Genomic DNA, 118,229 nt, shown 5'->3' on the forward strand with positions numbered 1-118,229 from the left:
TCCATCATGCTTTTGTTTTCCATTGGACAATGATGTAAGTAGGAAAGTAGCTAGATGGTATTGAAGTCCTTAGTTATTTCATCAAGGAACCAAGTTAGAAGACCACCTATAAATTCACATCCAGGATGATTTTTCTAATGACAGATAGGCAGGCAGAAAAATGAGCTAATGTACTTACATTGTGTTGCTTTTTTTCTTATAAGATCATTCTCTTGATAATGCTACATTCTGAATGTGAAAGACAACAACTTGGCATATGTCAATTTGTCAAAGAACATGTGTTTGTCATTACTTCAGACACATGGGATGCTCACGAGCTTTACCATAATTAAAATTTTTTTTCTATAGGTAAAATTGTAATTATATTACCAAAAAGAAGGCAAATAAGAAGCTCATATCAAGAAGTCTAAGAAGTCAAAACAGACAGAAAGTCCACCCATTGTCATGAGTAGAAGGTACGGATTAGTTACCCCCAAAAAATTGAAAACTGTCTCTGTAGTCTTCCATACAGAAATATTCTCTATGCCATCAAATGCTCATTTAGCTTTCATTTTACAGACTGACATCAAAGTCAGGGTTGCTACTCTAGTAATCTTGTCATCATGTGAATATTAATACCCGCTTGCAATTGTGATTTTACATCAGCTGAAAATGATTATGATTTTATCCATTACCCTAGCATATTTTGACAGATCCTTCCATCTTCTAGATTTTTAGCAGTCAGAATGGAGTTCCAGGCAGTAAACCAAGTAAAGAAGCAACTAATTTTTGTGCACTAAAGTTCCATACTACTGTAGAAGGAAATGAAAATCCACACCATTTCTCAGCGTGTGACACCAAGCCTTTTTACTTGAATAGTTTCTCCATTTCCATATTGGTTCCTTATAGTACAGCAATTTTAGAGCAGTTTAGAACATGAAGACAGTAAATTGATGTTACAAATATTACTTTTCTGAACTTTAGAAACATGAAAGGTGGTGCGAAAGCAGATAAGTTTATTACCAAAACATACCTGTAAGATCCTCCATATTAGGTGGCTTCATGTCAATAATATTGAAACACTGATCACTGATCTCAAGGTTCCACAGGTTTACCCTGAAGTCATCTGCAGATAGAAATGTCTCACCATCACTGTAGACATTAGAAAACCACTTTTAGTTTGGGTGTTCAACTATCCTTTCTAACAAGTTGTTTTCAAATTATAGTACACACTGCTTAAAAGCATAATAGTGATGTATTGCTTTCTGTCTTGCCTATTAAGACTGACAAGGATAGTCTAGTTTTTCAAGATTCTCTTTTGAAGAAGTACTAAATTATGCGGAACAACTAGATCAGGCAATAAAGTTTTTAGGAAAACCATGACATTTGCAAACCACAATGGAATCCACAAAACTTGCTTTCTTTTTAATTGAAAAAGACTTAAAAAAGAAAGTCAAAGCTCATAATTGAAATTTAGCCCAGAAGGTACCTATTGTTTGAGATAGAGTTGATATTGAAATCATGAGCATGAGCATATGCCTTTCTACATCTTGCTGGTGGACTATCTTCAAATTTTGGCACCTATTCAAATTACAGATTGGCATTAAACAGCTTTTAATGGAGGAAACAGGTGGAAGGTTATCTTAAATGAAGAACTTAAAAAGTCCATGATAAATACCTTGGTATGGCTGACACTAGAATATGCGCCATTGAAAGTTTTGTCTGCCCATTCTACACCATTAGAAAGGGGTGTTGTTTCTGGAATGCTAGAAAAACTCTTCTCAGCCAAAAGGGAATTTTCTGAAGCAACAAAAGGATCAAGATCCATTTCTTTAACTTTCTTGACTTTACTTTCCTTGACCTGGCTATGTACGAGACAAGTTGGAACACATGAAATAGAAGAATACTTACTCAAAAACACGGAAAAGCATAAGCTGGAGAAAAGAACTAGTTATTTGCATTTCAAATTATTTTTCTTCAGTGTGAACCAGAACCAAATTTATTTAGCAACAAAGTCATTTCATGCTCAGCTAGGTTCATCTAGTTGAAACAATATCCGAAACTTCCACCTGTAGTTAAAAATAAATAAATCAGGTAACCAGTAAGTGTTAGGATTATCCTCTTCAGTGAGTGAAAGTCTTGCTACATACAATATTTTCACCAATTCAGGTTATGAGGAGATTCAACTAGTTCCTCTACCTCGTCTGAGATGACATATTCTAAACTTTGGGTCCATATTTTCTACTCCAATTGAGCATTTTTCAGCGCTCAAGCAACTTTTGTTAACATAAAGGCATCGAGTATATATAGTCCCTCTTCACGGCTTTTCCTTTCTTAGTTTAAAGAGCGTATAGTACTTAAGAGGGGTTTCCTCTACTGTAATACTTTATTTCTTGATATATGTAAAAGTTCTAATTTTTCTCAAAAAAAAAAAGGTATAGAAAAACACCCCTAGTGGGATGAGTCATTTGCCACAAGGTGAGTATAAGCTTCAAAATCTCAATATTGATTGCACTCTGGAATAAAACATCGAATTCTGGACATCATACTACTGTAAAACGAAAGTTGGTCAAAAATCCATAAGCTTATATAAGGCAAAAAAAAAAAAAAAAATTGAAGAGAGATTCATTGAACTGATGAAATTCTGATTATGCCTTTGTAAACATGCTGCATTTTTATAAGCAACTAATACTAATATTCAGCTGATTAGACACTTGAACCAAGAAACTCTGCTATATGCTCAGTGAATTTTCCAGCTTCCTGCTTCAGGCCAGCATTGCCTTTTCTTAGTGCTTTAATCATCAGGCATAAAAGCTTCATCCACCCAGTATCTCTCACATGAGGAAGGTATAAATGAAAAAAGAAAAATTGGTTCTAGGGTTATCTTATCAAACCTAAAAATGCAAAACGTGGTTTTAATTAAATTAAAGAACCTGACAGCATGAATTGTTCAAGTAATAAGAACAGATTTTCAGATGCATCATACTTGTCTGCTGCTTCTAAAAGCATAATACAACTGTAACTTGTCCAACTGCAGTTCTAACTAGAGAACAGTAAAACAGATCCCAAAAAGACAAATCCTAATCCTGCCAAAGGCTCCATGGTGCATACTATACTAGTACTGAGTATTCACTAGTGAACTCCTTATACTAGGGGCAAGTATGACAAGAACATATTTACCTTCCATAGCTTTACAGTCCTATCATTTGTTGAAAGAATGAATAGTGATCCGTTAGGAGACATACACCATCTCACTTTTTTGATCTTCTCTTCAATTTCCAAGCTCTTCAGGTAATCAAACTGAAGGAAAGTTAAATAATCAAAATATAATTAGCCACGGTGATCAATAGAAATAACCTGAGAAGAGCAGTAGAAAGTGACAAAAGCGAAAAAAGAGGAAAATAATCATAGTTCCATGTAGCCTACCTCTGGTTCATGACTCTGGAACTCAGTCTTGTATTGATAGTTGGGAGGGTGCCTTATCATGAAATCATTTTGCTCTAGCTCATTTCGAGTAATGTACTCAAGTGAATCCTAACAAGATATAGATCTTTCAGATGACAATTTAACAAATATGAGTATACCAGATTTAATCAATTCTTTTTGCTGAGATAAGAATGAAGATTTAAAAGTCAATTCTAACCAGTGTATTTGATACTCACATCTTTAGGGGTCCTCTTTTCAAAAATTACAACACGCCCACCATGATCTCCAATAGCAACATAATCACCACCTTTTTCGAACTCAATTGCAGAAATGATATCAGCTACAGAGAAAAACCACATTCATTATGTTATCAATTGAAATGGATAAGGCTTGTGAGAAGACATTTACATTTTGCTTAACAGAAAGACTTCTAGTGATGTACATAAAGATCAAAACTGACAACAGAATGCTCATACGGCTCCAAGAGGCTAGATGTAGCCAGCCTTTATTCCTAGGCCACTCTTATGCACATAGTACAGAATAGAGAGATTATCATAGAGCAAATACTGTCTTCTTTGCTCTGAACTTCTCCTTTTACTTGCTCATGTAGACAAAAGATTGCTTCCATTCCTATATTCAAGGATATACTACCTATTTCGGAATTCTCAAATTTGAAAAGTAGCTAATAATCTGTAATACATAAAAGAAAAGTACAAAATAAGAGCAATAGCCCACATCTTTCTCATTTCCAGTCCATTCAAGAATACTACAATACTTTTTAACTCTGACCTACCAAAAAGTATAATATTGTGCTGGAGTCAAACAGTACGATACAAAACAATGTAGACAGGTAATGCTTTAACTGTGCTTGTGATCCTTTGCATTTCAAACTCCAATTAGACAACAAGCTTTACCCTACCCTAAAGTTCCACCAAGGATTCAACTTCTACCCATATAATCACAGTTCACAATAAAATCACATATATGCAGAAAAACACTGCACCTAATAGCTGAATTATACACTAAAAATGGCACTGCAAGCTACAATGTAAACTTTTTGCAATATTTATAGGGTTTAATAAGAATTTGGCCAAATTGAATGCTAGTGTAACATCAGAAACCAAATACTCACATAATTAGTACAAATAAGTACAAAGGGCCATCACAGCAATGGTTGTTTATTGGGTATAATCTAAAATTAGTCCAAAAGCAGAAAAAAAAGGTTAAAAAAAAACATAAATCATAATCATGGAACAATTTGAAGATAGTTAGAAAATTACTTTGCTGGACATCTTCACCCGGAGCTGGTTCCCCAAAGACCTGAGAGAACTTCCATTCAGTGGTATGAGGAGTTGAAATCGAGCTCAAAGTCATGTGGGTTTTCTCTGAATTCTAGCAATTTCAACGCTGGAGAGTCCTTTATGAAATATTGTACTGAAGCAGAATCAAGAATGAGTTGTAGAGAGTTTCGAGGTATTGTCTTTTCTTCGGAGTTGAGGCTGAGCTGAGGATTTGGAATTTTGTTATCCACTCATTTCTGGGTTTTATTTTATTTTTTTCCCGGGAAACATTTTCCAGATGCTAGGAAACTGGGCTAATTCCTTTTATTATTGGCCAAAAAATAAAAAATCGAAAGAATGTTGTTCTAATATGAAAAATTTTTACATAAAAATTTTTTGAAATTTTTGATATATTGTATGGATGGGATATTTTTTAAATTATTATATATTACTGTAATATTGTATTTGAAAATTTTGTTTTTAAAAAAATGGCCAATCCAAACAGAACAATATGGATAGTCAATCCAGCAGAAAAGAAAAATTTTTTTTTTCAAATGATGGCTACCGAACTTAGTCAGTTCGGTAGCAAAAAAAATTTTTTTTAAAAAAAATGTTGGGCAACCGGGCTTACAAGCTGTAATTTTTTTTAAAAAAAATATGATAAAGAAATGCAAGGCAACGTCTTGACAATAAAATCATTCTCTAATACATTTACACCATCAATTCTGTACTGTTAATAGAGGGCTAAAATTAGTGAAATAGGTCAATTGTCTAGCCAAAATTCTACGGCTCTAACTAAATTGTCTTTTCCAAGTAAAGAAAATCTTGCTCCAATAAATAATCATATAGTCCAGCGTAGATCATCAATCGTAAGTCACAGAAATTGTTGTGTAAAAACAGATTATGAAAAAAGAGCACCCACCAAAGGAACTTGGCAAGGTGGCTTGCGCAGTTAGCAAGGTACCTCTTTTACCTAATCTTCTGGCTCTGTTTCCACATCCGCTGCCACCATGTAGCCATCCATATTGATTGAAATACTCCACAGAAGTAACTGAAAATAAAAATTCAAAAATTTACCCAACAGAGAAAAATATGCTGATCATCAATTAGTCAAAATCCTTACTAATTTTAAGACTAATATCACTTAAATAAATTTCAAGAAATAATCTACTATAAGTAGTATAGACTAACTGATGATGGTCATCTCGGCTCGCGTTGGTTGAGGCCGTTCTTCACCAAGAAATTATGGTGCTCACCCCAAAGCCACCTCGGCCTCAGGTCACCTATTAACCACCGAGGTGATCTCGTCGTAGTTCCCGCCGTGGGCTATCCTCTGGCCGATCACGACCGAAGTCATGGCTAAGGACCTCGGGGCCTAGTAGCGAGGTTATGACCTCTGACACACTGGTGATGTCTGACACACTGCCCCCTGCACAGTACAGTCAAATCCCTGACACATTGCCCCATGTACAGTATAGTCAAATCCCTGTGATACGCTGTCTCCATCAGATGTCTAGGGACCCGGGCCTACAATTCCTCCCTCCAAATTGTTCCCTATAAATACCGGGACTTCCCACTAGTAAGAGAGAGCTCTCAAGTAAGTAAACAAAAAACTCCCTACAAGTCTCATACCTTAATACTTCATCTCAAACTAACTTAAGTTTCGGAGCTACACCGGGGAACCCACCTCTCCTTTTACAATTTAAGCAGGTGATTCAGGAGAGGTGGTTCCTTTGGACAGAGGCACCCACCAGTAACTCGAGACTACTAATCCGGTCAAAAATCACCTCTTCAATTGACGCCGTCTGTAGGAACCCGAGGATATCTTAGAATGAACCCACGCGTTCTAGGAGCAGAAAGGCTCTCACCATTGGAGCTGATTCCAATGCCGCAGCTCAACAGGAAAATGTCCCAGAAGGACAGGAGTCCCTAGTGACTCGGCCTGCAAACGAAGAAACCATGACCCATATGGCTGAGTTTGTAAGTGAGAACCCTAACATTTTCGAAGAGTTAGGTAGATATTTTAAGAGACAAGGCAAACAAAAGGCCGAGTCCTCTAAAAGGAAATCAGATGGGTCCCCCGAAGGCCCATCCGATGAGGAATCCGAGAGAAGGCACTCCATCAGGAGCACCCCGAAGCGAGCCTCTTCTAAGGCTGCTTCCAGAATTGCCTCCATAACTAAGGCATTCTCGCGGGGTTTGCTGGGGAAGCGGGTTGAGGAAGAATCTCAGCATTTGGGAAGGGCAGGAGTGGATTACATGAGGGCTCCACCTTTCACGGATGACATCAATGAGGAAAGGCTTCTCCCGAACTTCAAGCTCCCCTCAATATCTTCTTACGATGGCCGAGGTGATCCTGAAAACCATATTCATGCCTTCATCTCAACTTTCCGATTATATTGTATACCCGACCCAGTCATTTGTCGGGTTTTTCCGGTATTCCTCCAGGGGACTGCTCGAAAATGGTTTTGGGGTTTAGAACCTACGAACATATCCACCCTGGGGAAACTAGTGGAGAGATTTTTCTACCGATTTGTATCCTCCAAACCGACGACCAGGACCTCGGCTTACTTGCTAACCATACAGCAGAATCCGGGAGAGTCACTTCGGTCCTATATACAAAGGTTTCACGAGAAAAGTGTGCAGATACCTTATCCCAATGAGCAGGTAACAATAGCTGCCTTTACCCACGGGCTCGTTGTCGGGGTGTTTAACATAGGAATATACAAGAAGTATTCTCGCACCCTCCAGGAGCTCTGGTTAAAGGTTGAAAAAGGCATATAGGTCGAAGACCTCAACCGTATGAAAAAAGAGGTCCAACCAGCTCGCTTGGAAACTGATTCCCGAAGGAGGAAGGAAACCAACTGAAATGAGGCAGGTACCGTTGGCGGATTCCAAAGCCCCAGTCGGGATCGCCGAAATGTGTTTGACAGGATAGCCAAGGGGAAGTTGTCTATCGCTGATTCTAAGCTAACTCCTTTAAACACCACCCGGTCACGAGTATTCTCTGTAATGGAACAGAATAACCTCGGGCGTGCCCCCCCCGAAGATGTTCAGAAACAGGGAAAAGAGAAACTCCAATCTCTACTGCCTGTACTACCGAGACATCGGCCACGAGACGGAAGATTGCAATGACCTCAAAAGAGAGATAGAGCACCTCATCAAGTAGGGGCACTTGAAGCAGTTCATCCGCCAGGATGGAGGACGTCAACGGAGTTACCCTCATCACGAAAGCCGAAGTGATTAACAGCGAGGTGAACAGAGGGGGTCGAAAAGTAGCTGCTGACCCCTCGAGGATCCTAGGGAGACAAGGAAGCCTCCCCGAGATGGGTCCTCGGGTCATGGACTCGGATACGGGCCGAACATCGCCGGAGTCATCAACACCATTGTCGGAGGTCCAACGAGAGGAGACAACCAAAACTCCTGAAAGAGGACCTACAGGCAAGCCAACCCTGATCAGGTCAACCTAAGCTCTCGCCTATCCGAGGTGATATTTTACGGCCTCAGCGATCCCATCCCCGCTGCCTCTATCAGCCATGAAGCTCTGATAATTGAGGTGCTCATCAACAATTACATAATCAAGAAAGTGTACGTCGACCCAGGGAGTTCGGTGGATATTATGTATCTCTGAACCTTTGAGAAATTGAAGTTGATTAGAGAGCAGCTCACCCCAGTGAGGATCTCCCTGGTTGGGTTCAGGGGACACGTAGTATACCCTGAAGGGATGGTCACTCTGACGATGACTGTTGGGCATCATCCCCGCTATCGTACCATCCCCGTCAACTTCGTTGTGGTTAGAGTTGACTCCCCCTACAGCCTGTTCATGGGCCGACCTACACTCAATGCTCTGCGTGCTGTATATTTCACGTATCATTTGAGTTTCAAATTTCCAACTCTGGTGGGCACGGTCGAGGTGAGCAGTGATGTCTGTGCGGTGCGAGAATGTTACCTCGCCACTTTACAAGCCGCCTCTCCCTCGATCTCTGATATGAGGTTCAAAAAAAGGTCCAGTGTCCTCTCAATCGACTGTATAGATTCTCAGTAAATCGGGAAGCCCAAGTGGTTGGAGACCGGGGATGAGGTGGAGGATGTCCCCTTGGACCTCTCAAGACTCGACCAGAATGTCCGCGTCGGCATCCATCTGCCTGACACTCTGAAGAGGCAGATGGTGGACATCCTTAGGGAGTATCGGAATGATTTTGCTTGGGCTGCCTAGGAAGTTACAGGAGTGCTGCACCACCGCATGGTGCACAAACTAAACGTTGATCCTCGAGCACGCCCAGTTAAACAAAATAGAAGGTTTTTCGGTCCAAATCACAGTAAAGCAATAGGCGAGGAGGTGGACAACCTCCTGCCTGCGAAGATAATCAGAGAAGTGCAGCACCCGACCTGGTTATCCAACTCAGTCATGATCAAAAAGGACACGGGGGCCTGAGAATGTGCGTCGACTTCGCCGACTTGAATAAGGCCTGTCCTAAGGACTGCTACCCCTTGCTTAGAGTGGACGCCCTGGTAGACTCGACAATGGGTTACGAAATCCTCTACTTCCTCGATACCTTCAAGGGGTATCACCAGATTGGGATGAGCGAGAAGAACCAGGAGAAGACGGCTTTCTACACAGATCAAGGTGTGAACTGTTACACTACCATACTCTTTAGGTTGAAGAACGCCGGGGCCACATATCAGCGCCTGGTCAACCGGGCTTTTAAATCTCAAATAGGCCGCAATGTTGAGGCCTACGTGGACGACATCCTTCTCAAAAGCCAGAAGACCTCTATTTTCCTATCCGACCTGGAAGAGGTCCTCGGGGTCTTCCGTGCTACCCGGATGATGCTGAACCCCAAGAAATGTGTTTTCTGGGTCATTTCAAAAAAATTCTTGGGATACCTCGTTTCGCGGCGAGATATAGAAGCAAATTCTGACAAGGTGAAGGCGATCCAGGAAATGTCTTCACCTCGGTGCACTCGAGACGTGCAAAGGCTTATAGGGCGATTGGCAGCCCTGAATCGGTTCTTGTCGCAGTCCGCTTCTAAGGCACTGCCCTTCTTCAAGGTGTTGAAGAAGGCTGACAAGTTCTCCTGGACAGAAGAATGCCAACAGGCCTTTGAGCAAATGAAGGTATATCTACACCACTTCCCAACGCTCATCTCACCTCGTTCGGGAGACAAGCTCTACTTATACCTGTCCGCCGCAAAAGAGGCTGTAAGTACCGTGCTAATACGGGAGGAATGTGTTCAAATGCCGGTTTATTATGTCAATCGGGTCCTTTGAGGGCCCGAGACCAGATACACTCAAGCCGAAAAGCTTGTACTGGCCTTGGTCCAAGCCGCTCGTAGGTTAAAACCCTTATTTTTAGCTCACCACATTTGTTTGAGGACAGATTAGCTCCTTCAGCAGGTTATATCGCGATCTGAAGCATCTGGTCGTCTCACTAAATGGGCCATTGAACTGGGAGAATACAATCTGTCCTATGAGTCTCGCACGGCCATCAAAGATCAAGTCCTTGCGGATTTCTTAGCCGAGCTCACTTTCAACGAAGTGGATGAGTTCACCTCAGCAGTTGCCGAGCCTCAGCGATGGATCTTGTACGTGGACGGCTATTCTAATAGCGAGGGTAGTGGGGCAGGTCTACTCCTCGAAAACCCTCAAGGGGAGCTGTATTCGTACGTCCTGCGGTTTGATTTCGCAGCCTCTAATAACGAAGCCGAATATGAAGCGGTCATTGCTGGCCTACAGTTGGCTCATAGGTTCGGTGCCCGACACATCTTGGTCAACAGTGACTCCCAACTCGTCGTGTGTCAAATACTTGGCGAGTACGAGGCCAGAGAAGAGGTCATGCAACGTTACCTCTCCAAGGTCCACCAGTTCATTGCACATTTCGAGTCTTTCGAAATCTAAAGGATACCTCGCTCGCAAAACAAACGGGTTGACGCCCTGTCTCGACTCGCTTCCACCTCTTTTTTCGACCTAAACAAAATGGTCCTTGTTGAAGTTTTAGCCGAGCTGGGGTACTTGGAAGAAACTGTATGCCCCATTTATCCAGGGGACATCTGGATGGGCCGCTGGTTCGGTTCCTCAATCAGGGTGAGCTTCCGGAGAATCGGACCGAGGCAAGAAAATTTCAGCGTAAGACAGCGCGATACGCTCTCCACTAGAACTTCTTGTACAAAAGATCGTATCTTGGCCCATGGTTGCGGTGCATTACGCCAGAGGAAGGGGAAAGGATTCTAAAAGACATATACGAGGGGCTCTGTGGTGCCCATGTCGGCTATCGGATGCTGGTCAAGAAAGCCCTATTGCTTGGGTACTTCTGACCTGCCATTCGGCGGGATGCCCAGCTCTTGGTCCTTAGCTGCCCTTCCTGCCAACATCACGCCCCTGAGCACCATCAGCCGACCAACCTTATGATTTTCATCACCTCGCCATGGCCATTCGAACAATGGGGAACTGATATAATTGGCTCGTTCCCCAGAGCTCCAAGCAATTATGCGTATCTAGTAGTGGCGGTGGATTATTTCATCAAATGGGTCGAAACCGAGCCCCTGAGAAGTATGACTGGATTAGCGGTCCAAAAATTCTTCTGGAAGAATGTGGTCTGCCGTTTCGAATTACCACGGGTAGTCATCTCGGATAGTGGCAAGCAGTTTGCGGATACCCCTTCAAAGGGTGGTGCGAGAGTTTAGGAATCAGACAACACTTCACCTCGGTTGGACACTGCCAAGCCAACGGGCAAGCTGAGAATTTCAATCGTACATTCCTTCACGGCCTTAAAACCAGGCTACATCAAGCAAGGTCATCTTAAGTGGATGAACTCCCCAGCGTGTTATGGTCCTACCGGACTACTTCGAGATCCGCAATGCAAGAGACCCCGTTCTCTTTAATCTACGGGTTCGAAATCGTGGTTCCTGCCGAATTTATCACCCCGAACCCACGTATGGCAGCTTTTTCAGTCGAGATGAATGAAAAAGAAAGACGGGTGGACCTTGACCTCGCCGAGGAGAAGTGTGACACCGCGGCAGCTAAAGTCACAATATACAAGAATATCTTAACTAACTACTACAATGCTCGGGTCAGACATCTGCGGTTCAGTTTGGGAGACCTTGTGCTCCGAAAGAATTCAGTTAGCCGAGCTGAAACTCAGGGCAAATTAACTCCCAAGTAGGAAAGACCCTATCGTGTCATTGAGTCTAACCAAAATAATATTGTAAATTAGCTTATCGAAATGGTTCTCGGGTACCCCAAACTTGGCATGCTGAGAATCTCAAGTTGTATCACCCTTGAAGGGTATGTACCTACTTAGTCTGAGTTATTCAGCTTGGTATTCGACTTTTAGTTATTTTTCCCTTAGCATCATCTTATTCTAAGTGAAAAATAAGGGGATAGAGCGGGAATACGAGAAGCTGAGCTCAAACATAAAATATAACAGAAATTAATAACATTAAAAAAGCGATTACAAAAAGCCGAGGTCCGGAGCATTCACGATCTCGGCCCTTGATTACAAAAATGATAAAAAGGCAGGAATGCTTCTAAGCACTCCCTGCCTCAGTATCTAAGTCGTTTCCGGTCTCCCCAACACCTATAGCCTTCTCGCCTACCTCTTCGCCACCGAACCTGTCCCCCTCAAGGTCAAATTCAGCGAGCTACTTATTGAATTCCACCCGGACCTCAGCCAAGTCCCTTCCGGCCTGAATGTCCTCGGCCATGCGGTCGCACAACTCATTGGCATCCTCGTTGAAGTTTGGCTTGTCTTGGAGAGACTCCAACTGCTTGGAGGTAAGGAAAGGTGCCGCGTCGTTGACGGCCGAGGTGTATCCGAACATAAAACTCGGCAGCGTAACCTCGTCGAGGTCACGAGTGAAGGCCGAGGTTCCGGCCCTCTCTATCGCCTCCCGAGCTGATTGTTCCTCTTGGGCCCTCCTCTCTTTTTCTTCGTTGAGGGCCGTCATCAAGGAATTCCGGCTGGCCTCGGCTTGCTTCCGTGCTGCTTCAGCCTTGTCGCACTCTTGTTCGGTGGCCCTCAACTTTTCCTCCAGCTCGGCGACCTTCTTCTGAACCTCGGAAGATGACTGATAGCTTTCCACCAGTTTGGTATAACGCTGGGTTATCTCGGACAAGAAGGCCGTGGTGGAGGCCCAAGAGACAGAGGCGCTCTGCATCAACTCAGCAGAAGTGAGCTTTCTGGCATAGGTGCTGTTCCTTGGAAGAACTGAGTGCACCAGAAGCTCCTGAGCGACCAGGGGATTTTTGCAGCGGTCATTTACATTGAGCTCCCACTCCGGACACCACTGCACGCTGGAGTGCCTCTTATCCTCCCCGACTTCCTGAGGGGGCACGTTATGTAAGTTGAACAGTGAAGATCCTATGACAAGGATTTCGAGAAAGATAGTCACGCCTCGGCCCCGGGGTGGAGAAGCTATTGTAACCCCGCGGGTGGGCACTCCCACCGGAATAGTTGAGGTATCCATCGAAATAGCTGAACTACCCCCCGGAATGGCCGAGGTACGGGAGCCTTCTCCCGTAATTATCACGGGAGAATCGCGGCTTGCAGTGGCCACGGTTGTCCTCTTCTTTGGCGGGGCAGATGACTCGGCAGTATCCTTGTGTTTTGTTGGCCTCTTTGCTACCTCGGTGGATCCCGAGATGATCAAGTCAGAAACTCTCACCACTACAAAGCACAAAAGCATAGTTATTTAGAATCAAGGAAAAGTAAAAGCAAAGTTTGGAACGGAAGAATACAATGTTTTTGAAGCCTAGTAGAAAAGAAGGGTGGACGATCCAGGCTGATGAGAGTTCGGTTGATCCCACCATCAACCAGGACTGCCTCAGGAAAGGCCCAACAGTTGATCTTGAGGTCCGACCCCATAAGTTTTCGGAAGATCTCTTCCTTCAGGTCGTCCGGAGAAGTCTCCTTGACCGTGGTAGGAGGCCTCTACCAGAACCCCCTTGGGAAGTCATCTGTCGGGACAAAAACGAAGTTGCGTTTCCACTCCTTTATAGAGGTGGGGGCATCCACTACTAACTTCGGGACCTTGTTCCCGAAGTAGAACCACCCCTTCTCTCTCCCACTGTTTTTGATCGAATAACAGTGGCGAAAAAGGTTGACGGTGGGAGTGATTTCCTGATGTCGGCACAACATTTGGAAGCCGACGAGGACCCTGATTGCGTTGGGGGTGAGTTGAGTGATCCTCACTCCCCAGTACCTCAGACAAACTCGGAGGAATTTGGTAGTCGGCATTCTGAGCTCGGCCTTTAACTGATCCGCGCAAATAGCTACTCTACCCCTAGGTGGTAGTTCGGCTGACTGATCCGGTCGAGGTGGGTAGATGCTGTAATTCCTCCTCCAAGAGTACTTGCGAACCAGCTCGGCTATTAAGGTCTGGCCCATGATGCTGCTGAACATGGGAACCTAGCCGTAGTCAATAGCTGATAGATCCTGAGGGATGGCTGGTTCCTGCGCCCTGTCGTCCCTTGGTATCTCATTGCCGAGATCGTCGTTGTAAAGGACCTCGGTCTCTCCTTCGCTCTCTTCTTGATGTGTCCCAGCCTAGTGAGACGCTCCAGCAGCCTCTTCTCTGGGCTCAGAAGCAGTTCTATTTTCGATAGGGTCGGGCCTCTCTGTCTCGGGGAAACTTGGCCTCACCGTTTCCTTGTGTGTGCGAGTTGTTCTAGCCATACGTAAAGGAAAAGAAGTGAAACTTACTCTTAAAGCCAATCGGGATTTCAGGGATTGCCGAGGTGAAGGTATGGCAAAGATTTGCTCTGAGGTGATTGAAAACCTTTGCGGTAAAAAGTAACAGGGTGAAAGGAACCCCTTATTTATAGGCCAGCAGGGGACTCAAGGGGCGGCACCTTTGGGATACTCGAGGAAATGCCTTCTTTCCTCATTAATTAAAGATTCTGATCGCTGATTTCACGTCTCTCCATAAATCGTCATTAAAGCTGCCAGCTATCTTTTCATCTCCCTTCCTGTCCCATCCACACACGACTGACATGTCACCATCGCAGTTCGCACCCTGGAACCACTCGTAAGTCTCGGAAAGCAGTGAACGATTCCCTCTTTTCGAGACTTGAGGGGCCTAGTGAGAATGGTCATCTCGGCTCACGTAGGTCGAGATGACCATTCTTCACCAAGAAATTATGGTGCTCACCCCGAAGCCACCTCGGCCTCAGATCACCTCTTGACTACAGAGGTGATCTCGTCGTAGTTCCCACCGCGGGATATCTTCTGGCCGATCATGACCGAAGTCATGACCAAGGACCTCGGGGCCCAGTAGCGAGGATATGACCTCTGACACACTGGTGATGTCTGACACACTGCCCCTGCACAGTACAGTCAAATCCCTGTGATACGCTGTTTCCATCAGATGTCTGGGGACCCGGGCCTACAATTCCTCCCTCCAAATTGTCCCCTATAAATATCGGGACTTCCCACTAGTAAGAGAGAGCTCTCAAGTAAGTAAACAAAAAACTCCCTACAAGTCTCATATCTTAATACTTCATCTCAAACTAACTTAAGTTTCGGAGCTACACCGGAGAACCCAGCTCCTTCTTTTACAATCTAAGCAGGTGATTCAGGAGAGGTGGTTCCTTTGGACAGAGGCACCCACCAGTAATCCGAAGCTACTAGTCCGATCAAAAATCACCTCTTCACTAACCATTGCTAAGATAGAGGATATATATGGTTGTTTTGCAGTAACCAAACGATCATCGTTAAAAATGAGTTAAAACCACAGTTAAAAATGCCATTAAAATCTACATGGAAAATTAAAAAAAAAACATACATGCACAAATTACATTCAAACTAATTTTCATTTCTTATTCCCTAAAGTCAGACCATTTTTCTTAAATAGTAGAAAGGTCAGCTAGCATGAGTATAAAATCTAGTATACCCAAGAAACATGTAAGAAAATGCCCTTTATCCATGCTGTGGCCACTAGAAATTGCCTAACCGAATCAGCTACAAATTTGATCACCCAGTCAAAGAACTAATTCATCATGAGTTTCCTCTTCCTCCTCCTTTTTGGCTGCTTCAAAACAAATGGATACAAAAAAATTTCTAGCTTGGCTGCCAGGCTTAGTCTATCCAACTTCTTTGCTGCTGGGCTCCCCGGCAGCGTATCATTTTTAGAAAAATTTTTTTTTTCCTGTCGGGCTGACTAAGCTCAGCATGCATAGTTTCGTACCATACCTATGTCAGAATAATATTCTTCTGATTTTTTATTTTTTGTACAATAATTGCAGGAATTAGCCAGGAAACTACTAATCAAAGTTTGTCTTTTGTCTTTTTTGGGGTTTAAAGTTAATTGAAGGCTTACAAGTCAACGTTAAAGGTTTACTTGAAGACTCGTAAGTCAACAGGTCAATTGGTTTTGTGACAATATCGGACAAGCCATTGTAGATTCAAACAAATGATGTAATAAATAGTTGATTAGACATAGGATTAAATTGTAGTTAAACACTTAAAAAGAGATTACAATAGTTATTCTGTTTAAACGATAAAATATTCTAAAATGTAATGTATTTTAGATACTTGTTATTTGTTATTCTTATTATTTCATGTGATGATTTGTATTTATGTCATTGCACATCTATATGTATATCTTATCTTACTAGAAGATAGACAAATGTCCAAAGTCACTATAGCAACTTCCTTTGCTGACACGTGACACTATGGGTGAATCTTGAACTTTCTCTTTTGCTTTCTCTATGGACTGGGTATTGCCTTGTGAACTTGGCATTCCTTTATAAGATTGACTGGGGGAGTAAGGTCTTTTGCCTATAATTATAAGGTTGAAATATTTTTAATAGACTTTTCAAACTCTAGATTTTGGAGAGATATAATTCAATTAGAGTATCATTTACATGATCATTTCAACTTATATTTGACAAATTAACTTAAGTTTTAATCGGATTACAATGCTATTATCATTGTTATTATTTGAATTTATATTTATATTTATTTCAATATGAATTATCATTTAAAATTATATTTGACAAATTAAGTTGCATTTGTTAAAAATCGTAGAATTGCATGGATTTTTTCAAATTGTTATATTCTTTGACATTTTGTTATTTTGTTAATGTAATGAAACATATTATTTAAAACTAATTTCATTTTGTTATCAATTCTATTTTAATTCATTTATACCTTAATATGTGTTTTTTTATTACAATTAATTTTTTTCCTTTCATAATCAAATGAATGCATTAACGTCTAAATGACAAAAATATGTGTATATCTATTATATTTCATTTAAAATGCTCTTTATTGTTGTTTTCATGGTAACCGTTAGATTTGCATTTTTTTTCTTATTTTCTATGCTACCAGATTATTAAATTATCAATAAAGCTTATTTATTACAAGTTCTAATTTGGAGAGAAAAATGCTTTTTGAAACTTTTTGCATTATTAGATTATTCAACAAGCCAACTTACAGATTGCTTGATTCTCCTATTTTTCCTCTGTTTTGCTTGTAATAAGTCATAAGTCAAATAATGCAATCATTCTTCAACTACTCAACTTTTTCTCATTTACCTAACTAGAGTAAATACTTACATTTTTCTTCGCAGTTAGATCGTCCTTCACAAGAAAATCAACCTTTTGATGAACTATCAATTGTATTTCATCTATTTATAACCATTAGATTGAAAGACAAAGTACTAGCTTAGTTTAGCTTTCATAGATTACCTTTTAGATGAAATTATTATCAACAAACTAACCTTGAATAGTATAGTACACACCCTCACATACACTACCAACCTTTATCGTGTTTCATTTCCTTCTCATTCTCACATAGTAGAGAGAAAACTTCCTTCACTTTCTTGTTTTCTCATGTTTAGTAATACAATTTTTCTTACTTTTTACTTCAACAAATCTATGCATTTATATCTTGCTATAGTAACATATACTTTCTTTTACATGTTTTGTGTTTTCTTTTTGCAGCATTACTTTTAGTACTCAAGATTTTTTGCTTTGCTTGTCACTATACTCTAAGTTAGTCACTTCACTTATTTTATTTAGCACCAATTAAACCTATATAAACCAACTGGAATTGCCACCAAACATAATATACACTTTTTCTATCAATTTTATTTTATTTTGTTTATGCGCTAATACTTGCTTTTTATTACAACGAATTTTTTCCTTTTATTAACCAGCAATGCATTAAGATACTCTTTATAATATATTTACACATGACACTTAACTCAGAAACAATCCTTCAAATTTTGTTACCCTTGAACACTTTAGGGTGGGCATTACACAGCTAGGGCTTACTAGTATATATATATATATATATATATGAAAGTAGTTATTTTAATTAAAGTTATTTCTCACTCCTACATGGCATGCCTAATTGAGGAGAATTAACGAACACTTGGATTTTACCCATATTAAATCTGAATTGGATTATATTATACTAGTTTTTGGTCCCTGCGCCATGCGCAGGGTAGCCTGTGTTGGGGGTGATGGATTTTGTTGTGTAATTGGGAGGATTTTGTTGATGGAAAGACCAAGACACCCCACGAAGTCATCAGAATTACCATCGAAACCGGCCCATGGTGCACTGTAGCTATTCCCCCTTCCCCCTTTTATATATTTAAGATGTTTATAAATTATCTCTAATTTTAAAATAACTTTAAAAATAACTAATTTTATCTTAAAGATATTGTTTTGAAAAACAAGTAATCTTATCTTAATGATTCTACTCTCTATCAAATTATTACATATAGAACTATAGTAAAACTTTTTTCAAATCACAATTATTGAAATATTACATATCCCAAATTACTTCCTTTCACCACTATATTGTTGATTAGTATTTAAATTGTTCATCATTTCTTCCCTTAATTTTGAATTAACTTAGTATAAAAAATAGAATTAATTGTTACACTGACAGATTTACCAATATTATTGGAAACTGAATATTTATTGATTAAGAAAAATGAATTGCTCGATTTTTTCTACTTTATTAAATATGAATTATAGTTCTAGATTTATGGTTATTATAAAAATTTAAATTATCTAAAAGAATATTTGTAAAAAAAGGAATATCTACCAAGTTTTTTATATGGGGTACTTGATTTGATATATACTATCATATTATAGTAAAAGTATGTAAATTTTTTTTTAAAAATTAGTAAATAATTGAACATTTAGAATACATTAATTTTTTAAAGTTAATATAGATAAAAATGTAGGATTGTTGTTAATTTTTGTATTTAAATTATTTAAATTTGTATAATTCGTAATAAATAAAAAAAAGACCGTGTTAAGGTACGGGCAAAATTTTAATTATTTAATAAAGGATCAAAAAATTTATACTACTTTTTTTTAACCCTCCCATCCCTCTCCACATTTTTTCCACCCCAATTCCTAATTGTGGGGCACAAGATTCGAAACCTAAGGGAAAACTAACAGTGTCCTGACTCCAAAAGACTTGTACTTGAATCCTCGTATATATGTAGCAATCAAATTTTAATTGTAATTCATTGGGTGCTTAAGACTTCCCTAGTTATTGCCTCATGTGGGACCTAATTTGATTTGTCATTTGTTTATCTCCAAGGACATACTAAATTATTAAGGGAGTATATAGGTCGAAATAATGAGTATAAGGGCTAAATTGGTTTCCACAAAAACATGAGGGACCAAATAAGTTTGCTACCAAATCTGATTCAGCATTAAAATAGTGCTATCTATTCCTAAATCCTACACAAAGTATATGGTTGTAAAATACAATATATGAAAACACAGTTAATAAAGTTGGGACAAAAATTGTCCGTGATGCCCTAATTTAGTAGAGCACTTACCAAAAACAAGACTTTTCTTCAAAATATTAAAAACCAAAATCTTATCATGCTCTTTTTTTTTGGAGGCTAATTTCATCATGTCATTTCTGCCTTTTTCTTAAGTGAGGATTCGTATTTTAGTAACTTTTCCTATGTACCTTTCCTAAACCGTTTTATCTAATTCAATCCTCTCTCTCACATACACACAAGGAATTTCAAACTTACATTTGTACAATATTATGTCCTTAAATTTCTAGATATCCTTAAAAATCTTAGGTTCCATTTCAATTGTAAGTTTTTGGAGTTTTTATAGAAAAATATATTGTAACAATGTGACGTATATTATATAAAAAGGTGATTGAAAATTGTGTTTAAAGATTTTTTATTTATTTATGAAAATTCGCAATCCAAACAACGAAGGTAAATGACTAATATCTACATATTAGTCAGAATACCATTTGCATTCTCTAGTGGGCGTCATTAGTGTCATAACTTCAATAACTAAATATTTGGAGTTTTATAGGTAGCATATAAGTGGGGTTACATGTAACATGGATTCAGTAAAATACCTGGCAACATCTTATTAATTACTAAATTAGAAGATTCACAAAACCATTAAAGCCAGTGTATTAAAAGAATTTCCTCAACTCCAATTGAATTCTCTAAATTCGTTGTAAGTTATCTCTAGATTAATTTTATCATTTATCTTAACGCAATCCAAATAGGAAGAAAATTTTCATTCATCCTGGAAACAATTGGTGTCTATTTTTACTACAGAATAATTTTACTCATAGGCCATATTTACTTTAAGGAAAAGTCATATTGGTGACATTTTTTTTCTCCCTTTACTTTGCATTGTTTCAAATGGCCAGAATGCTAATCCACTCCGAAGCAAGAGAATCCACTTCCAAGCCAAATTGGTATAGCTCTAGAAGTGGAAGGTCTTGAATTTAGAATCTCTTACTTACAATCTCTCTCTCCTCATCACATAATTCAATCCTCCCCTGTTCACCTCTAAATCAAATGAGCATAATATGCATGGAATCCTCCGACTCTTTTTCTTAACTGAAAAGCAGTAGGCTTCTTTTCTAAAAGAGTCTACCAATACATGTTGGTTCAATTAGTAAAGATGGATCTCCTCTTTACTAAAAATTGCGTATCGAATCTTGTTATTAATGTGAGGATTTTATTGATAGATAATCTATATAAATATAAGTGACCTAAAGTATGGTCATGGGGGCATGCCTTAGCTTGGAATCACACAAACTTAAAAAGAAAAAAAAAAGAAAATTACAAGTCCAACTGGGACCAGGTGCATAGTAAGGCTCTAAGAGGCCTCTCTGGTCACTAAACCAGAGTCTATGTTTAAAATTGCTTACATGAATGATCTTGTATATGTAGGGAATCCCAATTTGAAATTCTGGAATATATTTTTCCTTTGCTTAGAAGTGCATTTGTGACCCAAATCTCCATAGGAATCCCTAGAAAAACAGAAAATTTCTAGGAGAAACAGAAAACTCTTACTAAGAAAACTTAGAAGAGACCATTAGCAAAACAAAACAAAACAAAATTCGTGGGGGAGATGATGATATGGTCTCCTTTCCTAAAGGAAGGCCTTTGAAAAGAGCAAAAGAAGTAGAGACAATTTGGAGAAGAGGAGAGGTAGATCTTATTGCTCAATTAATTGTACAAATCTAGTTGAGGTTTTCCTTATTTGCAAATTGGGGTTTGACTATTTATTTTATTATGCAACTTCGTAACACAATTCAAAACATCGGATGATAGTTCAAAATTTTATGTTATAGTGACAAAATACTTCTTATTGTAAAAAAATCATATTGCAGTATACAATACATATTTTTTTATTGTTTTCAATTCATTGTATAGTGACAATAATTTTATCATCAACTCGTAGAATACAGATGTTGCTCCCTTGAAGAAAACGACAATAAGCAAGTTTTTTTTTTTTTTCTTTTTCGAAAAGGACAATAAGCAAGTTGCTGCACTAAAAGTAATGGGTGATGATGCTTGTCTATATAAAGTATGATTATTGGGACCAAAAGGCACACCTCTAGATGATACAGGAGAACACACCTATTTTCTTGAATCATTATTCAAGGATCTGATGAAATTATAATTGGAAATGCCACATCACTTTGAGAGGTTATGTGTAGTTTGAATTGTTTTTTTTTTTTTGGGCTTTGTTTTATTCTGTTTCATCCTTAGTTGAGAAAATCTCTGAAAACAAATTAAAGGATCTTTATGAGTTGAGGAAATTCTTAAATGCCAAATTGGCATACTGAATAATGACAATTTTTTACTGTTTACAGTACCTATCCAATTTTCCCCTAATATTTTATTCTTGAAACTAGGGGACTAAGGAAAAGTTGAATGGGTATTATATTATAAGACTAATAATAAATAAGAAAAATCGTTTAAAACGTCTCTCATATTTTATAAAATGATTTTTTTCGTCCCTCACTTTTAAAAGTGTACTTTTATGTCCCTTACAAATTTACATTGATTAAATTTGGTCCCTCTCTAAGTTTCCGACTAATTTTTGATTGGAATCTACTACGTGCCTTGCACGTGATATTTTTGAAGGGCAATATTATCAAATCAAAATTTACATAATTCGATTCATAATCCCTCATATTTCATAAAATGAATTTTTTTTGTCCCTTGCATTTCACAAAATAAATTGTTTCATCTCCCACATTTCACAAAATGAATTTTTTCATTCCTAAAAAATGATCGGATTATGTAAGGGACTATAGATCGGATTATGTAAATTTTAATTTGATAATTTTGCCCCTAAAAAATGATCACATGCAAGGCACATGATGAATTCCGGCTAAAAATTAGTCAGAAACTTAGGTAGGGACCAAATTTGACCAATGTGAATTTATAAGGGACGTAAAAATACACTTTTAAAAGTAAGGGACGAAAAAATTATTTTATAAAATATGAGGGACATTTTGAATGATTTTCCCTAATAAATACTATTCAACATGTGTCCATCACTAAAACTGAGTATTCAAGTAGTCAAGTTAACAAATTAATTCATGAGATTAAAGCACCGTAGATCAAGATATAGAGGAAAAAGAAGCACCAGGCTAATTAGTTTTTATAATTTTAATAACATGACAAATGCTGTAAATATTCATGAAACTGTCTGAAAATCATAGATAAAAATTTTTTGAATAAGGAAACATGATAATGATAGACTTGAAAAAAATGAGTGACTAATATTGTCTCTAACTTTTAAAATCGCACCGTCTGCTGCATTCTTACTCCTTAGCTTTTTATATCTGACTCTATCTTGAGAGATTTTATTTCTGTTTGCTAACTAAAAAGTTTCAAGAATTTGTTCATTTGCTTTTAACAGGAGTCTACTATTAATTCAATAGCTAAGTGTCAAGGAGTAATGGCTGTTAGTAACTTTCAAGATAGTAATAGTTCTGGTGGCTTTGCTATATATCCTGGGCTGTGACATTGTTGGAAGTGGCCAACTTCTTATATCTAGAGCTTAATTACATACGTTAATTTCCTCAAATTCCATTCTCTGTCTATATATATATATATATATATATATATATATATATATTCTGATAGACTCTTACATAATATTCGCTCGGGATCAAAATCATCTATAATCGCAGTTATGATTGCAGAGCGCTATATATTGATGACAAAATTGGATGAATGCAATTGATTGTGGGCCTAATAAAGTTCAATGAATGCCAAAATTTGTTGTGATTTTGCGCACTATTATTTCACTGTTTGCATTTCTTGTTTTGACATATACATTTGTCGTGATAGTTCGTGTAATTCAATTATAATTGGTAATTGTAGAGATTTCGGGTCCAAATTTCATGTCAGGTTGGAGTTCGACTGAGATTCACTTGTCATGTGAGACTGTGCGCAGGTCTATAAGCAACCTCACTATGCATCCATGCATAGCCTTGTATTCATAACATATCTTCGGATGGTGAAGTATTTTGAAAACATGTTGATAGAAAACAACTCCATGTATATTTTTCCATAACGTTTTTACTCCAGGTACATATCTGTTTCAAAAGTGATGTGAGAAAATGTTCATAAGACAACAGAAAGACCACCACCTAATAGGAAGTCTCATAACACACTGGATAAACTTAAATTTCATTATGCACTCTTTTTTTTTTTTTTGAGGATTATTATGCACTCATTAGTGTTGAAGCGACCGATACCTGAGTGAATGGACGCTAATTTCTTTCTCACAAATCGAGTAAATCAAGGTACAAAGTGTCTGAGCCTCCTAGTACGTCCTATAGTAAATTGAAATTCAACCTATTTTACGTTGCTTTAAGATATTAGAGGCATTATTCATGCATGCTTCCCTGCTTTGCTTTGTTCTAACTAAGGTTTGTATTTTGTCTATAGGACTGCAGTATTCGGGGATTTCCAGAACACTGGGAAGGGAGCAAATGGAAGGCAGCGGGTGCCATGGATGAAATATTTCACTTCTTGAGAGGCCTAATCTTTTCTTGGTAGACGTGTTGTTCAACATGTATTTTGGATAAACTTGTCCTAAAAGAATAGTGTATCTTTGGTTCTCGAACCAATTGCTGACCTGCTTTTGGTTTTAGCTTTTTTTTTTTTTTTTTTGACAAGGGAACTTGTAGCTGTTTCTTAGAGAGTGTGTATTAGGTAAATTCTATCCCATGCAATAGCCCGTCAACTATACGAAATCAAACTACATGAAGGGTAATATACACTAGACAAGTCCTGTGCGATGGACGGATGTTCCAAGAGAAGCTAGAATTTGAATTGGCAGGAAGATATGACACCAATTCTACCATCTTGATCAATTCTAAGGGACATGGTTTTAGCCGGTGGTTGATAAAGCGAAAGCAATCTCGTCTGCTTCCTCGCAACTAAGAAAATCATGGGCTTTTCATACATTTCATACAAGATATGCAGCAATATATACATGATAATGTAGTTTATATATTTTTGTATCATGTGCAATGCGCATCCAACTCATATAAATTTCACGTGAATTATCAAATTGCAATCTCTTTTTAGTAGTCATTTAAACATGTGTATAATAATATTCGAAACATTTTTTTTGTTTTATTTCATTTTTTTCTGTATTTTTTGTTAGATTTGAAGATTAATAGCCTATCTACTTTAATTTACATCCACGTACGGTATGATAAAAATGAGGCAGAGATTTTACAAAAGCGCAAGGGCTAAATTGGCTCGCACGAAACAAAAACTGAAGGACCGCATAAATTTACACCAAACTGTATTTGAATTTGAATTGGTAACACTATCCTCAGAGAAGTATGGTGGCAAAATACATTTTAGTGTATATAAGAAAGACAAACTAAAATAATGTTGGCATAAATTTGTTACAATGCCATAACTAAGTACACAACTTACCACAAGAAGACTTCCTTCAAAATTCTTAATAATTAATTAAAAGCCAAACTCTATTCATGCTATTTTTCTCCCTTTTCTCCAGCAAGCATTCAGATTTCAGCCACTGTTTTCTGTGGTACGTTCCCTAAACCCCTATATCCACCTCAATCCTGTGCAGTGAATAATAGGGACATCAAATATACATACATTGAATATCACGTTCTTTCTTAGATGTCAAGACATCCTTAAAAAATTTAAAACCACTTATATTCTTCTTCTCAGATTTTTTTTTTAAGCAGGAAAAAGATAAGATTTAAAAAGTGATGACTTCTAATCCCTTAGGCCTCAACCTATAGTTTTACTAAAAATAAAGCAAAAAAGAAAAGAACGCACTAACCCTTCAGTTGCTCGACTTAATAATAGTATTTCAAATTTTTACATCAATATATTCTGCAAGAATTTTTTATATATTTGTAGACATGTTGATATATCATCTCATGTAAGATAAATTCGAGAAAATCCATTACAACACATTGCATAATTAATGAGTTGGAAAGGAAAAAAAACATGATAACGTCTTATCAATAACTGAACTAGAAGATCTCAAACACTTAAAAGCCATTGTATTAAAAGCAGTTCCCTAAACTCTAATGTAATTCTTTAATTTATTGCACGTCATCTCTACATTAATATTCCAATTTTTCTTAACAAAAATGAATATACGTATATAAATATCTACTTGAAGGCTGTTTCTTTTTCTTGTAACCTCCTACAAATTCAGACCCTTTTCTGCTTCCTTACCAGACAAATCCCAGATCATGGATTTAAGAAACTCTAGTACCTTTGCTGTGGTTTTCTTGATGTTTTTCTTTTGGCGTAATATCGTAGTTAATGCTTCTAGGGGTGGTGTTGGACCTGAGCTTATAACATGGTCCGACGTAAGTTTTGCACATACCCAGTCTTATGAACCGTTTGTGGAAGTTGATCTGAATGGAAAGGGCAACTTTACTTCAGTGCAAGCTGCAATCGACAAGGTTCGAACAGACAATATTAACAGATTCAAAATTTACATACATCCAGGAATCTATAGGTATGCACATGTAGTGACAACTCCTTCAATAATTATTTTTTATGGATTTGTCTGTCGGATACTCCATGAATACTCGATAAGTTTACTCTGTAGTGCTTTCACGCTTGCTGGTGACAATCACGGCATGCAATTTATGGTTTAAATCGAGTCTAGTTTGGCTTGATCTAAGCCATTTGTTACATTTTTTTTTAAAATACTTTTTGTTTCAATATGAAGGGGCTTAGATGTTAACTTGTGAAAATAAATAAAATTATATTGAGAAAGTATCTAAGTGCAAGATAGTAGTAAATGTGAGCAATGTGTCTCTAAATGATAAATTAGGTGTCATATAGCTGTATTAAATGTGAGGATACTATTCGGGAAATTCATCCCTAATTTCCCTGATCATATCTAACTAGAAGAATAAGTGAATATTGATTCTAAAAATATTTGAAATTAACAATAATTTCAAAGTGCTACATGAATAATTTCATTTAAATCGTATATCACAAAACCTGTTTCTGGAATATCCACCCATTAATTGCTATTTTGGTGTAGGGAAAAGGTGACTAAGGACTATATTACTTTAATTGGAGTCGATGATGGACAATCTAAAACAGTTATTACTTGGAACGACTCAGTAACAGTCATCGTTGAAGCCAGTTACGTTGTTGCCACCAACATCACATTTGAGGTATATAGCCTTGGGCCTTAGCACTAAAAGTACAAAACTAATTAAAGTTTCTTACATGCCATTTGGGTATTGTAAAATTATTGATTGGAAGAAAAGGTTGAGCAGATTTCTTTTTTGCTCTCAACATTATTTGCAGCACGATTAAAGTTAGCTTTGTGTCACTTTTTCTATGAAAGTGTAATTTTTTTTTTTTAAATGTTATGTATAGTCCAATGGTAAGTGATAATCAAAGAATTTTGCAAGTGTCAAATCTTATTGTAAGTTTATAACATTTGTTTTTCTTAATGTTTGAGGGCATAGAATAGAAAATTTCTTCTTTATTATCTTTTTATTTTTCAGCAGGATAGTACTGGAATTTAAGAGGCAAGAGAAATAGAAGGGAGGTTTTGAACCTAGAACCTCTTAAAAAAAATTCAGTTACAAATACATGTCTTGTTTTCTATGAATTCATCGCATAGTGACACTAATTCTTTTTTCATGATATTGTAGAATACAGGTGTTTCTCCCCCTGGAAACACTCGGAATAAAGAAGTTGCTGCACTCAAAATAACAGGCGACAAAAATTTTTGCTATAAAGTACGACTACTAGGAAACCAGGGCACAGTTTTGGTTGACAATGGAAAACACTATTTTCTTGAATCTTTTTTTTTTTTTTCCGGAAACGTTAGATGGAATTTTATATAAACTGAACTTTACAATATTTGAGCAACAGCTCAAGCAACTTTACAAAGTGTACCATGACACTTAAGGAGCAACAAAAGTTATCTCCTCATCCATGCATATGCTTAGAGCATAAAGGCTAATTTGATTACACTGAGTCATACTACTACTATTCCTTACAGCAAAGGAGCACATTTGAAACAGTTTAGTTGGAACAATTATGTCTTCCACCAGCGTGACCATGTTTGGATTATCTCCTGTCCCAGAATTTAGCAAGGCTGTGAGATGTTTGTTTGCAATTATGACTTTGATCCTTTGCCATCTCAGCTGTGTTGCTTTCATTAGTGCCATCCTCACTGCTATAGCTTCATCTTGAATCATTCATCCAAGGATCTGATAATATCATTGTGGGAAGTGCTACATCACTGTATGAAGTTAAGTATTTGATTTTCATTATTTCCTTATCTTCCTTATTATAGTTTCTATTCGACTTTCCTCTGGTGCATATTTTTAAAACTATGGCACCACAAATATAGTTGGATGGGTAGTGTAAGTATATAATGAGTTAATATTATTCAGCATGTGTCGATTCAAAACTTTAGATGTACTCGAGATAGGATATTGTTTGTTGAGATTAAACCAAATTAGATTATGCTACAAAAAGCATGAAAAAATGACAGGAAAGAAATGCTACATTAGTTTTATATCTGCTTTTTGTCTTGAGAATTTTATGTCTATTTGCTAACCCTAAAGTTTCTTGCAATTTGTTCATTTGCTCAAATAGGAGTCAACCATCAATTCAATAGCCAAGGGTAAAGGAGTGATAGCTGTTAACAACAGGGATAATCTTAATACAACTGGAGGATTTGCTTTCCTGGGAAGTAACGTTACTGGAACTGGCAAACTTCTCTTGTCTACAGCTTCTGGAAAGTATTCTCGAGTAGTAGATTCATATACCAATTTGGACAATGTCATAGATCCTCGAGGCTGGAGTGATGGGAATGATCCGGCTAAACAAAAGTAAGCACGTTAAATAATTTTCTTAATTCCATGCCCTGTCTAATAAATCCAAGAATCAATAAAATGGTATCGAATTAGAGAAAACTCTGACATAGATTTTCAGGGAAATGTTTGGTCCTACAGTGGGTTCACCTGAGGTCCATCTGTTAGGTAAACTGTAGTACACTCAGACCGGGTCTGTAATAGAATTTTACCTAAATTATTTTAGTGAACATGTTTACGAAAAACTCTGAAATAGGTTTTAGTCATATTTTTCCTTTTTATTAGGCATACGCATTTAATAAAAATATGCTACAGTAAACTTTTTTTTATAAAACTACCAGGAAAAGAAGAGGAAAAAAAAGAGTAAATCTTATATGCACTGATATTGTATAAACTATCACGGTTAGATATATGACACATATTTAAAATTTGAATTTCAAGTTTAAATTTCATTAGTTATCATTCATCCAATACTAATAGTTAGGGGTGAGCAATTACGGTAATTACCGAATTACCGATCGAAATCGATTTCAATTTGGTAATTCGAATTCGGTAATTCGGTAATTCGGTCGGTAAATCGGTGGTATCGAATTAGTAAGAATCGAATTAGGGTCGAATTTGGTTTTGGGGTTTTTGAATTCGGATTTACCGAATTCGAATTGAATTTTGTAAAACGGTAAAATATTTACTTTCCCAATCAGATTACGATGTACCCTCATTCTCCGCTGCCCATTTATGGTTTCAGCAGCCTGGAATATCCTCCTTGCCACCATTATCCAATACTACCTGCCTCTTGTTTCACTCTTGGCCCTCTGCCATACAACACTGCAATGTTGATGCAAGGGAATTATGTGCAAGCAGCAACTGGCTTTGATAATCATCACCACATCAGTCAACCAGCAAACCTCGTACTTCTTTCTCCGGCTGGGGAGTACGAGGAGAACAACACTAATAATACTGGTGGCTGGTTTCAAGAATCTGATTACCAGTTTTCAAATATCTTCATGCGGATTAGGATTGAGCCAGAAGAAGAGACTGCATTGGTTGAACTGAGTCATGGGCAGGAGCCTACGGTGTTTGATCTGTATGAAGATTCGAATGCTGATGTTGAAGAATCGGATGGCCCTGGAGATGATTGGCTGGAAGAAACCATCTCCCAACATCTGAAGACTAGAAGGTATCATACAACACCTGGTGTAAAACAGGCTGAGCGTGAAGAGGCTGAAATTTGTGTGGTGTGCCTGAGTGAGTACGAGAACGAAGAGATATTGGCGACCCTTGCAGTTTTCTGGAATTCGGTAATTCGGTATTTTTTTGTTTACCGAATTGAATTCGGGTTGAATTCGAATTCGGTAGTGTCTAATTCGAATGCGAATTAGGTCGAATATTTCCAGAACCATTTACCGAAAATTACCGATTTCAACCTACCGAATTACCGAATTCGAATTCGATGCTCACCCCTACTAATAGTGCATAAAAGACTAATCCAAAAAGAAATATCTAAAAGGGTAAAAAGCATTAATCCAAAAAGAAATATCTAAAAGGGAACTTGTGCTGTTGTGCACTTGGACAAGCTGCTTCTTCTCTAGCAAGATATTACTTTGATTGTGATCTAGTGACAAATTAGGCATTCTTAGTACAATAATGGCCTCATTCTGTTTAAGAAGTTGCATTAATGTGCACACTTTCGAAACACATAGATCCTAAGTTAGTTTTCACAAATTGGATAAATCAAGGTGTGCCAAGTGTCTAAACCTTTGCATTGTAACAAAGTGAAATTCATATTATTTTAACAAAGTTTGATCTAATGTACTAGAGGCATTCATGCATTCTAACCATTATTCTAACAAAGGTTTTTGTTTTTTTTTATAGGACTCTAATTTTGGAGAGTTCAAGAACACTGGAAAATAGCAGACAGGAGTCACCGGGTGCCATGGGCAAAATATTTCACTCCCTCAGATGCCTTGCCTTTTCTCAGTAGAAATTTTATTAATGGAAATGAGTGGCTGGACTTGGACTAATCAGACTAATTAATTAAAATGGTATACTCCCAGATGGATACAGGCAATATAATTAATAAATGAAAAGAAAAAAAATAGTGTATGCCATTTGGTGTTTCTGTTATCTTTATGATCATCGTTATTGTTATCATTTTATTCTTTGCATCCATCCCAACTGTTAGGTACAGGATTTCAACCCGAAACCTTGCAATGGAAAAACCCTAGTCCAGTGATATTGGTTTTTCCATCAATTAATTGCAAATAAGATAACAATGATCAAAAGAGCGATATGCCCAAAAGAGAAAAGAAAAATTATAAAGTATTCCATGTGATAAAGATCAAGTTTCACAATATGCATAGATTGCTAATCTATATGGTTCCTGTTTAGCATTAGTCAACATTCAGGAAAAATGATCCATACTCATTGTTGTTAATAAGAGATGGATATTGTAGGTTTTCGGGTGGTTTCCAATGGCGCTTTCTTTGGTTTATGAACCAATTGTTTATCTGCTTTTGGTCTAAACCTGTTGATGAAGCCAAAGCTATCTTGTCTGCTTCCTGCACGACAATCATGAGTTTTCCACATATTTTACACAAAATATGCAGGAAAATATACATCATAGTAATGGTATATGATGACACAGATACTTCTGTTTGTGTGTGGGGAACAGGTGTGAGAATCAAAGGTCGAAAATTAAGCAGTTAGAACTTAGGGGTTCTTCACAGTGATTCCTTGTTATTGTTTTTCTAACTTTATCTGAGGAATTACTACAAAATGCGGCATAATTGAATTATGCTGATAACTATCCAATATGCGTCCAACTTTTATTCATATAAACTTCACATGAATTGGCAAATGGCTTTTTCTCTTGTAGTCAATTACAAGTTGTATAATGATATTGTTGTATGAAAATTAATATTTGCACAGCCTTTTTAGTTTATCGAATATCCTTTAAAGTTTTGTTAATCAAGAAGACTAACAGCCCAACATTTCTTGGTTAGGAGAAAATGAGGAGGTAGACTATGCATGTTAACGGCTCAAATTTTACCTAATCTCAATCTAGATCATCACATTCTCAATTGGTCTCGGTCTAAATTTTTATATTAACCAAACACTATTAGACCTACCCCTTACAAGAGAAAAATGGTCCTCGATAGGGTTTGAGTTTCTATTATCCAGACCCATAATTAGTTGATAATATTTCAAGAGATATAGTTAGTTAATATTATTTCAACACTTTTGTCCATAATTCTTCCACGCACTATTCTTGAATGTCAATTTTGAGAACTTGAAAATGGTAATTTGGTTATAAATGTCTAATATCTTCGAAATCCATATTTATTATTGCTTTTAAAATTCCAATTGATAATTGCGCATCATAGAAATGCCCGTGAATGTCAAATAGGTACCTAGACTCTTGAGGATTAGGGTTTTTTTTTTTTTTCAAACCATGATGATCTAGGTTTGGATCTAACATGAATACGCTAACCACTAACATGCTTAAGGCAGACTTAATGAGTTACTTAGCCTTAGAGCAAATAAAAATCAGAGAGGTGCTTGAGAAACTAAACAAGTTTTGTGGAAGTAATATTTCCTATATGTATCTATAAGTACATATTTGTCTGTCTGTGCAGATTGTGGGTGTGTGTACATGTGTTTGTATCAATGTATACACATGCAAATATAATCGCATGCATATGTCTCTGAATTGAATTTGCCTAGCTAATGGTTACTTACAAATTTATATAAGGGTTCGTCAATTCATTATCGTCACTTTTTCTTGCAAAGGGTAAATCTTTTTGAGACAATCTACATAATTCAGGGTGTGGGTCATAATTTTAAAAGTCTAATAGTTGAGGCTTTTTCCACTTCTTGATTGCTAATCTTAAGACTTAGGGCACCAAATAGATAAAAAACTTAAGAAAATATGCTTAATTCAAATTGTTATGGTTTTTTTTTTTGTCCAACTTACTCTTATAGAAGTAACATTAATAAATATTGTATTAAGGGTTTAATCATCATATTAATGTATTAAAATTTAGAAATATTTACCGTGGGGTAAGGCCAATCACAGTGAACTTTCCACCAATTCAGCAGTATCTGCCTGGCATCTTTAGGTAGCTTTCCCTTTTTCTTCTTTGTGCAGAACTCATGCCTTAGGGAACTTATATAACCACTATATTTCACTAAGAGCTTTTCCTTAATTTCATTATTGACTTCAGCTGGCCCATTAAAGCTTTTCTCTTGTAGAACCTCCACTTCACCACTGCTTCCATCTTCATTTGAAGACCTTGCTGCCTCATCTAATAACATAACAATATATTAATAATGACAAATAAAGCAGAAAAGCCTGGTGGTGTTTTAGAATCATAAAATAATTATGCACAAATTTAAGATAAACAGGACCCTCAATCAAACAATGTGCACAACATTTTTGGATTGGGGGGAGGGGAGTTTATAATTTTCACAAATATTAAGGGGTATAAATTTCATTGGATTCGGAATGATACTATCCTGGAGGAAATTTGAGAGTAAAAGCTTCCAGGTTGATTACAACTTTTCTTCCTAAAAACTGCAGATTTAAGCTTAATATAATTGTGGATGGTATTAAGCAAAGAAATATGAAGAATTTGACAGAAATGTTCATTTATCAAACATGATTTAATCAACATTTATATTCGTTAATGGCTAAAACTTTTGTAAGCGGAATATTACTCACTTATTCTTTCTTGCTTCCTACTAAGAAATTGTAAGATAGATCTGTTTGCACGTACTAGCTTTACATTATTATCTTATGTAAAAATTTTAAGTTTGGATGTGACATAATAACAAATAATAATTTAAATAATGCATGATTTCTTTGTTAACATATTACCAACTATATTCTCAAAAAACTGTTTTCTTTTCCTTTTATATAGAGGCTATAGATTTGTCGAATATTTAACTGTTAAATTCCACAACAAGTGATTCAAGATTTTTTGTGGTATTTAGTTTAGATGTGAAAAGAAATTGAAAAAAAGACTATAGCTATTAAAGTCATTCTTTAACTTCTTAATTTAAAAGGTGTGAAGGACTTAATTGTAGACGATAAAAGTTAATTTGAATTGTACCTTTCTTGCTATGAAAATTAAGTACAGTCATGATCGTATTTCTATTAAAGCTGTTACTTGTCCAAGAAAAAGGTATAAATCTACAAGACAATTTTGAATTATGTTAATCACTCCCCTCTCAGATCTGATGGAGTCACAAAAAACTAATTTTAGAGAAACATAATTGATTCAAAGCTCTTCCTCTTACATGAGATGGAGTCAGATAAGCTCTATTTAATTTAAATGTATGAATAGTAAAAAAAAGGGACAAATCTCAAAAGTTATTTCATTGAAATTAGAAAGTCAATTTGTCAATTGAAAACTGAATACTAAAAAATGTTAAACTACCATTTTGCCAAGACCTTTTGTGACGGACAATACTCTCAAGGGATAATTTCAGAAACCTCCCTTGAGATTTCTAATAATTTCACAAAGCTCCCCTTAATATTTCAAAATTACACATACCTCCCCTAGTGCTACAAAAGTACTCTACTACCCTATATAGGATACTTAATGACTTTTTTTTTTTTTTTGGAAAACTTTAGAAATTCCAAGAAAAACCAAAATTGACTTATTCTATCTTTCTCTCTCTCTCTCACACTTCCTCTTGTTTACCTTACTTTTCTTCCATTTCCTTTTTTGCTAAATTCTTGCTACCCATTTCTCTCTGCCTAATATTCTTCCTCCAATTCAAGACAAAATTCTATCTATCATCCCTTGCCCGTATTTATCCCCCTGCTTCCCTTCCCTTCTTCTTCTTCTTCTTCTTTTTTTTTATCTCTATTCTTATCTCTTTTTTGCAAATATGATTAGATTCATCCTTTTTATCCTTTTACTTCTAAGTGTAATGGGTTTGATTTTTCTACGTCTATTTATTTTATCCAATGTTGGTTGATTATGGGTGATAAAACTTAGTGATGTCAAAAGTCAAGAATTTGAGGGATGGATGGGTTTTAGAAATGGGCGGTTGAAAAAAAAAATAAAAGAGGCTGCAAAGAGAGAAAGACAAAAGAGTTGCGCTATTGATTGTTGATGAAGTGTTGGATTTGGGTAAAATTTGAGGTCGAGTTTTATCACCAAGTGACTGATTTAATCAACTTGTGTAGTAAATGTAGGGGTTGAGGATATTGGACATAAATTAGGTTGTAGTGTTTTGAGTGCTAGAATTATTGGAATTTATTTTGATTTAAATTGGGGTGTTTGCTTGGCTTTTGTGGTGGCATTGCTTGGAAAAGGGCAATCATCATAGTTGAATTTTTTTTGGCAGAAAGAGTTTGTTGGCTTTGGTGTTAGAAGAAAGACAATCAACAGAGCTCTTTTTATTTTTCCTTTTTATCTTTTTGACAAAAAGGGTAGTTTAGGATATTTGAAGGAATTGGTAGCCTATTGAGCCTGCTTTGAAGCATAAATAATAAAAGCAAGAGATGTGAGTGTAATTTTTGAAACCTAAGGGGAGCTTCTTGAAATTGTTAGAGGCCTCAAGGGAGGTTTCTAAAATTATCCCTACTCTTAATTCAAGTATTGAAGTATAGATAAAGACATATGTTGAACCCCACTCAATTTAAAAATACAAAATATTTAAAACATGAAATGTACAAAAATTTTCAAGTGATATATAGATAACATTTAATTAACTTTAACCAAATATGGAAACTGTAAACTATTAGAAATTCATCATAAATAATTGCAGAAATGGTATTTAATAGTATTATAGCACTTCAAAATGATCTTATAGGTAGTCTAATTAACTTCTTGCTAAAAAGGATCTTAGGAAAGTTTCTAAGACTATCAGGCTACACTAAAGTTTTGGAGTTGAAAGACCTAGACTAATTAATAGTCAATTTCATTATTTAAGCTAGATGAACAAATTGGTCCGTGCAATGAAGCTTGAAAACTTAGAAGTGACTTTTTTCATGGAACATTTCGAAGTACTTCTGGAGTTGATGGAGCAGCGCTTCCCTTCGTCCAACAAGATTAATGAATAATAGTACAAAAAATGTCTAGCTTTTAGTTAGCTAAAGTTAATCAACAACGAACACAATGAAAGCAGCCAGATGTTATTATCTTTCTTTTTCTGTTTTATATTTAATTCGTGCTATCTGCATCTAAGTTTAACTGTTTGTCAAATTAATTATCTTGTCCGTATCATACAGAAACAAAAACAACCTAAAGCAAAAACGATCGACAACATATTGTGGTTACCGATCTTGCACCTAATTTCACCATCAAGAATACAACTAATTCATTGTCACCTTAGAAATTAGAGGTTCTGAATTTGAATTTTTCTGCCTCGTCCCTATTTCTTAAGTCCCACACTTTTCTTGTTAGAAAAAATTTAAAAAGAATGACCCATTGCACTTCATTTCCATCGGTTTTTGAGCCCAAACAAGAAAACAATTAGAAACACAGTAAATAGAGCACTAACATGTATAGGTTTCTCTTTTCACCCAAACTATATCACAAAAACCACTAACTATGAATTTCTCAGCGAATTCAGAAAAGAATCAATAAAGCCAAAAAAATAAATGGAAGTTCAACATGGAGATAAAATATTGGGATACTGAAGATGTTCGAGTTAAAGGATGGAAAAAGCAAAAATCCTCTAGACAAATCAAATAGAGATATAATACATTTCCTCTTATGCCTTTTCTATGAAGCATTCCAATAGGATAAAAATTAAAATTCAACTTATCACAAACCAACATAACATGTAGAAGACCTGAATATATTTTGATATACAAATATAGATTTTACGATTGGAGAATCGTAAGAAAGGAATCTTTAGTATGATCAATTTACAAAAAGTTAGATTTGTCTTACCAAATGTGAGCCAACTAAAATAGAAAGAGCGGGAATCAAATGTCAATTTAAGGTTAAGTATGGACTACACATGATAAAATGAACAGCCTGAAGAACTACCAGTTTTTTTCTTTGGTCAAAGAATACCTTTTCCTCGTTTAAAGATAATAAAATTGCCCCAAAAAATTAATTATTATATCCATAAAAAAAAAATAAAAAATAACTATTCCTGAACAAGCAGCTACCCAAAAACGAAAGTAGCTTTGGGACCGTATATCAATTGGTTAAAACATAACTTGGGGACATACTTATCACAAATGAACTTTGAGGTGTTAGAAATTGTTAGAATATAGTATGCACAAATGCCCTAAAAGTAGTATATAGTGGAATCAGTCAATCAAACATGAACTAAAACATTGCAGCCAAACTTTGAATACATCTAGGGAGAATGCACCTGAAATCAGCTTTTCTCTCAGATGATGCTAAATGTAGTTTGAGGCCATACTATATCAGCAAGCCAAGTACATTTGGCAACATTATTTTACTAGAAACAAAGTGATACAACGTAAAAGAAAAAAAAGCCCAAGCAATCAGAAGGAGGAATGGATGCCATTGGAAGACAAAAATCATACAGCCAACACATATGAACGTGATGTTTTGGAAACACAACTCTTTGTTACTTTGATTTTGCCATCATCTCACGTGCCCTTAAGCAAGATTCCAATGGCTGTGAACTTTACTCCTAAGTACTTGATCGCAATGAAAATGAATTAAAAACTTAGAAAAGAGATTTGCTTTCAGTTTAGGTTTTAGTTCCCACATTAGAAAGCGTGCCCAACTGTTTCCAAGAGTCACTTTTTTCTGATTTCACTTTGGCCGGAGGAGATCACCTACATATTAAAACCTTAAATACAGCCTAACATATTATTGCTGCATTAGAAGATAAGATAATCTTCATATCTTTTACATATTCTCATTGAAAAGCTGCTAAGCATCCTAAAATACTTACATGGCTAACCAGATCTCAGTTAACTGTCAAATAGGAGGAAGAGTATCTGAATACAGAATCCGTTCATGTTTTGAACATTTTCATCATTATCCAATACGTTATTGAAAATCAATTTTTGGAACAGAATACAAGTTACAGTCTGGCCATGCCATTAACATCGTTATTTGTGCCAATGGGACTTGTTTAGCAACTAAAAAATTTATATTGATTTACTTAATTTTTCAAAAATTTGATGGTACCATGTCAAAATTTTCATTCAAAACTAGGCTTTAAAATTCGAAATTTTGTAAGTTAAAGAGTATGTGTAATACGATTATGCGAACACTAACAAGTTTGACTTGAATTCTGACAAGGGCAATAACAGTAGTGGGATTGGAGGAATACTTAAAAGAAGTATATATTGAGAGAGGAGATGAAGGGCTTAAATGTGAACCCCTTTTTTCTCTTCCTTCTCTCTCTTTGAGAGTATGAAAAAAGCCCATATATCACAAAAAATTGAAATTGCATTAGTTTTAATTTGTAATGAATAATAGTTGATTCTTTGAGGCTTTTTGACCTTTCCTCTTACAGAAAAGCTGAAGAAAATAGGCTACTTCTCCGCGTACATTTGATGCCAGGATAGAAAGGTTTCCTTCCACATCAAGGATTAGGCTTAAGTGCTATAACTAAGCAGTCTATTTATGATTAAGACTCTGAAACATGAAAAATTGTCCACCAAGAAGTTGGAGTTTATTTCTTTCAATTTGATCTCCGCAAGAAGAAGTGACCCCGAAGAACTAGTACAGAAATACAACACTGCAAAAGAGAAAGATGGTTTCCTTCCAGTGCCACTGTACCATCCCTCAACCCCACAAGTGCACAAACTCTTCTAGCCAATGAACTCTTTGCCAGGTTTATGACGCTCAAGGTTTGCCAGTTAGTAAATGCTCTATAGTACTACAAATTGTTTTCCAACTTCCACTCTTTCCAGCAAACAAGAATATAAGGTACAACCAAAACCTTATGAAACAGCCACTAGCATTATTTAAGCCATAAACACAGCAAGCCTCCATGCTGTTTTCTATATATAACCAAACAGAACCACTACTTGCTTTAAAAAAAAATGGTGCTACTAGTTTCTAGGGTTTTTGGAACTAGAAATTACTGTTTGATGGTACATGAATGTTATTTGCAATCCTCTTAATCCTTTCTTATGTAAATTCTCCATCTAGTTCTTTGGATTTTTTCTTAGATTTCCGGACCTGACAACAAAATTTTCTACTCTTCCTATCCAATGTGTGCTCTAATAAGTATGCATGAAAGACTTATTTTAAAGAATCCATAAGCACAAAAACCAATGAACACAATTTTTACAACTCTGTTCATTTTCCGAGAAAAGCACAGCATGTAATAATACTTTTTTAGTAGTATAAGACTGAGAGTGAAGGAGAGAAAGTAACCAAGCATTCTGGGAGTATTGTTGCAGAGATTGCTCAGCTGACTTTCCATATTGGTTAAGAACTTGCTTGCTTCATCATAAGGCTTTTCAAGATCCAGCTTATACTTGCTCAACACATCACAGTAAGTTTCCTTCATCATGAAAAAAAGAAAAATAATACAAGATCAATAGTAAGGTAGCAAACTCGAGAACTAGACTGATTACTAAGGCAAATAAGTAGTAAAACGAGAAAAAAGAAGACCATGAACTCATCAAGCTCAGGATCGTCATTGACGCAATATGTTCCTGTGTTGTTTATGGAAAGTTGATTTTCTTGGAGTATTTCATCCAAAAACATGGCTATCTCAGGTGGTGCTCCGACCTGGAAAGTAAAACGACATAATTCTATGAATCCACATGCGCAGAAGAATTTCAAGATTGATTTGTAATTTAAAAAAAAAAAAAGAAAAAAGAATACAAAGTCTCTCAGCATAAAGTTAGAGCAATATACAAAATAAGAAGCATGAGACAAGGAAGAAGTAGGTTGTTTTAGTTGCACAACTCCATTCGGTCTTCCCAAGCTAAGATCCATAAACAAAAGAAAAAGAAACCCTAAATGACCTGCAGCGAATTGATCATCTTATTGGGTCTGAAACTCCATCTTTGCTACAAAGTACCAGAAAATTAGTTAACATGATGTCTCAAACTCTGTTCTTCTTTATTTGTTCATCCAGAATAATCGCACAGAAGTTCATTAAACACCTAAAAACAGTGTGAAAGCTGCAGCAATCATAAACACATAGAGATTCCAGTCTTCAAGTGATAAAGGCTTCTGTCGAGGAACATCTAGTTCATATGTGCAAAGTTTACACTTTATACCTTCTGGCAATCGATATAAGCCTCGAGAAGTTTAGTATACAATGGATGGGAAGAGATGCTTGCTTTCATTGCACTAAAGCTCTCTTCCTGCGAAGAGGATGATCCAGTTCCAGTAGTACTACTCCTCTTAATGGAATTACAAGTAATAGCTCCTGCAGCATCTGGTGATGCTGATGAATCGAATAGAGCTGAAGACCATGAAGCCCCAAAAGCCTCAAAATCGTCTTCTTTCAGAGATGCAGCAATTGGAGGCTGACAAGTAGAAGGGTTGCCTTCTGTACTAGTAGTATTACTGGAGGGCAATCCATACATATCCTCCATTGCTTTTAAATTGTGATGAAGAAGATCAGTAAACTGCTGGAGATATGCTGATCTTGGGTTGGAGAGATCAGTGTCAAAATGTAAAAGCAATTGCAGAGAGGGAGTTAGGAAGTGCACTGTTGGAGTGTTTAATTCTAGCGTACAAACTAGTAGGAAGGTGAAAACAGCAGCAGCACCTGAAAAAAAAGGTACTTTCAAGGAATCTTACTTTTGGTTTAGTGGAACTTTGGACGTGTGCAATGCTAAGGTTACCCTCCATTGATGCGCGTTTTCTTCATGAGATGTGGAGTTTCCTAGGAATGGCAAATGGTAGGGTAAAACCGGCATGGATAGCCCAATTCCAAGTTATCTATTAGGATTTGGTACTGAGAAGTGCGTGCTTATGCATGCACAATTTTATGATCGGAGATCAAAAAAAGAATAAAGGATTTTTTCTTCTAAAGCATTCTTAGATCATTTTGTTCTTATTCCATTTTGATCATTTGGACACGACCTTTGAAGTGATACACTTTCTAAACTATATGTGATAGGATTATTAAATCATGGTTTTAACTTCTATTTTTACACTAATGAAATGTTTTAATTTTGATTTACAAAATTTTTTAGTAAAATTTTTTATACACTGTCAGTACATAATTTTTTTTACACTAACATGTTTAGACCAATACCACATAATATGAATTCAAATTTATAATTCAAATCATGCATATGTGGCATACATTCATAACTACTAGTGTAAAAAAATTACTACACTATTAGTGTATAAAAATTTAATCACAAATTTTAATTTACTATAGTTAGTTTCTATGGTTTTTGAACTTTTTAGATGTTTGTATCGTGGTTTCATGAACGATTTAATAAGTTTAATTAGCGGTTAGATGTACCCAATAGTTAATTTGAATAGGCAAGCAAGAGGGTTTAGTAGTAGAAATTAAACCATGTGTTACCAGCTGATAGGACTGGTAAGACACTTATTTAAGCGGGTAATGATTTGATAAAAGGAATTTTAGAGGATATCTTACCTAATGCATCCTAGAGTTTCCTAATTTGTGATCTTCAAATAGAGCAGTTCTATGGTCTCTATCTTAAAAAGAAAAAAAAATCCAATCTAGCATGAAACAAAGAGTACTGTCATTAGAATGACAATGATTTTTAAAAAATACTGGAAATAAGTATGACTTTTCCAAACTATTCCTATAAATAATCTTTATAAATACTGGAAATAAGTTTGAGACCCTAGGATTTAGAGTTTTGGTAACAAGTTCCTCTCTCCTCTCCCCGTTTCTTAAATCTCATTTTTTCCTTGCTAGAAATTGTCAAAAAAGAAAGTATGAATTTTCTGAACTATCCTTATAAATACTCTTAGGTTTTCACACAATGGACTAGAATTTAGAACCCATTTGCATTGTGGTACTTTAAGTGAAAAAGCACTTTTGGGTGCTAAAAGTACTTTTGACGTCTTTGGTGAATGTCATCAGATAAAATTAGGAATAGTGTTTTGGTATTAAAACACTTTTAACAAAAACTCAAATTTGCTACTTTTTGAATGGCTTTTGCGTTTTAAGAATAAATAATTAAATTTAACCATTTTATCCTATATTATGAACTAAATAAAGAGATAAATACATTTAAAAATTTTTAAATTATACATTATTCAATATAATAAGTATTTATTGAATTATGTACCCAAATAATATACTTAAAAGTACCTAAACATTTAATAAGCACTTTCATTAAAAATTCTATTGAAAAAGCACTTTTTAATAAGTCACTGCAACTCCAAACTGGCCCTTAACATCGAGTAAAATTTTAATATACACTCCCATGTGAAATGTGTCCATTAATATCAAATAATCTTTATTTAAATTTCAACTGTCTCTTTACAAATGTGGTATGTTTCTGTACCTGTTAGTGTGAAATAAAAAATCCCCTATAAACATTAATCCAAACTGTTAATGAATGGGTAAGGGGCCTAAGGGCAAAATCGTATTCCAAAATTCTAAGCATGAATCCACGGGCACCAAAGCAAATAACCAAACTGTACATGCGAAAACACAGGGAAGCATCCAAGCGTATATTGGGCGCATTAGATCCTTCCGATACAAAAGGGTTAATCTTAAGAAGTCCTCCCAAGGTTTGGTGTATTTTGCAGTTTATCCCCTGATATATTTTTTTTTTCACTTTGTCCTATTAACTAGTAGTCAAAATAAACACTTTGTAACGGTGCTGATAGTTGATATTTAAAGAACAATTGCTATCCCTAAAAATATAATGAACATACATAAGTACCCATAGGTTTGGGTCATATATAACACATATTTCTGTTCCATTGCGTAAAATTTCGAACCTATCACTTTGAAATAATTACATGCATAATGATTCTACACAAAATAATTTTCATATTTCAAATTATTTTTCTAAAAAGTACAAAACAATAATTAGTCTATCATAAAAATCAAACCTTATAACTTGAATATCTAAGAAATCTCCTTCCGGGATTTTTTGATGTCGAAGATCTTCTCAAGGTGCCATTTTTCCACATCCACAAGATTTTAGGTTTGGTTCTTCAAATTGACGTGATGAAAAACATTTAGAAGAACGCAAATAAATGTATTTGAAGAAACTTGGAACTTTTTTTTTCTATTTTAGTTGCAAATGTTAGGGTTGACGGAGAGAAATTTTTTTGATATGATGAATGCTCAAAATATATTAAAAAAACTTCTGGGCATCGCTTCTTTATAGAACATGAAGAGTGCCATTTTCTTCAGAAATTTTAACGATTAAAATGTGGGATATTTTCGTCAACTGCAATGTTTTAATGGTCCATTTGCTGTGGTGGACTGACAGAAGAGATAAAATGAGGGAAAAAAATGTTAAGGGTTAAACTGCAAAACTTACCAAACTTTAAGGGGGATTCTTGTGATTAACCCGACACAAAATTGTGCATTTGCGCGCACAATTGTTGTCAGCAGTTTAGTTAGCTCTTCGTTTGAAAAGCCTATGTAATGCTGGTTATTGTGTCATTTAAAAGTTTTGTATATATTAATAATTTTTCAAAGCTTTTGATCAATATGCACTAATGCAGAAGTATATTATATCTGTACCATTGACTTCAGTTCATGCCATTGCTATCAATAATTGGCTTCAACATATAATATATTTCCTCTGCCGACAATGTATTCTTATAGGGATACATACTTTACTTTTTTCAATTAGAAATGATAAATAACACTAACAGCCGTTTTGAGAAATTTTCGCAATATATAGTTGGATCAACAAAAAAAATTGATTATTTGTTACAGACAACATATTTCACTGGATGCTAATTCAGTAAATTACATCATGAAAGATCTAACACCTCTGACCAATATTGTCTCACAGTTGACCGCCTCCGTTGAGCCATGGATTTTGTTCCTGGAGGTGGGTGAAATCACAACAGATTAGGAGCCCAAACCCGCAGGTCATGAAGCCCCGCACCCCTCCAAAAGGTTTCAACGTGGGATCGTTACGGAAGACGTATTTGTAATATTTTAAGTTCTTATAGAATAAAACGTGCAAGAAATGTATTATCCATTGGACTAAAAAACAAATTTACATAGACGGTTATAATTCTTCAAGTCTACAAAAGCCCTTTTTTCTTTTTTGGTAAGCAATTATAAGATATAATTTTCATTGATTTCCATGGGGACAGGGGGCATAATACTTTATTCATCATTCCGCTTTCTTGGTTACTGTTAAAGATCTTTGTTACTTTTTGTCCCCTTTCGGCTTTCTCCTTGCCAACAATTCAATTATAAAGTACATGCCCATACATTAGATTCAATAGTAATTCAAACAGTGAGAGATTGAATTTTTTTTTTTAATTGTCTATAGGAAGGGTATAAGTTTGGGAAATTTGGAAATGTACAGTGGAGTAGTACTGTTTATAACTAGTAAATAAACTAACACTATAAGTAAGGTCGCATGTTTATCTTGTATGTGCATCTAAGATTACTAATATATATGCACATACTCATTCACACGTAGTCAAGTCTATATTTATTGTACAGGCGTGCGCATACATACATACATATATATATATATATATATGAATTCTAATATACATATTCAGATGTAAACTTATTTTTTAACCAAAGTACAAATTTATGTTCAGCACACTCATATGTGCATATTTGTATATGTGCAAATATCAATTAATATTGTCACATTAAGATATATATATTTTTTATTTATTTATATTCAGCAAAGTGCATAATTTTATCCATTAAATTGTCGAACAGTGAATATTGCTACGAGAGAAATTCACAAACTCATTAACTATTTCATTAGTGACCTATAATTACCCATTCTCCACAGTTCACAAGTTTCCAAAAACTTTACACTACTTTTTATCAATGTTGAATCTTCCAATCCTATATCCCAAAATTCTCCCTTTCTAAATGGTTGATATAATTGAACCATAGAATCAAACTAATAATAGCCAGACAGACATGTTTTGGGGGCTTGTGCTCCTGAAAACCTACTTCACAAGTTGGCCAATATCTAGGCTCCACTGCACTCTGATTCTTCAACAAGCTGCTGTTTTTGTTCATAATGATAACCCTAAACTATAATATACTTTATGAATTCCCTGTTTTATGGCCCCCTTTTTATTACTTTAATTGCTCAGTGGAAATTGCTTTTGTAAATTGATGATAAAAAGGCAGGATGACCAAGGTGCTAATGCTTGCACGTTTGCTTATCTTCTCTCCTATTGTTTTATGTTACTAAAATTGCATCATTTGACGAAGCCCATACATTATATACAGTGAAACTTTCATATTCCTGGCTTCTAGTTGGCACAAGGGATTTCTGATGCTGTTTATGTACTTTTTTTTTTTTTGAGACGACAACTATTGTATAACCTAATCTATTCTACACTAAGGGGGAGGGGGGCGGACCTAAGGAGGCCCAGGAATAACCCGGAGAGGACTAAACCACCACCGGATCAAACGGGCGCACAACACACCCGCCTGAATTTTTTGAAACAAACCACTTAAATGTGGCATTTTTGGTGGAACCACCCCACCAAGCTAGGTGGTGGCCATGGTTGATGTACTTGGAGATGTTCTTATACCTCTTATTCTTTCATTGCTCATCCTTTTTCCGGTTTAAATTAATGCCTTTTCCCTTTGTTATAATTAATTTTCTAATCTTGCTTTTCGTCCTGAATTAATGGATTCTAGTTGACTTCACACGATTGTACAACGAGGAATGTTTTAAAAGACAATTTGTAATCAATTAAGAGTTGTTCGTCATAACAGATTCCCATCTAGTGACATTTTTTGTCAATGATTCCTTTGATAAACCAATTAAACTATCTCCCTTGATGTCTAATTGAACACCGTTTACTGGATTGATTTCAAGAATTGTGCAAGTGAACCTTCCTGCGACCTACAATTTATTAAAAAAACAAAAAAATCAGATCGGTTTATAGCATTAACATCAAACAAGGGAAAATTCCCAAAACTTCAAGGGTTCTCGGAGGACGAATACAGCCTTCAACTTTATTTTCTTGATACTTTTCACAATGTGCACAGGACCTGATTACATTCCCAAAATCGTACATCTTCCATGTTGAAAATGGCAAGATTATATTGTAACTTTAGAGATACCTTTCAATCACTAATTGCATTCTCTCATAACCAAACAATCTCATGATTTTACGAGCCAGCTTGATTAGCTTGCACCGTTAGTAGTATGGTTTTATTGTATGGAACAAGTTTTGGCTGTGATTTCCTAGTGATGAGTTTTAATCTCATGCATAAAAATATAAAATGGCTAAATGAATTTAATAATCCCTCAATTTTTACCTATGAGTCTTATTTGGTCCCTCAACTTCTCAAAGTATCTATTACGTCCTCCTTCGATCTATAAATTCGACTTGAGCAAATTGCGCAAAATGTCAATAAATTATTGTAATGTGCTATTTTTAGTTACTAAACTTTTTTGTTAATCAAAAATATCACTAAACTAATAAATCTATACCATTTCGGTCACTGGGTCTATTTATGTCGCTGGAAGAGACGAAAAGTAATTTTTTGAGAGGTAATTTCGTCTGCACTGTCGTTAACAATTTTGTACCCTCATTATTTTTTCACCCACAACCACAAACCACCTACCAACGTTGCCACCCACCGCGATCACCCCATCCTCCACTTTCCTCCCTCTTGCTTTTTCTTTCTTCTTCCCCCCACCTCCCTCTTCCTTCCCTCCCCTCCTCTCTCTTCCTCCCTCTTCCCCTGCCTCCTCTCTTCTCTTTTCTCCCCTCCTGCTCGAACCCCATTCCCTCCCATTTTTTATCCTGACCAGAGCTCGAGCTGCGACCTCCATTCCAAACTCACCGAAGAACAACAACATATGGCACAATCCTGATGCCATTCGGACGCAGAGGCACTAGTCTCGAGTACGACACATGTGCTAAAGGGCAAATCAAGGAAGGCCTCAGCACTTGATGCCCATGGCTGGAGATGTTCAACTTCCACTCAATTTGACTTCCCACTAGCTTCCACAAAGCGTTGCCCCAATCAAAATGAATGTGGCGTTATTTAGGACAATCTAAGCCATTATAGAGCTCTTGATTCTCTTCCTCAGCCTGCTCTAGCACCCGATCTCGCTAATTGTGTGTATAGTAATAATGGCAGCCTGGGTTTTCTTGTACTTCCTTCACGACGAACCGTTGATGATTTTTGGCCGTTTGATCAATGATCGGGTGGTGCTAATGAGGAAGAAAGGAGAGAAAGAGGGAGAGGGAGGAGAGAGGAGGAGGGGGCAGTGGTGTGGTTGGGGTGGTGGTGGTGTTGTTTATTTTATTTTCAAAAATTATCCTAAAATAAATCCTCAAAAACTATAATTCACATGTTTTATTGCAATTTCAGAATATGGATTATGCGGTTTTGTATCTCATTTGAAAGTATTGTATGCAAGTTAGTTTTATTTTAGACAAAATTACTTCTCAAAAAGTTACTTTCCGTTTCTCCCCATAAATAGATGGAGTGATCTAAACGGTTCAGATTTACTAGTTCAACTAGTTTTGTACCCATTCGTTGAATGAGAATCATTTAAAAATAATAAAGTATTTAGTGTAGTTCATAAAAATATTTGCATAAAATACAAACTTATTGTATAATCTATTATAACCTTTCTTAAATACATTACTATGTGAACATTGTTATTCAAAAATAGTCTTATAATGTAAATTTAAATATCTAATTCAGTGATTAATAATTCAAAAATGCATAAAAAAATTCAACGATATGATAACATTCAAAAACTTGAAAACAGGCAAGATCAAATATTGGGTGATCTTCTATAAACAAAAGAATGGCCAACCCGTTACCAAAACATCAATTTTGGTACTTAATATAAATGACTTAAAGGTTAATGTGAAAATAAAAGAAGCCGAATAAAGTATTAATAAAAGATCAGAATTCAGAATCAATCAAATCATAGGAACACAACAACCTTCTAAATCTGTTCACGGCTAATAAAAGCAAAACGAAAACATAAGATGTATATTGCTCTTAAGTCAAAAATATAAAAAATCTAAATAGTCTGATTTGTATTGCATGATGTGAACTGCTGTATGACAATAAACTTGATGCTTTGTCATTTATGTAATCAGTGACACCTTCTTGTTCCTTAGAAGCTTTCTACCAAAGTCTAAAAAAAAACATTGAAAACTGCACAAAATTTTTTTAACCCCAGAAACCTAGAAAATAAAAAAAAAATTAGTACATTGTTGAAGACAATTAATAAATTGTCAAAGGCAATTAAAAAATCGTGTGAAAACACATAGTTTAAAAGGCTACTTTTAAATCACTAACCAAAAAGCAATATGTGTTCTACTTGAATTAAAGAGTGAATCCAAAAATTGAAATAACAAATTAATTACAAAAACCTTGCCCGAAATAAAAACCAAACTATAACTTTTGAAGACTTAGAAAATTCAAATTCAATGACCTAACTATGAAGAAGGTGTAGGAAATTACAGACCACATACAGCGAGCATAAACAAAATCCAAATGCAGTTCTTGCATTGAAGGGAATAAAAACGAAGTTCCAAATCTGGTCCTTGCATTGAAGTAAAAAAAAAAAAAAAACTTTCCAAAAAAATTGGTGGAAAAGTGTAAACATTTTCACTGCTTGATAAAGTGATAAGCAATAGATCGAGAACCATATATATGAATAAAAATGTAGAGCATCTGCGATAGCGATAATCTGATAAAGATAATCTAATATTTGAATTGATATTTCGAACTTTTGAGTTGAAAATGAGAGAGAGTTAAAAACATAATTCAAAATTATTTATACTAATCCCCAAGAAATTTAGGCTTGACGATTAGGGTTAATGAAAAAAAAAAGGTGAAAGAATGGAAGAGATAATTATGGAAGGATTATCTAGAATTGTAAAGGCAAGAGAAAAAATAGGGATGGAATAGCGTAGGTTATTAGGGGGTTAACTCATAAAGCGCGTTGCACCTACTTGCCCTGTCGTTAAGCCACGTAGGAAAGAGACAAAATAAAAGGATAAGGATGAGAATACAACTTTATTATATATATATATGATAATATTTTTAGCTAATAAAAAAGTTTAGCGACTAAAAGCGGTACATTGCAATAGTTTAGTGACATTTCGAGTAATTTGCTCATTCGACTCTAAATAGTCCCTTTAAACCTAGTTTAAGTATAATAATTTTTACTTTGTCCCCTGAGGTATGATCTCATGTTTATTTTCCTTGTCTAAGTTTGAAAATAAGGCATGTTAGCCCCCTTTGATAGTTTTAGTTGAGTATCTAAATGGTTAACCAATTTAACTAACTACAAATGGCAACATTATCCTTCTGACAATTTAATAAACAAAAAAAATCAAAAAATTACTCATTACCAAATGTCAAGCTTAATAAATACCTTATGCTTATAATAGAAAAAAAGTAAAAAAAAGAAAAAATCAAATATGTACTTAAATATTTTGTACCACTAGAAAATAAATAAGCAAAATTCTTTTTCTTTTTATCTTTTGTTAACTTTTTATCTTTTAGATAAATTATCTTGACTATATTAATACATTAATATGATTTTTTTAGTAAAAGTGTTATTTTCCATTGAATAAAGAAAAATAAGGTTGTATAGCCGTTTACATGAACTAAAACTATTACTATAAACTCTTCAAAATAAGAAGTTTAAAAAAAAAGAAGAAGAAGTCAATAACCGGATCAACGCATCACTCAATAACCAGATCCCAGTTCTCCTTTATCCTTGGTATCTTGTCCAATGAAGTAACAGTAAGCCCAGTAACATTTACAATAGAAGTGACCACGTGCACTTTAGATAGCTTGACTTGATGAAATGTGTTTAAAAGATAAAAAGCAAAAAAAAAAAAACTATCTTATGTTTAATTTTTGTACTTTTTCTTACTCAAATTAGGCTAAAGATTATTTTAATGCACTTTGTTTTTTATTTAATGCACTTTGTTTTTTATTGATTATACTTTAAATCAAATAGTAATGACGAGGAGGACAACAATAACAATAAATACAGTTAACAAAACTTTCTAAGTATAATGTAATACTGAGATTGTTATTATTGAAGAAAATTTTTAAAATTTTTATTTTATGTAAATTGTTAGAGGATAATTCATTATAACTTTTTTTTAGCCAAAAAAATTAACTACAACTATGAAAAATGGCTATTTTAGGAGAGAAAAATAGAGATAAAATTAAACTTCAGGGGGCAAAGTGAAATTTATCATGCTTAAATATGAATTGGAGGAACCCTTTAGAACCGAATATAACATTTGAGGGCCATAATGAAATCATAATAAGGTCGTATACAAATCTCCGTAAAACATCTTTGTTTTTGTTTCCTTTACACAATATCTTGTGAAGGAAATTCGCCAAAGCTTTACCTACTAGATCTTGCTCCTCAGTCCCTTGTATTTGATTTGGTAGGTTCTAGCACCTTATAAATTAATCAACAGGTAATGCATAAAATACTTTCCTGATTACACATTAAGGATTCAAACTTTTATAATCGTACTTAAAGTTAGAGAATATATAGCGGTGCACCTTTCTGATTTAGACGTATGTTTTTCTCCCTTTAATTTCTCTTCATCTAGTTAGAATCTCTTCTATTATATGTTAGCTTCGAAATAGTGTAAATACTGTGGATTGAATGTTAGCTCCATTTGGAATAGCTTCTATATATTGAAGAACAGACCGGATCGGTCAATTCGATGGGTCAAATAGCGAATCGATTATGCCTTTGGGCCGATTCAATAAATAACCCAAAGAATCATTGACCCGATCAAACCAGGTCAAGAACCGATTGAACCGATAAAAATCGAAAAATTCAATTGATTTTTATTAAATTTTATTTTCTAAAATAAATATTTTAGTTTTATTCAAAATTATTAATACTAAAATAAATAAAAAAAAATTATTCAATCTTTGAACCGGAGTTAAACTGATTAAATTGGGTGAATCGCGAATTGAAAAGTTTTCCGATTCATTCTCCAATTCGAGTCTAAACACATTGCAAAAAGGTCAACCCATTTGTCGTTTTGGCCTTGAGAAAGAAGAGAAGGTTATAGTAGGAGATTCTGCGAATTGACCCTTTCTCACCTCTTTTGCATTGGAGAGGAGGTATGGGCTCTTGAAAAATGGGCCTGAATGTTTGATGTTTCGCATTTTCTTCAAAAACCAAATTAGGCTTCAGTAAACAAATCACGTGAACCATTTTTCTTCAAACCGGGAATAGGAACGGCAGCAGAGCGCCCGGGGTCCCATCTTATTAGTCCGGACAAATTACGTAACAAGTCTAATAATGTCTAGGATCAATGAAATGCCGTTAATTGGACACATAAGTACCTTCTCATTTAAATTGTATTTAATTTGAAATAATGGACTACACAATCCTTTTGAAACATTTTTAACGGTCAAATATCAACTAATAGACTTGCTAAGTAGAAGGACTAAAAAATGGATTAACTTAGTCGATACTCGAATTGAGTTCGACTTGATGAGAGATTGTTTCGCTAACTAATTAAGCCAAATTTGAATAACATTTTGTATTGTATAACTTTCAAATTCGATAAAAATTTCGTTCAAACTTGATTCTACAATTAAAACAATCTTTCAGCCTTACCAAAATTTCAAACTTGAACAAATTTTCATAGTCGTTAAAATAATCAAACAAGTTTAAACATTCGAATATTCGATTTGATTAGATTTATTCATAGTTCTACCAAGTAATGGTTTGGACCGACTTAAAATTTCTCCCCTACCACTCCTATGATCCTATCCCTATTCCCAGTCCACTTCGGGGAGCAAAGGCATTGATTTTCATTGCATTTGATTTGAAAAATTTTATCGACGGGTTGCGGACATATAGAGTTTCAAGATATTTATTTATTCTTATTGGGAAGAAGTACTCCAATATACTAAATTTATAGAAGTTAGGCCTCACATCAAAAGGTCCACAAAGTAAAGCCAAACAACTAGAGTACATTCATACATAGCAGCATCTACAAATTTTCTGGGCACCTCACCCCATTTTAGTCGTCCGAAAATATTTCCCTCCTCTCTTACGCTACCCACTTCTTCAAATCCATTTGTCAAATAATTTTTCTTTTTTAATGGTCAAGCAAAGCCTTCATTGGCAACAAATTAATCCGTTTAATTAAAATTAATTGAAAGTAATCTAGTTTTAGGAATTGAATTACTTTAAGTTATCTTCTTTCAATGATACGATACATATTTGATAGCCCATCTACGATGCATGGAGTCTGTATTAGAAAGTCTGAATGGGAGCATTTAACCCAACTTTTTTTCTTTTTTTTTTTTGGTTAAAGGAATACTCCTAATCTTATAAAGTAGAAAGGGAAAGGTTTGAGAGTTAATTCAGAGATCATACAATCACTGATTATTATCTCTATTAACATCTCGATTCTAAGGACTCGAGATAGCTTTTTTTACGTATATCCCTGGGGTAGCTTTCTACATATAGCTCTAACTAGTTCCATTAATTTTGTATTTTGCAACCTACTTAATTTCATTCTTAATTAGAGCATTTCACCGATGTTGTCTCTTTTTTTGACCAAAAAAAATTGAAAAAAAAGGTTTGTTATCCTGCCTCCAAATGAGTCTAGATGAATATAGAGTAAATAATTTCTATAAAAACATTTTTGCACAATAACTTTTGTTAAGGGTTTGAGCACGGATACATTGCCAATTCCTGAAAATAAGTGGGAGTTTATTCGTCAAAGGTTCATAAGGCTAATCAATAATTATATTAAAAAATATATATCTTATGAGATTCTAATAGTATTGCACTCCCTATTTTTGTTACAACAGAAAATCAATCAAATGTTTTAATAAAGGTAGGGTCAAACTATCATTGAAGGTGATTCTCTATATTATATACATGAAATTCACTTATTTACTGGTACAATTATGAGATTATGCACTCATATTCAGCGAGTTGTGTCATGGATCGCGTGTCAGGTGAATTATTAGACTCACAATTAGGTCTCACCCAAGCCATCGAGCCCTATCACACTTGTTAATTAGCAGTGTCAAGGTCCGCCATGTCTACAAAAGCACTTTTATTCAGCTCGTTTATCACGTTTATTTTTTTTTTTGGTCACTTGTCATCATCTACGTCTACACATACTCTCAATCCTAATCTAACTTATATTAGGGGGTGACCCAACAGGGTCATGGAAAACCGATGGGAGGTCAAGGGTCGACACTACAGGTGATGGCCAGCTCCACTAAAGGGAGTTGGTTTCGTTTATCACGCTTACACGTTAAATCAATTTTCAAAACAGAAAAATTGGAGCATGCAACTAATATTTGGGGAAATGGAGCCTTTTTTATTCCAGTTCTGTTCAGTTATATAAATTGATTGACAAAAAGATGATGAGGGGTATTTTTACTTTAGATAAGTACAGTATAGCTAAAAAGTAGTTTTGTAGGGCAAAATAGTAAAATTGTACTGTTATTCAATATTAGAGGTATTATCCTAGAGAAATAATTTTTATTTCAAGATTTGTTAATTTAACTTTTTATACCCGTTAGACTAAAGTACCTTTCCCTATTTACCAATTGTTTCACTAACCAATCTTATAGAAAAATAAAAGAAAGTTAGAATAATTAAAAACTATTTTTACTTATAAAAGTAAATACATTACAAATAAGTTGTTTTGTACTCTAAAATAGCAAAATTGCACAGTCAAAAGTAATTTGTTGCTCCTCAATTTGGTAATTCAAATTCTTTTCATCGTAAGACAACTAGACAACCTTTCCCTTTTTCAAAACAATTTCACTTATAAATTATGAAGAGAAGAAAATTAGAGCGATTCAAACATTTTAAATTTGATGATAGTAAATGCAGGTCAAGAAATCTTTTTGTAGGGCTAAATATTAAAATTGTACCACCATTAAACAGCAAACCGAGGTCCTCAAAAAAATTTTCTTTATTTCATTGATTTAGTCATTTGGTTATTTGTCTCCCATTATTTTGCACAAACAATATTTAAGTAATAGTAAAATTGGGGATCCTGCAAGGCCACAAAAAAAATTAATTAAAAGAAATATTGTGAACGTTATCATGCTTCTTCTAAAACGAATTTTGGTAAGGCTTTAAGCTCCAACTGGTGCTTTCCCTTAAACCCTATATGTTTCCAAGTGGTGGTTAGGATTGAACGGAGTTAGGGAACACTCTTGTAGATAGTCATACTAGTCTATGAGATAAGAGGAGATAAACATTGGGGGAGAGAAAGAAACCATGCAAAAGAATAACATATGTGGGAAACTAATGTTAAATCTTTTTCTAGCAGAGAGGGATGAAATTTATGAAACGACGGAATTTTTTTTGCTAGCACGGGAGGAGTGAAATTTAAGAAGTAAGAAAAGAGCAAGATGATTAAAATCTAAAACTTATAATTTATGAGATTTCAATTTTAATAATTTTAATCATTAGATCAAAATCTTCTTGATCGGGATATGTCGGAAACCAGTCAACCAAGTTGCCAGTTTCAACTTTCATCTAACGGCGCCGTCCCTATTAACAGGCAGCGGCGCTAAGACTGTCCCCAAACTTTGTCCCGCCTAAAAAAAAAAAAAAAGAAACTACTTTTTTGAGTGTAAAAGGTCCTTAGAGCATCCTTACCTCCAGTATTCCATATTCCTTGTGCGTTTAATGTTATTGCCAAACAAATTCATCATGAATTCCCTATTCTCTTCGTTAGGTTAGTCAAAAAAGTCCTATAGTCTCAATCAACTTTCCCGCATAACGAACTTTATGCTTTTTGAATGTCTTTCTCACCTAATCTAATACTTAAATTTAACTAGTGATGAAGCAATATTACAAATGGCAAAAAAATGTGAAGAGTCGTCCGATTTGAGAGAAGCCAATGAATGTAATGGTGGGAAAGGAAAAACAATATCCATCCATTTGAGATTTTTTTTTTTTTTTTATGGAATAAAACATCATAATTTCATTAAAATATGTACTATTTACGGTAATTGTAATTTCAAGAACATCTATGCATGCTTCCAAACATATAAAACTACAACATAAAACTTGAAAAAATATTTCAAAAATATAAAATAAAATAATCATAATGATGTTACTAAGATAATTCCATATGGTTACATACAATAAGAACAAGAAGAAAGTTGCACATTAAACTTGCCACGACTGAACCAGATATCTGGCTAAGCCATTGTATGCTTCTAACTCAAACTTTACAACATCAGCAGGTACTCCCCTTTGATCGAGTTCTTCCTGCAAATACCCTTGCTCATTAGAAAGTTTATCATCTACAGTCTAGAGATGGCAAACATGATAGTTGTATTTCCTAATAAACGGATTGTAGAGACTGTTTTGTGTTTCTCTATCTTTCTTTTCTGTTACCTTCCGACAGCATTTTGTTCTGGATTTCTGCAGAAGCTTTATCTTCCAGTTCCTGGCCCCGAGTCCTATGCATTCGATTCTGCAGGTCGAGGACCATACGCAAGCCTTGCAGATGGAAGGGTTTTCAGATATCTAGGGCCTGCCGTTGGCTTTGTCGAGTATGGATACACCAAAGCAGATAGGCAAGAATTCTTTCTCCTTTGCACAATTTTTTTCATATCTTCCAGGGTTTGTAGCGGTGCATTCATTTCTTTAAGAGTAGAAAGTTTGAAAGTTTTTGCAAAAGCTGACAAATTGACGAGAGATTCACCTCAAAATGAATCGTTTGTTTTCCGCACCTAATATATATAATCAGTGATCTTTCTACTTTCGAAAATTATCTAGGCCTAGGCGCTTTTGTGATGGCACTAACAGAACGGATATATCACAAATCTGTGGGAGGCCAACGGGCTTGGGGTTTTACTACAAGACTGGTGAGCTCTTCCTGGGAGATGCTGATCTAGGCCTTGTTGTCATACCGTCTGGAGGAGGTCCTGGAATTCAACTTGCCTCCAGTGCAGAGGGAGTGAGATTTGGCTTCCCTGATGGCCTTGAAGTTGATCAAGCAACTGGAATGGTCTACTTTACTGATGCAAGTTCCCGCTACAATCTCAGGTTTGCCAAGACAATCTAACCTTTTTTTTTTTAATTGGCAAGTTCTGTATGCAGGGGAGGGATATCAACCCTGATTTTATACTTTTCCTGAATTTTGATTCAAAACATGTTTTCTTTGCAGTCAAATTAATAATATAGTTTCCAATCGAGATGCAACGGGAAGGTTACTAAAGTACGATCCAAGAACGAAAAACGTTACGGTGTTGCTCAGGGGACTTTCAGGGGCAGCTGGGGTGGCAATCAGTGAGGATGGCTCATATCTTCTTGTTACGCAATTTGTGATAGGGCAAGTTTCGAAGTATTGGTTGAAGGGTCCGCTGGCAAATACAGCAGAAGTTTTGGTAAACATGACAGGAATGCCGGATAAGATCAAGAGGAACACTAAGGGAGAGTATTGGATTGCAGTAACTGTTACAAGCAAAAATTCAACACAACTTCAAGGACAAAGGATCGATGGAGATGGAAATATCTTGGAAACACTAACATTTAGCCCTGATTTTGATTCGTCATTGATCACAGAAGTTCAAGAGTATAAGGGTGCACTATATTTAGCTTCTCTATACGTTGGATATGTTGGAGTATACAGGTGATTTCCGTATAATGTCAAGGTTCCATAAGAGGGGAATTAGATATGGATGTTAAGTTGGATCGATCCTCTGTATATGTGACATCTTGTAATGCCATTTGAGCTGAAATCTGTAATAAGACTATTTTAGTGAATAAATTTCATACCAATTAATAATTACTTGGTCTTTTTCTTTATTTCAAGAGAATATCGATAAGAATCATAATGGCACTGCACAGATACTGTGATTTTGAACATTATAAGTAATATAAATTTAAACTATACTATTGTATAACGTCTAAGATTTTAAAAAACACTTTTGAGTATCTAATTTATAGGCGGTGAAATACTTCATATTCAAGAATAACATTAGGAGATTTCGTTTAGTGTTTCTTTTATAATATTCTTTTTTAAATGGGAGATCTTGAACCGGAATCTCATACTCGTAATTCTTCGAAACTTACCGTCCAAATCCAACTCTTCTCAAATAGTTTAGGTTGTATTATGTTACAATCGACGGTGCTCTTTTTTTTTGTTCCTACTGCAATTAATAGTTGAAAGATATCTATAACTCCCAAACTTATACCATCTATACCTCTGCTCTTTTCTTTTGATAAACAAAGCTTCCAATCCCCGCGTCAAAGTTTGCTGCAACGTAACAACACTGCCAGAATCGTGACGGGACTTCTACCAAAGCTTTTAGCTTTGATCATTTGATGATTTTGACTTAACTGTTGGGGCTACAATAAAGAAAATTTAAACTAGATTAGGCTGATCATCTTCTCATTTAATTTATTATCTGGGAGGACCACCAATCAGTTGGTAGACTATTTATTCAAAAATTGTATACATTTTGCCTCATATATTTTGTACATCAATTAGTTGGTAGACTTTGTCTTCTCCTTTTTAAATTCATTTTATATTGTACCTCTTTCAAGTTTAGCCTACCGGGTTGTTCCATGAAAATGACTTAGGAATCCTACAATAATTGGAAGACCAAATTTTATTTTCTTCAGTATGTGTATAGCTAGTATATAATTGCAAACAAGCACCAATGAATTTGATCAAGGATCCTACTCAGGATTAAGGGAAAATGGAAATCAATTTGAAGCTGCCTAAGCATGATTAAGGAAAAAGGGAACTTGATTAAGGCTTTAAATCCCATCCCAGGGATCCTAAGTATAATTTCCCAATAATATATTCTTGAAATTCACCAACCACGTTATCATTGAATTGCAAGGTTTTCTAAATTGGCTGTTGTTGCATGACTGCCACAGCCACCCAAAAAAATCAGGCACAGGTGTTCTTTTAATAGGGCTTCGAGACTAATTCATATTTACGAGGAGGTAGCCTTTGGACCATCTAACCAAAATTTTCCAATTTTCGACTAGCAATGATTTATACTCCTAAATTTTGAACAAACTAAGGTTGCATTTGATAAAACTGAAGTCTGAAATTTGAAATTTGAAGTTTGAATTCATTAAATTATTGAATTGTTAAATATTAAATCTAATACATTTGAGTACATATCACATTCAGTGATAAGTGAATAACTTATCACTTAATTTTGGGAGCAAGTTTTACTTAGAAAATTAAGTGCCACTTAATTAATCCAGATGTTCAACTTTTTATTATCAAACTGGATGAATATGTTAAGATCTGAATTCATTAAATTTAAATGCTGAATTGAATTATCAAAGAGGGCCTAACTATTGGATAGAGCTTTTCTTCTATAATTACAAGAAAATTATTTACATTGATTATTCTAAGGAGAAATTTTAGATTTTATTTTTTCTGCTGACCAAAATTTTCTGTGTCTTTGTTTTTGGTCACATAGAAGTAATTTGTTCTAATCCAAGAGCAAACCATCTTTTATAACGGGTGCAAATAAAACCTTAAGAATAGTGATATTTTACGCCTCAAAATCGTGATCAACAGCATGAAATTTCTTGACTTCCCTCACCTACGTACATGTGCTTCAGCTAATTATTCTACAAGTAGGTCGAAAGTTGATTCTAGAATGCGACCTCTTTTGATAATCATCCAAATCTCGCATGATACAGAGATGTTCGCGGAATTATTTGGTTTGTCCCATGTAAACTATAACTCGAGATTGACTTTAAAAATAATAATAATGACAAAAAGCAAAAAGCTACAACATGCGATAATTAACACACACATAAGTATGCCTGTATGCTGTATATTTTGTTTTTCTTTTTTTCCCTATAAAAACTATCTAAGGTCAAGTTTATTCTAAAATTATTTTATGTTTTGTGAAGGAAGTGCATAAGTTTATCAACTAAAAAAAAAAGAAAAAAAAAACCTGCCGGCCCCTTTCCGTTTTTTAAATTTCACTCTTCCCCTACTAAAAAATTTAAAAAAAAATTAAAGAAAAATGTAAACGTGAATGTTGGTTTTAAGGGACAAAACATTCTTTGATGAGAATAACTGACATTTTCTCTTTTTTTTTTTTTTTCTAAACTTCATGTTATGGAGTTGGTAGAGGTTTATATACTAAATTGTCTAGTACTCGATATTTCTTAGGGATAATTTCAGAAACCTCCCCGGAGGTTTTTGACATTTACACTAACCTCCCCTGTGATTTGAACAATTACACTGACCTCCCCTGAGGTTACTAATCCTTTACAAATTTAGTCCAAATGATTAAAATATTGTTTTAGAGAGTGAAATTAGAATTTTGTACCTGATTTGTCCTTTGTACTACATGTCCAATGAATGACAAAGTATTACAAATTAATGAATAATTAATAAACTTTAAGGAGCGTAGTTTATAGGTAAATATGTATTACTTATTTAAAGTACCAACTCTTTACGAGTATTTTACTTTCAAACATTTACTTTATTACAAATATTTATTCTCAAATACAGATTTGTATTTACTCTCAAATATTTAATTTTTGTTAAATACAAAACCTACCAGTTTTTCTTCCATAGAAATATTAATATAACACTTTTTCAATTTTAGTTATAAATATTTATGTATTTAACATAAATTAAATGATTCAGGATATAATACTCATAAAGAGCTAATACTTTACTCATGTAATGGATGAAAATCATAAAAAATTAATACTTTATCGGCCATTTCTTTTTTAAAAAAATATTTAATTTATATTAAATAGATAACCTACTGATTTTCTTTTTGCGAGAATATTACTGTAACACTTTTTAATTTTTAATTACAAACGTTAATATATTTATCATAAATTAAATATTTGAAAATAAAATATCTGTAAAGAGTCGGTACTTTAAATAGATTATGTGTATTTGCCTATAAACTATACTCTTTAAAGGAAGGAGTGTAGTTTATTGATTTAAGTAAGGAGTGTAGTTTATAGGCAAATACACATAACCTATTTAAAGTACCGACTCTTTACAGATATTTTATTTTCAAATATTTAATTTATGATAAATATATTAACGTTTGTAATTAAAAATTAAAAAGTGTTACAGTAATATTCTCTCAAAAAGAAAATCAGTAGGTTATCTATTTGATATAAATTAAATATTTTTTAAAAAAAGAAATGGCCCATAAAGTATTAATTGTTTATGATTTTCATCCATTACATGAGTAAAGTATTAGCTCTTTATGAGTATTTTATCCTGAATCATTTAATTTATGCTAAATACATAAATATTTATAACTAAAATTGAAAAAGTGTTATATTAATATTTCTACGGAAGAAAAACTGGTAGGTTTTTTATTTAACGAAAATTAAATATTTGAGAGTAAATACAAATCTGTATTTGAGAATAAATATTTGTGATAAAGTAAATGTTTGAAAGTAAAATATCCGTAAAGAGTTGGTACTTTAAATAAGTAATACGTATTTGCCTATAAACTACGCTCCTTAAGTTTATTAATTATTAATTAATTTGTAATACTTTGTCATTCATTGGACATGTAGCATAAATGGCAAATCAGGTACAAAATTCTAATTTCACTTTCTAAAACAATATTTTAATCATTTGGACTGAATTTATAAAGGATTAGTAACCTCAGGGGAGGTCAGTGTAATTGTTCAAACCACAGGGGAGGTGAGTGTAAATGTCAGAAACCTCAGGGGAGGTTTCTGAAATTATCCCTATTTCTTATTAGTCTTTTCTCACTTGGGAAAAATGCAGTTTTGGTTGTCATGTTTGGTCTGTATACCAAACTGATCCTTAACACTTTGACCAAATCAAAACTGGTCCACAAAAAAAAAATCTTAGGCAAGTTTATAATAATTGATGGAAATTTAACAATCCTAATGGTCAAAATTAAATTGCCAAAAGCTAAAATTTTTTGTTTTACAATTTTAGTCCCTCAGGTTTGAAATTTGAATAGCTGTACTTAAATTTCAAATAGTGATCTCCAGAAATTTAGGATGAGATGAGATGAGAATCAGATTGAAATTGAACTCAGAATTCTAATTATAACCAAGAAACAACAAGTGAAAAAGCTAATTAAACGAACATTTTTGGATTTAGTATAGGAACTAAATGCTGAGATGGAGAGGAGAAGATTCTTAAGGCATCACTTGCAGACTACACTGTTATCGGTTCTATGCCCTGGTTGTTGATGCGTGATTTCAATATCGATCAGCTACTGCTCTGAGAAATTAGGAGGTACAGGATATGGTCTATCTACCTGTAATATCTGAATTCAGGGAATGTCTTGAGTTTGTTGATGTTGATGACTTACCCAACCAAAAGATATCGCTTGACATGGTGCAACAAACAAGATGAAGAAGATAGACTATTATATTGCAAACTGAACAGAATAATGTGTAATGATGAATGGCTTGCAGCTTTTTCTCTCATTGAAGCTGCGTTTCTAGATCCTTTAATATCTGACCATATTCCTGTATTTGCCCATATTAAAGATGATCTCAATGCAGGTCCCAAACCTTTTTAATTTTAGAAGTACTTGGATGGGGCATGATAAGTGATAACTTGATTTAACGTTCTAACTTAGCCAGGCATGCATATTCATATTTGAAGGGGATCCTGTGAATGTGATTTATAGAAAGCTAAGTCTTTGAAATTTGAACTGAGAACCTTAGATAGAAGAAACTACAGCAACATCTCCTTGAGAACTCAGAAAGCTAGAGAGGAGCTCTGTAGTACTCAACGAACAGCTGCTGATTACCCCTCATGATGGAATGCTTTAGGAAGCTAAAAGACGTTATCAATGTTGCTGTATGCTGAATTGGCTCAGGTAGAGGAGAGTTTTTACAAAGCAAAATCCAGAATTAGAAAGTTGCAAGAGAGGAATGCAAATACAGCATTTTTTTTTTCATAGGAAACTGAAATTTCACTCTGCTCACAGGAAGATCCTTACCTTGACTGACTCCAGGGGTATTAAGCTGACAAATTATGAGGATGTAAAGGCGGAAGCAGTTAGGTACTATCAGACATTATTTAGAAATCAAAGGCCATATTCTGATAATTTGGAAGCAAGGTTGAGTTCCATTATCCAGAATAAACTTACGGCTGAGCAAGGGTGTAGTTTGGTCAAAGATATTACTAATGCGGAAATTCATCAACACTCTGGTGTGACAGCTCCTGGACCTAAGGGTTATACTGTGGAATTTTTAAAAAGGAACTATTCTCTTGTGGGACAAGATGTGATAAATGTCGTTAGATACTATTAATTTCTCCACCGGCACTGTGAGTAATGATCTAAATAGCCCAATTTCCTCCTCAGTGCTAAAAGTTGCTTCACCTGTGTGTTGTAACGTGTTGTACAAAGTTTACTCCAAAGTATTGACAGAAAGATTAAATGGAGCGGTGGATGGAGGGATTTGATATATGTGAGGGAAAAAGGTGATAGGAAAATGTGATCCAAACACAACCTAAGTATTCTAAAAAATTTTTCTTGACCACTGGACCAATCTCAATGGTTACGTATTTTCTTCTCTTAATCAAAGTATGAAATTTGCACAAAACAACACCCTCAGTAGGGTTCTTCAATTATCAAAAATTTCACCAACAGCTATGATATCATGGTTATGCTTTCGTGATATATTTTATTTGAATCAAAAGTAATGCAATCACTAGCCGTAGCCTAGTAGTTATCCGAGTACTAGCTGACGAAACACCTTCAAGTTCAAGGCTTTTATAGACAACAAGGGGAATTTAACAAAAATACGAGGGAGGCAACCGTAATTAATCTAAAAGCTCTTATAATATGAAGCTACCCACGGGCGGACGACCCCCGCCAGTTTGAAAACCCGAAAGGACGAAACACGCAACCGCAACCAACAGTAATTTCACCTCTCTTCAATTGAAAATGTTTGTTTTTTGTGGGCTAATGATTGCATGAAAATCAGTAATTATTGCTTATGTTGTATTCAGGTGAATTGTTAATCACAGTACAGGTTGAAGAGTTTTGGTTTTGGTTTCCGTGTATGCCCGCAAGTTGTTTGACAAAATGCTTAAGAGAAAGCTGATCAGTTGTTCTTGTTTTTCCATGCTATATTGAAAATGATTAGGTAATATATGGATGTCAATCACTGTTATTTGGATGGTAATGCGGATGCTGTGGAGTTTTGTCCCCATGACTCGTTTCAGCATGTCCTCGCTGCCTCCACCTACACGCTAGAAGAAGGTGATCAGCCTAAACGATCTGGTAGCATATCACTTTTTGATGTTGATGCTGAGGTGGGTCGTCTTCAGTTGACTTACAGAGTGGAAACAGCTGGGATTTTTGATATAAAATGGAGCCCAGTAGGGGGAGATGTTGTACCTTTTCTTGCTCAAGCTGATGCTGATGGTTACTTAAGGATACATCGACTTGAATGTTGTGTGGAGAGCTCAGAAACATCGGGTATGCTTGAGACCATTATTGGTTGATGTTCCATTTTTCAATTTGTCTCTTTATTGTTGGTAACTTTATGAAATGTGAGACTGCCTCATTTTCCTTAGTCTCGTACTTTTAGTAAATTCTTATGCTTCCCTCCTTGATTTGTGTAACCTGTGGATATCATTTTCCTACAAAAAAGGGAAACAAGGGAAGAACAAGAATATGAAGATCCGACCTTTTCTGAGATTGCTATCTTTGCTGGTTCTTGGATTGAAGGAAAATGCAAGAAATCTATATCGAAAATGAACAAAATGGACTTTGAAGATTCCAGCCTTTTATGTATAATTCTGCTGAGATGTATTGATTAAAACAAATGGTTATGTACTGTCATTAGAACAGTAAATCACCTCCAACAGCAAAAGACTTCATTTAATAGATGTGCTTTCTTTCATATTACCATGAAATTTAATGGATGTGCTTCTCAGAACTCTTTACTTGTCATGCACAAATTTTAATTGGATATCGTTTCATTTGCAACCTTGAATTACAAAATTATGTTTAGATGTTTATAGAAGCCCGGTTTATTTGCTATCAATGATCTAATAGGCTACTTCAGTATACTCGTCGAAAAGGAAGAAGTTCCAGTACTTCTGTTTGAGTGTTAATATCTAATTGCTACAAGGCATCTGGCTCCGCATGACCATGATGAGAAGACAATTCTTTGTGCATTTAATGTGATCTCAGAATATTTTCCTGGCATGGGATTCAAAGTAATCCTGTTTTGAGTTTGAATGCAAGATAGGATGTGTGAACCTCTGAAAGCTAAATTTGTTAGTTGTTATGTACTTCCAAGATCCACAGTCACAGAAAAAGCTGGAGCTCATTTGTCAACAGCACCAACCTTCCTGATGGTTGGCTGCATTTGAGTGCTTGTCACAAGGTTATATTAGTAGCACTGGGAGCTTTGCATTTGAATTCTGTTTCTAGGCTGGTAAAAGTTGAAAAATGAGCAATATGAACATATGCGTTGCTTGAATGCCAGCCAAAAATCCAAATGTTTCATATGTTTTTTTACTTCACTTAAGTTAAACATATGTGATTTCCAGTTGAAATTCCCTGGTTTCGTCATCTTTAACTATATAATCCATCTTCTTTTGGGATTTATAGTTGTTCATTGATGCAGGAAATTTTCTCAAAGAGTATTGTTATGAGCATGTGAGTTCGTCCATGTGCTTGTGTCTAGACTGGAATCCTTCTGCCACCTCCATCACTGTGGGACTTTCAGATGGGTCAGTCTCAATAATTTCCCTCACAGAGTCGCAGCTGAGTACTGTACAAGAATGGAAAGCACATGACTTTGAGCTCTGGACTGCTTCCTTTGATATCCACCAACCGCATCTTGTTTATACTGGATCAGATGATTGCAAATTCAGTTGCTGGGATCTGCGAGATAGCCCTTCTAAATTGGTATTCCAGAATACAAAAGTTCATAAAATGGGAGTTTGCTGTATCACAAAGAGCCCACATGATGCTAATATTTTACTCACTGGTAGCTACGATGAGAACTTAAGGATATGGGATATTAGATCAATCTCTAGACCGATAAATGAATCTTCGATTTGTTTAGGTGGAGGAGTTTGGAGAATCAAGCATCATCCTTCTACGCCTGTGCTCATTTTGACAGCGTGCATGCATAATGGATTCGGTGTTGTGAAAATAGATGGGGATAAAGCAGAATTAATTGAAACATATCAGAAACATGGTTCACTTGCATATGGTGCAGATTGGCAGAGGGGGGAGCTACATGCAGAAGCAAAGAGAAAGAAGTCACTTGTTGCCACTTGCTCATTTTATGACAAGCTCCTTCGCTTATGGATTCCTCAAGCTGATGTTTATCAATGATCTTATGAAACCTGATGCATAGTATCTGTGAAGATTCCCAAGAGTTTAGTGTCTTCCCCCTTTTATCTATTGGGGTCGATTAGTGGAGATCATTTCAACTGTCCTGTCTACAAGGATGGGTATTTCTGATTCAAGCACTGTATTCGTAAATCATATTGAAACCGGAATTTAGATTATGAATTCAGATGATGAAAATTAAGGTATTTACAGTCACAGAGGATCTTCTGGAAACTAGGACCAAAGGCATCTGAAATTGACATTGGATTTCTGCTCTTTGGTGCTTTGTCTTGTATTAAGAGAGCCATTCTAGCGCAGTTACATTTAATTACGCCCTGATTCATTTCCTGAAAAGGAAGTCGAACTGAAAAATAAAACATAGAAGAGCTGCCATTGGAGTGAGGCATGTTCAGGATTTACCATCTTGTTATGGTGTGGGAAGCGGCAAAAGGATCCAGTAACTCAGGAAGTAGAATGGATAAAGAGAGAGACTATTGATTGTTCGTCTTAATTATGAATTGTCATTTGTCAAGTGGACCGAGCACCTATTGCTTGAGGACATACTGATTTACTTTATGTGATCACTTTGGTAATTGGATATCTCCTGAAAAACTAGTGTTCTTTTGAGGTTTGCAATAATGAAAAGCTTCTAAATTTACTTTGACAAGTTTGACTTCTATAATGCTTTGTGAAACTACTCTGCTTGAGGCATATGGGATCTGTTAACATTTGCATTTGGCCCATGTCTAGTATGTTTGCTTACAACACATTAGAGCTCAGTGCTAGTTTAGGCAGGTGTCACTTATTCTTTCTTTCTCTTTCCCATTTTATCAACTGAAGTTCTAGGTTGTATTCTGAACAATAATACAGAAGAAGAATAAACTTGGTTATCTTGGCAGTTGAGTCAGTCACAGTCAGGCAGACACATAATATATAAACCACAAAACTTCAGTAAGGACCATGTGTTAGGTATTGAGGATGGCAGTACATCTGAATCAACCCTACAGATTTACGGATCAATTTTTCAAACTTGCTTATTGTAACTTCTTAATTTCCAAGACAATCCTCAGTATTATTAGCTCTGGGGTCCTAAGTTAGGTGTTGAACAAAACCCAAATTCTTTGCTGGTCTTTTTTCCCCCCTCTCTTGTAGGTCATTTCTTTAGCTGTATGTAAAGGGCCTTGTATTCTGAGTTTGTGCCACTACCTACTCACCCTTCATTTCATTTGGACTTGCATTTGCTTTTGTCTTTTTATTAAGGGTCACTTTTCTCAATAGTATTTTTTTTTGGTTAACACAGGGAGTATCCCAATTTTATCGGACTAATCTGCCTATACTTGTGCACCTCCCAAAGGAGACACAAGTGTTAAGAGGAGTCGAACCCTTGACCTCGGGACTAAATAGACTTCTCCGAAACCATTTGAACCAACCCAAGGCTTCTCAATAAGATGATGCTCTATAAAAAAGGATGTAAATGGAAATTGACAAGAAGAGAGAGATTGTCGCTGGCTATACATTAGCCCCTCTTAAAGTACAAAATGGAAGAACAAATGAAAAAAGAGATCTTTATCATTCATAGTGATGGTTGTGGTGACTGTTTTTGCGTATGATTTCTATCCTCAAGCCTGACCTCAAAAACGTTATCTCTAGGCACAGTTCCTCCTCTGACCTATCTTTCCTTCTCAACCTAGCACACCTTTACAATTGGTATTATTTATAGAAAGGGGAGAAAAAGAACATTAAAGGGCACTGAAAAGAGGATAGAGAGGCATCCTCCCATCTCACATTGCCCTTCTGAGCTAATTTTATAACAGAGAAACATGCAATTCACTGAAACAAAGTATCACTTTCTTTGAAACCAACCTGAATTTTATGGGAAAGGAGAAGATGGAAGGCAGTGAAATGCCATTTATACTAAGAGAGGAATTTAAACTTTCACTTGGAAAAGTTGATTTTGATCATATAATGATGGCCTAAGAATAAAATAAAATCTTACTAGCTCGCATTACAGTAACAAATTGGTCGAATTCAATGTAATTATCCTCAGATTTCCTTAAAACAAGAGAATTTTAACAGCTTCATTAGTAAACACCAGGAATTTCCTGGGATTAAATGTGATACACCTCGTGTTTCCTTAAAAATGAAAAAGCATATATACCTCATGGAGAGAAATGTTCAAGGGGAACATACCAAAAATGGTAGGTCTGCCATAAATTCAAACAGTTAAAAGTGGAGCAAAGTAGCAAACAGCTGCAAACCTTTGTTGCTTCATGTCAGGGTATTATTACCACATAACTCATTGTTCTTTAATCGTACAAGGTTTTAGGGACAATAAATACAGAGAATGAGCTGGATTAGTAGGGCCTTTGCCCCCTTTCATAACTCACAGTTTTTTGTATGAGTGTTTCGATAAATGGACTCTGCGAAGACACTTCAAAAGCCGGCAACTTTTGAAGTGCTCCGCAGCACTTAACTACTAAACCCCCCAAACCCCCCCAAGCGATGTGGGAACTTAACCCCACAGGGTGCCCCGCTGCTAAGAGATAAAGACCCCCCAGACTCCCCGAGACAGGTTTTTCCCTTTCATAACTCACAGTTTTTTGTATGAGTGTTTCGATAAATGGACTCTGCGAAGACACTTCAAAAGCCGGCAACTTTTGAAGTGCTCCGCAGCACTTAACTACTAAACCCCCCAAACCCCCCCAAGCGATGTGGGAACTTAACCCCACAGGGTAGTAGGGCCTTTGGGGTTAGGATTTATTGATGCTGTACTCTATGGTCTGGCATGTAGCAGTAATAGACTGAATTTAATAAAGATTCCTAAGCCAATATGATGGTTTGTGCACTGGAGGCCATAAGCTGTAAATGCACGTGAAATTAGTACTTTTATGGCCTACAATAAGAGCATAAATAGCTTGGTGTCACAGGGTTCTAAGAACTTCTGTCTAAAATGTACCATACATCTCCATATACAAAATTAATGTGTACGCATCTATTTGTTTATAGTATTGATTCTATAATATAGGAAGCTATCGTATCTGACAAAAAAAAAAGAGATCGATTCTATACATTTCCACTACACAGTAATGTTGAAATCATAAGCAGATTCTTGCTCTCTTGAAACTTCTCTTTTACTAATATATTTAGGGCTTGTCTAACGGATGTTTGACGGAATACTTCATTTATCTTAACATACATATGTAGTATTTGTTTAATAGATGTCCAATGAGTACCTTGTAAAAATGGGTCTCATGTGTTAATTTTTTTAATATAAATTTACGTAATATGTTAAATATAAAATTACTGTATTACTAACAAGTGCACATTAAACGCAAGTTATAAAAAATAAAAATGTGTCCATGTGTATTATCAGTTGCCAGTCCGCCACTAGGCTGGTAAAGATCCTGGCTTGATCCCTCATCAAGGTATTAGTGATGCACCAGCACTACACATTTTAAAATGTAACATCAAAAAACAAAAAACAAAAGGGAAAAAATGTATACCTTACAATAAACTCAATATTCTCTAAAAGATAGTGAATTATATTCAACAATTAAAGACAATTATTTTACTAATTTCTTCCAGAATAAAATGGCAAGATCCTATTAACTAACTATCTTCACACTTCTGCATATCCTGTCGCCTTATGACATTTGTCATAATCATTGTCCATACAGCAGAAGATTATGCAACTCCTGTTGGCCACAACTCCACACTTTGTATTGTACTGTCCCTCTCTACTAGTCCTAAACTTCATCTGTCAAATTTGCACCAATTCTCTTTATTTTTTTCGTTAATTTTCTTGTTTGCTTTCTATTTTTTTTCTTTCTTTCTCTTATTTTATTAGCTGTTGATGGCTGCAGAGGCATTTTCTTGATTTTCTCATAATACTGAAAGCCTCTTGTCCTATTTATGGCTGTATCATTGACTTATAGGTCTGCATGATTCCCTTTCTCTTTGGACTCTCTTCATTTATTTTCCACATCTTATTTCTTTCAGAATCTCTCTCTCTCTCTCTCTCTCTGATCTCTTATCTAGACACACTATACTAGACAGTGTTGCACTGTCAGTCTCATGTGCACAATCCTCAGCAGAACCTTCATCAACCACTAATCCCATTTCTCCAATCCTCTCTCTCTTACTTCAATTATTCATTGCAGCTGCTAATCTCACTCTCCTCCACACGCAGAATGCACATTGCTCATAATCGAAGTACATCTTCCAGTTAACTGAGTTTTCAGTTCCTTTAGAGCTGAGGAGAGAAAAAACCTGTTGCATGCAGAAAAATGCATTGTTGAGATATTCCTAATGGTCCCTTTACTTGGTTTTTAACCAGCTTCAGTGAAGTACTAAGAATGATAAGCTTAAAGAACATGTCATCATCATCCTGGCTGGTTTTGCAGTTATGGGTTATTTTGCTCTTCGGTTTGGGAGCTGTGCGTGGTGATTCAGAGGTTGCTGTCAAGTTGCAAAAGACTCCTCATGCAGTATCTAAAAGGGATTATGCAACATTTCGTTTTGAAGTCGTGGTGAATGGAGAAAGTTGCAGAGAATGTATTACAAACTGCAAGGTTATTTGATGCATGCAATGGTTATTTGGAGCATTGCCTATGCATTACTTCATTGGCTTGCAACTATGCATAATTTTGTTTAGGTTGATGTGTGAAGATGTTTCCTTTTAGTTTCCTTTAGTTATTGGGAATCTTAATTGATAAAATTGGTTAAAGTAACAAACTTTTATCAGCATTTCAGAAAAGTAAACACAATTGAGTACTACTTGTAGCAATCTTTTGGTGGATTTCTCTGCCTTCTCTTCAGAGGCATTCTCTTTTGGTGTTGTTCCCTTTTGAGCTAGAGGTTTGGGAGGAAAAGAAGGACTGGGGAGAAAGTACTAATTTTTTTTTCTTAGGAAAGAGAAGAGCAGAAAAGAAGAGAATGGGGGTGATCCAGTTGCAGCTACAGTTATAGGAAGTCCACTCCAAATTTGAAAGTAAAAAGAGCAATGACAGTGTGAAAGGCTAGATAAAGTAATCATACTGAAATTGGTTAATTTTGTCATCAAGAAGATGCAATTAGTTCAAAGCTAACTTAGCTGGTTTTGGACTTTTTCTGCTGAGTCTTGTTGGGCTGTATTCTTCTTAATTTTACGTCCTTATTCTTCTGCTCACAATTTTCTTCTTGCGTTGCAACTTGCAACTTCAGCTGGATGATGGATTAGCTACAGTCTGTGAGAATAGAAGTGTATCTTATGCACAGCTGCAGGATGGAAATCACACTTTTGAGGTCTGCACCAATGCGTCTCAAGGAGTTGGCTGCACTAGCTATAATTGGAGTGTTGGTTAAGCAATCTTCCTTCAAAATTCACTTTTTTACTTAATAGTACTTTACATAGTCCCACGCTGCTTCTATTCTGTTAGTCATTGAAAGAGTCTCCAGTCTCGGTGCAATTTACTGTAGACATTGGCCTCAACTGATTTTGATCGTCTGTGGTGTTTTGGTTTTTACAACTTAAACATGCTAAAAAAAACAGGGATCGTTTCTTCAATCTTTTAATGAAGTTATATTTCATAATCTGTTAAAAAATCAAGTAACTACTGTGTGTAAACTAAGTATTGCACACACGCATTTGATACAACACATAATCACTTAAGACAGACATAGAAGCAAAATTATTCTTTATCAACTTAACAGGGTGCACATATATTATCAGGACTTGTATCATTGGAAGATAACTTAGACTTTCTCCTTGAGTCCATAGGGATGTGATGAAACAACTTGAAAATGACCATATAATGTATCATCTGGAAGATTGTCTTATTGCTGTATCCACATAAACACTTCATGTGTCAAGTCAATGTAAGATGTCCTCATTATGGAAAGAGTTAGAGAATCTTTATGTATCATATCTTCATATGTGTCCGTCTACAACAATGATATAAGGCTTTACATCAACTCAAGCTTTCTGGATTAACTATAGTGGTGGTAAAGTAGGATGGTAGGTTTTATCAAAACAAATTTTCTGGGGGCTGTACTGTGGAGCTAAAACCGTTCATTGACTGATATAGGCTGACATATAGCATGAATATTTGATTTTTCAAATCATGAATGGAAAAGTTCATGCTGATTCCCTCCTCATCATGTTATGCTGACACATTATTTGTTGGATTTCTGGCTTCAACTTCAGTACATTGGAATCTAATCTTGCATCTACTTTTCACAGACACTATTCCTCCAACAGCCTTTGTAACAGCATCAGCAAATTTCACAAATGCATCAAAAGTTCTTGTATATGTATCTTTCAGCGAACCCTGTATTGACGGAGGTGGTTTCCAGTGTCCTTCTCCTGATGCCTGCAATGTGAGTACGTTACCATCTTGAACTTGAGAAGCAGATCAATGATACTATACAAGATAAGAAGATAAATGACACTACTGTCTTCCATTTCTTATACAGTGGTTTCCACATTATATGGATGTGTTTCTTTTTTAGTGGAAAGACAGTCCTCTTTCCTTCCATTTATATTCTGAGACACATACTCATTGCTACTTTTTGAAAATTAGATGTTGAAGCTTCAGTGTTCTGAATCATTGACCGTTCTGATTTCAAATATGTTCATAGTTCATCATGAGTTCTGTTTTCCAGTCTCATTATTTCATAGACATTACCTAGTATATTTATTCAGTAACCTAGATTTTTAGCATCCAGATTTCCATTTCAACAAGATTCTGATCAAATTACATTTATTATCTACAGCTTCTTGTTTATGGTGCTGGCCAGGTTGTGCCAAACACGCTTAATGTCATTGAACCAAACCTCAAATTTTCACTTACTGTGAGTTTGTCCACAAGTGTTCAATATGGAAGGGTGGTAGTGGTGATGGACAAAAATTTTTGTACAGACTCTGCAGGAAACAGTTTTACAAGGACAGGAAATTCAAGTTTATATATTCATTTTGGTAAGTCCTCTCCTTAGTAGAGAGAGTAAAATTTGAAATTCATGCATGACTGAATGGCTGATTTCCTTGGTTGTGCTCTTCTTCTTGCCACACTCCCTATTCTTTTCACTGTACAAAGACTGTAAAAGCTGCACACACTGCAAAGTTTGCATGATTGTTGACTTTGAATTAGCTATTGCAACTTCTTAATTATCTAAGGGTTTTAAAGAAGAGGTCAATGGTAAAGATAAATGCTTGAAAGTTATTATCCAAGAAATTTTACTATTCTTATTTTCAGAACCATCAGCCAGTACTAGTTCTCATTTGTTTCTTGTGAAACACCAGATAGAAGAAGTGTATTCGCCAACTTAAGGACTCATATACCTGCAAAGGTACTTCAGATTAACAGGGAGGCTAGAACAGTGCTGGCAACAAATAAGACCAAGAACCTAAAGTTGTATTTGTACTTTACCGAACCTGTTCTCAACTCGTCAGCTGAAATTATGAAGACTGTAAATACAAGTCTGGGTTCACTTCTTCCTATTAGAGGCAATGATCTTGGGAAACGTAGATTTGGCTTTCAGGTTATTGTTCTCTTTGCATCATTTCCACACACATATCAATTCATGGCATTAATGACTGTTTCCTAAGTCTAATCATCTGTAAATGTTTTCTGGTTACTTGTTATGTCTGTACTCAGGTCAAAGATATACCTGACATGGCTATAATCACAGTTAGCTTTGATTCGAACCAAATTCTTAGTAGACAGGGGACATCTGTTTCTCCCATGGCTCCAGTAACTTTCCTTTATGGTATGTATTACAGCTGTGTAAAGAACATTCCATAACATATCATTTTTAACCAGAACATCCAAGATCTTTCTTTTTGTGTTCAAACGTCATTTGTTTGGAAAATCCTTTACATTCCAGGCAAGTAATAGTGTGATGTCTTATTGTCTTTCACACATCCTTTTCCTTCTTGTGATGTTGTTTTGTGCTTGGACCTGCAGACTCTCTGAGGCCTACTGTCAGGTTAAGTACAACTTCTCATACGAGGACAAAAGATGAGAGTATTCCAGTACTCATCAAGTTCATGAAGCCTGTTTTTGGCTTTAATTCTTCTCATATATCCATCTCTGGAGGACATTTGGAGAGGTTAGCAACTTTGAATCTGAGTAAATTATAGTAGCTGGTTATTTGCTCAGTTTGAAGTTCTTGCCATCATAAGCTTATTCTGTGATTAGTGGAATTATTCATCTGAGAGTTTAAAGCACATTAGAAATTTTAACTGCTAGAGATGCAAAAAACTATTGCTACTTGTAAGTGCCTGTCATAGTTATCTAATGATTCATACGTCGTTCCATACATTTCCAGCTTTCAGAAATTGAGCAGAAGTACATATACCATGGATGTACAAGCAGACGACGGTAGCATATCCATCAGTATTCCAGAAAATATAACTGAGGATGTTGCTGGAAACAGAAACCTAGGTTCGAATATACTGCACGTGAGACATTGTAAGGGTTTTATTCCTTTTCCATTTGGCCACCCCTATTTAGAAGAACTTTAAATCCTTTTGGATACCACTTCTTTATTTCTTCTTATTGATTTCATTGTATTTGTTGCAGACTCTGTATCTGTTGTTTCTCTGGTGCTTTCCTCCTTCATAACAGCTGCATTTGCAGTTACATCTTTAGTAGCAGGCTTTCTGACTATTTCAACTGCAAGCCTCCAATCAGTTGGAGCTTTCAAAAGGCCAACTCCTCTTTTGACATCTGAACCCACAAGAAGCCTTTTTGTAAGTTCCCATCTTTGCCACATACTCTAATCTTTTCAGTTATTATGAAACAAGAAATTTGGATACTAAGATTTGTTTGTCTCTTAGTGTCCTAATTGCATCAACGTCCATCTACCTGTCTGTTAAACATGATGCAATGGTCAAAAGCTTAATCTGAAATCCACATTTTCAGAATCGGGAAGCATATTCCATTATCTTTTTCTATTTATTTCTATATTTCTCAGATTTAGTGCTCTCTTTTCATGAGAAAACTTCAGAATGTTCACTTTTATGGCATGTATATCACTAATAACGAAATTACATTTCTATTTACTGGCATCTCTTTACATTAGCAGCAGTTATTGCATACACTCAATTTACAGAAAAAGGGTGTGAATTTCTAGTCTTTGGGAAGAAAGAAGTGAGCATGCTAGACAATATTTGGTAGTATGTTCCACATAGCCATCTTATCCTTTTATTGCGTTTATGAGAATTAAAAATGAATTTTCCAATAGTTATTCATCATGGCAATATTAACTAGGCTATTTACTATAAAGTTAAATTGCATGAAGTGTGCAAAACAACTAAACATTTTTTTGTGCATAATGCTCAACCTAACTGAATATCTTTTTTCTATCGAGGAAGAGAATGGCAAGCCACATTCAGGTCTATGCACTGTCTAGGTGGTTAGCAGTTTCCTTGCCTGTCGAGTATTCTGAATTTGCAAGAGGTTTACAATGGAGTATTCCCTATTTTAGACTCCCATGGGAAACATTGAAATTTTCACCGCACATGGGGGGTACAAATTCCCCGACGAATCCATATTCTTTTACTTCTAAACTTCACTATCTGGGCATTGCTATGAATTTGACATCTGAAGAGCAAAATTTTCTCAAAGCTCCAAAAGTGTATGGGTTGCCACTCTCTCCTATGGAATACAGAACATTCTTTGAGGTCAGAAGTAGGTTTCTGTCCAAGATTTCTGTGTTTATTCTACTTTTGTTTGTGTTTCAAGTTCTCATTGCCTCATGTCGTGACACAGGGCCAAAGTATGATTCCTGAAGCAGAGCATATTGTGAATCCTCAAACTGCACATGGGTAAGTTTTAAAAGATATTATCATCTTAGCTAATGAAGAAAATATGTTACCCTGACAAAAAATGAATTGAATAGTGGTTGGAGAGATAAGCAGAGATAATATGTATAATAGCCTAGTCAAATTATGTATAAAACATCAATCATCAGTTGTGCTTCTTGGTGAAAGGCATTGAAGCCTTTTGACCGGTAGTGCAATAAATACTGAGAAACTAAAATCTGTTTCCCGATGTGCTTTGTTTCTGATGTCTCTGTTGCCTGTGTACTTGCATGCCTGTTTTTGTTATTGGAATTTGGTGCATCAAAATTTCCCATTTACTATCATTCAAGTGTTGGAAGAATCCTTATATTAGTGATGTCTTGCCACATTCTGTTTCTTTCAGGTGGAGAGATTTCAAAAGAAGCATGTTCTGGTTAGCTGTAATCTATGGCAGTCTAATGTTGTTGCATACATTACTCTTTTCAATTCTATGGTTGAGAAAGAAGAATACCGAAAAAAATAGAAGCTACGGGGCATTGATATTCCCACGCTTTGAGATCTTTCTTCTAATTCTTGCACTGCCTTGTATTTGTGAGGCTTCAGCAGCTTTGCTTAAAGGTAATTCAGGTTCCTTTTTCATTTTTCCTTTTATTTAGGTTCCTTATTGCTTAACTCCACTCCTCCAAATAACAGGATATATTAGGGTACGTGTAGAATAAAAATTCATTGCATGAAGAAACCCACCTTTGACAGTTTTCCTTTGCACTTCGTTGTTATCTATATTGGAAGAGAAAGAAGATTTTAAGTTCATTGAACAGCGTCAAATCTTGAGTCCAGATAACATATCTCCAACCGTTGATTCTTGGTTAATGGACTAACATCAGTAGCAAGGCTGTTAAACTTTTAACCATTGAGCTGAGATGTTTGTTAGATTTGAAATCCATCAATAACCTCCCATAACCTCCCTCTTCCCCCATAAATAATTTAGGAAAAAGAAGAATAATGTTTTGGTATTGATCAACTTATCAGACTCTCTCTCTCTCTCTCTCTCTCTCAGTTTGTGGCATGGTTGATACAGAAAAAGAAAAAGGGATATGTCATTGTAGCTCATCTCCTTTATCAAGCAGTACTTTTTTTAAATGAAACTAGTGTAGTGTGTGGAGTTCCTTATGTGTAGTAGCAATCTTCCACTGTAAACTCCTTAATACTGGTCCAATGGGTTGTTACCTTCTAATCTTGCTGTCTGATGTCAACATAAGGAACATTATGTTATGCAATTCATACTTCTTTAGGAAGTACATTGACTTGCTGAGCAAGAATATAAATAACTTGTGCATAAATCAATTGCTCAATATCCATCTTTAGTAATTCTTACAATTTGGTTTAAGAAGCTCTGCTTTTTTGCTTTATGATTGAAGGAGGAGCATCTTCTGGGATGGTTGTGGGCATTTTGCTATTAGCTGTAGTATTTTTTCTGCTGCTGGCCTTGCTTTTGTTCCTATCCGTGGGAATTACACTTGGAAAGCTACTTCAATACAAGGAGGTGCATCAAGAGGGAGAGGCTATTCACTGGTACCAAGAGATTATCCGAGTAACGCTAGGCCCTGGTAAAAGAGGCCAGTGGACTTGGAAGAACGATTCAAAATCTACATGTCTAACAATCTTAGGACCTCTGTTTGAGGATCTACGAGGTCCCCCTAAGTACATGCTATCTCAGATTACAGGTGGAAATGTCCAAAAGCAACGCGACAGAATTATTGCCTCAGATGATGAGACAGAAGATGCAGAAGCACCTTTTATACAGAAAGTATTTGGAATTCTGCGTATATACTACACATTGCTTGAAGTGGCCAAACGTGTTGTTCTGGGGATTGTTGCTGGTGCATATTCAGAAAACTGGGCTTCAAGAACTCCCACGATTACCTTACTTTGCATAACCTCTTTTCAACTCTTTTTCATGGTGCTTAAGAAACCTTTCATCAAGAAAAAGGTCCAGTTGGTTGAGATCATCTCAGTTTCCTGTGAATTTGGCATTTTTGCTACCTGTTTGGTGCTCTTATATAAAGGATTTTCAGCCAAGGATGAGACAAAAATTGGGATCTTCATGCTCTCACTCTTCTTGTTGGCATTCTTAGCCCAACTGATCAATCAAAGTTACGCATTATATAGGCAGGCAAAGAAACTTGACCCTGCTGGGAACTTCTTGACTGGCTTGAAAATCGCTTTGATTGGTTTTCTTCTGCTCTTCATTCCTCAAAGATGGATAAAAAACCTGGAAAGTAAGTTCCCTTTGTATAATACTGCTGAAGGTGAAGGGACTACTACTTCTTCAGGTGACAGGAGATCCAGTAGCAGAAGTTCCGATGAAAGACCATGGCTGAGGCAACTAAGAGAACTAGCTAGGTCCAGCTTTAGCAAAGAAAGGGCTGCAACTCCAACTGATCCTTCTACAAGTCAAGGCAGATGGAGTGGATTTTGGAATCTTAAGAGGAGTGGAAGCCCTTCAATGACTTCATCATCAGATTTTAAGGCAAAATCAAGACTGTCAAAAGATTTAGAATCCATCTTTTCATCTAAATGACCACACTAACACAAATCTTGTCATTAGCTTTCTTGACCATTCCTGATCTCTCGAATGCTGAGGATTAGCCTACCTTCTGAATTTTTGAGAATTTCCAGTGTTACTTAATTTGGAATTTCTTGATGGTTTCAGAGCTTATATAGCTAGAAGAATATATAAATCTTCTGGCAGTGAGATTAATAATGTAGAGGCCTAAGTTGTACATCGCCAAACAGTGGCTGAATGCAGAAGCTGTGTGGAGGTTCATTGACATGGGTTAAAGGACATGAAGGATTATGCATTACTTGCTTAGTGTAATGAGATAATAGTGGTCCTGCATACAGATATACAATGTAAACCATCCATTTGTACTCAATTCAAGAAAACAAAGCACTGGCTCTTCCATTTGCAGAAAATTTTACATCAGATAAAACATTTTGTAATACTAATCTGATTTATCCCATCCTCATTTCCTTGAAACCAAAAGAATTTTGTAAACCATTTTGTTCAAAAGAAAGTGGTAGACAATCAGTAGGAGCAAATTGTTCAAAAAAAAAAGTTAGGGGTACAATACATCAAAAGGAAAGAGTTTAAGGCTTATAAGATGCAATTTACAAGATTTCATAAAATGAAATAAAGTTATGAGATTATGGAATTGATTCAATGCATTACAGAACATCCCAAACAAAGATGCTTTACTGGTAGTGCTACCGCCCATTGAATAATCAGAGATTCTCAGGAAAAACCGCACCACCTTCCAGAAGCAAAGACAGCTGAAAACTGGGGACAAATCTGACTGAACCGAATCATTAAACAAAACACAGCCATCTGCGCCTGATTACCTTCTTCAAGTACACTAAGCAAAACCCAAATTCCAACGCCCCAGCCTCATATATCTGTCCCCATCTCAACACCCCACGTACTAACGCTGAATTCCAGTTACATAACACCTGATAAGCAAATCCTGTTATAGCAAGAAATATATAAGGGGATTCTTGTGCCCATATGGGATCTTTATTCAGTTCAAACAAGAGCAAGGAAGAAATAGAAATGGCTCTTTCCAAAGTTAAACAAATTGTTTCCTCACATCCTGTTGTTGTCTTCAGGTTTCTGCCCCCTATTACAACTTATGTGTGTGCCTGTGTTTCCTAACCCCAATAAAGGAAATGATTAATCTTTTCTTGATCTGGGCTATATTTGATTTTTTGGCTAACTAATCTTATCTTGTTTATTTTTGTTAATAGGTATTGGCTTAGATATTGGATATAGATCCTTATTAGTAGTGTTTTTGTGCAGTAAAACATTCTGCGGATATTGCAACAGGGTGAAGCAGTTGCTTGACCAGCTAGGTGCAACTCATACAGTTGTTGAACTTGATGAGGAAAGTAAGTGCTGTATACTAGTAACAATTTATTGTTGATCAATGATTGGAAATTCGCAATTTCATGTCTTGATTTACAGCTTCATTTGATGTCGAAATTGATGTGCTGTTGTTTGTTTGTCAATTTTGAAGCTGATGGAACCGAAATGCAGTCAGCTCTAGCCGTGTGGACCGGCCAAAGGACAGTGCCCAATGTGTTCATTGCTGGCAAACACATTGGTGGTTGTGACAGTAAGTCCATTTGCTCTTTTTTCTTTCTTTCTTTTTCATGAAATTCTTTATATAGATCCAATTTACATTGATTCTTCTCATAAATAAAAGTATATCCATTTGTGGACCATGGTGATGGTCCACAAGAGAGGTTATTTTCTTTTGGTAGTTATGAACCATAATTTTTAAGTGTCTTGAGATAGTTATATCTCAATTAGGTGATTAAAGGTTCTTGAGCAATTTTTAGTGTCTCAAGATATAATTTTCTCTAGAGCATGGTCAATCACATTCTTCCTTGTCAATGGTTGATGTAGACCATGGTAGTCCAATGATTACTAGTTTTGTCAACTTTTAGTATCTCAAGATATTGTAATTCAAAGGCTTGGTTATTCACATTCTCCCTTCCCTAGGGTCCAAGTTCTTACTAGTAAAAGAGAAGGAAGGATAAAATATGAAAGAGTACTTAACAAATGATATATTTATATATTTGGATTTTAGGGGAGTCTTACAACTTTTCTTGGTTGTGTGATTGCAGCTGTGACAGGAAAGCATGAGATGGGTGAACTTGTTCCACTGCTCAATGAGGCTGGTGCTATCCCAAAGAAGTCTGCTCAGCTTCAGATTTAAAAGAAATATGAAGGGGAGATGAAGCTTATGCATGAGAAATTAGTTCTCTGTCTCTGAATTCTGATGTAAAATAAGTCCAAGATGTATGTGGGGAATAAGTTTGATTACTACAGATTTTCTAGTCTGTAACTAGTATCAAACCACTTTTTATATGCTCTTGCATTATATTCTATGTGTTACAACAATTCCCTTGTATTGCATTTCATTTCCTCTACTTGAATTAAAACATTTCTTTGAATTAGTTTTAGTTTATTTCACTACTTACATTTTTACCAAATATTAACCTCAACAATGAGAAAAATAACAATTACAACCTTAGACATATACAATCATGGACATCAAATGTCCTAAATATAGTCAAGGAGTCAAGCTTACAAAATAAAACAAAACAAGCCCGTTAAAGAGCTAAGGAGTGCCTACGCGAGCAATTAACAAAACTTAAACAAAATCCATATCTTCTTCAATTCCCACTCTCACGTTCTTACCCCTGTAAGAAAAACAAATGGCGTGGAATGAGTTAGAAACCCAGTGAGATTCCAAGTAATTAAGTAGGTAAAATACGAGACAAAATAGCATATTCAGACATCAAGAAACAAGTCAACTTCGATGAAATTATAATCCAGTATATAATTGAGCAAATAGCCAGATAAAACATGCAAAAGGGTGCAGTAAGGAACACATTCATATCAAAAGATATAGGTTGCTCTCAGGAGCAAGTTCCACAGTAGCTTGATCAAGGTCCGTTGACCCTCCGTCAACCACGAAAGTATAACATCCGTAGATCCCTACTTAACACTAGTTTCCATCCACTATCACCTCTTACCGGGTCCGAACGTCCGAGAAGTATCCAAGATTCGTTAATCTTCTCGACCAAACCCTTGCCGACTCGATTTGACCAACTAACCTCGGGGTTGGACTTATAGTTCCAGATATACAGTAATTCACGATATGGCTTATAATCCCCAAGTATTCAGTAATCAAGATTGGAGTCGTTGGCAATTATCCAACGCTCACACAGTAAAGCTTGGAGACGTTAGTTGTCACTTAACGCTCCGTATTCAGAAATAAACAGTGGTGGTGATATTCGAATATACCAATTAATCGAGAAGATAACACTCCACTCGACAAAACAGGATAAAGGTACTGAGAAGGGATGAGAGGTACCTCCCACTCGGATGGAGTGTGGTACATGCGACCGCTAAACCCTAGTGTCGATGAGATAACTCTCCAATCGACTTAATCGAGATAAAAGTACTGAAACGGGATGAGAGGTACCTCCCACTCGGATAGAGTGTGGTACATACAGCCGCCCAGCACTAGTGTCGATGGGATAACTCTCCAATCGACTTATCGAGATAAAAGTATTGAGACGGGATGAGAGGTACCTCCCACTCGGATGGAGTGTGGTACATACGGCCGCTCAACACTTGCAAGTCAAATACAAACATAAACACAAGTACATGTCAATCAAGTTCAAGTGAGTACAAGATCATTCAAGAAAGGGAGGCTAAGTGTGACAATGACACACTCGCCTAGCCAGAATCAAGTCACAAGTATTGTCCAGTAATTCATATTCTCAAGTATTCCAATACTGTCCAGTAATTCATACTGTCAAGTAATGTCTAGTAATTCATATTCTCAAGTAATATCCAGTAATTCATATTTTCAAGTCAATATACAAATCAAGTTACTTGTTCATGCATGAAGGAGATATCAAGTGTTTAATCAATTCAGGTCAATTGGGTATACATAAGAGCACACTCGGCTAAATAGATTCAAGTCACAATTAAGTTCAACATATCATGTTTTAAGCAATTCAAGTATTTCAAATCCAAACAGTTGAAAATCAAATGGTTATGAAACTTGATCAAATAAGAAGAACTGGAGAAAATTAGAAATCTCTTTAGCAAATCCGGTCACATATCAGTTATAACAAAACGGTCAGTACATATTTTAACAAAATATCAAAGTTTAGTCAAGCGAGATCAAGTGCAATAAAGTACACACTTATATATGAGACAAGAAATCAAGTACCTAGCATTGTCTAACAATAATGAGTATGTAACACGTAAGTCAGTGGGATAACCACCCGAGTGACCAATAAGTCAAGTGCAAGCAAAGCATTTCATCTCATATCAATATCACGAAATGAACTACAAAGGATCGAGTATGATAAAGTACATCCTCGTCCCAAAGGTTATCAATTCAAGAGCAGTTACTTTAACCAAGTAAGCATGTTATTCAAGCAAGGAGACATTTCACGTAAATATTTTCATGTACTTGGAACACTCACCTGTCAAGCAATACAGTAGTCAAACGTCAAGTATCTCGGTTACAACCACCTTCGTTTCCCAATCCTAGGGCAACGAGTGAAATCGTTAACAAATTAGGTTCATTTCCCACTCAATTGTAAGCTCATTAAGAGACCAAGTGAGTGGTTAAAGTCATTCAATTCATCATGCAAACTTCGTCCAAAATGCAGTAAAAGTTCATGAGAAAACAATTTTAACAAGTGCATGATAGTTGGGCAAAAGAAAAGTTTCATTCAAGCTCAAAATGTTCTTCACGGGTAAAACAGTCACTCCCGCGCAGTTTTGGGAAAACGGCTATATCTCATTGTAGGAAGATCGAAATCAGGTGCGTCAGTGGCGTTGGAAACTAGACTCGAAGGGCTTTTCAACGGTACCAAATTCATACTCTAGTTCGTCTTCTATCAGTACCAGTAGCTCAGACAATTTGACTGATTTTTCAACTCTGGATCAGCCCTAACCTCAAGCAAAACTACTTTAGTTCTTGGTGTTATCTTCATTCGTTTTATTTCAAATTTACCCAAATCAGTCCTATAATGTTCATATACAGGGATTTAGGTCACCTAGTACCATTGGAGTTCAAAATGAAATACATCAATATGATTAAGAATGACTATAGCAGTCTAGTCATCAAGAGAAACCAAAACAGTCCACTAGTGGTCCAACCAACCATTTTACTTGCTTAAATTTCATTCTAACAAACACATGAGATTAACCAATGTCTAGACAAGTTTCTTAGGCATGATTAAGGTGCAAATAAATCACAAAAATCAAGGGAAAACCCCTCCTTCCAATACCAGTCAGCCAAGGAAAAAGAAAACAGTCCACAAGTTCACATATTTATCTAACCTTCATCTTCTCATGATTTTCACTTAAACAACATATCAAGTGTTAAATCTAACTCAAAAGGGGCCTAAAACATGTTAATACTTCATAAACAACCATGAACAAAGTTTAAACATTTCATCAAACACATGGTGTGCATACTAACTAACCGAACTACTACTTGTTTAATTCAAGAAGATTAATCACAAATCTCATCCAAATAACTTATAGCTTGCTATTAAAACTTATAGTACATGATATAATACCATAAAACCAAGATTTAAAGATTATTTACCTCTCTTGTAAGAAACTTGAATCACCAAAACAATCCACCAAAATGAAAGCTTCAAGCTTGAAACAAACTCTAGGGTTGGAGGAGATTCACTCTACTAACTCAAACTCTTTTTCTTTTGGTTTTAGCTCTTGATCAAAGTAGGGTTAGAAAGCAAGAAAAATGAAGTTTTCTCTCTTCCTTGAGAAGCTTCAAGAATTCAGCCAACCTAAGAAATAATAGAGCCAAGAATGGTTTAAATTTTACTCTAACCTTTGGTCAAACAAGATGCATGGTTAGGGTTTGGCCACTTGGTCCAATTCTTGTCCATTTCTTCCTTAATCTTTGACTAATGGTGTTTCAACCCTTCAAAATATTCCAATACCTATTTAATACCTTTAACCTATCATATAAAGTCCCAACTACAATAAAATAATATTTGGTAAAAATGTAAGTGGTGAAATAAACTAAAACTAACTCAAAGAAATGTTTTAATTCAAGTAAAGGAAATGAAATGCAATACAAGAGAATTGTTGTAACACATGTAAAATATAATGCAAGGGCATATAAAAAGTGGTTTAAATCTTAAGGCAAGGCATGTAGTTTAAGAAAATTACGTTTTAAAGTGAGGGTTCTCTGGTTGTTAAAATCGCGATCCGGATCGTACGATCCGGAAAGTCAAAATCGATCCGGATCACACTCAGAATTGCAAATTCCTTGAATCTACATAGGATCGACGTAGGATCGGTAAGATCGTGTAGAATCGTACGATCCTACAATCCTACTTCGATCCCACAAATTTTTGCTAATTTGTGAAATACAAGGCTCATTTTGTAAGTAAATGAAAATATTTGAGGTAGTCTTGTAATTTATCAAAGAATTGCAGGCCTTAGTTGCAATGTTTTAACAAATTTTGCCTCAAAGTAAAAAGGTTCCGTAAAAAAGCTTCGGGTCTTCTCCTCAAGCAGACCTGTGTCGTTTCTCTTCTCCTCTCCGCTGCCCAAATCAAATCCCTAATTTAAACCATCAAATCACCTCAAGCTTCGGCTACAGCTCTTATCAAGAACCCACAAGACAAATCGCTGCGGCTTCTACCAAGAACCCACAAGCTACAGCCGACAGCTTCAAGGCTTCAAGCTCCAGCAGCCATTGCTTCGGTAAGAATATCAAGCTACGAAATCCTCTGTTGCCGCCGGATTTTGGCCGTTTCAAGCTTCAAAGCTTGAAGCTCCAGCACCCGTTCTTCTCCAATTTTCGTGCTACCAGCCTGCCACCACACTGAAGCTCAAGCACCAGCACTTCAATTAAAGTCACATGTGAGTCTGGTTATTTTCTTGCTTGAAAATTGATACGTGCGGAGATGGTGATTGATAAAGTTGTGATTTGTATTTGGTTTTCTTGGTATTTGAACATATATTGCCTTTGATTGAATTGAGTTGAAGGGAATTATTGACGGGTCCATTAGGATTTGTGAAAATTTGGTTTTCTTGCTTGAAAATTATTGACGGTTCTGAAGCACCAGCACTTGTCTTAGGATTTGTGCTCTCAGAATCATTAACGGGTCCATTAGGTACACTCTTTTTTGCCTTCTCCATAGGAAGCTCTGATAATCGAGACTCTGCTACCATATAAATCTTCCCATTGAACTTGTTGAAGAAATCAGAATTAGGAGTATTATTATTTTATAGTAATGAATTAATGATTAGAGACTAAATCAGAATTCAGAAGACATTACTAGATAAAGAAGCGTACTTACCAAAAAACTTAAAGACAAGGGATGGGGTAATTGCAATTCTCCTTATAAGAGAATAGAACAACCTGCAATCTCTCTTTCATAACTTTTTGTTGAATGTAATGAATGATCCTTAACTTAACTAGCTAAATGCAAATATTTTTCTCTCAGACTTGAAGAAAATTTGGATGTTTCTTTGCTAAGCCGTTTGCTAATGATGTGACCTTCACACACAAATCCAACCTTTTGTTTAGATGTCAAGAGAAAAAGTCTCTTTTACTGGAAAACTAACCTGGAAAAATATTTAAAATATCAGCCCATATAATATTAACAAAAATTTCAGCAAATTAATGATACAAATCAGAGGTAAACTAACCTGGAATGAACAGAAATTTCACTGCAAAACCTTTTCTATTTTCGGACCAAAGCTGAAAATTAGAAAAAAAAATTACTGATCAGTATATATGTCTGTGGTGCAAAAAAATAAAGAAAAAAAGAATGGAAAGAAATGTATTTACCAGGATGCAAAGGAACAAAAGGCACCAAACCACTTGCGAGGATTCTCCACTTTCCAAACAAAGCTGAAAATACCAAAAAAAAAAAAACACTAATTGTGTAGCATTCGTGTCTGCTATGCGAAGAGGAAAAAGGCAAAGATGAGTTATTTTGATAGACTATATGTAAAATTCATCTTAGAATTTGTGGCATATTCAACCTTAAAATAGACTTGACAGGCTAGTTAATGGCATACGACAATGCCAATAATAAAAGTCTGTAACTTCAGCCATATCCAAATGAATGACAGAATATTCCACACCAAATAATGCAATTGAACACCGACACTTTTCTCATGTTGCATTATGCTGGGTATAATTTGCAAAAGGTGAAGTATGGATGTATGATTTTACGTGATCCATTTCTTACACAAAACATGATTCATTCAATAGTCAAAATTTGACTTAGCACAAGAAAAGCTACCCAAGAGTCCACAAAATTAGGTTAAACAACGTCAACAGCTCTCAACACACAAGACTTTTTTAATCAGGAAATTAACATTGGAATCACAACCATAACACATTTTAAGTTAAGATGACAGCCAAAGCAAAGAGTACTACGGCAGAAAATTTAATTGCAATACGGCCTTAAATTCCACATTACAAAAAGAAATATAACAAACGTTTTTCTTTTTTGAGAAATAGAACAAATTTGAATTACAATATTAGATTTAATTTTTAAAAAGTATTCAAAATAGATTGCAAATTCAGCTCCTGGATCGCCAATAAAAGAAAACCAAAACCTCAGTATCACAGGGTAAGAACAAAAAATAAAGTAGGATTTAAGAAGAAGCAGTAGCATAAGAATATGTAAAGCTATTCAACTAAGTATCTACTAATTAATCCCTAATCAAGATTGTAATACACACAGAGAAGGAAAATTACCATAGATTTCAGCTGAAGTGAGAAATCAGTGTGCAGAAAAAACTCTATTGGAAGAAAACGGTAGGGTTCCAGAGGCAGGGCGGAGTTGATGATTGATGGCCGATAGAGATGAAGAAGCCTTGAAGATTATGAATTAGGCAAAGAATTTGGGGGAAAGGTCTGGAAAATTAAGGGCATGTTTGGTATTAGCGTTTTTCTGTTTTTTCAAAGTAATTTCTATGTACCTCGCTCTATTAGTTTCTGCTTACACTAGGACAAAATATGAACCTACGTGTTCTCACTTATCACTCTAAGTCGTCCAACTGTAAATGTAGAAGAATCAATAAACTAAATGTGTCAGGTATATCTTGTTGTAATCATATTTATCACTCTATGTTTCATATAACAATTTATTTGTTTTTATCTGGTAGGTAATCCTCCTATATGCGATAGCTGCTCTAATTTCTTGTATGAAACAGTTGATAATCTTGCAGGTTTAACTCCTTAATTCTATTTTTACAAATCTTGCATGCTTTTCTTGTTGGGCTCCATTGATTGTAGTTTCGATCGGTAAATGCATTAAAAAATGAAGCCCTTTTGGTGTACAGTCTTTTTGTTGTTATTGCTGTGTAAGAAAATTAAAATAACATTATTATTTTTCTACGAAAACTCCCCGAAAATGCAATCCATATAGCTTCTAAATGTTTTCCATTTCGCTAAAGTATTTTGTCGTGGTCCTCATTAAGCATGGTGTGCCCATTAAACATATCACAAGCAACTCCTGGACAATGCGATCAGCTAAGTCAATTACTACTGCTTCAAAATATTGTTGTACAGTTTCCAAGTGGATGGACAGTTCAGATTCTTACGTGTCCCATTTTTTATTTTCTAAGTAAGAAACAAGCTTTTATCTAAGTTGTTCATGCTATGACTAAAATCAAAGGTTGGTCAAACTCTACAAATCCACAAAAAGCATCACAATTACATTTTTTAAATCAACTTTTTATCTTTCTAATGACTTTTTTGTCTCATATACATCATATCATAAAAAGTGCTATGGTACTTAATACAAATAATATTTCAGATAACCTCCTATCCAAATAAAGTGTTACATACATCCCAATAACCTTTTACAATTCCCAATGATAATTGTTGTCAACCAACTAAATGAATTGTTCTTGCTAAAAGTTAAAAATGTAAAACAACCCCCATATTAACGAAGTTTCAAAGAAAATTTTGATAAGCAAAAACCCTACTATTTCAAAATCAAGAAGGGAGGTTTGTGATTTTTATCAAAACTATAAGGGGGTTAGTGTAATTTACCCTTTTTCTTATTTCTGAGATTTTGTAGAGTGATAAGTGAGAACACGTAGGTTCATATTTTGTCCTTGTGTAAGCAGAAACTAACAGAGTGAGGTACATAGAAATTGCTTTGGAAAAAACAGAAAAATGCTAATACCAAACATGCCCTTAATTTTCCAGACCTTTCCCCCAAATTCTTTGCCCTAATTCGTAATCTTCAAGGCTTCTTCATCTCTATCGGCCATCAATCATCAACTCCGCCCTGCCTGAACCGCCACTGGAACCCTACCGTTTTCTTCCAATTGGGTTGTTTCTGCACACTGATTTCTCACTTCAGCTGAAATCTATGGTAATTTTCCTTCTCTGTGTGTATTACAATCTTGATTAGGGATTAATTAGTAGATACTTAGTTGAATAGATTTACATATTCTTATGCTACTGCTTCTTCTTATATCCTGCTTTATTTTTTGTTCTTATCCTGTAATACTGAGGTTTTGGTTTTCTTTTATTGGCAATTCGGGAGCTGAATTTGCGATCTATTTTGATTTCTTTTTTAAAATTAAATCTAATATTTTAATTCAAATTTGTTCTATTTCTCAAAAAAGAAAAACGTTTGTTCTATTTCTTTTTGTAATGTGGAATTTAAGGCCGTATTGCAATTAAATTTTCTGCCATAGTACTCTTTACTTTGGCTGTCATCTTAACTTAAAATGTGTTATGGTTGTGGTTCCAATGTTAATTTCCTGATTAAAAAAGTCTTGTGTGTTGAGAGCTGTTGACGTTGTTTAACCCAATTTTGTGGACTCTTGGGTAGCTTTTCTTGTGCTGAGTCAAATTTTGACTATTGAATGAATCATGTTTTGTGTAAGAAATGGATCACGTAAAATCATACATCCATACTTCACCTTTTGCAAATTATACCCAGCATAATGCAACATGAGAAAAGTGTCGGTGTTCAATTGCATTAGTTGGTGTGGAATATTCTGTCATTCATTTGGATATGGCTGAAGTTACAGACTTTTATTATTGGCATTGTCGTATGCAATTAACTAGCCTGTCAAGTCTATTTTAAGGTTGAATATGCCACAAATTCTAAGATGAATTTTACATATAGTCTATCAAAATAACTCATCTATGCTAGTAAGTTCACTCACCTAGATATCAATGACCTTGACTTTGATCAACTATCATTTTGTATTGATTCTCACAAATATTTCCTCTTGTGTGCTGATATTTTGATGCAGATTTTGAGGAACTAGCTTACGTGATGTTGAAAACTGGAAAATACTAAATTCGAGTGTTCTCGTGATGACCTTAAAAATGCAAACGGAGCCACAGATATCCTTGGATTGCAATTCATGCCTCCATCCCGAGAATCATGTAAAAGAAGGAATTCCTGGTTCAACCATATCCTTGCAAGACAAAAATGCCTCAACTCTGCCAGGTTTGTGATGTGATTGGTTGCTTAATCATTTCATTATTAGCTCCATACATTTCAGACACACGGCATTTATACTATGAACTGCTCCTGATTTAACATATTTCTTGTCCCATACTGACTAAAGTGTCTTGAATGCATTATGTTCTCCGAAGAAATTTCATGCAGAGAAAAAGATCTGTGTTTAGCCATGTTGTAATCTTTCAGTTTCCTGTTTCATTGATTTTGGTTTGCCTGATCCCTCAACGTTCTTCTTAATTTCCTAATTTCATATTCTTTGCAAGTTCTATTATCCTTTTTTCTTGCAATTGATCTGTTGAGTAATTTTATGTGTGTTTATTTCTCTTTCTTCAGGAGAGTGTGACCATGTTCACCGACTTATGTCTAAATTTGTCTTGTATAACTGATACTTTGAGGTGTTGAACTTTAACGAGCATTCTATCTTCTAATTCAGTAAAAAGGCCAACACGACAATGGGCTGCTTGGACCCATCAAGAGGAAGAAAGTTTTTTCTCTGCTCTTCGACAAGTGGGCAAGGCAATCTACTTTTATTTTTAATGTTGATTAACCCAATATGTTCTTTTAGATTCTTACAGTAATTATTGACATAATGATGAGTATGATGTTTTCTTTGACAGAACTTCGAAAAAATAACTTGTCGTGTTCAGAGTAAAAACAAGGATCAGGTGCACTTACTGTTGATATTTGAGTTTCTATCTCTTAGTATCTTGATTTTTTTTATGTCTAAATCATGATTTAGCTTTTCTTGTATTCTCGTTCTCCTTGAAATTGGGGTTTTAGGTCAGGCATTATTACTATCGCCTTGTAAGGCGTATGAACAAATTGCTGGGTCCAGAACTTTGCCTTGATGCCAAAAACTCTAAGGATACCAATGCTGCAATGCTTCGATGGTAATTTTATATTCAATTAAACTTTCTTCTGTCTGTTTCAAGCTTTCTGTTATCATTCTAGCTTAATTGCTTTAGTGTATAGGCTAGAGTCTTCTATGCAACAAGCCATGATAGTATTCATCTATTAAGTTGTCAGGAGTCATTTTATTTGGAAATTTGTAAAACTCAGGATGAGCACCATCTGTGCATAGAGGAGAGGCATGCTTTTTTTGTTTTTTATGGTCACAACAATGATTTTGTTGAGAAGTTTTGGTCGTGTCATACTTGTGACCTGTTCTGAGGTGTATGTGTCGTCAAGAACAAAATTTTGAAGGTAATTTACATACCTGTCTTTTTGTTCCTTTTAATTGAATAAGGCTGTGGAAAACTTGTCCAAGCAATGAAAGGTAAAAAGTAAGGAATTGAAGAATGAGATGCTTCTGCCCCCAAAAACTGTCCAGAACTATTTTTAGGATGAATGGCACAGGAAGAATTTTGTTCGTAAATGTTAAAAATGATGTACTAGTAACTTTTAATTGTCCTGAAATATGAGATTTCAGCTAGGGTCCTCTGTCATGCTCTCAGTGTGCAGAAAATCACAACCTGTCAGAAGTTGGAAAACTTGTTTATCATTAAGTGCACATTAGCAAGCACCTCATCTACCTCATGCTAAGTAGTAAAATCGTAACTCTTCGGAGGGGTTATTTCTATTCAGCTTGACAAGCGAAATGTGAATGGTTGTACTTGAGTGGTTTTTGGTTTGTCTGGATAGTGTCTACATGTGCTAATTTATTCAAAATGTACATCTCATAAATTTGGTTTTTTGGTTTGTAGGTGGTCTTTACTTGAGAAGTACAGCTGCAAAGCATCAAAGCTTCACCTGAAACCCCGAAGATTCAAGTTGTTTGTAGAGACTTTGGTAAGCCTGGACCAAATTGTAGCCATAATCTTTTTTAAAAAGCTTTCTGGTGCCCATTGTGGGCACATTAGGTTTTGATCTTTTTTGTTGATTTAGTTACTATAGCTACTTTCTCTTGAAGGAAACCCAACTCTTGAAAGATAGGAAGAAGAATGTCAGAAAGAGAGCTTCTCAGGGAGAAAACAGTTCTATAACTGCTCCAACTGGCCTCCCAAACCAGGGTAAAGTTTCATGCCATGAAAGCCGCGTGGTCAAAGACGTTCTTATAGATGGTCAAAACATTCCAAAACCTGGAATTGGGAAAGGATCCTCTATACACCGCCATCTAAATGTAGGCATCAACAGAGGCAACTATAAATCAGGCCCCTCTGCTCTTAAGACAGCTAGGTATCAGCGCAAAGCAGGTAACTTACTTCACAAGTTTTATGGTTGGCATGCTGTAGTATGTGACAGTTTTTCTTTTCTTTTTATTTTGATGTCTTAACTGTTTTATTCTAGTTGTAAAGGAAAAGGATATTGATAGATTATATTTGGTGCATCTCATCATTGAAGTCTTGTTTGGGCGTCTTTTTTTAGATTCTAAATGTTGCTTACGATGTTGGAATACAAGAATTGAATATGAGCAGCTGCTTATTTTAAGTTTATAATATGTAATGGCGAACCTACTTGTGGTGATATCTTTTTTTTATGCTAAAAAATCAATTAAGTGATGCTAATTTAACTGCAAATATAAATTTGACTTCTTTTTACCACCAGTGTTATCCTAGTTTTATGATCCCAAAAGCTGTATTCGTCATGGATTTAAATGCTTTCAAAGAGGTTTAAGTGCAAGTTTAACTATTTTTGGGAGAATAAGTTCTGATTCTTTTTTCCTAAACGCAAGTAAAAGAGATTTTCATATTTTCTTTCCCCAAATTCTCCTTTTGTGTTGGATAGGACAGCAATTCAGGGAAAAGTCTGCTGTCATTTAGAGGATGTAGAATTATTAGTTTAGTCAATCATGGCATAACAGAGAGAGAAAGTTTAAGGCAGGTTGTATACCAGGCAGAAGAATGCTCCTGAACTAGTTGATACAATGTACTTCTGTAGAAATTGCATGTAAACCTTTTGAAGAATTTGACAGGTAGTACGAAATTCTATGAGAACTCCTTTAGGAAATGCTTGTGATGTTAATTTAGAAAGCTGTGAAGAATTTACACGTTTTCATGTGGTTTTAGTTGTATTTTAAAGGTGTGAGTTGATGATTATATGAAAGTGAGGCCCTTGAGTGGAGTGGTTGCCGCATAGATCTGTTACCTGGCATTGTAGCACTTCACAGCTTTAAGTATAGACGTTATGAAAGATTATTGTTTGGGAAAAGTCTTCAGCGTAAAAGCTGGAATCTTGGTCAGGTGATTGAATTGCATATACAGGTGTAACAACAAAAATTTAATGTAGATCTGACTTGTAAGTGTGGCCATTAATGTACTTTGAGTTGATACAGGTGTCCTGAGGTGGTGCAGCCTCAGTGCATTGGGTGTAACAAAAGGAAAAAAAAAAGTCTTCACATGGGGTAATAGTCTGCTGCTTGTTTTGATTTTTCTATGAGTAGTGAAGTATGCTTTTAAATGCATGATGAAACTTGTTTCTCCAGGCTTTTGAGCATAGTTGAAGGGATCAAGCAATCATCCTTGGTATTTACCATGATAGGCTTTGATTTTAATTGATCCTATTGACTCCGTATATTATGTTGACAGGCTTCTGTTCTTTTTGCACCTAAGTGATTGAAGCTCTTTAAGAATTATTGATGCATGGTCATCACCATTCTGGCTTATCTTGTGGTAATCTGTCGCAGGTGCTACATCAAAAGCTGCCTATAAAAGATGGGAGAAGGCTGCGATTGCCGGGGTTTCTTTGGTTGCTGATGCTGCTGAACATTTAGAGAGAACTGCCACAGATAGAGAGGTTGAACATGTCGAGGATGCTCATGGTGAGTTGCCAGTGTGATTTTCTGAAGCTGATTGGATTAGGACTTATTTGTAAACTTGTAGATTTTATCTGAACTTGCTCATTACTTCTCAGTGCAAAATGCTTTTGACTACTGTGGAAAAGACATGCCCTCAATCCTGAACAATATGCAGAGTTCAATGAAACTTAAGCTCCAGCTATTCCCCGTTGATGAAGCTACCCGACGAGCCTTGGAAATGGTGGGTTATTTAGTTATGTGTTTTCTTGTGCCAATCTAAGGGAAGTTGTATAACTCAGAACTTGAAATCTGGCTTTTATCCTTTCACAGGATAAACATAATCCATACCTGGAGCTGACTTTGAGTACACGAAAGAAGATATCTTCTGTACTGGAACATCTTAATCGCAAATGGGGTCAGTCAAGCATAGCATCTGGAGAACTAATGCTCTTGCCATACTTTGTACAACAAGCGAACCAAGTTAGCTGTCCCAAATGGGCTAAAGATTCAGTTCTTAGTGCTTCAGATGTATATGCGCAAATTGGAAACCCTCCAGTTTTCCGCCTCAGGTACTCTATCCTCCTCCCACCCCCCACCCCCCACCCCCCCAACTGGCCAAAAAAAGGGTAAAGTACAAAAGAATCCTGTATGGTTAGGCGAATATACACATTAACTCCCTATAGTTTTGGAAACCTAGAATCCAACTCCTTGTGCTTGTACTATTATGAAATGTTAAATTTTCTGTTATGTTTAACAGCTGTAAAGGTTAAATTAGTAATTCAATTTTTAGGTGAATTAATAGTATGAAAAGAGCCTCTTGCCTCCACCTCTACCCTCCCCTTCCCCGGTGGCTTTCCCAGCACTGTAGAAGCCAGACATAAGAGCACCAGAGAGAGAGAGAGTGTGTGTGTGTGAATCATGGGATGTTCTTATGTTTCAGCAAGATTGTTGTAAACATGACATCTGGATTCTCTAAAGATGTTGGATTGCTAAAATATTCAAAACTTAAAGGTGCATACCTGTGGGGACAGCAAATGAAGCAATCAATAAAGAGGTTGTTCTCAAACTGAATATGTTTCTATTTTGGTTGCTTTGCTACTCTGCTCAACCCAAGAAAGTTTTCTTTTTGGCATAAATGAGGATATGCTCTATTAGCAATTATCATTTCCTTTTCCGGCAAAATTACTGAATTGACTTGTGACAATAGGATAGCAATTAGAGTTTTCCCTCCTGCAGCTCTCCCACCTGTCATCACCTGCTTGTGAGAGATTGATTTAAATAATTTATTTGATTTTCCCTTTTGTGCTGGAATTGATGAGGATCCAATGGTCAACTTGAGTTGGCCTCCACCCAAATTTGCCCATTGCTGGTGATTGGGGAATTTGGTTGGAACATGGATAAGCGGAAGTTGAATGGCGCAGTTGGGCTATTCATCTGGTCACAGGGATGGGATGTGAATTTTAAGGGGGGCAGGAGAGTAGAGGGAGGATGACGGTGGGGAAAGGGGAGGAAGGAGCGACGAGTGAGAAAGGAATGTACTGAAGGAGATAGGAGAGAACAGAATTTTAATTTTGACCCCAAGTTTTCTTTTGTAATTTCAATTTTACCTCAATTTAAAGGGCAATCTGATAATTTCATCATTATTCCATATAAAAATGCTGACTATTGGCATTAGACCATTAAATGTGACAAAAAAAAAAAAAACTTACCATTTCACTTTAGTTGGAACCATAAGGAGCTAAAGTGTGGGTTTCCAAACTGTGGGAGGTTTTGTCTATACTTACTAAACTACAAGGGGTGCTTGTGCATTTCCCCCCACCCCCCAAAAAAAAAAACCAATTTTCTTCTTGTGAGAACAAATTCTGGAGAGCGATTTCAATGATGATCATTTTTTCTTTCCCTTTAGATATGGTTGGTTTCCTCATGCTGATCCTGGATCTGCAACATCTCTTGCATCATTATCATGCCCTACTCAGCACCATACGGAGACATCTATTGTGAATGAGCAGATTGTGGATACAACACCAAAATCGAGTCCACCTACTTATCAGGAAGCAGAGAACCTTTTAGGTATCCATGAAGGCTTGCTGTCTGCTGCAAAAATGACCACCTTGACTCCTTCAAGATTGCCCAATCATACCATTGGTTGTGCTGGCATAGGTCCAGATGTGAATACAGTCAAATCCTCTAATCATACTGCAGCACATGTATTGAACAGAAGAGAGAGTACAACTGACACAGTCGTGGTACAAGAGGAAAATCTGGTAAAGTATTCGTCATTTTAGCTCCTAGTTTTTTTAGAACATCTTAAACTAATATGTTCAGCGCACTGGAGGTTTCTGTTGTTTAACTCTCTCTCTTGAAGCTTCAGTCAACTTGGCCTCGCAATTGTTCTATATTAATCTAGTTCTCAAGTGAAATTTGCACTACCTGAAATTACAATTATGTATGCCTGTAATAGATCGATATTTTTCCTAGTTGTGATTGCTGTTCCAACTGTTTCTGGACAACCCGTGATTTTTTTTTTGGGGGGCGCCGGGGGGGTTTATAAAGTGCTAGGTATAGATTAAGTAACACTTGGTAATATACTTTTGTGGTTTGCTGAAAGTGGCATAAAGCTGTTGTCTATCATTGTGGACTTGTGGTAGCATTACTGCCTATTTCTGCCTCAAACTATCAGAAAATATTGAAGTTGTGAAATAGATAGTCTGCTATAAAACTATGATATGCCTGTAATATTTTGTTGGAAATAAATGGGTGATTTTCTTAGCTTCATACCATGTATAACTTTTCGCGCATCTCAAAGTCCGAGGAATGGCTGGTCCCTTTGTTGCAATTCTATCTAATTTCCTATTTGTGCTTTTTTAGGATGACTTGAGGCCACACAAGACTGTTGCTTTGTCAGCTGGGGAGTGGGCTGATAGCCTAACCAACATAAGCATTGGGGATCTGCTCACTGAGGCATCTCACAATGGAGAAGTAAATTGCATTGATTCAACAGAATTAAGGAACTCTCACTGCCTTCAGCAGATTCCATTTAGCTGTGACTCCTTTGATGCTGCAATTGCTGCTCATATATATAAACATCAAAGCCGATCTGCTTTGCAGCCACCTCTTCACACTAATACATCCTCTATATGGGATGGTGAAGAAACATGTGATGCTTTTGTGTTTCAGAAGAACAGTGTTTTCTCTGAAGAATTTCAAAATGCATCAAGAATTTCTCCTCCAGAGACATCCAGAGAGATTACCAGTACAAGTTCGGCTGCATCTGGTAAAGCACAGGAGGTAATTGCATACAGATATTCTTGCAATATCTATTTCCTGCTTAGTATCAAATTCTTGCAATTTGAGTTCAGATATAACATATCCATTTTTGGTTGGCCTAGCAGTCTGATCCTGAGGAACCCTTACCTGATGATCCCATGCATGGAGACATTGTGGATAAGTGTCATGCCGATCAACATTCTTTTGATGACTCTCAGAGGGATCTCAATGGGCTTACTGACATTTACTGGGTACATTCTTGACCCTTTGCTTTCCTAGTTCGTGTTTCTACTGGTTTCAATCAAATGCCTCGTATAAATCCAGTGGAAAGATGGTTGTCTTTTTTGCTTTTTTCATATCAAACTAGTACACTTATTTAGTTATTTTATTTCGAAAGAACACGAGAAAATTTGCTAAAATTATGTAATATTACAGATATTTTTCTGATGTAGGATTTTGGCACCTATGACCTCATTCCATCTTTCAATTTTGCAGCCTGATTCTTTAGGCGCACTAGATTTGGACATATCTTCCTGTAGATATCGTAGTGATGATCTGATTTTAAGTGATAGTCTTGGTGGCTTGAACCGCCTCATAGCTAGCAGTCTGGATGCATTCCAGAGTTGCTCCTTTTTTGGGTCGGACAAGAAAGAGTCTGCATCGGCTGTTGAAGCTGGAGAGATTGCTTCCGACCACAAAATCAGCACTCAAGTTTGAAATGTGACCAAACTCTGAAGAAAAGTCTAGCAGGGGAAGTGGGTAAGCCTCCTTTTGGTCCAAAACACCAGGATGAATATTTTCCCTGGTTCAACTGACAGAAGTATATAGTAGTAGAGAATTCTGACATGCATGATGGAGTTTATTCAAATGAAACTGTTCCAGATGCAAACGGCGGAAAGTTTGAGTCGCTTCCTGACTTGTTATATATATTTTTTTTTGTTAATATAAGCATGTACATTTTGTTCTTTCATCTCCTTTTGTGCAGAAATACGGTAATTTTAATCTATTTGCTTTTCTTAATTAATCAAAGAGTTATATTAGGAAATTGTACATTACGTTTTTCCCGCTCTCTTTCTGTATAGATCGTTAAACTTGCAAGTTAAAGTTTGACTGATCTTTAGCACCAGATTATAACAGAAGAGCTTGTCTTGTCAACGGGAAGTCCCCTCATACAATCAAAAAAATATAGTTGTAACTGCAACCCACTTAAACAATTTGAATAATCAATTCTCGGAAAAATGATCGTCAACAAACCATTCCCCCCGTACTGAAGCAAAAACTTCAATACTCGTAAAATGATCTAGCGTACTTGTACAAGGTAATTAAGTGGTAAGATGGATATAAATTTAAGTACTAGAAAAACACTATTTATTTCAACAATGTGGCACAATTTGGCAATACTATAAGATAATTGTTGCACAATTTGGTAATACTATAAGATAATCGAAACATAGTTTAATAATCTTATAAGATATTAATAATCAAGAATTAAACCAATGGAGACTTTAAGTTCTTTTTGAGATGCTGTTCGAAGGATGATATTCCCTTGTCAGTATCAAACATCAGAAGTTCCTAACTTCTTAAATTCAATGAGTGCCACAGTCAATGTTTTCAAAAAAGGATCGGACCGGCCGGTTTTTCCGGTCGAACCGCGAACCGGCCATGTGTCCGGTCCGATTCATAGCTTATGTTGACTTTGTCCTAGAACCGGTCAAAATCGTAAAAAACCGTTCGAACCGTAAAATTCGGATCGAACCGTGAACCGCGGTTTTTTAAATTTTCACAATATTGACTGAATTTTGATCGAAATTAACAACTAAACCTAGTCTTCTCTCAAGTCTTCAGTCTTCACAATTTTCTCATCCGCCACATTTGCTCCATAGCGCCGGGCTCCTTCCAAATCCCCCAACTTCACAGCCAATTCGAAGGTGTTGCTGGAGATTTTTGTTGCTCCTAGTCTTCTCTCAAGTCTTCAATCTTCACAATTTTCTCATCCGCCGCATTTGCTCCATAGCGCCGGGCTCCTTCCAAATCCCCCAACTTCACAGCCGATTCGAAGGTGTTGCTAGAGATTTTTGTCGGTTGCGTGGGCAGCTTCATTTGCGGCAGGGGCCGCGACAGCGGCAGTTTCATTGTGGAGAGGCGGGGCGGAAGGGAGGGAAGTCTTCACTCCATTCTTCACAAAAGATCTGGTTTGTCCTCAAATTAGATAAGTCTGTTTGTCCTGCAATTTTTTTTTTTTTTACTCGTTAGTTGGCTCTGTTGCCTGGCTTGAAGATTGTAGCAATTATAATGCTTAGCTGGAACATAAAATTGAAGAAGAAAGAAAACATTTCTGGTTCCTCCTTGCTTCCAGTTTGCAACCGAGAGAGTGAGGGAGAGAATTAAAAATTTGCTAGCTTTATTTCTCCGGCTTGTAACCTCGAAACCGTGAGCCAAAAGTGAGGAAAAAATGAGTGACTGGTGCGGCTTAGGAGAACTGAAGCAGGAACTAAAAGTGCAGGCTGCAACTTTCAAATTCTAGGAGGAAAAAGGAAGGTAAAATTCTGTAATAACCTCTTACAAGTCAAATATACATGATACTTAAGCTGCCTGTGAATTTAGCTAGGAAAATGGACCCTTGGCTGAGGGAAAAAAAAATCTGTGCAGCAACCGAAAGTTTACTAGGAAGAAAATTGCACAAAAAGAATGTGTGTTCAGATACAGTTCTGTGTTTCATGTATTTCCTTTAATTTTGATGGGGAATAGCATTTGTGAGACAATTTCAGAATGGCGAACTAGCTGTAGAATCAGGCAAGAGATAATTTAAACATCTTAGTTTAATTGGATTTCTCTAAATGGCTGGGCTGTCTCTAGTACAGCAACTGCGGAAATGTTGGTTAGCATGTTCAGCATGCCGACAAACAAGTTAAATGACTTGTTTATGCATTTGTACTTGGTGGCTGAAGTCCACTTATCAGAATATAATCATTTTCTGGTTGTTGGAATTTTCCTGAATCATTGAAAGGAAGAAAATGCTATTTGATACCTACTTAGTGGCACCATTCTTGGATAGCTACATCACTCAACAGAAGGTTTATCCAGTGTGGATAGGACATTTTGCTTCTTAAAGTTATACATAGCCTATAGAAATTATTTTAAGTAAACGAAGGCAAGATGCAACTTTGGATAAGTTAAAGTTATGAAATGGAGTTTTCTATTATGTGAGGTCAGTCCAAAATATTGACACATCAAAACTAAGGAAGACCTCCGATCAATTTTGTTAATTATGGAGTTTTCTTATGTTAATTGTGGTTTAGCATTTATATCTTATTCTGTGCACAGGTATGTGTGTGTCTATATATATATATATATATATATATATATATATTATTTATTTATTTATTTATTGAACCGGGGTTGAATCGGTTCGACCGGTTGAACGTCGACCCTTTCACTTCACCGGTTTAATTAACGGTCCGGGTTTTAAAACATTGGCCACAGTGCACTTGTCTAGATTGGAAGTAGTTTAGTTTTCTTCTGTTCTTAATGATTCCGTTGAATCTATCTCCTTCCTCTATAGTATAAGAATAACAGTATATGAACGATAATCTGTTGGATTTATCCCTTTTGTTCATAGTACAAGAGTAGTTATAAAATGTTGCCGTCAAATCACCAAAAAAAGTTAAACATTGGGACTAAAATTACATTGTTCGCATAAATATTGACACTTAAGAGTAAATTACATATTAAATGTAGTTTAAGGGTGCATGTTGCAATTACAGTAAAGCGAAACGTAAAACCTACAAAGAATCTTCTCGCTTCTTAGTCCTGACTCCTGAATCATAATCTACTGTCTGTCTACTGTCTCTCACACACGCAAGACCTACGAAGAAGAAGAAGAAGAAGGGGCAAGACCTACGAAGAAGAAGAAGAAAGTAAAAGGGAGTTGGGGAGATGAGAGGCGTTCAATTGTCGTTGAACAAGACCCAGAAGCTTAGACTGGAAACGGCACTTGAGAAGTTGGAATCCCTTTCCTCCAGCACCAGCAACAATTCCAATGCCTCCGTCACAGTCGCCGACACCATTCCCATCAATTACGAAGACGGCGTTCTCAAGTAAATATTGGTCACACAAAATTTTGTCTTTTTCGGCATTTTGTCTTATATTTTGACCCGTCATTTCATAATTGTCGAGAGAAAATCTCAAATGGGAATCTATCATGGGTGGCGAACTCTAATCCTCTTGATTTATTGGGCGAAGGGGGCATGGGACGTCGGAGATGGATGGCCGGGTGGTGGCAACCATCTGCGGATTGGTTGAGCGCGTGAATAAGCTTGTCTATGTTCGTGCTCTCAGGGCAAGGTACCCCCAACTGTAGAAAAATTGTACCTTTTGTAGCGCTGATAATTTTTGAAAATACATTGTTCTCAATTCTATCTACCCTATTTTGCAGATACAAGCCTGAGATAGGTGATATTATTGTTGGCCGTGTTATGGAGGTGAATGTTAACCACATCTTTGTTGAATTCTCTCCTGTATTTCTGTCCCATTCCTTTGAAACCTTGCTTTTATTCGAAATTACACTGCTAAATTCATTAATACTGCTTACGTTATATAGAACCAATTTGATACTTATTATTGTTGCCTTTTTTTAATGAAAAATTTTGGGAGCCAATTAGTTGCTTTCTGATTATTGAGGGATAATGTTCATGTAAAGTTTGTTAAACATGAGGCTAGTCTGATCCATATCTTATACTCCTATATTTTTGTTTTTGGTGAATTCGTTTTTCTTTATTCCACTTTTGGTGGGTGGTTCTTTATCTGCAAGTGTATCTTTGAAGGTGGCTCCTAAGCGTTGGAGATTGGAGATCAATTTCAGCCAAGATGCAGTATTGATGCTTTCTTCAATGAACTTGCCTGATGGCATCCAGGTATCTGCAAGTTCCTTTTTAAATGCATTTACTACATAGTGTCTCTCATTTATAATGTCTATACACACTGTCAATTCCAGACTATGCTGAAACAGTTAATTACTTGAGCTTCACATCTTACAAGAATAACTTCACCGCCAATTTTTTTTTTTTTTGATTTTTTGGTCGGTTGGTTTTTGGGGAGGGGGTGGGGGGCACTGGTTGAGAACATTATTGTTCCTGGGAACTCCCATTTGTTGTCCGTGAAGATATAAAAAGAATATGGTTTTTGAACCGGACTGAGTGTGAGTTCTATTTGATTTCATCCAAAAGTTTTCCTTACTCCATCTCATTATTTTCTTCTCCAGAGGCGCCGAACTGCAGTCGATGAACTCAGCATGCGCAGTATATTTGAAGAGAATGACATTGTTTGTGTAAGCCCACCAATTGTACACCTTTTTTGCTGCTGCCCTGGTATCAGAATTTGCTGTTATAAGGCTATAGGATTTCCTTTTTGATATGTCTTATGGTGATCTAGGATTGCAAACACCACCCCTCCCCCCTCCCAAAGAAAAGCAATCAACTTGAATGCCCTGTTCTTTTCTTCAATTTCATAACAATTATCTTCAGCATGTGAATCTTTTGACATTTGGAAATTAATCTCTTGTATGTTGATCATATCCAGTAATCAATAAATTTTGAGGAACTTGGATCTCGAGAATTTAATACTTCAAATGCCTAACATAGATCATTTAGCAAAGATTGTGCTGTTTCAGGCTGAAGTCCGTGGTTTCCAGCATGATGGAAGTCTGTACTTACAAGCAAGAAGTCAGAAGTATAGAAAGGTGTATTCGTGATCTTTGGTTTCAGGATTAATGTGTTTTTGTGCTGGTTATTGAAAAAACCAAAGAGGAGATGTTTCGGGTCTCAAGGAGTTGGGCTTGGGGTTTATTAATGCTGTTGCTATCTCCATGTCCAATTCCTATTACCTGCACCTCAAATCCCTATCCTTTTTTAGCCTCTTGATCTAGATCAGTGCGTCTACTATACTTTCCTTAGCAATCTAATACTTTTATTACTTTCAGCTTACTCATTTTGTTTGTTTCTTATTTTGTTTCCTTTTGTTCTTTGCAACAGCTTGATAGAGGTCAATTACTCAGAATCTCCCCTTATCTGGTGAAGAGGCGTAAACAACATTTCCACCACCTAGACCAGTATGGAGTTGACTTGATACTTGGCTGTAATGGATTCATTTGGGTTGGTGAACATGTTGAAGCCAAAGATGACATGGTACTGGATCAAATGATCAAATCCGAGCAAGAAAATGCCAGTTTAAGTGGTTCAGTCAGTTCCCGTGAACAAGAACAAAGTCACACATCAATAGAGATTAGGCAACATATATGTAGAATAGCAAATGCAGTCAGAGTACTATCCACTCTAGGTTTCATGGTTACTGTGGAATTGATAACTGAGTTAGTTGATTTGAGCATCTCGCATAATCTTGATATACATGAGATGCTTGGGGCAGAATTTTACGTCGTCGTTGCTGAGAAAGAAGCTGAACGTCGAAGCCTGGCAACTAAAAAGAGATGAAATCCTGACCCTGTAGTTTAAGATTAGTGTTTGATTTATAAATGCCTATAACTGGTGGCAAAAGCCATCTCTCCGAAGAGAGAGTTAGAGAAAAGAGATTCAGTTTGTTGCAGTCATCTTTGCTTTTAACTAAATTTAAATGTGTTCTCTGTTGAGATATTTTTGAACCATTTGACAGATTTGTTAGCGTCAAATTACTAAGGCAATGAAGACAAGTTGCTTTGATAACATAAGAAAGCGTCCTATTTGTGCGTGCATGTATTTGTGGGTTGTGTTTGTCACATGCTGGCTTTTCAATCCATTCCAACTTTCTCACTTGGGGGCGCGGGTGCTGGTGCTGGTGCTGGGTGGCTTTATAAAAAAGTGTCGAATTATGATGGCTTCTTCTCCACCCTCCGCTCTCCTATTATACAGATCAATCAATCTGCATACTATATAGTAATACTCTAGTAGCATCACCCATACTGGTGAAGCAAGCAATAAATTGTATTGGACAGGAGTAGCTTTCTTGTTTGGTCCAAAGCATGTGGATGATCATATGTAGGCCTGTCATTCGGGTCTAATGAGCCGGGTTTTGATAAGCTTAAATTCAACTCATTTAATTTGAATCATTTTCGGGATTCGGGCTATGAGTTTCGGGTTCGTAAATGTGAAACTCATACTCAACTCACATAATATTCGGGTTGTGAGCCTTAATCGAGCTTAGCCCAAGCTCACTTATTACTCCTTAATTTTCTTAATATAATTACTATAACTATTAAGTTGTAAAACTAATTTAACATTTACAAGACTATAATATTAAAACTAAACATGAACAAATAATAGTTCTTAAAACGTATATAAATAAAAAAATTTTCAACAATATTTATATTTAATCCATTCAAAATGCATGAAAAATAGTAATAAAACATGCAATCATAAGCCAATACATCTTTAAAAGTTGAAACTTTTTTTATAATCTTGTGATTTAAATCCAAATATGCTTGATGATTTTTGTGTTTGTAGATAAAAAAAAAATCAACCAATATTATGCTAATACAAAAATTTACTCAGCCAATAAGAAAAAATAGAGATTTAGTTATGCATTACCAATATTGGCTCTCAAGAAAGCTCATGAAAGAGTTTTTAGATGTATTTTTGTGTTTTGTAATTTATGTATATATTTAGTATTTAGTAATAATATATTTGGATATATAATTATACATAATATCAAAATATAAATATTATATATATAGGTAATTAAAGGGACGGGCCTATATCGGGTTTGAGCCTAATAAGGCCCAAACTCGACTCACATTTAATTCGGGTCTAATTTTTAGGCTCAAACTCAGACCGGCTCACTAAATGATCGGGTTCATCGGGCTTTCTGTCGGGCCGAACGAGCCGAGTTCGGGTTGGCCCAGCCCCATTGACAGTCCTAATCATATGAGTGGGATCATATATACCATTTTGAAGATATGGACTTGGAAATCTCTCTATCAACACTTCATTTTTAAGTAGTGGTTACATAATCTAGAATACTTTATACTAGTAAAAGTATTCTAGAATATTTAACCATTCTAGAATGCTTTATTTTATTTAAAAAATAAAGCATTCTAGAATACTTTATTATACTAGTATTATACTAATGGTGTAGACATCAAAAATTTTATTTATTTAATTTAATATTAGCTTTATTTTTTTATTTCATTTTTATTAAATGATAGTTAGTGTTATTTTTATTTATTTTTATAAATTAGGTTCATTATTTTTATTTTTATTTTTAAAATACTTTTGCATTAAATTTCTGAAAGGAAAATTCTCATAAAAATTCAAAAAATTTGTTTTTTTTTAATTCCCTTAGATTCAATTGATTTAAAATAAATGAAAATTTTGCAATGTAACTTCAGTTAGGAATTAACTTTGTTTGTTTACCTAAATTGATATTGAAAAACAAAAACAAAGATAATAATGAGGAAAGAAAAACAAAAGGGAAGCAACGCGCGCGTGCATTCGGACAAGCCCGAAACGAAGCTACAGTACCAGAAATACGGCGGCAAAATTCCAGGTCTTTTCCCACTCGTTTTTTTTTCATTTTTTTGGCTCCATTGGATCACTCTAGTACAGGCCATCTGGCCTTAATCTAGGAACCTTAGATTCTTGTGTAACAAGAGCCATTTAGGGGCTCAAAATAGTTACAAGAAAAGGCAGCAAACCTGCACCATTCGATGCTAGGGTTGGAGGGATTCTTGTAACTATAAAATGCTAAGAAATGCAGCCTTGAGAAAGAGGACAACAAGTAGAGTAAAAGGGGTGGCGGCTAGAAAGGAAAAAAAAAAAAAGAAAAGGGTTTTGGGCAGAGGGGTTAGGAGGAAAAGAAAACAAAGAAAATGAGAGAGCTTGGCGGCTAGGGTTGAGAGGAGTAGCTACAGGTTGAGGGAGAGAAGGAGAGCAAGAAAAGAGTGAAGGAAGGGCAAGAAAATAGAGAAAACCAAGAGAGGAGTTGGAGCTGCCTTCACTCGCGGGGATCAGTCACCATTGTTGCCGTCAAACTTGGCTGGACAAAACACTTCCAAAGTCGTTTCCTTTTTGTTGTTTATTTGCATTTTAGGTACGTTAGTGGCTGCTTACTCTCCCTAGAATCCGTTTGCTGCTTTTCCTAGAATCTGTTCCTAGGATGTAGTGTGTGTTTGGTATATCATAAGCATGAATTTACAGCAAGTTCTTTCTTTATGCCTCTGCTGCCTTTTTGATAATCTGTTGTATGCTGGAGCTGCTGATAATAAGCGGTTGTATTGGGGTGATGTTAACAACGCTAGTGAAGTTATAACATTTGGGGTTTGAGTAATGAATCAGTAGGTCTCGTTTGAGTTATCTCGCATGAAAATGTTTTGGTCCAAGTTATGCATGCTTGTTGCCTTTCGTGGTTCCCCTTTTTCTTTCTTCCTATTTTTACTTGCTCAAGAAGCTGCTTTCTTGTCTCTCCGTGGAGCTTTATTGATGTTGCTCAGAGTTTTGTTTCAGAAAGATTCTAGTTTGGTTTTGTACGCGATAAAATTTCAAATCTGCAAAAAAAACAAGAAATATACACGACAAATGTGTAATATAAATTTAAGAAAATATGTGAGTACAATCTCTGGGATTTTCTCGAACTTGTAGAGAGTTCCCCTCGATTCTCCTCCTTGAATGCCAATCCAAGGGTTTCGCAGCTTGTTCTTGGATCCACCACCGGTTCTTTCAAATCTTGAGATGGAAGATTCGAAGAACTTGAAAGATATTTTGAAGACTCAAGTCTTGATATATGGGAGACTTGAAGAGCTTGAAGACCCGGACCTTTCGTGGCTTGGAGCTGCAATGCTTGAGCGTATGAGATGCCTCTGGATGTCTCCGTGTATCCTTGATTTAGTTAAGAGACCCCTATTTATAGCTGTAGCAAGAGGTAGAGGTTGAAGACCTGTGTACCACTTTACTTGTCTTGCAAGACGTGCAGTCATATTAGGACTGTGCTAGTCAAATATTATCTCTTCATTTTATATTTATTAATAAAGAGATAAGTAATTTCTCGATTGGCCATAATCGTGGGGACACGTGACGTGGTGCCGTTTGACTGGACAAACTATTACAGTATATAAGAAATATACTTGGATTAAACAACTCTAAATATTATCCCTTAATAAGAAATACATACTTAGATATTTATTCATGTGACATGATATGATTTGGTTGGCAGGGACATTCCAGTAACTTCAATTGACTAGCACACTTCAACTTGACACATGGCTAAATATAATTGGCCGTTTTAAGAACCAATTTTCCAAGTGTACATGACATACGGCAACATCCGATTGGATAGAAATAAGCCACAAAAAATAATTTATAAACCAATGGTAATTTTAAGAATTAATTAAAATTTCATTGTCTACAAATGCCCCCTCGAAACTTGTTCGCGAATGCTGAAGCGAAATTTGAACGGACAAGTTTTGACATTTTTTTTCTTTTTTTAAATTTGAGCACCGTCGGGATATTAATTCTCAAATAAGTCCCTAAATAGACTAAACTTGAAGATTTAGTGACTTGGTGTTCTCAAATAATAGTCCAACGACTTAGTGGTCTCAAACTCTACGTGAAACACCACCAATGCATCCTTAATGATCTCAATTTCCAAGATCACTAGTGCCTTCAATTTCCCGAGGCCGGATCACTTCATTTGGAAGCTTTATGTCCACCGTTTGAATATCAATCCAAGTAAAGTCCATTCAATGCCGTGGCTTTACTCAAAGCTTTGCAATTCAAATATCAATTCATGGACTTTATTCAAAGCTCTGCAATGCCGTGGCTATTGAACCAATGACAAAGTCATACGACATGGCGTTATCAAATGCCTCATAGACCAATATAAACCAATGATAATTTAGAGAGGGCTGCTTTTATCAGCATGAGATGGTCATGCAAGACATTTTAAATTCCCCCGCTATGTTATCAAATGCATGCATCTTCTAGTGGCATCCTCTCCCAAGACCGAATGATATCTTCGTTAACTTATCCGAATTTCCAAGTTTTCCTTTGCTCCTTAGGATGCACGTGTGGCATCTTGAAGCCTGACCAGGATTCTTATCTCCGACATGGTGCAATCTTTTAATTACAAAAGGGGATTGTATTCCCTCATCCTTCAAAGATATAAGCCGTATCCGTACCCGCTTCTCCATGCAAGTGTCATTCTCCTTCAAAGATATGGACCATCCCACTTAGGAGTAAACTTTCTTTGTCCGCCATTAGTGAGACTGATCGGTCTCCGAACAGCGAGTACTAACTCTCCAATTTGGAAAGAGCGTGGCCGAACATGCTTATTGAATGCTTTTGAAAGGCGGGCTTAATAGCACTCAATTCGTTGTTGAGTTTCCAATCTCTTTTCATCGAGTACTTATAACTTTTCAAGGCGAAAACGAACATTATCTTCTTTACTTAGCCCTTCTTGAATCGCAATTTTTAGCGAAGATATTTGACACTCAAGTGGAAGAACAACTTCAACACCGTAAACAAGCTCATATGGGGTCGCTTGCGTGGGAGTTCGAAAAGTAGTTCGATATGCCCAAAGTGCTTCTCCAATTCGAAGATGCCAATCCCTTTTCGATTTATCCACGATTTTCTTCAACAGATTACATAAGGTTTTGTTGAATGCTTCAACGAGTCCATTTGCGGCAATGTAGTACATGAACGAATTGTATTGTTTGAAATGAAACTTTTCGCAAAACTTGTTCATTGCTACATTATAAAAAGGCTTACCATTATCGGTGATGATATAACGCGGGACTCCATACCGATAAATGATATGCGAGCGAATGAAATCTGCTACATTCTCCTTTTTGACCTCTGTTAGAGGAACCGCTTCGGTCCACTTTGAGAAATAATCCGTCGCCGCCAAAATAAAAATGTGTCCTCCAGAAGATTTTGGGAGCGGTCCAACTATATCCAAACCTCAAGCATCAAACGGCCAAGAAGCCACAGTTGGATGCAATGGTTCAGGAGATTGACGGATGAAATTGTCATGGAATTGACAAGTTTGACATCTTCTAGCAAAATCGATACAGTCTTTTACCATCGTTGGCTAGTAGTATCTCATTCTTTTAATGCGAAAGTGTAATTTCGGGTCAGATTGGTGAGCACCACATATCCCAGAGTGAGCCTCCTCCATTGCTTGCATGGCCTCATCTTCTCCAAGATATCGTAGAAATATCCCATCAAATGATTTTTGATAAAGCGTCCCTTTGTAGTAAATGAAACGTGGCGCTCGACAACGTACATCAACCCTTTTTTTGGGATCTTCAGGTAACTTCCCATGATTAAGGTAATCAATGATGAGGTGACGCCAATCCTCCTTTTCGATCTCATGGACAAAAATATGATAAACATTTTCTTCCTCACCACCATCTTCTTCATCAAATATCGGAGGTATGACCCAACTTTGACATATTGAAATTTGATTTCGATGAGAAGGTAGAGTGATCATGGACGCCAACCTTGCCAAAGAGTCAGTTTGTTGGTTGAAATTTCTAGAGATATGTTCTATAGCGACATTATCTAAATATCTCATGAGTTATATTGCATACTCATAATATGGGATCAATTCAAGGTTTTTGACATCATAAATACCAAGAAGTTGATTTACCACTAATTTGGAATCACCATAGACCCTAAGATGCAACTGTTTCATGTCTATGGCCGTTTCCAAACCGAGAATCAATGCCTGATATTCGGCCACATTGTTTGAACACCAACGTGTTAAAGTGAAAGAGTATGGCAATATATCTGATTCAGGAGTATAAAAGATAACTCTTGCACCAGTTCCGTCACGGTGCGCGGCTCCATCGAAATACATCAATCACGGGGATTCGACCATAAACACTTCTTCATCGGGGAGTTCATTAGTCAACTCCCACTCGGCAGGTATGGGATGATCAGCTAAAAAGTCTGCCAATATTTGTCCTTTGACAGCCTTCGCAGGTACATAAATAATTTTAAAATGTTGAAACTGGAGGTACCATCTCGCGAGCCGATCAGACAGTACAGGTTTTGTCATGACAAATTTAATGAAATTAGACTTAGATATGAGTCGAATAGTGTGTGTTTGAAAATAATGTTTCAACTTCTGGATGACAAATATAAGTGCCAAACACAACTTCTCGATGGGTGAGTAATTCAACTCATTAGATGTCATCATCCGATTCAAGTAATACAGCGCATTCTCCTTACCTTTATCATTTTCTTGAGCAAGTAAGGGCCCAACCGACCGTTCTTGAGCAGAAATATAGAGAATCAATGATTTTCCTGAAATGGGCGCAGCCAACACTGGGGGATTCATGAGGTACGTTTTGATGCTTGTAAAAGCATTCCTACACGATTCATCCCACTCGAAAGGCACATCTTTCTTCATCAGTCGACTGAAGGGGTAGCATTGTCCAGCCAAATTAGAGATAAATCTCCGGATATAAGCCAACTTTCCTTGAAAACTCTTCAATTCATGAATATTTCGCGGTTCAGGCATGTTCACAATGGCATCAATTTTAGATCGATCGACCTCTATCCCCCGTTGATGAACGATGAAACTGAGAAACTTGCCAGAAGTGACTCCGAATGCGCATTTTAAAGGATTCATCTTTAGTTGGTATCTCCGAAGGCATTGAAAAACTCTTCGAAGGTCTTGAATATGATCCTTTCGCTTCTTTGATTTCACCACAAGGTCATTAACGTAGCACTCCACATTTCTATGGAGCATATCATCAAAAATACTTTGCATTGCCCTTTGATATGTCACTCCAACGTTTTTCAAACCAAATGACATTATTGTATAGCAATAAATTCCCTTGGGGGTGCGGAAGGCAGTGAACTCCTCATCCTCGGGCGCCATGCGTATTTGATTGTAGCCAAACGATCCATCGAGAAAAGATAGTATTTCATGTCCGGTTGTAGCATCTACCGTCAATTCTGTGATAGAGAGCGAAAAATCATCTTTGGGGCAAGGCTCATTTAAGTCTCGAAAGTCAACACAAATTCGAATTTGCCCGTTCTTCTTCCTTACAGGGACGATGCTTGAAATCCATGTTAGATATTTTACTTCTCGTATGAATCCAGTTTCAATCAATCTATTTATCTCATTTTCTATCAAAGGAATCAATTCGGGTCGAAAACGTCTCTGAATTTGCTTGACAGGTTTTGTTCCTCGCTTGACCGACAAGTTATGAACAGCGACTCTTGGATCCAAATCAGGCATTTTTGAATAATTTCAGGCAAAGACATCATTGAACTCGAGCAGCAAATCAACATACTCTTTCTCTTCTTAAGGAGTCATACAAGAAATTATGTAAATTAGGCGAGGGATCATCACTTGTGCCAAGATTAATCTCTTTTAGCACATCGACTGTATTTTTTACTCCTTGTTCAAATTCTGCGGGAGCGTCATCTGCATCTTCTTCTTCTTCTTCAGGATCACTGATCGTAATATGATGGCAAGAAGCAATACTTTATTGACCCTGTTCTTCAAGGATGGTTTCGATCCTTACGTTAAATAAGTCTGCATAATACATAAAGAAATTGGAAACTCGTTTCCTCGTACCATTTTTCTTTATTGGAGTAAGTTTTTCTTCCTTGACAACTTGGTACCCTTATTTTTTGCTGCCCAATTTCTCATAGATAGGCTGTTTCAAATTTTTCGACTGCTTGCCAAGTCTGTCGACGCACAGAAGTACGCTTTGACTTATTTTCCAATATATCGAACACAGATCTCTTTCGGCTTGTGACCTCCATTTTTTCGTTCACACAGTTACAACTCGCCCTTTTGATTATTATACGAACAGGAGAAGGCGGTTGATAACCAAGATCCATTGATGAACTTTCAACATTATAGCCTCTTTCTTTCAACATTTTCTGCGTAGGTGTCAATCCGTGAGTCTTTTTTCCAGTCACTTCAGGAGGGAGTTTGCCTAATGCATTCTTCTCATTTGAGTTATAACCTGCCTTAGCAAGAAGTCTATATGCGTTTGGATCAAAATCTTCTTGAGTCCGATTAGTTGGCCGCCGATTCTTCTTTGGGACGGACAAACTCTTGTAAGCTCGCTTTCTCACTTTTAACAGACTCTATTTTGGTAAGCGGAACATTTAATGTGTCATTCCTGATAAAAGAAGACTGACTTTCTTCTCTCTTTGATCTTAGAATATAACGCAAAATGGGTACTTTGGAATCTTGACTTTCTTCCCTTACCGATTCTTTTCTTTTTGCTTCTTTTTGAAGGTAAAATTTAGCGTTGGCAAAGTGAGTCTCGACTTCCGTGAAAGGTTTATCATCGGCAGTAACTTTTCTAACTATACTGTCTCAACAATATTTGAAACATTAATGAAGAGTAGACGGTATAATTTCATTCTCATGAATCCAGAATCTTCCCAGGAGCATGTTGTAAGAGGTTCTGGCGTCAATAATATGAAATAACGTAGTCGAAGACAACTCACCAATGAGCAATTCCAACCTTATGAGGCCAATCGCTCTTTGCCCCCCTTGGTTGAATCCTTAGATCATGAGACGGCTCTGGGAGAGTTTATCGCTTGATATTTCTAATTCTTTCATAGCACGTACGGACATGATATTGACAGCAGATCCCCCATTAATGAGTATCCAATTCATCTTCTGTTCTCGAACATATGCACTAACAAATAAAGGTCGATTGTGAGTTTTGAACTCAACAGTTAAATCGTCATCATAAAAAATGATAGTCGTTGCACAATTCACTGGTGATTTATCATCGATTTTAAGTTTTTTCTCAAATTCAGTGCCAATTTGTGTGGCTTGAGAATTTTCAGCTTTGATGACATTACAAGAAGTGAAATTATCAGCATCGTCACTTAAATATCCCTTGGATATAAATTCTCTCAGTGTCACGGACTGTCGAACCTCTTGAAGGAGCTGAAAATCTGAAAGAATTGGTGTTGTGGCCACTCCCTTTTGTTTCTTTGTTGCATTTTATTGTTTCATTATCACTTTAGCTTTTGTCGAATGCATGCTTTTCGGAAAGATGTATTTCTTTATCTTCGGCTTGCAGGTTCTTTTTCGAATGACTAAAATCCATCTTTTGTTGTCATCTTCAATAACGTCTTTAATTGAGGATTTTTCAAACTCCTTAGACAAAGCACTGCTTGATGTGGATCAAACTTCTATCGGACAACACACAGACCCATACATTATTGTTGTTTGATTTGCCAATATTTTATCCTCCTCAAGAAGGATTTTTCCTTGACGGGCTAATTCCATAATTTTGTCCTTAATGACAAAGCATTTAGTGAGAGGGTGGCCAATCAAGCGATGATAACAACAATAATTTGGATCATTGATTTGACCGGTTTCCTCTGGGCGTTTCATGTCGGGAAGTTCAAGGAATTTCTTCTTAAAAAGATCATCAAACATCCCTTGTAAATCGGATTCAAGGAAGGGGTATTCCTTTTCTTACATTTCTTTTAGAGTAGGTCTTCTTAGCGATCTATTTTGAGGGGAGTTTACCTTTTTGGTAACCTTTCGGCTCACCTTGGTAGCAATCTTCATGGGAGTTGTATTTATTACCATGGATTCCTTATTACTGAATCTTGAAGGAGGCTTGCCCCCTTTTTTATTTTCTTGCCTTTCATTGCTTTGACGAGGCGGCTGCACTCGCGAATCTTGAATAGGAAGCCCATCAGTTGCATTGGCCATGATGCTTAACTCCATATCATGAATACGAGTAGCTAATTTTTTAAATGTGTTTGGGCGTATACCCTGTAGAATGTAACTTAGACTCCAATGCATTCATCGGATGCACATTTCTATGGCAGAGGGTTCAGATAGTCTGTCCTTGCAGTTGAGACTCAGACTTCTCCATCTATCAATATAGTTGACCATAGGTTCATCCTTTCATTGACGAGTGTTAGTCAACTCCAGTATACTAACGGTTCTTCTAGTGCTGTAGAAGCGATTCAAGAACTCTTGCTCCAACTGTTCCCAACTGTCGATGGACCCCGGAGTGAGATCAGTGTACCAATCAAACGCGTTGCCCTTCAAGGATCGGACGAACTGTTTGACTAGCAGGTCACCATAGGTTCCAACGTTATTACAGGTTTCGACAAAATGGGCCACATGTTGTTCTTGATTACCTTTCCCTTCGAACTGTTGAAACTTAGGCGGTTGATATCCAGCCGGCATTGCTAGGTTGTCAATTCTAGCAGTGTAAGGCTTGGAGTAAGTAAACCTTGACTTTGAGCCACCCTCATTTTTGTCTTTAATCACGTCTTTAACAAGTTCCTTCAGTTGTTCTACAGGGATAGTTCCCTCGGCAGTCACATATACTTCCTTCACCTTGTTCTTGCCTTTGGATGAGGGAATTTCATGCTCTTGGTACTCCTTAGGGTTCGCATGGTTTCCTTCAGGAGCGTGATCTTTCTGGGTGAGCAGTTGAGCAATAAGAGCATCCTGGTCCTTGATGTGTTTTATCATGGTCTCCATCATCTTGGACATGTTCGAAACTTGTTCTTCGAGACTTAAAGTATTTGTCATCATAGCTGGCATTGCAGCAGAAGAAGCAGCAGAATCTTCAATAGAAAATCTCGATTGAAGAGTTTCATGTGAAGAGGCTGATCCAGTGCTTGATAAATCATCATCATACTTAGAAAATTTGGATTCGGATCCAAATTTAAGCATGGCAAGAGCCTTCTCAATCGAGGCAGGAACGTCTTGGATTTCCATCGTGGAAGAATAGCTTATTGGTGATTTTGAACTGAAGACAGGAGTTGGCGCCGATGGAGCTTCCATGCTATTTTGGGTGGAAGTTCTCGTCATACTCCTTGTCACAGGACCAACAGCGCGCGTATTGGTGGCAACATGTGCAGTTTCCTGAATAGGTTTGATATTAGCAGCGTTGGAACGAGCAGTCATGGACTTATTGTTCTTTGGTGCCATTGGTGATATATATAGTTGAATATTCGAGGAGAAGAGATGGAAGGCAGAGATTGTCCCACTGGGCGTGCCAAAAATTTGTACGCGATAAAATTTCAAATCTGCAAAAAAAAACAAGAAATATACACGACAAATGTGTAATATAAATTTAAGAAAATATGTGAGTACAATTTCTGGGATTTACTTGTAGAGAGTTCCCCTCGATTCTCCTCCTCGAACGCCAATCCAAGGGTTTCGCAGCTTGTTCTTGGATCCACCACCGATTCCTTCAAATCTTGAGATGGAAGATTAGAAGAAGTTGAAAGATATTTTGAAGACTCAAGTCTTGATATATGGGAGACTTGAAGAGCTTGAAGACCCGGACCTTTCGTGGCTTGAAACTTCAATGCTTGAGCGTATGAGATGCCTCTAGATGTCTCTGTGTATCCTTGATTTGGTTGAGAGACCCCTATTTATAACTGTAGTAAGAGATAGAGGTTGAAAACATGTGTACCACTTTACTTGTCTTGCAAGACGTGCAGTCATATTAGAACTGTGCTAGTCAAATATTATCTTTTCATTTTATATTTATTAATAAAGAGATAAGTAATTTCTCGATTGGCCAAACTCGTGGGGACACTTGACGTGGCGCCGTTTGACTGGACAAACTATTGCAGTATATAAAAAATATATTTGGATTAAACAACTCTAAATATTATTCCTTTAATAAGAAATAAATATTTAGATATTTATCCATGTGACATGATATGATTTGGTTGGCGGGGACATTCCAGTAACTTCAATTGACTGGCACACTTCAACTTGACATGTGGCTAAATATAATTGGCCGTTTTAAGAATCAATTTTTCAAGTGTACATGACATACGGCAACATCCGATTGGATAGAAATAAGCCACAAAAAATAATTTATAGACCAATGGTAATTTTAAGAATTAATTAAAATTCCATTGTCTACAGGTTTATTTCATGAAATAAGATTTTAACTGTGACCTTCCTTTTCATGATGCAAAACATGTACGAATGTTAATTGGTTAAGTGAACTTCCATGAGAAAACCCAGAATTGGTGTAAATTTTTTGAATGAACTTAGAGTTTGTAACCTTTCCCCACTCCAGTTTTCCTGTTCTCTTGTATATATAACAAAGTATTGGGATGATGAGCTTAATAAGAACTGGAGGTTAGATTCTTGTTGTCGCGTGAGGTTGCTGAACTCAAAGCTTCAGAGGTTGCAGAAGCTTTCTTTTTAGTTGCTAGAAGAAGGAAGTTTCCAGCTTTACATACTCTTTTATTCTGATTTTTTTTTTGGTGTCTAAATCCAAGGGTTTTATGTTGAAAAGTAGGAAGAATGTTTGATGATCCTGTTTCTTGGGTTCAGATTGCGTTTGGCTGACATTTGTGCATAAAAATCTGCTGCAACAAGCTCGAAGCTCTCGGCTTGTTGCAGCAATGTTGACAAATTTGATTTTTTTGGGTGGCTGAAGTTCTAGTTTGTTTGCTGTTTGATGGTGATGCCATGTATATGTTTGCTGCAATTTAAAGCAGCAATGTGTGATATAACAGCATGCCGCAACATTGACATTGTTTTGTAACTTTGAAACATTAGTTACTCCAGTTCTGTTTGAAACATTGTTTGGCCGCAAGGTGTGGCTTGCTGAAGTTTGTGTTCATAGGCAATAGCTCTGGGTGTAGTATTCATTTCTGAATGTGTATAACCTCTCCCTCTTTAAAGTTTCCTTGTTCTTTTTCCTGCTTTTTGTCATGCTCTCAACCCAAGTTTTGTGACTTATAATCAACGCTGGGTTCTGTAGTTTCTTGTTGGGAACTTATGAACAAGGGTCATCAGTTTTCTCTCTCATCCGTGAATGCTAAGGGATGTGAACCACGGATTATCTTGTTTGTTTTATGGTTTGGGTTTGCTTTCTTGAAGATCTGGGGGGTTTGAGATTTCATCAAATATCCATGGGACTTTGCTGTATTACATGTCCAACTTCTTTATTGGAATTTCTGGGGGATAGACCATTGCATTTGGGTGATGTTAACAACACGGGTAGGAAGCTATAGCATTGGGGTTTGGTGGATAAATCGATAGGCTTTGTTTGCATTACTTCGCATGACCATGTTTCGCCTGCATAAGAAGTTGCAGAAAGAATGGTGACTGGAAACCGCAGAAGCATAAGCTTGTGCGAAGGTTTGCATGGGAATTTCTGAAAATTGCACTTTATCCCCTGATTTTTCAACTAATGCCACTATGACCCAAGAAATTGGGAAAGTTAATCATTTCTGCCCTTTTAAATGTTAATTTTGCTTTGACATTTTTTTATGTGAATTTTGGATAGATTATTTATAAATTTTAGGATGAATTTTGAAGGTTTAATAATTTTTTGATAAATTTATAGTTTTGATTTGAATTTTTAGTAAAATTTTGTTGTTTAAATTATAACAAATAGATTTTTGTTTATTTTTTGTGAATTTTATCATTTGGTTTCGGTAGGTTTCACCTTAAGCGCTTAATTTTAATTTATTTCATTTTAAACCGCCAATATTTGTAATAATAATGATTTGACCCCTCAAACTTCTTTAATTATTTCAATTAAGTCCTTGTTTGTTTTAATTTCTTGAATGTGGGTTGTTTATTTTCATTTAAATGTTCTAGTTGTTCAATTTCATGTTTATTTTCATCCCTTATGATTATTTGTTAATTAAAGTGGTACCTTAATCATTCTTTTGTGATTGGAGGGTAGAAAGGAAAATTTCGTTTCATGAGGTCACCAATTCAAGGGAGGTACACTCTACTCCTTTATTTTGATTCTATTTGATCCTATGTGCTCATATGTGATTTTATGTGTGTAATTACATGATTTTTAAATGTTTTTATCTTACTTCATTTATTTATTTATTCACTTTATTTGTTAATTTTGGGTATTTATTTTAATTTAATTATTGATTATTTGAAAGGCATTTAAATGCCAAATTGTAATAGTTAGGGGGTTCAAGATATGTATTTAGATAGAATATGTAATAGTTAGGTATTTATTTTATTTATTTATTTTATTCCTTACCCCTTTAAATTGTAGTTAGGGCCCCCAAATATAATAGTTAGGGGTTTATTTGCTTTATTTGCTTTGTGTGTTTTGCATGCTTATGTATTTACGTGTTACTCGCTTTCTTAGGGTTTTGCATCTAGATGTCATGCTTATGTGCTATGTGTTTTACTTGATTTATGTGTTTATTTGCTTTATTATGTTTTATAAGTTTTATTCGATTATAATAAACGTGTGACGTCACCACACTAGTCCAACGCTAATTGTGATTTCTTTTTTTCCGATTTCTCACTAGTCCAACGCTAGTTGAGACATTTTTTTCGATTTTTCACTAGTCCAATGCTAGTGAAAACTTATAGACATAGGGTTAGTCCAACGCTAGACCCTTAGAAACCGTTCATACGTTAGATCATATTTGTATGCCAAATCATTGCATTTCATGCATATTTTTCCATTTTTTAGGATCCTTATCACTTTTACATAATATTTCCCTATATATCCCTTACCCCTATGTAAAATATAATATTTTAGAGTTGCATCTCATTTAGAAAAAATTAGAAATAGGATTAGGTCATTTGCTTGACAACAAATTAGGAGAATCAACCCTTCGAATATGGGATATGGACGAGTGTGACTCTCTAGCTTTAGCACGCTCGTATTCCCTCTATTAAAGGAAAAATTAAAGTCATGAATATTAGTTCCCCGCACCCATTATAATGCATTCCCTTAAGTCATTATTTTTTGTTCTTAAAGTCTCATTTTTGTAAATTTCGTGACCTCTTCAAAGGGTCACTTTTGGACATCGCAATTAATGCGATTTGCACCAATCAAGTTTTGAAGAGACATATTGACCCTTCCGATATACATTAAGTCTAGGTTTGTATTCATATAGTGACATCCAAATGTGATAAATTTTTAGGTTAAAACAAGAAAATTTTTGACTGAATCACGCAACTAGCCTTGGTTAGGTTGAAAGGATATCTTGAATTTTATCTTTGTCTTCCCTTTCTTCAACCGTGATTCCCGAACCTTTTTCTCTGATTTGCGTAGACTTAGAGTCGTTTAAAAAGGGTTTTATTTACTTTTCATTTAAAATTCATTTTAGGTGACTTGATACACCTTAACTCAATACCAAGTGGCGACTCCTATTTTTCATTAAAAACCCTTTTTAGACTATTATTTTTGGGTCGAAATCGTCGCACTTTTTAAATCCCATTTATGCCCATATTTCTTTACTTATTCTCTATTAAATCAAAACTCATTCTCCGCTCAAAAATTAATCAAAATTCCTTTTCTCTAAAATCGTAAATTTCATTTTTTCATTTCATAAAACAAATTTTAATTTTTCTTTTAAAAATGGGGCGCGACAAGTGGTTATATAACCTCGCAAGGTTTTTTTTTTTCCTTTTTTGGTTCAATCAATGTAGCTTCTCAACTTTTACTAGGCAGTATCGAATTCATGAATTCATTGATACTTCAAGTCCAATTTCATGGCTTAACTCTTGCTTAACTAGGTGACAATAGATGAAGATTGATAATAAGATTGTTTTATAGAATCTTTGGTTCTTCTTCTTCTGAAATATATGGCCAGAATGAATCTTCTTTACAGCCAAAGATAACGTGGTTCGCCTTCAACAGATGTTTTCAAGCAAGTTCTTTTTCCATTCACAATAATA

General features: G+C 36.0%; 9 protein-coding genes and 1 long non-coding RNA gene across 15 annotated transcripts in view; 7 read left to right on the top strand and 3 right to left on the bottom strand.

Annotated features, from left to right (window-relative positions):
• LOC113742205 (serine/threonine protein phosphatase 2A 55 kDa regulatory subunit B beta isoform-like) overlaps positions 1-4,988 on the bottom strand; it is a 7,735-nt gene extending 2,747 nt beyond the window's left edge. The window contains exons 1-7 of the mRNA XM_027269975.2: positions 4,686-4,988; positions 3,642-3,745; positions 3,406-3,513; positions 3,160-3,279; positions 1,658-1,840; positions 1,469-1,560; positions 1,013-1,131 (exon numbers count right to left, since the gene is read on the bottom strand). Coding sequence (XP_027125776.1) covers positions 1,013-1,131; positions 1,469-1,560; positions 1,658-1,840; positions 3,160-3,279; positions 3,406-3,513; positions 3,642-3,745; positions 4,686-4,779 — 820 coding nt within the window. The 5' untranslated portion in view covers positions 4,780-4,988. The remainder of the gene's footprint in view (positions 1-1,012; positions 1,132-1,468; positions 1,561-1,657; positions 1,841-3,159; positions 3,280-3,405; positions 3,514-3,641; positions 3,746-4,685) is intronic.
• A 20,710-nt stretch (positions 4,989-25,698) lies between these two features.
• On the top strand, positions 25,699-28,327 carry LOC113740772 (pectinesterase QRT1-like). Its single transcript, XM_072046461.1, has 3 exons — positions 25,699-25,970; positions 26,508-26,643; positions 28,088-28,327. Exons 1-3 carry the CDS (start codon positions 25,699-25,701, stop codon positions 28,325-28,327), a joined length of 648 nt encoding a protein of 215 aa, XP_071902562.1.
• Positions 28,328-30,660: 2,333 nt separating this feature from the next.
• Positions 30,661-39,820, bottom strand: LOC113740773 (homeobox protein knotted-1-like 1). Its single transcript, XM_027268298.2, has 5 exons — positions 39,500-39,820; positions 38,883-39,002; positions 38,643-38,772; positions 32,359-32,609; positions 30,661-30,863 (listed from the first exon to the last, which is right to left on the bottom strand). Exons 1-5 carry the CDS (start codon positions 39,818-39,820, stop codon positions 30,696-30,698), a joined length of 990 nt encoding a protein of 329 aa, XP_027124099.2. The 3' UTR covers positions 30,661-30,695.
• A 14,727-nt stretch (positions 39,821-54,547) lies between these two features.
• Positions 54,548-56,154, top strand: LOC113741259 (protein STRICTOSIDINE SYNTHASE-LIKE 12). Its single transcript, XM_027268758.2, has 4 exons — positions 54,548-54,624; positions 54,812-54,960; positions 55,163-55,432; positions 55,554-56,154. The coding sequence occupies exons 1-4, from the start codon at positions 54,592-54,594 to the stop codon at positions 56,020-56,022; spliced, it is 921 nt and encodes a 306-aa protein (XP_027124559.2). The 5' UTR covers positions 54,548-54,591; the 3' UTR covers positions 56,023-56,154.
• Positions 56,155-62,042: 5,888 nt separating this feature from the next.
• LOC113741556 (uncharacterized) lies at positions 62,043-65,371 on the top strand. 3 transcript variants are annotated; one of them, XM_072047659.1, is made up of 4 exons: positions 62,043-62,266; positions 62,358-62,380; positions 62,495-62,829; positions 63,989-65,371. In XM_072047659.1, the coding sequence occupies exons 3-4, from the start codon at positions 62,502-62,504 to the stop codon at positions 64,705-64,707; spliced, it is 1,047 nt and encodes a 348-aa protein (XP_071903760.1). In that variant the 5' UTR covers positions 62,043-62,266; positions 62,358-62,380; positions 62,495-62,501; the 3' UTR covers positions 64,708-65,371. The 3 variants fall into 3 exon arrangements, with proteins under 3 accessions (XP_071903760.1, XP_071903761.1, XP_027124892.1); XM_072047660.1 differs by lacking the exon at positions 62,358-62,380 and having other exon boundaries at positions 62,043-62,357; XM_027269091.2 differs by lacking the exon at positions 62,358-62,380 and having other exon boundaries at positions 62,047-62,266.
• Positions 65,372-68,685: 3,314 nt separating this feature from the next.
• LOC113742131 (uncharacterized) lies at positions 68,686-77,464 on the top strand. 3 transcript variants are annotated; one of them, XM_027269852.2, is made up of 13 exons: positions 68,686-69,275; positions 69,907-70,042; positions 70,925-71,061; positions 71,458-71,659; positions 71,984-72,222; positions 72,339-72,450; positions 72,648-72,792; positions 73,012-73,154; positions 73,266-73,435; positions 74,060-74,368; positions 74,457-74,512; positions 74,892-75,106; positions 75,907-77,464. In XM_027269852.2, the coding sequence occupies exons 1-13, from the start codon at positions 69,060-69,062 to the stop codon at positions 77,067-77,069; spliced, it is 3,243 nt and encodes a 1,080-aa protein (XP_027125653.2). In that variant the 5' UTR covers positions 68,686-69,059; the 3' UTR covers positions 77,070-77,464. The 3 variants fall into 3 exon arrangements, with proteins under 3 accessions (XP_027125653.2, XP_071903762.1, XP_027125654.2); XM_072047661.1 differs by lacking the exon at positions 69,907-70,042 and having other exon boundaries at positions 68,687-69,275; XM_027269853.2 differs by lacking the exons at positions 68,686-69,275; positions 69,907-70,042 and having other exon boundaries at positions 70,942-71,065.
• Positions 77,465-77,700: 236 nt separating this feature from the next.
• LOC113742132 (glutaredoxin) lies at positions 77,701-79,507 on the top strand. The gene is made up of 4 exons (XM_027269854.2): positions 77,701-78,154; positions 78,345-78,433; positions 78,562-78,660; positions 79,175-79,507. Exons 1-4 carry the CDS (start codon positions 78,054-78,056, stop codon positions 79,264-79,266), a joined length of 381 nt encoding a protein of 126 aa, XP_027125655.1. The 5' UTR covers positions 77,701-78,053; the 3' UTR covers positions 79,267-79,507.
• Positions 79,508-79,637: 130 nt separating this feature from the next.
• LOC140005717 (uncharacterized) lies at positions 79,638-82,885 on the bottom strand. The gene is made up of 3 exons (XR_011813285.1): positions 82,696-82,885; positions 81,560-81,623; positions 79,638-79,753 (listed from the first exon to the last, which is right to left on the bottom strand). It is a non-coding gene; the product is annotated as an uncharacterized lncRNA (long non-coding RNA).
• A 731-nt stretch (positions 82,886-83,616) lies between these two features.
• Positions 83,617-96,552, top strand: LOC113742560 (TSL-kinase interacting protein 1-like). 2 transcript variants are annotated; one of them, XM_027270421.2, is made up of 15 exons: positions 83,617-83,987; positions 87,304-87,472; positions 88,368-88,567; positions 89,016-89,098; positions 89,200-89,247; positions 89,363-89,472; positions 90,286-90,370; positions 90,492-90,774; positions 92,205-92,339; positions 92,432-92,556; positions 92,646-92,884; positions 94,222-94,579; positions 95,184-95,603; positions 95,708-95,833; positions 96,078-96,552. In XM_027270421.2, the coding sequence occupies exons 3-15, from the start codon at positions 88,432-88,434 to the stop codon at positions 96,297-96,299; spliced, it is 2,370 nt and encodes a 789-aa protein (XP_027126222.1). In that variant the 5' UTR covers positions 83,617-83,987; positions 87,304-87,472; positions 88,368-88,431; the 3' UTR covers positions 96,300-96,552. The 2 variants fall into 2 exon arrangements, with proteins under 2 accessions (XP_027126222.1, XP_027126221.1); XM_027270420.2 differs by lacking the exon at positions 87,304-87,472.
• An 876-nt stretch (positions 96,553-97,428) lies between these two features.
• LOC113742562 (exosome complex component RRP4 homolog) lies at positions 97,429-102,237 on the top strand. Its single transcript, XM_027270422.2, has 8 exons — positions 97,429-97,774; positions 99,446-99,679; positions 99,825-99,926; positions 100,018-100,063; positions 100,406-100,495; positions 100,843-100,908; positions 101,251-101,319; positions 101,612-102,237. Exons 2-8 carry the CDS (start codon positions 99,519-99,521, stop codon positions 102,065-102,067), a joined length of 990 nt encoding a protein of 329 aa, XP_027126223.2. The 5' UTR covers positions 97,429-97,774; positions 99,446-99,518; the 3' UTR covers positions 102,068-102,237.
• Positions 102,238-118,229: the final 15,992 nt, after the last annotated feature.

The sequence above is a fragment of the Coffea arabica genome, chromosome 4e, assembly GCF_036785885.1.
Source record: "Coffea arabica cultivar ET-39 chromosome 4e, Coffea Arabica ET-39 HiFi, whole genome shotgun sequence".
Lineage (NCBI taxonomy): Eukaryota > Viridiplantae > Streptophyta > Magnoliopsida > Gentianales > Rubiaceae > Coffea > Coffea arabica.

What these genes read in the sequence shown, in the direction of transcription:
- LOC113740772 (XM_072046461.1), top strand. Translation starts at nt 25,699, where the DNA reads ATGGATTTAAGAAACTCTAGTACCTTTGCTGTGGTTTTCTTGATGTTT. An exon ending in ATACATCCAGGAATCTATAG is followed by an intron (nt 25,971 to 26,507) that starts GTATGCACATGT and finishes ATTTTGGTGTAG; the next exon opens with GGAAAAGGTGACTAAGGACT. An exon ending in CCACCAACATCACATTTGAG is followed by an intron (nt 26,644 to 28,087) that starts GTATATAGCCTT and finishes TTGCTCAAATAG; the next exon opens with GAGTCAACCATCAATTCAAT.
- LOC113740773 (XM_027268298.2), bottom strand. Translation starts at nt 39,820, where the DNA reads ATGGAGGATATGTATGGATTGCCCTCCAGTAATACTACTAGTACAGAA. An exon ending in CTGAGCTTGATGAGTTCATG is followed by an intron (nt 38,773 to 38,882) that starts GTCTTCTTTTTT and finishes TTCATGATGAAG; the next exon opens with GAAACTTACTGTGATGTGTT. An exon ending in CAATACTCCCAGAATGCTTG is followed by an intron (nt 32,610 to 38,642) that starts GTTACTTTCTCT and finishes TTATGTTATTAG; the next exon opens with ATGAGGCAGCAAGGTCTTCA.
- LOC113741259 (XM_027268758.2), top strand. Translation starts at nt 54,592, where the DNA reads ATGCTTCTAACTCAAACTTTACAACATCAGCAG. An exon ending in AAACTTTACAACATCAGCAG is followed by an intron (nt 54,625 to 54,811) that starts GTACTCCCCTTT and finishes GGATTTCTGCAG; the next exon opens with AAGCTTTATCTTCCAGTTCC. An exon ending in AGTTCCCGCTACAATCTCAG is followed by an intron (nt 55,433 to 55,553) that starts GTTTGCCAAGAC and finishes TTTTCTTTGCAG; the next exon opens with TCAAATTAATAATATAGTTT.
- LOC113741556 (XM_072047660.1), top strand. Translation starts at nt 62,502, where the DNA reads ATGGATGTCAATCACTGTTATTTGGATGGTAATGCGGATGCTGTGGAG. An exon ending in GGAGAGCTCAGAAACATCGG is followed by an intron (nt 62,830 to 63,988) that starts GTATGCTTGAGA and finishes TCATTGATGCAG; the next exon opens with GAAATTTTCTCAAAGAGTAT.
- LOC113742131 (XM_027269852.2), top strand. Translation starts at nt 69,060, where the DNA reads ATGATAAGCTTAAAGAACATGTCATCATCATCCTGGCTGGTTTTGCAG. An exon ending in TCTGGAGGACATTTGGAGAG is followed by an intron (nt 72,793 to 73,011) that starts GTTAGCAACTTT and finishes ATACATTTCCAG; the next exon opens with CTTTCAGAAATTGAGCAGAA. An exon ending in TATACTGCACGTGAGACATT is followed by an intron (nt 73,155 to 73,265) that starts GTAAGGGTTTTA and finishes TATTTGTTGCAG; the next exon opens with ACTCTGTATCTGTTGTTTCT.
- LOC113742132 (XM_027269854.2), top strand. Translation starts at nt 78,054, where the DNA reads ATGGGATCTTTATTCAGTTCAAACAAGAGCAAGGAAGAAATAGAAATG. An exon ending in TGTTGAACTTGATGAGGAAA is followed by an intron (nt 78,434 to 78,561) that starts GTAAGTGCTGTA and finishes TCAATTTTGAAG; the next exon opens with CTGATGGAACCGAAATGCAG. An exon ending in ACACATTGGTGGTTGTGACA is followed by an intron (nt 78,661 to 79,174) that starts GTAAGTCCATTT and finishes GTGTGATTGCAG; the next exon opens with CTGTGACAGGAAAGCATGAG.
- LOC113742560 (XM_027270421.2), top strand. Translation starts at nt 88,432, where the DNA reads ATGACCTTAAAAATGCAAACGGAGCCACAGATATCCTTGGATTGCAAT. An exon ending in AGTTGTTTGTAGAGACTTTG is followed by an intron (nt 90,371 to 90,491) that starts GTAAGCCTGGAC and finishes TTTCTCTTGAAG; the next exon opens with GAAACCCAACTCTTGAAAGA. An exon ending in CCTCCAGTTTTCCGCCTCAG is followed by an intron (nt 92,885 to 94,221) that starts GTACTCTATCCT and finishes CTTTCCCTTTAG; the next exon opens with ATATGGTTGGTTTCCTCATG.
- LOC113742562 (XM_027270422.2), top strand. Translation starts at nt 99,519, where the DNA reads ATGAGAGGCGTTCAATTGTCGTTGAACAAGACCCAGAAGCTTAGACTG. An exon ending in TTGTTGGCCGTGTTATGGAG is followed by an intron (nt 100,064 to 100,405) that starts GTGAATGTTAAC and finishes GTATCTTTGAAG; the next exon opens with GTGGCTCCTAAGCGTTGGAG. An exon ending in GAAGTCAGAAGTATAGAAAG is followed by an intron (nt 101,320 to 101,611) that starts GTGTATTCGTGA and finishes TCTTTGCAACAG; the next exon opens with CTTGATAGAGGTCAATTACT.